The sequence below is a fragment of the Melopsittacus undulatus genome, chromosome 11, assembly GCF_012275295.1.
Source record: "Melopsittacus undulatus isolate bMelUnd1 chromosome 11, bMelUnd1.mat.Z, whole genome shotgun sequence".
Lineage (NCBI taxonomy): Eukaryota > Metazoa > Chordata > Aves > Psittaciformes > Psittaculidae > Melopsittacus > Melopsittacus undulatus.
Window position 1 is genome coordinate 14,649,616 of NC_047537.1, and position 109,579 is coordinate 14,759,194.

General features: G+C 45.2%; 5 protein-coding genes across 13 annotated transcripts; 1 reads left to right on the top strand and 4 right to left on the bottom strand.

Moving 5' to 3' along the window:
- Nucleotides 1-17,744: 17,744 nt before the first annotated feature.
- Nucleotides 17,745-44,937, bottom strand: MXRA7 (matrix remodeling associated 7). Of its 4 annotated transcripts, XM_034067525.1 has the most exons (6): nt 44,479-44,937; nt 38,854-38,949; nt 37,469-37,529; nt 33,086-33,185; nt 30,846-30,926; nt 22,467-24,174 (listed from the first exon to the last, which is right to left on the bottom strand). In XM_034067525.1, the coding sequence occupies exons 1-5, from the start codon at nt 44,857-44,859 to the stop codon at nt 30,893-30,895; spliced, it is 672 nt and encodes a 223-aa protein (XP_033923416.1). In that variant the 5' UTR covers nt 44,860-44,937; the 3' UTR covers nt 22,467-24,174; nt 30,846-30,892. The 4 variants fall into 4 exon arrangements, with proteins under 4 accessions (XP_033923414.1, XP_033923417.1, XP_033923416.1 ...); XM_034067523.1 differs by lacking the exons at nt 22,467-24,174; nt 30,846-30,926 and adding an exon at nt 17,745-19,509; XM_034067526.1 differs by lacking the exons at nt 22,467-24,174; nt 30,846-30,926 and adding an exon at nt 21,465-21,707.
- A 7,997-nt stretch (nt 44,938-52,934) lies between these two features.
- Nucleotides 52,935-62,444, bottom strand: UTP18 (UTP18 small subunit processome component). Its single transcript, XM_005144331.3, has 14 exons — nt 62,096-62,444; nt 61,804-61,931; nt 61,603-61,698; nt 60,381-60,460; nt 60,018-60,103; nt 59,292-59,417; nt 58,723-58,897; nt 58,289-58,389; nt 57,538-57,628; nt 57,097-57,220; nt 55,167-55,341; nt 54,422-54,564; nt 53,716-53,775; nt 52,935-53,076 (listed from the first exon to the last, which is right to left on the bottom strand). Exons 1-13 carry the CDS (start codon nt 62,414-62,416, stop codon nt 53,751-53,753), a joined length of 1,671 nt encoding a protein of 556 aa, XP_005144388.3. The 5' UTR covers nt 62,417-62,444; the 3' UTR covers nt 52,935-53,076; nt 53,716-53,750.
- A 502-nt stretch (nt 62,445-62,946) lies between these two features.
- MBTD1 (mbt domain containing 1) lies at nt 62,947-95,466 on the top strand. 5 transcript variants are annotated; one of them, XM_034067443.1, is made up of 17 exons: nt 62,947-63,122; nt 64,964-65,152; nt 70,777-70,978; nt 72,115-72,254; nt 73,088-73,202; nt 73,292-73,374; nt 78,929-79,046; nt 79,694-79,828; nt 80,307-80,395; nt 81,695-81,929; nt 82,943-82,998; nt 83,224-83,328; nt 84,145-84,292; nt 86,812-86,894; nt 87,198-87,432; nt 88,113-88,190; nt 94,674-95,466. In XM_034067443.1, the coding sequence occupies exons 3-17, from the start codon at nt 70,825-70,827 to the stop codon at nt 94,790-94,792; spliced, it is 1,893 nt and encodes a 630-aa protein (XP_033923334.1). In that variant the 5' UTR covers nt 62,947-63,122; nt 64,964-65,152; nt 70,777-70,824; the 3' UTR covers nt 94,793-95,466. The 5 variants fall into 5 exon arrangements, with proteins under 5 accessions (XP_033923334.1, XP_033923335.1, XP_033923332.1 ...); XM_034067444.1 differs by having other exon boundaries at nt 72,115-72,248; XM_031044821.2 differs by lacking the exon at nt 62,947-63,122 and adding an exon at nt 64,214-64,629.
- A 3,705-nt stretch (nt 95,467-99,171) lies between these two features.
- LOC106023293 (nucleoside diphosphate kinase) lies at nt 99,172-102,030 on the bottom strand. The gene is made up of 5 exons (XM_034067591.1): nt 101,906-102,030; nt 101,483-101,615; nt 100,896-100,997; nt 99,825-99,937; nt 99,172-99,410 (listed from the first exon to the last, which is right to left on the bottom strand). The coding sequence occupies exons 2-5, from the start codon at nt 101,609-101,611 to the stop codon at nt 99,293-99,295; spliced, it is 462 nt and encodes a 153-aa protein (XP_033923482.1). The 5' UTR covers nt 101,612-101,615; nt 101,906-102,030; the 3' UTR covers nt 99,172-99,292.
- Nucleotides 102,031-103,071: 1,041 nt separating this feature from the next.
- Nucleotides 103,072-107,050, bottom strand: LOC101873393 (nucleoside diphosphate kinase-like). Of its 2 annotated transcripts, XM_034067592.1 has the most exons (5): nt 106,987-107,050; nt 106,209-106,341; nt 105,602-105,703; nt 104,763-104,875; nt 103,072-104,418 (listed from the first exon to the last, which is right to left on the bottom strand). In XM_034067592.1, the coding sequence occupies exons 2-5, from the start codon at nt 106,335-106,337 to the stop codon at nt 104,301-104,303; spliced, it is 462 nt and encodes a 153-aa protein (XP_033923483.1). In that variant the 5' UTR covers nt 106,338-106,341; nt 106,987-107,050; the 3' UTR covers nt 103,072-104,300. The 2 variants fall into 2 exon arrangements, with proteins under 2 accessions (XP_033923483.1, XP_005144321.1); XM_005144264.3 differs by lacking the exon at nt 106,987-107,050 and having other exon boundaries at nt 106,209-106,394.
- Between the last annotated feature and the right edge of the window lie 2,529 nt (nt 107,051-109,579).

Below are 109,579 nucleotides of genomic sequence, written 5' to 3' on the forward strand. Positions count from 1 at the left end.
TCAACTTCTTGAGCATTTGGGGTCGCAAGGCACCTTTCCCTCTCCTCCTCCTCCTCAGCCAGCTAAGGCAATGGCATCATACAGCACTTGTCAAGTACAAGTCTTAAGACAGGCACTTTGAAGCTACTAAAATACACTCTGAAGCTTGAAACTGTAAAATATCTGCATTTTCAGTGATTTCCTCTAATGCTGCAGCTGCTCTGTTGCCTGATTCAGAGGCCGAGGCAGGTACAAGGATGCCATAGGAGTATACAGCTGCCAACAGCGTTAAGAGCCACCTGCAACAAGCCTTGGCTGAAACCCAGGATAAAATATCAAGACAGAAGTGATGGGGGCTTATCCCAAACACTCATTTTTATCTGCACATGGCTGGAGGGTGGAACAGGAAAAAGGAAGGTGAACAATTGCTGCAGCTGAGCTTTTATGCACAGCAAAGCTTTTCAGGATAGATCAGCAGAGCCGTGGCAGGCTGATTTCACCCTTTGCATGATGCATTTGCTTCAGAGAGCTGTGGATTGCTTCTGAGGTGATAAATGGTGTGAGGGGGAGGCACCTCTGCAGACACCAGGCTGCAGATAAGAGTTCACAGTGGTACAGCATTCATTGAAGTTATTAGGAAATGATCAACTAAGAGGCTTTTAAAACTCATTTTGTATGAGATAAACACTTGAACCTTTCCAATGGGACTTCTGGAAAAAAAGATGCTGTGTCAATAGCCTATCAGCTCTTCCTCCATCTCCCCTATAATCATTAGCCACTTTCAAGCAAGTCTGCAGCAGTTGCTTTCTATCACAGTGCTTCATGTATAAACTTGTGTTGCTTTTTATAGTCTAAGAAGAGGAAAGATTTTATATACACAATCTAAGGAAAAGAGACATTTGGGAAGGTAGCACAGGCAGAGCTTAAATCCCTGCATGATTTGCTGTTGTAGTTTTAAGATGATGTTTAAAATGATGGTGAAATGAAGGGCAGAGAACCAATGAAACAGGACAGCATGAGAAGCCACCCCCCGTCCAGGCTTCATGCCGTCTCACAGGGCACAGGTTTCATCCCAGCTCTATTACACTTTAATTACAAACACTGTGCCAAACATAAGAGACCAAAGTGTAAAACCAAGGGCCCATCACGTCCTGCAGGCAGACCCACATGGCTACACAGGACCCTGCTCTCCTGACCACCATTTTCCATCTAAACGGTCAAAGCAGCTCATCAAATTCCAGAGTCCAGCTGGCAAACAACTGCAGCAGCACAATGACATTTACTGTCATTTTCCTCTCCATTTACAAAGCCTGAGGACAAATAGAGGATAAAGCCATAAAAATGCTGCTTTGTGTTTTCTACCTTATATACAAAGGCATGGAAACAGAACTGACCCACAGATAACTACATACAGCTCAATACTTAGTTGTGTTTGATTTAACTTGCAAAAATAGGGACATTTCCTCTCTTGCAAACTATGGCAAAATGAAATGGCTTCATGAATGGGCATGGCATGCCAGCTCTTGTCTCAGCTCTGCCATTGATGGGCTTTCTAATAACTCACTTTGCCTCCTTACATCTCCTTCTCCCCTTCCCCCCCATCTCCCTTGTGCAGATTCTGACCTCCCCAGATCACAGAATCATAGAATGGTTAGGGTTAGAAAGGACCTTAAGATCATCCAGCTGTCCTCAATATGTAGGCTCAAGTTGCTGGGCTAAACTCATACCACCTCCAGAACAGATGTAGGTGATCCCAGCCTCCCTCCTCGGCACCAGCCTGATCTCCAGCTGAAAACTAACCCTGCTAAGTCAAGCCAGAGGAGCTCACAGGGAGAGCTGGGACCACATGAGGGCTGGTGGAGAGGCTGAGGCTTCCAGTACACAGTTCAGGACACCAACACATGAGCCATGCCTGTGTAGGAAAAGCTCACATATCTGCTGTGATCATGCAAGGAACTTTGCTCCCTGCCAGTGATGCTGGAGATGTTCTGCTGCAGTCTACACTGCAATTCCCTCCACATCCAGTCTTGTAGGATTCACTTGACCACTTATATAAAGAATACTACAGATACTGCTCATCTCTGCATAATATTGGTCTCCCAGGATGCAGCATGTCTGTATTTGGGATCAGATGCTAAACTTGCTATAAATCTGAAGATGTCCCACAAAATTCAATGTCTAGCAATACAATCTGGACTAGGGCTGGATGAGGTCCATTAGGTGCCACCAGGAAAAGCAAACACTGTGTAATGCCACAGTATGGAACAAAATCACATTAGTAAAGCAAAAGCTGCTTTCTTCAACAGCTGCAACAAGGAAACACTAGAACTAGTGATCCAGCAGAGGCAAGGTTCTGACTGTGGAACTGCCAGCACTGTGCTCTGATTGCACACAACATGATCTGCTAAAGCAAAGTGGTCATCTAATTCTGATCAGAAGTTTCAGGGTAAGAAGACACAGAGGCAAAGCAAGTGAGCACAGTGCTCTCTTCAGACAGCACATATCACAAAGAAGCTGGTCTCTTACCTGAAAATCCTTGTCTTTGACAAGCCAAACAAGGAACTGAAATTAGCAATCAAGATGCCAACGTGCGTTAGAACAATGAGCCAAATGAGGGCTCCAGGACTTCTAGGAAGCCTTCTCCTGAAAAACCTCATGCTGAGATGCTGCAGAGCACCAGAGGCTCTGCTGCCCAGAGGTGCTGCCTGGGCAGTGCTTTCCAAAGGTGTGTTGAATGATGAGGCTGGTCTTCTCCCTGGATTTCCCTCCAACAACGTGCACACCATCTCTCTCAACATTCCCAGACACTCTGCACACAGATGCAACTCCTCAGACAAGACAACAGTCTTGCACTGGTCCTGTCTATCACCCCAAGCTTATTGCAACACAGAGTGGGGAAAGAAACACTTTTCACTGAAAACAGTGGAATTCCCTGTATTTTCCTCAGTGAGGTTGGTCTGGTGTAAGAAGGAAAACCTTTAGCTTGTGGAAGCATCACTGGGAACATTTGTGTGAATTATGGAAGTAGCCACAGTTACAGTCCAAGAAACCAGCTTTCTTATCAGGAAAACCCAAGGGCTCAGGAAAGATTCTAGGTATAACCACACAGAGATGGTCATTTTCTTCTTCATGCAGTAGCTACTTGCAGCTTCAATCCAGAAGCAATTCCTGCCCCCAAAAGCTGATAGCTAGATGCACATCCATTTTAGCTTGTGATTGCTTTGAAATAAGTTGAAACCCTTGCAAATCCACCATAGAACAGAAGAGTTTGTGTTTAAAGGTAGAACAACGCTTGGGTAAAGCATTAGAGGACAGGGCTTAAAGTCAAGCAGTCTCCCCTCTTTAATAAAGCTGACCTGCCTTTAGGGCAACTGAAAAAGATTCAATCCAGCATTTCACTTGTCTGAAAGGTGCCAACTCCATCACCGTGCACGTGTGCTACTGCTGACAAACTTGTTACACAGGCCTGCCTGCAGCTCAGGTTCCCAAGCTGAATCTACTCTGAGCTCTGTGTACCCACAGCAGCAACACACCCTCTTCAGCAGCTCTTCTGTTTCAGCTCAGTCAAGCAGCCTCTAATACCAACACTAGGCCTGATCATTTACTTTTGGCTTTGAACCATCCCATCAATTCACAGTGACTATTGAGTGGGCAGGAAATGATAGCTATGTCAGTTCACTGCTCAAACAGAGCCTGCGTGGATTTGAGTCTGGCTAAGAACTACATCATCCTGGAGGCTCCCACAGTACAGCCCCTTGGAATTCAACTGGTTTCAAAGGAACATGTAACAGACTTGAATTTTTATTGTACATAAGATCAAAATACAGTTTAAGTGTCTTGTATCTGTGACTCATGCCATCATGGGCAGACAGTCAACTGCCTTCTACACTGCTGCCTTACTGGGACCCTCAGCATTTGGCCTTTGTATAGTACAACCAGGTTTTGCCCATCAATTGTGTCAGTTAAACAAAGTTTCACTAATGCCACATGCACATGAAATGCTCCAAGGGCTTTGCATTACACTTTTCTTGAGCCATGAGCATATTCCAACCTGGGACATGTTGCTTCCCATTGACATACCCCTGACAACCTCTCTCCCCATCCCAAGTTCCACAATACGTATTTTATCCTCTCCTCTCCATGAAAATCAGCGATCTCCCTAGAGATGGATCTTTGGCAGTGCAGAATACATCTCCCCAGCAGCAGAGGGAAAGAAGAGCAGAAATAAACATCACAACCAGAGAAACACTTAGCTGTACCAGATATGTAGTTTCACATGCTACAGCAAAGGGCTATTTTAACTCCTGTGGAGCTGGAACATATAAACCCTGACAGTTCAAGGGATATTGCTTCTTATATATTATAGTCTGCTTTTGCACAGCTCTTATAAAAAATTAAACCCAGATAGTCAAGTCGGTTTCATTTTGTATACTGTTACTGAATACATAGAGAACTGAATGTAAGACGTTTGCTTTAAGTCACTGGCAAGGCAGTAAATAAATTTCACACTTACCTTATACCCTTCCATGCATCACCGCAAGAGCTGCAAAGGTGTCCTGTGCAAGGCTCAGCAGTAGCTGCATTTCTTTACCATCCATGTTTCCTGACAAGTCACTCTCTGGATTTAAGTGCAAGACATTGGTTATCAGAGGACATTGGAGAGAAAAAATGGAACAATAAGGTAAGTTTGAAAAGCCCTTGAAGAAACACAAGGGAGATTGTTAGTCCAGCGTACTACCCTGCATCCATCTACAGCAAAACCTTTCACTAGTGCTCAAACTGAACCCAGCATCAAAGGAGATCTGGTGAACAACCACAGGCACTGAGAATGGGATCAGAGGAGGGACTGCCATACTCCTGGGCAGCCCCTGTTAGCTCCACGCAGCTCTGGAGGTGGGATGCAGGTCTGGGTGTGCAGCATGCAAGCAGCAACTCTGTGGCCACAAGAGGCAATGGGACAGTCTTACAGGAACAAGTATCAATCTGAACCACTGATATAACAATGTACAGAGCAACAGCTTCAGTTTAGCCTTCCTCTTGCCAGCCCTGTGCACCTTCAGGCTCTCTGCTTGGAAGAAGCTGTTTGTATGCAACTACAAGGTTTATTTTGTTAATTGGATCCCAAAGGGAAATTCTGGAGGCAGAAAATATTTTCCTTCAACCTTCTCCATATAACATTACTGTGAAAGCAAGAGCCACAAGGGATAGCAAGACTCCTACAACCAGAAAAAGACAGCTTGCTTTGCTTTTAAGGAACTGGGCTGGCAAGTGGGAAGAACATGTCTGTAGTACTCTGTGTTCAGGAAAGCAGGAATACCCAAATCCCTGACAAGAACAGTAGCCAAAAGCAGGCTTGCTATGCAAAACACACAGCTTTGCACCTTGGTGTAAGAAAAGGAAACCTAAAATAACTCCCAAAACCAAAGCTATCAGGGTACAGGCTTTCAGTTCATTGGAGTATTATTTCACCATCCTCTTTCCCCACTGCAGAAATCAGTCTGCTGGAGCTGAGGCAGCCAAGCCTGAGGTCAGACTCCCAGACATCCCAAATGGGGATGCATGGTAACTCCTCAGCGATGGCCTGGTGAAAACTGAGGCCAAGAGCAGAGCTGCTCCCTTATGAAGCTCTCTAAGAAGTACAATTCCTGAGACACATAGGGCTCCGAGGCCACAGACAGGAAGATAAACCAAGACTGCACCTCACACAGGGGTTGGCAGCCTCTCAGGGCCACAGGCCAGATGCCAACCTCCTTTTCCGGAGAGAGGTTTTGTATGTTCCATTGGCAACGCTACCAGAAATCCCAGGAGATGCTGCTTCTCTCCTGGCGGAGAGACTCTTGTGTTCACTCCTTCCATCACCAGTGCCCACACCAGAAGGGCTTCTATTCGTCAGTGCTGTGAAAGCCAGACCTTTGGGGTGTTTTTCTTTATGCAAACTGCACTGGGATCATCAAGTTATCTGTTAGTTCTTCCCCATCTCCAACAATCCATTTAATTCCACATCCATTTAACTACATCCTGGAGAGGTAAAAAGCAGATTTGCCTTTCTGTTTGTTTTGGGGTTTTTATTCATAAACAAACTTCATCTCCATGAGATCTTACACTGTGTGAGTTGTGGGTGTTGGCTGGAGCCTGGACTACGCCAGCAGTTTATCTGTGCACAGGTTTTCCAGAGGGCTGTGGATCCAATCTTGTTTACCTGCCTGTTTCCTGTGTGCTTTCCACCTTCCCATGGCTCTGGGATTTGGAAGAGGGCATCACAAGATGTTCTTCAAGCTTCTTTAAAATCAAGCTTCAAAGTAGTTCAAACTTGTCTTTCAGTGATGTCCACAAACAGTACTTGACAGGTAGCCTACGGAATAAAGAGCTGCTAAAGAAGCTGAAGGTGTTTGGACCTGCTTATGGTATTTACTTGATGATATAAGAACTGAGTTAGTTGTAACTGGGAGAGAAAAGGAATGACATTGACAGCAGCATGCAACTGCTCACTGGTCATTTGGCTTAGCAAAGCCTTGGAAACCTCAGGTTCTTGTTTTCCCCTCCCAGTTTTCAGTAGTCAGTTTCAGAAGCACATGATTTCAGCCTGGGAATACAAGGGGAAGGAAATGACAAGAGCAACCTCAGCAACTTGTCTTGCTTTCACCAAACCTGACAGCTCAAAACCTAAGCTTGCCTTAATTCCCCACTTGCCATTGTGCAGCAAGTCCCTCCCTTCTGCACCAAGCCTTCTTTCAAAATCACCACACACAGTGACAGAGCATTGATGGGGTCAAAGCCCCCACCTCTTCTGCTATGCTTGTAAGAATACTCAGAGTTTTGTCACAGAGAACTTTGCCAGGGGGTAGGGAGCAGCTTATTGAGCCAACTGCTCTGTGTTCTGCCATGTCCCAGGAGAGAAAGAGACAGTGCCTTTCATGGTGGAACAGCAGCAAGCCCCTCCTGTGTCCACACAGTAGAGCTGCAGAGAATGCAGAACTTGGGGGTTTTATTAGTGCTGGTTTGTCTGCTTGGTCACCAACCCCACCCCAGCTATTGCCTCACTAAAGAACTGGCTTGAATTTACGTTGTGACAGCAGATAGCATGTGCCCAACCTGGAGTATTTCCCCCTGTTCCCCATGGCAACGGGACCATAGGCAGGTCCTCCAGCCAGCTCCCAGGAGCCAAGCAAGGTCCTTGCCTGGAGCAATCACTAGAGGATGGGGTGGAAACGCTCTGAATTTGGCCACATGACAACTCTGGTGACTGCAACTTGCTTTAGTCATTTAGTCAGCACATTCCATGCAGCTACAGGTGTTAACTCTGCATATAGAGTGAAGCAGACAAGTCTTCCATCACACTGCTTTTCTTTTCTGGAGCTCCTCACCATTCACCCCATCCCAGTTAAGCTGCAACACTGAAATGGCTCTGGTCCCAGCATTCCTTTCTCAGATACACAAAGCTCACAAGATTGATGAGCCACTTCATGTAAGAGAATTAACAAAACCCCACAAAAATACACCCCCAGCAACAATGGCTGGAAACTCAGCTGGAGTTACAGAGGCTGGAAAGAACCAGGGCTCCTTTATCCTGCCTGCCTCAACAGCCTTTTGTCTCCGCATCCCAGCAGGAAGCCTAACACATCATCCAGAGCTGACAGATCGAGAGACAAGCTGACACCCCTTCAGGGCTGATATGGGTTGTGGGTTTTTTTTTTCCTCTCCTTAAAAGCTACTTGATGGAAAGGAAGAAAATATTCCGTGCCTTGATTAGGAATCTCTCAGAGAGCTCTTCCCCCAAGAAGCAGGGCACTGACTGCAGACAGGGAAGGAGGCAACTCATTCAGTTCATGGCTAGCTGGCCTCCCATCACAAAAGCAGCCTCTCCAGCTCCTGTCCCTGACAGCTGCCAGGAGTAGGAGCATTCCAGGACTTTCCACTGCTCCAGAAACATAAAAATCACAAAGCCCAAATCTCTCTCCATTCCCCAGCAAAAAAAAAAAAAAAAAAAAAAAAGCAGGCAGATTATCTCAGCACTCCACATCTGGCTGGAAAAACCAAGCTCTGCACACATACAAATTACAGACCCACATCTGTGCAGGGGGCTACAGATTTTAGAACTAAGAGTGAAATACTTATTGCTAAAGGTCTTTCCCATACTCTTCCCATCCCTCTTGACATCTGGCAGGACAAATGTGCTGTCTGGCATCTTAGGGGTGAAAAGTGCTATAGGAATGCAAGATTTACATCTGCTTCTTGAGTGGGATAAATCATGTCCCCGACTTACACGTGGAAAAATGTGGCCTCACAGTGCCTTCCTCTCTGCTCCTGACTGACAGATGCATCAGAGAAGTGCAGGCACATTTTAGCTGCAAGAGTAACAAAGCCACAGGGTCCTGTGAGAGAAAAGAGATGGATTTACTGCTGAAAATCACATGCTTCTCTTCCCTTCTGTCTGTTGTCTTCTATTTAACAGTTCTTTACCTACTTTAGAGTCCTGTGCTCCCCCTCCTCCTCCTATCAACTACCTGAAGGAGGCTTTTGACTTCCACGGAAAGAAGGCAATTCCTTGCCACGCCAGTTGCACAACACTTATCAACCTCATGCTGGGAAAACACCAGGCAAAGTAATTGCTGGGCAGGAGAGCAGCACACTGTGCTATTGTAGTGGAAATGAGAGGTGCTTGTGCTCAGGAAGGGGCTGCCATTCTCTCCTGGTTCCCTGGGAGCTGCTTAGCATCCGATCTAAGGCTTTGACTTAGATCTCCAGGAGGGACACTCCTGCTGCACAGTCTCAGCTGGGGCCAAGAGGATCAGCCAGTCTGTGTGTAATAATGCCGTGCAATGCCATTATCCATCTCCTGTGAGCTGCACTTCCTAAAGGTGGTGTCACTCTGGCACAAAGCAGTCGGGCAGGGCATACGCTGTGCTTGTTTCTAGCTCTGCAGCTTGCACCTCAAGCCTTGTGTCCCCATGTTTAGTTATCAAATAAGAATGGTCAGGCCTACAACAGGCACAGTCTAAGCTGTCTTGTTACAGGATGATACCAAATTCAGGTGGTGTTTAGCCCTTACAGATCCTTCCTCTGTAGTGGGCATTTTGCACTCACTAAGACACTATTCATCTAGAATGAGTTACATTGCAGAGCCACAGCCACAAAGGCTGGAAGAGACATGTTAAAAGGCCATATCAGGCAGCTGCAAGCTGCAACGATATCTAACCCAACCCTCTCACTCCAAACAGATGTCAGCTGAGGCTCCTCTATCTTCCAGCACTTGAGATTTCACTCCCTTTACTCCACCCCACCTTCCAGCTTGGTCAATGTTTGAGTTCATATTTACCCCTTGATATTGTAACTGCAAAGTAAACAGAAGCCCAGTTAACTAAAATCACTAATATCTTAAGAGTAAATGCACAAAACAATCAAGGGCAAGAGGACACCAACTGCTCCATAGAAAAAGAAGGACTGTGGAAAAGGACTCTTCCAGTTGTTTATTTGCGGATACTATTGTGTGAAACCATATGGTAAAGCACACTGAGATTGTAGGAGCAAACAACAAGCCCTTGGGTTTATAAACTTCATGTAATTTACCCTAAAGCACTTGCAAATCATCTGACTGTGTTTTCTTGTTGATACTGAAAAGTAGTTACAGATGAGAGGGATGTGAGGAGCCATGCTCCAGCACCACACACTGCACCAGACAGAAGGTCTGGAAAGAAACAGCAAGGAGACAGAGCACTAAAAGGCAGTTAATCACATGAGAATTTAGCCAGGATGGTGCCAAGAATCCTGCTTTTGCTACACGGGTATCTTTCTGATTTCAGTTTCATCCAGACACTGGTGGCTCCACCACGACAGCCTCAGAACTGTGATGGCTGAAGCCACAATGCTGCAGCAGCTCACAAGCTACTTGCCTTGCCACTGCCGAAGTGTTTCACTGTTGCTCAGAAGGACCATCTATTAAAAACATTTGGATACATCAAGTACCCCCCCAAACCACATTAAAATAACTACAGTTTCATGAATGGGGTTCAGGTCTTTCCTAAAATACAGTTTCATTTGAGAATGAGCTTTATCTCACTAGTAACTCACATCTGCAAAACACGTATTTATCTTGAAAGGGAAAAATACAATCGGTGGCATTTTCCTTGTGGGATTTCACATGGTTTGCTATCTAATCTAGCCTGGAAAAAAGAGAAGTCCCATCTTGTCATGTGGTTAGTCTTTGTGTTCTGTTATCCTGTAAAACACTTCATTGCCTGGGGACTGCTGCTGACTTGCAAGATAGTTCTAGAAGGCCAGTGCCTTCAGTTGTTTACTGCTCCCTGCAGAGCACTGTATTCAGCCAGCCTCTCACTTCAGTTCCTATCAGCATTTGACAAGGTCTGGCCTTACAACTTCAAGTAAACCAGAAGACTGCAGCTCCATTTCTGCATAAATAAACAGTGCATGCTTCACTAAAAGGCCATTCACTGCACATACCCCACACACGAGTTTGTCTTCTATGAACTTTGAAGTGCACCAAAACTGGTATCTTGAGGCTGCCTGATCTTGTGCTGGGGACTCTGTGCTATGTCTGCTCAGTCACAGATACCTGGTGTACCTGCCTGCTCTGCTGACTGCACCCGAAGTGCCAAAATCAAGTCAGGTTTCATGGTTACCAGCATTACCAGGGTTTTCTGCAGGCCAAATCGAGTCACACTGCTGCCTGCAAACCCTTGCTCACCAGTTTTAGTAACTTGGTTTGGCTCAGAGCAGAGGCGAGGTGATCAAATTTGGCTTCAACACTCCAAGTGGACTTGATGCATGAAGAGATGAGTGGATCTGGCAAACAACAGACCATCCTTACACCATTCCTTCCTATGTGAAACATGACTTTAAATTACATACCTGTCAATACTATCAGCTAAGTGCCCCAAAGAGCATGCAGCACTCCAGCCACCTCTGTCTCCAAACCTAGCTGCACACATGGCTCTCTTGTCTTAAACAGCCAAACAGAAAGTTTCCCACTGCTGACTGCAGGTTTTAAGAACAACTGTGTGTGTGGGACAGTGTGTAATTCCCTTGGGACATTTTAGGGAACCATCTCATCAACCCCCTTCCCAGCACTGCCCATTTAACAGTGCAGTTGTAGGGCTGTTGAAACTGTCATGGTGTACACATAAAACAAGAGTAAAGAACTGAGACCAAACATTCCTGGATGTTCACGGGCAGCTTGAAACTAGCTGGAAGATTAAATTCCCCCTAAAAATTCCTCTCTGTTCCTATCTCAAGGTCTCTGGGTTCATGCACAGTGGTACTCCCCTTCACTAAGGTTAGACAGCTCTATCCCGCCACAAGGACAGCAGATGAGACACAGGAATTCTTTACTGCAGGACAAAGAAACCAGACAACAGAGAAAGAATCAGCAGTACCCAACTTCCAACCTTCTTGCAGCTCTGCCTGAAACAGAAGCCTCTTTGCTCCTGCCAAAAGCCAAACTTCACCACTCCAAAGTTGATTTAAGCATGTGGGTGTGATAATTTCAGCACAGACTGCACAGAGCGAAGCTGGGCTTCTATTTTCTCCAGCCAGTTTTCACTGGTCTTTCTATTGCTAATACCCAGGTAACACCCTGTGTAACTCATCCAATAGCTTCATATCCCAGGGGAAAAACAAACAAAACAAAGCCCATGGAAGAGGAACAGACAATATCTACCCATGCAGATCAAACCTTAAGTGCGTAAACACACAGAGGGGAGAACTTTTAACAAAAAGCCAAAACAAACAGAAAGTTCAGAGATCAAGGGGTGAGTACCACACACAGACCACATCTGGGGAGGATCTGGAAACTAGAACTCCTCCAGTCTGCAACACAGGTCTAACTTTCAGTACAAATCTGAGATGCTTGGACAAACCTAAGCAGCAATTCCAGCACCTTGCAGATGTGTTTGCCCAGGCAGTGCTGCTTTATCATCCAGTCACATTTCCAGAAAGACCCCCTTTAAAGGTCACAGTCATCTCCAATAGCAGCTGGCCTAGAATGCTTGTCCTCCAGAACAGCTGGGTTTTTAAATGGTCCCTGCTGACATGAAAGGATACAATCTATATAAATGGAGTAGCAGCTAAAGGAATTCAGGGTGACAAGAGGGATTAGAAAGATCCTTCAACAGTGAACCACTACCTTGAGTACAAACAGCTCACAATAATAGGAGGAATTAAGGCATGAACCTGATGCTGTAACTCACCTGAAGTCAGGAGTTACATGGGGGGTTTCCACCTGCACTCCACAGGCTTGCACTGGTTGTCAACAGCATCTGCTGCAGCTGACTGGAGCTTTCTCTGCACAGCTCTCCTCTGCTACCAGAATCTGGGGTATCTAGGAGCTGGAAGGAGCTGCCAGTCAGTGCTCTGATGCTGAAAGGCACTAAAAACATCAAAGTATCACCTTTCAGAAGTGACTGAACCAATGCTGCCATCTTCACTCACCACAAACTAATTGCTTCCACTACTTCCCTTCCCAGCCTCCCATTTCGTTAAAAACAGCATCTCAAGTTCATTTCTACTTCTATCAATTACTAGTAGAATTCCAATGACTATGGCATAGGCAGAGCTTGCAAAACAGTTTCTCACAGCACACAAGCTATTCTTGTCTCCTTTCCAATAAAAGGCTGCAACAGTGTTGACAAGGAAGACAAATGACAGAGGCAGTGATCCGCAAAGTCCTCTCCTTCCTAAGGATCGATTAGATCTTTAAGACAGTTACAGAACAACACAATTAAAAGCTACAAGGACATTAGAACAATGTCTCATAAGTCACAAGTCCTTATTTCTGATGTTATCTGATGCTATGGCAAAGCAAACCAAATTCAGACTCAAGTCCCAGCCTCTAGAAAAGTGGCTTCATCAGGGGAATGTGCCTTCTCTTTCCCCCACAATGAAGTATAACCAGAGTGAAAATAAGCTTTTCCTCCAGTGACCCCTAGCGAGCTGACTGCACTTATGGAGCAACCAAGACTCATCCTGCAGGTGAAATAAAGGTTACATTGTGAGGCTGGGGGATTTAAACCAATTCCTTTAGAAAAACTCTGGTCCCGATTAGAAGGAATTGCTCAGGAGGTTTCCTATCTGCAGTCAGCCTTGGGAATGCTGGATAACAGGTGGATCACAACATCAAATCCCAGGTTGGAAACACCCAGTGCCAATCCCTGCTCCACGCAGGGACCACCTTCCACTGGAGCAGCTGCTCCAAGCCCCTGTGTCCAGCCTGGCCTTGAACACTGCCAGGGATGGGGCAGCCACAGCTTCTGTGGGCACCCTGTGCCAGCACCTCAGCACCCTCACAGGGAAGAGCTTCTGCCTAAGAGCTCATCTTAGTCTCCCCTTTTCTGTTTAAATGTGCAGGATTCGTGCGAGATTTGCTACAGAGAAAAGGGCTGAGTGTACCCTCGATTCCCTCCGAAACAGAACTACCTGAAGCCTTCAGAGCTGCAGAACCCCTCTGCGGTTTGTACAGAGCAGCAGCACCATCCAGCGGATAAACAGGACTTGCCTTTCCTCTCCTCCTCCCATCTCATATTTACCTGTATTTATCTACAGAACATGCCCTTTATAAACTTCCTTCCAATCGTGAGCACTTTGGGGCTGCATTTACATAAGCGTTGGGTAAAAAAAATGTGAGCTGTGGTAAAAAATAGCTCCAAAAAGAACCACACTTTCTACTGCAGCAAATTACACAGCACTGGCTCTGTCCAAGTGTTACCTCTCCCTGTGCTGCAGCTACCATCTCTTCATCACTGTAGAGGACTTAATACTGAGCCCAGTGGACTCATCACACCTCACCCTTGGATTTTACCACTGGGAACAGCCTCACAGCCAGTGTGAGCACATGCAGAAGGCACACAACCCCCCTGGCACACTGGTCCCAGTGCACATGGCCAGTTTGAGATGTGTGGAGGCTGCTTATGATTCCCCTGGATGATGTCAGTGGCTGTTTTACCTCTTCCTCCAGCAGCATCCCCAATAATTTGGCTTAAACCCCATCACAATTCCCAGAGCAGATGTGACACCAGCCTCCCACCAAAAATAAAACAAATCATCCCATTTCTATGAGGCAAACAAAGATGAATCAGACCGTGTAATACCTCCTCTTTGTTGGTTTATTGTTGCCAGTGCCATGGAGCAGTTAACAAATGCCAGTGGTATACAGCATTCCCAAGAGCTGACCACACCTTGACTCACTCACTACACATACACATCACAATGACTGCATTCCTGACCTACTTTGGGAATTAAGAAAGCATTTCAAACACATTTCCCCCCTTTCCAAAAGGGAGTGTCCCAGAGCTATTCCAGAGCCGCTGGCTGGGCTCCAGTGATCACATGTGGTTGATGCACAATAGATCTATTCAAAGCTTAAAGGAAAAAATCATAAGGAATTCCATGTTTGCTCTGTTCCCATCCTAGCAAAAAGCCAGATTCAAATCGACAGGACCAGCACTCCATCCCACTGCCTGAGCTTAGCTTATTTACCCATCTAGTGCTGCTTTCATGGCAGGGGGTTGGAACTGGATGATCTTAAGGTCCTTTCCAACCCAATCTATTCTATGATTCTACCGTTTTGAAACTCAGTCTGAACACATACACATACATCAGAATCTCTCCTGCTTCCCTTGACATTTAGAGAGGACTCACAAGATCACATTCCTGGAACATGTAAAAATCCCTGTAAAACCTCACCTTTGTGACAGACACTTCAGTCATTTTATTACGGAGAAGGAATAAACCAAACTACCGCTAACTTGCCACAAACAGGAGGTGACAGACACCACTGTGCAGCTTCCCCCAGCACTGAGGATACAGAATCATAGAACAGTCTGGGTAGGAAAGGACCTTAAGATTATCAAGTTCCAACCCCCCTGCCATGGGCAGGGACAACTCACACTAAACCATGGCACCCAAGGCTTCGTCCAACCTGGCCTTGAACACTGCCAGGGATGGAGCATTCACAACCTCCCTGGGCAACCCATTCCAGTGCCTCAGCACCCTAACAGTAAAGAATTTCTTCCTTATATCCAATCTAAACCTCTGCTGTTTAAGTTTCAACCCATTACCCCTCATCCTATCCCTACAGTCCCTAATGAATAGTCCCTCACCAGCATCCCTGTAGGCCCCATTCAGATACTGGAAGCTGCTCTGAGGTCTCCACGCAGCCTTCTCTTCTCCAGGCTGAACAGCCCCAACTTTCTCAGCTTGTCTCCATACAGGAGGTGCTCCAGCCCCTGATCATCCTCGTGGCCCTCCTCTGGACTTGTTCAACAGTTCCATGTTCTTTTTATGTTGAGGACACCAGAACTGCACACAATACTCCAAGTGAGGTCTCATGAGAGCAAAGTAGAGGGGCAGGATCAGCTCCTTCCACCTGCTGGTCACGCTTCTTTTGATGCAGCCCAGGATACGGTTGCTTTCTGGGCTGTGAGCACATGCTGACGGCTCATGTTCAGTTTCTCATTAACCAATACCCCCAAGTCCTTCTCTGCAGGGTTGCTCTGAATCTCTTATGTTGGTCAGACAACTGCCAGAGAAGTGCAGTTAGAAGAGGGCTTTAGGAAGATTTCTCTCTGTGGCCTTTATACAACCCTTATGTCTATCAAAATGTGATTCACCATCAGAAGTGTGCCTGGTTACCAAGGTGATGCCTTCTTAAACCAGGAGATGCTTTTGCCACACATTCACTACATAATTCCTTAGAGTATCCACTTACTGCCACTCTCAGAACCAGTTATCGCACTCCCCACAGGAAACTCTGCAGCATGGGTTTTGAACTTGGCTTGCACCACTCTCATGGGAACAAACCAAATCTATTATAAACTCAAAGACTGGAGATTCAATTCCCTGTCAAATGCATGTAGCCTGGATAGTGATTTAAAGACATGAGGGAGGGACAGGAAGGAGCAAGGGCTTTAGTGTTATGATAGTTCCAAAGCTGGTCTCGAAACTCCTACGTGTTCTCCTCTGGTGGGTATTAAGGAGTTTTGTCTTTGATTCATTCTCAGAAATGTCCCTGAGGAGTTTATCCAAAATATTTTACATAGTTTGGAAAAAAAAAACCCAAACCAAACAACCCCATAACTCCCTGAGCAGCACAGAAGGCAACACAAGATGGAAAATAACCTTGTAGATGCAAAAAGCAGTCTGTGGTAGGTATGGGGCCATGCTCTTTCCCACCTCCACCTATTCCCATTTCCTTTAAGGGGTAGTGGACACTTTCCTTCCCCAGCCATCACCTCCTCCACTACTAAAGCTCCTTAAGGTAATTATTCCAGGTTTTCCTTAGACCTGGATCTCTGGTGTTCAAAATGGGCCAAGTTCGAATGAGAAACACATCCAGGAACACAGAGGATGCAGAACAAAAGGCTTATTCTCAAAGCTGCCCAAGATAAGACGAAGACAACACAATCCGTTGCTCACCTGCAGGCTCCAGAGTGATTGTGTGACTATAGTCACACTGAAGCATGCTTCGTGGGGTGTCAGGAACACATCAATAAGAGCACCAGAGATAACGTGACTGCAAAGCACGCTGACAAAGGCGGAGGGTGACCCGTTCCTGCCAAGCACGGCAGTGAGGGCAGCAGCACACACTGCATGTGGCTTTGGGCACGTTTGGAAGGACAGCAGACCCATCTCCCGGGGTGCCAGCACAGACACAACCTAAACCCACCCAAGAACACGGCTTTACTAAAGAACCCACGGTCACCTCATCTCACTGCACTCACTCCGAACCTACTGAAACCAACATCCTGACAACAGTGATTGTGAGGGAGGCCAAAAACTACCACAGCTCAGCCAGGTGACCCCCGGACACCGCCATCTTATGTGAGGCGAGACCCCTCAGGCAGCTCAGGGTGCCCACAGTGCGCATGCGCACGGCACACCCCAGCTGCACTGAAACCCGCCCCATCTACCACCCCCCACCTCAGCGGGCTACGGCGGCCGAACGGGAACAAACCTCCCTGTTCCGCGTTGCGTACGGGTGCCTAATGTGGACACGAGTGTCCCATCGCGGCCAGCGCCGGTTGCCATGGCAGCGGCCCCATCGCACGGCCTGGCCCAGGCACCGTCGCGGCCTTCCCGGAGTGCCCGCGGCAGCTCACAGGAGATGCGGATCGCTGCGGGAGGCCATGGGAGGATGATTCGGGATCCTCCCGCCCGTGTCTGTGGCCCCAAGTGTTGTCCGAGGCGGGGACAGGTCTCCTCCATGGCCCTCACAGTGTGTCCCTCCCCCCCGTGCCGCTCTGGGGGTGTGTTCGTACATCCATTTCTGCACCCCGCTGGAGGCTGAGGGACAGCAGCCACGGTTACTTAGAGCACAACACCCAGAGGGGAGATCCTGCTGGAGCAAGGGGTGGAATTTCCTGTATAAATATTTATGAGCCCAGAGGGAAAAGGAAACTGGAACTGCTGTATCCCATCACAGCACCAGCTCCCCACAGGCACCGCGCGGGCTGCTCTTCAGCACACACAGAGAAAACGCACCTTAAAACCCGTGGGGTTACATCCAGACATCCCTTTGTCCCGTGTCTTGGGAAGGGGTGTTTTTACTGAGCTTCATTTCTCTGATTTGAGCCGGTAAATGACAGAGCTTTTACCCTTGTCCTGTCATCGACAGCATCTTATTTTGGTGGCACTGCTCGGCGTTGGACAGGTTTAACGCCAACTGCTCTGCTTTATACAGCAGTTATATATATATATGTGTGTTTATATATATATACACACATCATGTGAGGCTGAGGAGTTTGAGGGGTCTTTTTATTTTTCAGAAATGTACCTGTTCAGAGAAGGCCCAGATGTAAAAGAAGAGCTCTAAAAGTATGCTTGAAACAAACTGTAACAAGACAAAGACTAAAAATCAGCTCAGCCTTAATGCTCCTTTGCTTGCTTTCACAAGCAGCTTTGGGAAAGATCCTGCTTTCAGTTTTGAACTCGGGAGAGATGCCATACACAAATTCTCTACATTTCTCCCTTTGCACAGCTTGACAAAGGAAGTTATGTCCCAGGGATGCTGCATGCCAGTGTGGTGTTTCACATCGTGAGACTCCTTTCCTGCTTAATTCCTTCATGTTGGACCAGAAGAGGTAATTTTCTGACATTACGTTTAGATTTAAGTCATAACTGGTAGCAAAACCAGGTTGATCTTGTAATAAATGTGCCTTCACCTGACTGAGAACAATTGGAAGATAAAGTGATTCTTAGAAGTCAAATACTATGGTGTTATAGAATATGCTGTAGTGGGCAACAGTGACCAGATATTGAGCTAATAGGTTTCCCAGACTCTAAAGGATTACACAAAACAAAGCAAAACTAATCTTGAAAGAGATCATTCCCTCAAACTGGCTCAGAAACCGTTGCCTCCCTTTGTCAGCAGTTATTAAAACTGGGGAAATCCTTCCTGATAATGCAGTGTTTAACAGGATTTGGTAGGAGAGCCAAGTCCACCAGAAGACACTCAGTTAAAATTCAGAATGCTCATTGATTACTGTACCCAAACCACCAACGGCTGCTTCAAAATACTTCCTCAGTTCACAGAGATTCCCTAAGGAGGTAGTTTCCCACATTGTTTTTCTGTTGGGAAAACAGGATCTGAGTTGGACACAATCATCCTTGTAAAGAAGCCACCTTTCTGTGCTACTCTTACCAGTGTCAAGAGGCAAAGAGACATTTGTGTTTCCAGGCTGAAGGTAGCTGCTGCTTTCCCAGGCGTGAAGATGAGCTCAACGAGGTCAGCTGGAACCAACATGGGTTTGTTTCCAAAAGCCAGGGTGAAGGAGGATGAAGTGTTCCTTCCAAGGAGACGAGAACAGCAACTCACCTCTAACACAAGCAGGATTGCTGTGTCTTTGGCTATTTGCTTTCTAACTGTAGGATTGGAAGACTCTGCCAAGAGGCTGTGCAGTCTGCATCTTCGGAGGTTTTCAGGATGCGACAGGATGAAGCCCTGAGTAACCTGGCTTGGTCTTAGAGCGGATGTTGCTTTGAGGTTGGACTACAGACCTCCTCAGGTCCCTTCCAGCATGAGTTATGCTACAATTCTATTATATTTATCCATTTTATGTCTATCATCTTTGGCTTTCTTTAGGTATCAGACTGATAAAGACTAGGTTGGAAAGGTCACGTTATACAGCATGGCCAGAAAATGTTGTGGGTTTAACTGCTCTGTGTGACTGAGACGTATGACACAGCTAGAAGGAGGTACCAATCTCTATACGAGATGAAAATATGACAGCTCTTCAAGGAGAAACAATATAAATGGTGAGAAATTACAGGTCTTTTGCAATACATATCACAGGCCTGTATGTGTTTGCACAACTGGAACTGCAAAGTAACTACTGAAACATGTTTCTAGAGCTGCAGCCTCCAGTGTCCTGCATAATAAGGGACATGATGACTTTCTGGCTGCAAGGTTATATATCATAGAGTCTAAGCTGCTCCTTCATGTCTCCTTCAGACATCTCTCCAAACGTGTCACTTTTTTCCTTCATGAGCCTGAAGATGGCAGCCAGCTGCTCTCTCTGCACCCTGTCAAGAAGAAAAGGAGAAGTAGGAATAGCCAGGCCCCAGAAGAAGGCACTTTGAGCAAGAACACCGTGGTCAAATGGAACACAAAGCCAAACACAGATCATTTTACAAGCCTTAGTGGCTGCAGGAAATCTGCCCATGTGAGATAAGAAAGAGACAGCCTCTGGTTCTCCTTCCTCCCTCTTCCCGTTTATCTAATCATCCTGCATGTCTCTCTGCAGTTCTCTAAATACGGAGATAAACCAGAGTGCTTTAACACTAGCTTTGGGGTTCCTTAGGGTTTATCTGTGCTCAGAGTTTCAAGATAACTTGACACGTGGAATTTCCTAAGACCAACATGTCTCAATTTAGCAGACTCCATATTGAAACTGGATGAAGCTTCACCAGCACAATGGACTCTCATGACAATACATAGACAAAGAGTAATTCAGGAGAAGTTATTACATTTTAAGTGCATACCCTACCTTAAAACTAGAGAACAGATTACTCCCAGAGTGTCCGTGGCTTTAATCAGCCACTGGAAGATATGACCACAGAGAGAAATTTGCTTTGATTTGCTTCATTTGCTAATGTCAGATGATGAGAGGCACTCATAGCCATACCAGCAATGAGGACGTCCCTGCATGGGCAGAGGCAGGGCAGTGGAGCACTTAGCTCAGATTTCCATCCCTAGCAAGTCCCACAGGAGATGACCAGCACCCTTCTCCCCATAACAGGGGATAGGCTGACTTTTCCCTAACCTGAAGCAGTTAACCATTGTTGCATGTGCTGCAGCATGAAGATTGGTGTCTGCCGCAGGGCTTTATTTGAGGAAACCTTATAGATGTGTTGGTCACACATCTACTGATCATCACACAGGGGTACAGAAGGGTGGGAAGCACAGGAGTGTCATTTGTTTGCAAGTGGCTCATGAACTGATGTAATGAGCTACAGAATCCTTTTTTAGGGCAGGATGAATGTGCACCCTGGCTCCAGTCTGGGCTGGCTGTGGGCTGGTATGTTCTTACTGCCAGGGAGGAGATTGCAGTATCGCTTAACACATCTCCTATCTGACTCTCCTGTGTGAGATTAAAAGAACTAATGAGGTTGTGGTGCTTTATGGCTTTAACAAAGGGAAAACAGTTTCTGTTACTTCAAGGCTCATTTTGCTTCTCTGTGACTGTGGGGCCAGAATTCAGTGATAGCTCAGAGCACAGATCTGCTCCAATCCCAGCTCCTCCTGCTTGTTTAACACATTTGGACGTCCCGTGGGCTAGGAAAAGAGCCTCTGGCTTTTACTTCCACATGGTCACCCTTTCAAGAGTCCTCTTTCCCCATGACAGCCAGCTTTTGGCATAGGATTTTAATACACTGTAATTAATCCATTTAAATGCACACCATTAGTTAACCTGAGGGAGTCTTCCTGCAATTCCCATATGGACAAGCAGTTCTAGTAGCAGGAGGGGTAGAAATACCTATTGGCAAGCAAACCCAGGATGCAATCTTTGCTCAGAAGAAGAGAGAACAGTGTCAACACGTCAGAAGCAACCACACCACGAACAAGATCAATGGAAGGAGACGGTCAGGAGCAGAGGTGCCTTTGGGTGCTGAGCTCCTGCTGAGGGGTGCTCTATGTTTTCCTCTCTCCTGGGCTAAGCCCCAGCAGAAGCAGGAACAGCAAGCTGTCCCCCAGCACCATCACAGCAGGGAAAGAGCAGATTCTGGCAAAAGAAAGCTTATTTACCAGTTCTTTTCTATTGCAGTTAAAATGCTATTGTCCTGAGGCCAGACATACCCTGCTAGTGCTGTGGGAGCCTCTGATTATGAAAGCTCTGGTCATAGGCTGGCAAGAGCCTGGATTTGTCTGGCTTTTCTGTAATGTTTTGTGCTGGCATGGATAGCATCCAGCTGCCCTTTCCAGACGAGAGGGAGGGAAGCAGAGTTGTTAGCGATCAATATTTTATTGTAGAGGCACCAGAGGGCACATTTCCAGTCTGGGGTGGAGAAATCCAATACACAGTTTGCCTCCTGTGGCTGAAATGCATTGCCAGCTGGGAGTGCTCCACGCAGGTCTGCATCCCTTGCTTGCTGCATCACAGACATTACAACCTTCCCAAGGGCCTGTTTCCTCACCTCCAAGCCTCCAGAATCAAGATTAGGGACAATATTCACTCTGCTTATTCAATGCATTTTGGCTCTCCCCATAGCTTTAGATATGCCTGTGCATTTGAAAAACAGAAATAAAGAAGAGCTGTTACTACTTTGTGCTATATAACCTACAACAAAGGGAGAGCAAAACAAAGATAGAGAAACGAGCCTGGGAAGGAAGAGCAAGGCATCAAAACCATAAAACTGATTGCAAGAAGGAGCTTCTCCTCTCAAAGGCAACTTTGAAAACAAGCAGTGCTCCAGGCTGGGGGCTTGTTTGATGATGTGAGATCAAACCTACCCCATTCACAAGTAAAATCATTCTCTCTTCCCTTAAGTCCTGCCCTCAAAACTATTTGGTCAAACAGGATTTCACTTATTGCTGACAAAATAGATTAGTTAAGGCTTTCCTTGCTAAGCAGTTGAATTTGCACACTGAACTGCCTTAGGCTCTTCTTCAGCATTTCAGTCCAAGACTTTTACCATTAGCTGGAGGTCTGGGGCAGGGATCCATAGGTATGTGAAAGGGATCTCTGTTTCAGGAACTCGTGATGATGGCAGCTGAAATCCCAAGTAGAGCTCCGCATTGGGAATGTTGCTCATTCCTCTGCAGCCAAACATGACCAGGAATGCAGCAGAAATAAGGGAAAATCCCTGACTTTTGCCACTGGGCTGAGTCTACTGTTGAGGAAGCCAATGGAATCATTTATGGGGTAAAAGGCACAGGAGGGCAGAGTGTACCTCTCCCCTAAAAGTCACATTTTGAATACAACTCTCTTGAGAAAGACGTTATAAGCTGCTGGAGACAGGGAGAACAAGCACAGAGCAAATAAACTATTCAAAGGTTTATTGGACCAAACAAAGGCAATTTTTTACAGATTCAAGCCACTAGAATGACAGTCCTTTGTGTAAGAGCCACCATCAGATACGAAACAAACAAAATGAACACAAGTAGAAAACACCCAGACAGCCTTTGGAGTTGAGGAAATATAGTCTGACTCACTGCCACTAGCAAAACTCTGGACTCAACTATAGACTTTGCTCGATGTATGTATTGCCACGTAACTTCAACACAACATATATAAGGCATTCTTTGCATAGTTGGGTGCTCAGGACACAGAGTCAGCCAGCACCGAGGGAGACAGTGGCTGGACCAGAAGGGTGGTGAAGCAGAGGGTCCAGATGTGCCTAAATTCATATGCAAAGCCCTGGACACGCTTGCAGTTGTTGGCTGGGAAGGAGCAGCTGCTTCTAAAGCTGAAGCCTCCTGCTGTTCTTTAAATGAGCCCTTTTGTGAAGAGTTTGCCAACCCCAGGCGCTGGAAAGGACAACTGTGTACAAGGTTTCAAGTATTGTCTGCATAGGAATTGAAAACGAAAACAAAAAAGCAGCTTTTTGGGTTTGTGATATGTTTGCAGCGTTAGCCAAGAGGCAGCTATCCGGCAGTGAAAGAGAAACATGTTTTACAGCATCACTAAAGAGGACTCAGACCCTCGTCTCATCCTCACAAACCAGCTGGGTTTGATTTGGAACCTGCAATGCCTGAAGCTGTTACATGCACCAGGCCGAATTCATCTTCTACGCATGGCAGAGCAGAGGAGCAATGCTGAGCTCTGGCTCCAGTGGGCAAGCCACAAGGCTAGCAAGAGAAGAGGGCACTGGAGCAGCAAGCAGGCAAGGGAATGGGGAAGGTGTCTCTTCCAGGACCCCCACTATCTCATCTGGAGCTAGAGGGAACCCCTGATTCTGTAGCTACCACCTCAGGTCTCTCCTCTTGGGAAATGAAGTAAGGGAAAGTGTGAATCCAGGTGTTAGCAGCAGCCAAAGTGTGGTCTCCTAAACCCGCATCACAAGCAGAACAGCTAAACTATCAATCTCTGTCACTTCTCGAGTCTTCTGTCTGCCTACAGAATCAGCTCTCAGCTAAAATAACTCCAGAAGCAAGATTTGAGTCAGTCCAGCTACCACCTGCCATCCCTTGCTTCAACTCCACTTGTTCTTCCACCCCTTGGAATAAAGCAGCTCTGTACAACAAATCACAGGCAGTTCCCACCCCCCCAGCAAGAAAGAGGAGTTTAGCCCCAGGAAGAAACAACTTCATCATCTGATATAAGGTCCAGGCTGGTCTGGGAGAAGAGCTATGGTTCACACCCCCAAGAAAGGAACAGCAGAGATTTCATAGCAGGCCTAATAAGTAGTAATGAACACAACTAATAGACTTGCTGCATATTTAGTGTCCAATATGGGTTCTGTTTTGGGGACAGGGAATAAGGTTCATCCCTGTCCCCTAAACACAACTCAAGTCACTGCTTGGGCCCAGCCCCAGTCCCTGGAGCCACACAACAGGATCTCCTCAAGCTTGACAGCACAGAAGTTTTTGAAGAACTCAACTTCGGACCAAGAGGAGATCCCAAGTTTTGAGGGTTTATGGATTTCTCTTATGGGTGTGTTTGGTTGGTTTTGGTATTTCAAGCCTTTAAAGATGCCAAGGGATGCCTTTAGGAGGAGGCTAGGGACAACTTCATATAGTCTTCAGTTCTGCAAAGAGAAAGGGAGAGAAATCATTTCAGTCATTTCACCCCTCAGGTTGGGTCATTATTATTCACACAAACAAGCAGGGGGAAAACCTCAGTGTGTGTGTTGAGAAGAAGACAAAGCAACTTCCCACCTCCGGGCTGAACAAAGCTCTGGTTGCAAACCTCACACCTCTAAGAAGGAGGCACTTTGCTTTATCAACTGCAGCAGGATAGTCACAACCCACTCAGAGGTGTAAATCCTCTTGTCTGGCACCAATAGAAGTTACAACCCTTCTGACCTACTCCTGAGAGCTGGAGAAGCCCAGCTAATGAGAAGTCATCACTGGCTCCTCACTGGCCTGTGCAGAAGCTCGCTGGGCTGCCAGCACCCATGTCTAGCCCAGATTCCTCTTCCCATCTGCAGCCACTTGAGCTGGGAATGAGTCCCAGTTTCACAGGGCAGTGTACCTGAGGAGGCTGACCCTTCTCAACCATCCTACAGATGTGCCTCTTCAAGGGAAGGAGGCAAAACCCCTAGACTCTCTGCAGGTCACAAGGCTTCCTGTTGATGGGAAGCTCTCCCAGTGTCCAAAGGAAGGATGCTGAGATGATCAGGTGTGTTTTGTGCATGAGGACACCCCAGGCACTCCCTGAGGCCTTGCAGCATGTTGTTAGTAGAGCCAGGGCTACAAAATGGGGTCCATCATTCTCAGCTTGAAGCTTTCAGACACTCTGCCCTCACCAGCCTTTCTCATGGCCTCATCATCCACCATGACACACTGTGGACACAGAGACCTGTGCTGAGGTAGAGGGAAGCTACAACACACATTCCCTGGGCACTTATGAATAGACCCAGATGCACCCCAACCTAATTCCTCCTGAATTCAATAGGGTTCACTGTCCATAACACCTGAACTCCATGTGGAAGTCCCCTACTCGTGTCAGCCACAGCATGAAGGCAAGTTCCAGCCTCATTTCTTCCTCTTCTGCAACAGGTTGCCTTCTCCAAGCAGAATCCAAGTGCAGGACCCTGGCTGGGAGACGCAGGGTGAAGCATCACGTGGGAGCAGGGTTACTCAAGGCATGCTGCAGAGGCTCAGTGCCTGGCACATGAGGACAAAGAAAGGAAGTTCTCCAGAGTGGATAATCGCTCTGTGGGATTCACAGTGCTGAGGATCAGCTCATCCCGCTCAAGGCACGCAAGTGTAATCAGATTTCATGCGTGAAGGCATAAGCTCGTTGCCACAGGGGCCCAGAAGGAGGGATCCCATCCAGCATGCTGCCGTTGGAGAGGGATGCAGGATGTCAGAATAGCCCCTCACAGGGATACTCACCTCCAGGACAGGGCCAGGCTCACAGCTGGGGTGCATTGCAAACCAAGCAGGGACTTACTTCTGCACAACAGGAATACCCCTTTCTGCTCCTGGAGCAAGCTGGGAGGGGATTAGACTCAAGAGCATGACGCAGTCCATCACCGGGGACATCAAGGGGATATAAACCCCAGACTGAGGAGCTCTGGCATTGCTGCCACAGAGCCTCAAAGACTTAATTAGCTTTGGGATGGAGGCTGAGAGCTTTGAGCTTATCCTCAGCCCCTCCCTCCTTTCCATTTACCTTGGGCAATGGAATCAGCCTGATCTGCATGCTTCCCCAGCAGCACGGCAATCAAACCAGGGCAGGGGCTTCTTTTGCTGGAAGCCCATATCCTTCCTTCAGATACAGATATCCAAATGTCTCTTTTCTGTCCCAAACTGAGGGCCAGGTCAGTGAATTGTATAATTTGTCTGCTGCACGTCGCTCTGAGCAAGGAAGAGCTGGAGAACAAGGAGCTCAGACAAGAGCAGGTCCTGGATTATGAGGGAGGCTTGGTACTGATGGTACTGATGATCTGTGCTTCTCCCGAAGCATTGGAACTGGGTGTCCTTCTGGCTCCCCTTACTTCAACTCAGCCATGGCATTGGCACAAGACTTCTTGCCTTTGAGAGCATCCCAGCAATGACAAATGGGGTGGTCTGGTGACATTCCCATGTGTGTTTATCCCTCTTGTGTGCAAACTCCACAGCAGGTCAGGAAATTCCGTAGCCCATCCATAGTTCATAGCTTTCCAAAGAAGTCCTGACCCACCCCAAGCTGATCCCAGAGCATCCTGCTGGAAGATTACCACCTTCTGGTAACCGCTTGTGCCCTTCTCAGGAATAGTTTCATACTGATGTTTGGAAGTGTGGAGCATTCCCAGCTCCTTCCCCTGGCAGAGAAAGAAGGTGCTCAGCTTGTGGGGCCCATCAGTCCTCTGGCTTGAACCTGGCAAGAAGGGCAGATAGAAACCTGGCTCCAGACTCTTCTCACTCCAGGCAGGTTAGGAGCAACCCTTGATGATCAAGAGCAGTGAAGAAAGGCCCTGGGCAGACCTGGCAATGGGTGGCCAAGCTCTCCCTGGGCAGATCCCTCCCATCTCACTGCTGGGGATGGTCCTGTCAATCACCACTGCTTCCCATTTCTTTATCAAGGGGACAGATACCATCTCATTTCTGATAGTGCCCATAACCTAGCCGTGTCCAGGATGGGGGAATTGCAGGAGGAGTATGAGGAATGACGTACTAAATCTAAGCTTTCCTAGCCCCTAAAGTGTGGTGCTACTTGCTTCAGCCAACAGGTATAACACAGAGAGAGAGGACTGAAATGCAGAACAGGGAGAGACAGTGCTTAGGAAAGAGCAGGAGAGTGAGAAGCACCAGTGGGAGCTTGTCATCACAAATGTGAAATTCCTGCAACAATATAGGAAAGCAGGAAGGAGCACTGGACCCTGGGAGGTACCTCCTGCTCCTCGGGAACACCAGGAAAGCAGGTGAAGCTGCTGGAGCACAGCTCCCATTGCCTTTAGGATAGGGGCTGGTGAGGATTCAGTGGGGTCAGGGACTGCAGCGGCTTCTGCCTGGGAACCACCATTGCTTCAAAATAGAAGCTTCCCACCTTTCCCAGCCACAGCAGCATCAGCCACAGAGGCCAGAGCACAGCCAGGAGAGTGGCTCAAGCCCCTTGGCCAGCTCAGCCAAGAAGCCACGATCACCTCCTTCAGTTATGTGCCCATCCCCTTGTAACACTCCTGACCTGCCCAGCCAACAGCACAGCACTGGAGAAAGCCACGGACAAGCCAGCCTGAGCTCTCCTTCCACCTCTCAGTGCTCCAGGTTGCTGTCTACCACTCTGCACCAAGCCTGTTGGGATGCTCCAATTCCCCACATCCCTCGGTGCCTCCCAGCCACAGGGTGGGCAGAGCCAGGCTCCCAGCCAGCCTAGGAGATAGAGCACAAGCTGCCCATGCTGCACAGGAGCAAGCAGAAGCAGATGAAGACAAGTTGTGAGCGCTGGGTGAAGGACATATGGAGAAGCAGCCACAAGTGAGGACAATTTAGGACCTGAGCCAAAAGAAACCACCCAGAAGCTCAAGCAGAATTGCTGCATGGTCTGAAATGTCATAGCAGGGCAGGGGCAGAGACCCACACCCCACAAAGGCTATGGGGGAGCTTGCAGAAGTTTTCTCTCTGGGACAGGAGAGGAGATGGGGAAGGGGCTTCCTGGCCTCCCCTTCCAGGGTTTCCAAGGGAGGCATCCTGAGTTGTTCAACTGGGCACTCATGACTCAATGAGATGCTCTATAAATAGGGCCAGAGCTCAAGTTCTTGTAGGTCAGGGCATGTTTTCCCTGGGGATATGGTGGAGGCAGGGAACAGCACTGGCCCACCAGGAGACTCCCTCCTCATACAAGCAGCGCCTGGCATGTACGGAGGAAGCATCAGAGAGGGGGAGCTCAGCAGGGACCCCCAAGCACACAGTGCCCCTTTCCCACAAGAGGCAGGTGGGAAGGTGCTGCTGCTCCCTCAGCCCAGGGCGACTATCGTGCTGCAGGAGATGAAAAGCAAACGAATAACAAAACCCCAAAGAAGGCCCAAACTTACCAGCTTCCCTCATCCAAAAGAAGCACCATGCTGGGCAGGACAGGAGAGGACAGCAAAGCTGCTGGGTTGGGGCTGAAGGTTAGCACAAGAGAAGGGAGGAGAAAGGGCCCACAACCCATGCTATACAGAGGAGGGAGCAAGCAAGCAAGCAAGGGCTGTGATGGCAATGCAGGGGGTGGACAGGGACAGATGCCAATGGAGACCTCTCTTGAAATGCAACCTCCCCCAGCTCACTCCATCCACTTAGTACTGGAAGGCCAGTAGTGATGTTTGGAACAGGTCAAGGTCTGTCACCATGATCACTAAAGCCCTGCAGGTGCTTCCTGCCCTTGCGTGCTCCAAAGCTGTCACCACAAGCATTGTCTCATTCAAAAGCAAACTGCAGCACAGTTGTCCCTCAAGCCACAGCTGCATCCCCACATTGATCTTTCCTCTCTGCCATTCACTAGGGCCAGAATCCATCCAGGGCACCCTTCCTTGCTGAAACTCCAGAGTCCAAGCCCATTTTCGTTCAGTGCCTTGTAACCAAGAGGTACTTTGAGCCCGGCTGGGGAAGAGACAGGCTTCTGTTGTTAAATTACCACCAAGAAAAGGGCTGAGCATGAGATTTGCAGCCATCCAATTCCCTCTGCATGAATTCCAACTTACAGTTGAGCCCTGGGCTTAAAACTAGTCTGGATTCAGGCAGCATCTCCTCAACCCATGGCTGGCCAGGAGATGAGAGGACTGAGAGCCAGCAGGAGAATCTGCCCCTAGAATGGCTCACCTGAGAGCCCATTAGCCAGGAAAACTGGGCAGACATCCATTCATCCATCATCCATCCATGTAATCATCCATCTATCCATCCGTCCACCTAATCATTCATCCATCCATCCATCCATCCCTACCTTCTCCTAATTCCAACAGGACTGGGCTGTGGTCTGGGGAATCACCTGCTCTATCTATGTGCAGTTTGGTGCCATTCACTCCGACCCAGAGACCCCAGGGGCAGGTTCTGCCTCTTCACCCTTAACCTCTTCCTAAATCCCAGAAACAAGAGAGAGGACAGCGAGGAGAGACCTTTCCACAGAGCATCACATGGGTTCTGCTCTCCCTTCTCCAGCCAACACACCTAGTGAGAAGCAGCAGGGCCAGAGCACAGAGAGCCCAAGCTCTCGGCATCACTGGCACCAGCCAAGACTTGGCTGGAACCTGCTCTGCCTCATGGGAAGAAAGAACTGGAAGCAGAAACCCAAGGACATCATTTCTCCAGATGTTTTCTCTTTCCCTATGAGCAGAGCCTCGCTGCAGGTGCCCGTGCTCGACACACACCTGATCACACTCCTTTCTAACTGCACAAACCCCACTGAGCTCTTTCATCCTCAAGGGAGGTTTGAAGAGCAGCTGCCAGAGACCACTTCCATACATCCATGTGAGCCAAGCCCTGAGGGCACACTGGAGAGCCCTTCCTCTTCCTCACGGTCAGGAGGTGCCCAGCCAGGACAGTAGCACTCGAAGGCTCATGCCTACACAACTCAGCCCTGAGTGGGGACAAGCTGCACCACTGCAGCTACAGCTGGCAATGGGTGGCCAAAAGCCTCAGGTGCAGAAGGGAAGGATTTGGGAAATACGCTGTGCTTGACTAAGCGCTGCCTGCTTCCCCTGCACTCTTCCCCTTCCTGCCCCAGGGGAGCAAACCTATGTGCTTCTGTTCTAGAAGTACTGGTGACCCACGTCAAGCAGCGCCACCACCTGAGCAGATGTATTTGCCAACCAGATTCACTGTCCTCCTCCCCAGCTGAGCACTCCTGGGTTTTAAGACTGAAGCAACCAGAAGCAGGAAGTTGTATCACTCAGTAAAGGTCACATTCCTTCCCCTTTTAGTCCAGATTTAGCACCACTTTGAAGCCACAAGACTCAAGTGAATGCTAGGCAGGACAACCACAGCTTCTGGAGTGATGCATGTTACAGCAGAAGTGGATTTTGGGCTAAATAACCCAATCTACTGCATGCCTGTTCTCTCCTATCTGGAGTCATAGAATCAGAGAAGTCTTCTTGATCTTCCTGCAGAAGGCAAGGAATTCTGTCAGTAGCACCTCCAAAATTAGGGGTCCCTAAGTTAAGACTTGTTAACTACTGACCATAGAATCACAGACTGGTTTGTGTTGGAAGGGACCTTAAAGCTCATCCAGCTCCAACCCCTGCCACGGGCAGGGACACCTTCCACTGGAGCAGCTGCTCCAAGCCCCATCCAACCTGTTCAACACCACAAGTAGCTTCAAGGAGGTCTGGGGAACCCACTTGCATTTTTGGGGTGTTCCTTACAAGCTGCTTGACGTGGGAACCTGTTGGTCCATGGGAAGACTATGACAAGGCTAAAAGCAAAGTCTAAGCCTGTCTCAACTTTGGCAATTCACCTTAGGACTCACTACCCATTTCCTCAGCAGCCCTAATTTTCCAAACCAGTAAACAGAAGTGGTCATGGGATGTCCACCTTCAGGCATCCAAGTTGGAAGAGGTGAGCATTGGAATGCAAGAACTCCCAATTCCCCCATGGAAAGCAAGATGGAGGCAGAGGAGAGAGGACTCATTCACATGAGGGAAGGAGGAGGAAGATGGGAGGGAGGTGGGACAAAGCAGTCAACTGCAGCTCACAAACAAACCCTCCCCAGAAAATGAGACCCAAAGGCAACCCCCCCCAAGACATGAGCAGATGTTACCAGTGGTACCACTACTTCTAAGCAGCAGCGTGTCCTTACCAAACAGATTTGCAAGAATGTTTGTGGCCGAGGACCTAAGGTACTTGCTACAGAGATGTGAGATCAGAGGTCAGCTCAATCCTGCAACATAAAGGTGGCAAACCTGGGTCACAGCACAGCAGCAGCATGGTCAGGGTACGTGGAGTCACGGAGCATGATGCCACTGCTGAGGGGGAAGGATGCAGGACAGGAGCTTACCTGGCAGCAGCCCTGCCCCTTACACCACTGCCAGGCCTGCAATGAAAAGCTGCTGATGCTGCAGTGAAGATGTAAGGGGGGAAATAAGCCAGCAACAGAGCAAGACAAATAAAATCACAAAGCTGCCTTAAAGAAATGAACAACACAAATATGCAAGAGCAGAAAATAAAGGAGCAGTAGGAAAACCTCCTCTGCCAATGGTCCTCTGCGTGGAAGGCTGCTGGGAGCCTCCAAAGGACATGACACTGTCCATCAGTTCTAGGTGCACTGTCCTGCCCTGGGGCCACTCCACACAGGCATGAGCAGCAATACCTGCGAGGTCCCACATGCCCAGGAAGAGCCTGTTCTATGGTCCTGAATACAAACCCCACTGCTGTCCACAGGCAAATGTTCCCTCAGTGTCCCCAGGTGACTGCAGGAGCATTTGCTGCCACAGAGTAACCAGCCCAAGGCCCTGCAGCCCTGAAAACCCAAGTAGTGGCTGCTGAGATGGCTGGGACGGAGCTGCTGGTGCAAAGGGTTTGAATTTGCCTTCTGCTGCAGGTTGATCTTTGCACTGGTGCTTAGAAGGACCCTGAAAAGCAATTCCGAGTGGGCTGCATGTGCTCCTCTCACATTCACTCAGTTCATTCCACCATCACTCTCCCAAGTGAAATACAGCAACACCAACAGACCTGCTTAGAGTTTTACAGGTTCGAGGCTTCAGACATGATAAAGATAGAACAAAAGGAAGAAAGCAAACACCAGTCTTCCTGATGGCACCAATGCAGAATCAACCCCACGCCAGAGGAAACTTGAGCTCCTTTCTGTGGCTGTCCCTAGAGCACACAGTCCTTGCACATCTCTGCTCCTGGCAGTGCTATAGGGCAGGTGAAGCCCAAGATTTAAGGACAAATGGGAGCCCAGAAGCCAGGGCAGAAAGAGAAGACACCTTAAACCTGACCTAGGGGTGAGGTGCCCTCCATCCTTGCCTTCCCTGCTTTGGTTTTCCACTTGTTCCATGTCAGGCTGTCGTGTTTAAGCTCACCACATGAGCTGCAGTGGTACTGACACCACAGCATCACAGGCAAGGGGTGACAAATTCCCCCAGGTCATTCTAGGAGGTGCACAACATGGGGGGGGAATTGGGTCCTACAGTCCCTGAGACAGCAACAGAGAGAACATCATCTCCCAGGCTTGTTGAGCCACCACTGCAGAGGAAGGAGGGTATGGGCTGCACACATCTGCTCGGGAGCAGCCTGCCATGGAGCCTACTTGTAGGGCAAAGCCCTTGGCTGTGGGGTTTGACAGCTCTGGTTTAGTGTGGGCTCTGCATGCCTATGGGCTGAAGGATCCCCTCTGCACACTGGCAGCACTGACTGGTTTCAGATAGGGGTTTACAGCTTGAAATGAAAGATTAGCATTGATTTCCCTTGAATAGGCTGGGAAATCTTGAGCTGGAAAGCTTGGTTTTGGTAAGAGGACAGGCTCTTGCTTTCTTCATGCAGGGCTCAGGAGAAAAACTTAGCAAAAGGTAGGAGATGGGCAATTCTCCATCTGTACCAGGCCCAGTACTTGGCAAATCCCCACCACTTCCAGCTGAGGAGCCAGCCCTGCATGCAGACATCCCCAGTATCAGCCCCGTCACAGTGAACTCTAAAGCTCCACACTCTCTGCTCCAGTATTTCTGAGCTATGCCCATGTCCTCCCTCTGGAGGGCATCCACAGGATAAAGGGAGGGAAGCAGATAGAGATCAGGTCAACAGATGTAAATCAACAGGGTGCTGATGGGATCAGGGGAACTACACCCTCTTGCATCAGCTGGAACATTTGGACTAAGCAGGCCGAGAGGGAGCTTGAGCAGCTCCAAAGGTGTATAGGGCCACAGTGCCTCCATCTCCTCAATCAGCATGACTTCATTTGTTCTCACATCTTCCTGGGTGGCAGAGGTCTGGAACATTGAGACCTTGAGCCCAAGGCTGCCAGGGGAAGAGAGGTCTGACCAGACCCAGCCTGCTTCAAGGGGGTGCCTTGGGTGAGAAGAGACAGGAAACTCAACGTACCTTTGTTCTTCCTCGAGCTCTTCTTTGGTCATCATTGACTTGTACTGGTTTCCCCTCAGCTTTCCAGGACTGTATTTAAAAGAGAATGTCCCATCTGCAGCTGGGGAGGGGGAGAGACAGAGGAGAGCAAGAGATCCTGTGAGCCAGAGTCCTCCAGGCACAACCATCTCCAGCCCTGGGCTTGTTCCCTTGGAATGCTCTGGGGCCCCTGCTCCTGCACATGCATCCCAGACACCATGGACAGCCAAACCCACTTCCTCAGTCGGCTCCAGGCTGGGAAAGCCTGGGCAGTGTCAGGGAAGCTGTGTGGGTTGCAGTGCAGAGCCAAGGTGATGATGGCCAGAGGACAGCAGGAGTCCAGGCTGCAGCTCCACTGGAAGGAGCAGGGACTGTGAGGGAGCAGCCCTGCTTGGAAGCAGATGCAAGCAAATCCTGCCGCACAGAACCATATGTTATGGCTCTCCCTGGATTCAGAGCCTTGCAGGCCCAGTTTGGCTTATCAAGACGTGCTAATCCTGCCCCGACTAGAGCGCAGCATTTTCCGCTCCTCCTCTCCAGACTTGCATTCCTCCTCCTGCCCTCTCCTCACCCATGGGCCCCTTCCCATGCTTGTGGTTCATGGATGGTGCCATGAGTGGAGCTGTCCTGGGCCACGCAGCTCTCCTGCAGCTCTTGACAAAGCTGGTGAGGAAAGGAGGTGCCACACTGCAAACTGTGGGGCTGCAGAGCTGAGCCAAGGCAGCCCCAGGAGCATCACCACAGCTGGGTCCAAGTCATGGAATCAACCAGGGTGGAAAAGCCCTTTAAGCTCATCAGGTCCAACCCTTACCCCAGCCCTGCCAAGGCCACCCCTAACCCATGGCACTGAGGCCTCGTCTCCACACTGTGTGAACACTTGCAGGGACGGTGCCTGCAGCCCTGCCCTGGGCAGCCTGTTCCAATGCCTGAGCACCCTCTGGGGCAGGAATTGTTCCTCAGCTCCATCTAAACCTGCCCTGGTGCAGCTTGAGGCCGTTTCCTCTTGTCCCATCCCTTGTTCCTTGGGAGCAGAGCCCAGCCCCTCTTGGCTCCATCCTCCTGTCAGGCACTTGTAGGGAGCCATCAGGTCCCCCCTGAGCCTTCTCTTCTCCATCTGAACCCCCCAGGTCCCTCAGTCATTTCTCTTGGGCTCCAGGCCCTGCACCAGCTCTATTCCCTTCTCTGTCCCTGCTCCAGCACTTCAAGGTCTCTCTTGTAGTGAGGGGCCCAGAGCTGGACACAGGATTTGGGTCCCTCCATCACCAGCCAACAGACCTGGAGAGGAAACCCAGGTCTCCTTGTCCAGGCCTGGGTGCTCTCCTACCCTGCTCACCAGCCTCAGCCCTGTGCTAATTACAGCACCAAAGCTCATGGACTCTGAGCCAAAGCTGATCCTTTTCCAATCGGATTTTGTTGGAGCACTACTTGCTTTTAAATACCTCTCCCCTGCTTTATCTTCCTGCAGATGGGAGAAAACATGAGGAGTGGAGGACAATCCAAAGGGCAGCCCAGGAACAGTGTCTGCTTTGGGGAACTGCCTTTACTGGTTATCTGAGAGCTGGTTATCTGTGAGCCTTTATCTCCCAAGGACTGCAGGACTCACGGGAAGCCATCCAGCACTGCTGCTTCCCCATGCCCCCAGAAACAGCAGCTGCTTCCACCGACCCTCAGAGCCATGGGGGTACTTCTAAGGGCTCCGCAAAAGGAAGATGTCTGCATGGCCCTGAAGAGCTGCGAGTTATCCACAACCCAACTATCCAGGATGACCCCTCACAGCACCAACAGGACCCCAACAGAGGGGAAACTCCTGGGAAAGGAGTGGGATCAGGTGGGTGTCGAGCACGGGCAGCTGCTGTGAGGCTCCACTCATAGGGAAAGGGAAAACAACCGGGAGAAATGACTGTTCCCACTGCTGTTGTGGGGACCACATTCATGAAAGCCTCTCCTCTTCCTCCTGCCCAAAGGAAAACCACTCATCGGCCTCTCTCTTGCCTTCCTCACACTCACAAGTGTTGAGCATCAGCAGCTTCCCTCTAGTTTCATAGTAAACCCTAGAATGGTTTGGGCCTGAAGGGACCTTAAAGCTCATCCAGTTCCGGCCCTTTAAGGATTCTCTCCCTGTGTCCGGTGCTTCATTTAGCCCCAGGCTCATGCCAGGGCTCCCACAGACCTTGGGGACTCCCACGCAAGAGCCTTGTTTCCCAGCTGGGGAAAGCTGAGCTCTCAAGAACAAGCTGTGCAAGGCCACAGGCTCAGGACGGAGCGGCAAGGTCAGTGCTGCTGCTGCATGGAGTGTGCCTGGGGCCTGAGCAGAGCCTTCTCCCTGCAGATAGCCGCATTCCCTCCCTTCTCTACATCACCATGTCCCTGATGTTCGGGAGCTTCCCTGCGAATCCTGGCTGGATTACTGCTCACTGATCCAGAGTGTTTCACTAATCCCCAAATCCCATCACTGGGGAACAAAGACAAACCCTTTCCCTAGCATCTTCCCAAGTGTCCCGACACAAGCACACAAATGCAGCCCCAAACAGCTCAGCCATACCCCACTTCCCTTGGTGGGAAAACATTCCCAACAGGCAGACAAACAAGTCTGGCTGGCTGGAAACAAGGAGTAATGCTGCAGCTTATCAGCCCTTCAGGTGGCCAGGAAAGTGCATGGAAAGAAAATTCCAGCTGGCTGCTGCTTTGGAGGTATTAAGAGGAAGAAAAAAAGGCGAGGGTGTAACATCCTGTTTCTTACCCTGGTGCAGAGCAGGAGCCATTCCATTACCTTTGCATAGCTCGCCTGATTTCAAGGACAATTCACATCATTTCCCTCCCATGGTTTTCTGCCAAGTGGATTGAGATTTGAGCTTTTGCCTGTCCCCAGAAGGGCAGTTTCACCTCCACCCCACCAGGAGAGAGTAAGGGAAGAGGGAGTTGAGGAAGCTGCCTGTCTCCCTGCCCACGTGTTGTGGTTAAAGGAGCCCGTGTGTGGCTTTGGAAAGCCCTGGCTGTTTTCTGAGCTCAGGAACTCTCTTTGCAGACCGAAATCCAGCTTCAGGAAACACACGGGAAAGGGGAGGCTGGGTCTTTAGGTCAAGTGCAAAACTACTGCAGGAACAAGTGACCTGCTTCCAGCCTCTGTGAGCTCATACTAAACCCACTTTTGTGTTCCATCCCTCTGCCTGAGCTGGTGGAAACAGCCCCTTTCCTCTCATCCTGCTCCCAGCCAGCCTTGGTACCCACAGTGGGGACACGAGGCCATCACAGCAGCATCCTGGCCTGGTGATGGGCTGCCTGCATGGTCCCCATGAGCCCAAAGGAATCTCTACCGTGCAGCAGCTTGAGTTGGGCCAGGACCGTGAGGCACAGGAGAGGCAGAAGGAAGGAGTGAGGCTGCTCCCTACCAAGCCAGGGCACTGTTGTTATTCCCCCCACTTGCCTCCTCATCAGGCTGAGCCATCTCTCTACTCAGTGCCATTATGAAACCCGTCAGAAATGGTGTAAATAAGTGAGGAGAGGAGTCCATGGCTGTCTGCAGGAGATGCTGGGGGAGGATGCTGGGCTTAGCCACCACTCATGGATAGGGACTGTCACCTCCTTCCAATCCCAAGCCACAACCACTTTGGGATGATGCACAGCAGTGCTGGAGCAGCCCTGAAACAGCTGAACTGAAGGAGGCAGAGTGGCACTACTAAGCATCCCTTTGGCAGGATAAGTCCATCACTCCTCAAACCAAGGCCTGCATGGGAACAGGCCTGATTACCAGTGCCTAAGGGGGTGGAATAAGAGTCTTTTGGGAACCCCATCTCCAAAGGGGCTTCCTCACCTTGCGGACACAGCCCCAGGATTCAGATTTGGCATTAGGGATAATCCTCCCAAGCCAGGGGATTGCCCACAAGTGGGAAGTGGGGCAGGGAAGGGAGAACACCCCATGGCTCCCATGGGAGAACAGCTCCATGGCTGCTGCTGCCAACCCAAAGGGGGTTCCTGGGCACATCCCAGCATCTCTGCTCAGGAGAGCAATGTGCCCTCCAGCCACACTCCTGCCTGGCACCATCTGCTGTCTCCTCCCACAGCACAGCAGTTGTCACTACAATTACTCAATTAATCATTTTCCAATCAACTAATTGGCTCATCAGTTAAACAGGGCTCTGACTAAAGCCCCTGGAGAGCTGCCTGGATGAGAGCAAAGAGCTTCTGGGGCAGCTTCATCACAAAGCTCCCCCCAGGCAAACAGCCCAAGGGCACGTGGAGAAGCAAAGGGTAGGAATTTCCTCTCAATTTCCTCGAGGAAGGAGTCCATCCCCAAGCACTTGGGGCTGCAGCCTCCCAGCCCCATCTGTAGCCTCCCTGCATGGTGCTGGCTTGCTTGGCACTCACCATCCTCATCCTCCGGCTCTCTCACCACCAGCTTCTCTTTTCCCGGGTCCAGATCTTCCCCCTGGAAGAGTTAAAACCAGAGCAGCCGATGAGGAGATTGGTGAGGGCAGGGAGGCAGAGCCTGTGGTGAGGGCTGGGTACCCCTTCCCTGCCTCCTCCATGGAGCAGGCCAAGAGGATGCTCACTAACCAGAGGGGTTTATTGGGCTGCTTTCCTGCCACTAGAACCTGCTCTCCTGGTGGCCCCAGGCACAGCCTTGTGCCCCAGCACCCTCGTGGGCTGCCCCACGACCAGCAGAGAGTCATGCAAGCTGCAAGCAGGGAGGGTGAGCAGTGCTCCAGCTCTGGAGATAAGACAAGGACACAGGGCAGTGCCCCCGTGTATGTGCTTTCCTCCTGCAAAGCACGCTGTGAGCCAAGCCTGGAGGCCAGCAGCCCTCGGGAGGACCCCTCCTGCACCCACTCTTGCTCTGGGCATCCCATTCGCAGCAATGGGGTTGATGTGCAAAGGGCAAAGCACGTGGGAGAGAAGGGAAGGAGCAGGAGCCACCACACTGCCAAGGGGGAAATGAAGATGATCCCTGAGGGAAATAAAGATGATCCCTGAGGGAAATAAAGATGCTCCAAGCAGGAGCCTGCAGAGAGCTGAGCTTTGCAGGGCAGGGCTTTAGCTGCACCGCTGGAGCCTGACCCTGATCTGGGTGCGTTTGTCATCAGTGAGGAATGTGCATTATTCACAGGCATTTGGCTGCTCCTCACCAGCCTCCTCTGGGGCTCCCCAGAAGGACCCCCCCCTCCTGCTGCCACGCTTCCAAACATGGGCACTTCCCACTGGACACCCAGGCTTCCCCCTGGGAGGGCTGGGAGTGGGAAGCACCCAAAGGAGAGGCCTCAGGGAGGGAGCAGGAGAGGATGCTCAGCCCTGGCCCTGGGGACGTGGCCAAGAGCCCAGGGCAGCGGCTCCCCATTGGATCTGTCTATCCCTGTGAGCCAGGATGTCCCCTGGGAGACCCTGCCCTCCAGGAGCTGGCACAAGGAGGGATATTTTAGGCTGTTCCCCGCCTGGGCTTTAGGAACTGAGCATTTCTGAGCATTTAACAGTGGCAGCAAGTAGGAACTGTGGGTTCCAAAGCTCCAAGGAAAGAAAATCCTTCCCCCAGGATCCACGCATCACTCCCTGCACACCCTGGAAGCCCATTTTCACCTGGGGCTCTGTTTCTCTCTGTTCTAAATGGACTGAGCCATTAAAAACTGCCCTCGGGGCAGCAGAACAGGCAAGGTTTGCATCCCTATCCCTGCCATGGCCACGGCTATGCTGGGATGCTGGGACAATTCCCACCCATGCAGCTGGTGCCACCCTCCCCAGGCCACCCCTGTCCCACACACCTCTGCCCTGATGGGAAGGGCTGTGTTGTCTCCTGCATCCTCCACTTGTCCCGGCTGCCCGAGGCTGGAGCCAGCTGAGGCTTCCACAGGTGGTATCTGGAAAGAGAGAAGCTTTGAGCACAAACACCCCGAGGCCCCCCCGGGCTCAGCCCCAGCAGCATCAGCACACAGGAAGAAACCCCTGGATGTGGCCCTGCCGTGGCACCTGAGCCCATCCTGCCTCTGGTCCATGTGCCAAGCCATGGTGCTGCATGGAGTGAGGGACACCAGAGCCCTCCACTGCCCAGGCCTGGAGCCAGGGTTTGGAGCTCCTGAGCTGCCCATTGCCTGCAGGACCAGGAGCCACTGGTGATGGGAGCAGCTCAGGGCTAGCAGGAGGGGAGAGCAGAGGAACAGCAGTGTGTGCTCTGCTGATGCCTGCAGGGCCTGCTCTGCCCGAGCCCTCAAAACCCCCTTGTACCCCACTGCAATCCCACAGCTGGAGTTTCCCTTCCTCAGCCCCACTTCAGCTCAAATCCTTCCTCCCCCTGCCCTCTCCCAGCACTTCCCCGCTGAACCTTTCCCTGCTGTCTGGATGGGGGTAGATGCAGGCAGGGAGCAGGGATTTGATGCCCCTGCACTGGGAGCAGCCTCTGGGCTGGCTTGGAAAACTGGCATCCCAACACCACCAGGAGCCTGCCCCAGAGGTCAGGGCTCCTGAGCCCTCCTATGGCTGGTGGGTGCTGCTGCGTTGGCACCATCAGCCGTGGGGCAGGAGCAGCTGAGCTGGGGGCTGCCATGTGCAGTGGGATGCTCTGTGAGAGGAGGGCAGGCAAAACATGATGGGGGGCAGAGGGGGGTTGTTGTGGCAGTGCTGGGAACTGTGGGCTCAAGAGGCCATCCCAGCAGTGCAGGGACACTTGAGCAGTGGGGAGCGAGGACTGGAGCCAGGTGAGCTGCTGGAGACCATGGAACCATTCATGTTGGAAAAGCCCTTTAAGCTCATCAGGTCCAACCCTTACCCCAGCCCTGCCAAGGCCACCCCTAACCCATGGCACTGAGGCCTCATCTCCATGGGGTGGGAGCACTTGCAGGGACGGTGACTGCAGCCCTCCCTGGGCAGCCTGTTCCCAAATGTGTCTGAATCACAGGCAAAGCCTGCGGGGGCTTGGGAAAGGGAGCACCCACTTCCACAGGCATTCACCTTTAACACCAATGCAGTGAATCAGCAGGGCTGTGCTCCTGTCCCCAGTGATAAGGCATCTGTGGGATCATCAGGAACAGGACCTTTAGCTCCCATGGCCAACAGGTGAGATGCTACACCCACACCCGAAGCCAGCTCCAACAGCAATGGCTTTGGAGCAAAGCAAAGGGCAACACCTCTGGGGACATTCTGGGCACAGGCAGCCCCGAGTCTCCCAGAGGGATAAGCCTTGGCATTGCATTCCCAGCATCCCCCTTGCAGCCACCTCGCCAGCCCGCTCCCAGCCCCACACATCACAGCAGCATCTGGGTTTTAGCTCATTTCTGACTACTTCCTCCCCACTTCCTCCACCCCCATCACAAACCCCTCTGAGCAATGGGTTTCCCTCCTGAGAAAGGGCAAGAGGAGGCCATGGGGCGGACGTGTCCCTCTCCCCTTCCTTAGTCGCAGGGACAGCCCTGGCACTTATGGCCAGGATGGAGACAAAGGAGTGTCCCGCTTGAGCTCCAGGAAAAGGGAATATCCCAGGCTGCAAAAGCAGGGGGAGAAAATTATCTTGGATTAAACTCCTGGGCCCTGTGTGTTGCCATTTATGGCTGCACTTTCTGCTCCAAGCCTGATGCAAGACATTGCAAGAGGGGAAGCAAGCAGCCAGGAGCCAGGCAGCCAGCAAGAGAAACACCAGGAGGAGAAAGAGAAGGAAGAAGCCTTTAAAAGAAGAATACATACTAATGCTGGGCAGTTGAGAAAAGCATCTCATGGGCAGCCTGTCCCACTGCCTGAGCACCCTTTGGGGAAGGAATTGATCCTCAGCTCCATCTAAACCTGCCGTGACGCAGTTTGAGGCTGAAGAGAGTCAGGAGGCAGAGTCCTCATGGGCAGCACATTGCAGGCTCCAGGGGCTGTACCCAGCCCAGAAGGGACTGGGTAGGAGCAGGACCACCTGGACTCACTGTAGGGACACAATACAAAGCCCCAGTGCAACCATCCCAGCACCAGCCCTATGCCTGGGGTGCAGGGAGGACACACATCCTGCAGCTGCTGTGAGAGACAATGCATTCGTTATCAGCACAGACTGCACTGGGAGAGAGCTAGGAGCATCTGAGCACTTATGGATCCTGTGGGGAGCCCCACATCCCACAGGCAGGGGTCTGTGCTGCTGCCAAGGCTGTGATGGAGGGCACACATCTCTGCATCCCTCCCACCACCGCAGAGCTGCTGCCCCAGCCCTGTGGCATGGCAGAGGCACAGCTGCCAATTGAGGCCAGATGAATCAGTCACCCTCTCCCCTGGGGCATGGGGAAGGCAGGCGGGAGGGATCACAAGGGGAGATGCTGACTTCTTCAATGCAGAGGGTCCCTGCTGGGTGCTTCTGCTGCCTGTGCTGTCCAGAGGCACCAGGAGCCCCCAGGAAGGCCCAGATGGGGTGGGGGACAGAGGCAGCAGGAGCTCTGCAGAAGATGCAAGGACATCCCCTCGGTGCCTTTGCTGTCCAGCCCCACTGCCACCCACTGGACCTGTCTCTGAAGCCACCATCTGCAGTTAACCCTTGGCAAAGCAGCCAGACTGCCTGCTCGCCCTCCCTGTGGCATCGCAGGGGAGGAGATCCAGCATGGCAGCATGGCAAACCCTGTCCCTGGCATCTGCCATTCCCAGCTCAGAGCTCCTCATTCCAGCATCGAGGCTTTCTGACCATTTCCCACCAGAGCAACTCCAGCAATGCTGTGGTTCCCATTCAACAGCTTCTCATTAGGGATCGCTTTGACAGCGCTGCCTCCACCATTCCCAAGCCAGGAATGGGGATGAGAACAGACAGTGACACATTAATTAACTTTCTTCTCAGTGATGGAAGCCAGCAGAGACAAGGGGAACCACTACCAGCAGTTCATGGGAACAAGGACCCCTGCTCTGCCACTGCTTCATTGGATAGCCATGGGCATGCTGATGCAGAGGGGCAGGGAAGGCCTGACCCCCACACTTTACCTGCTGGGTTCTCATCTCAGGCTGCCCTTGCAGGAGGTGGGAGCAGGAGGGAGGCTGAAACAGCCCCAGCAGATGCTGATTTGCAGAGGCAGGGAGAAGGGAAGGGAGGAGGCCGTGGGGTGGGCAGCTCCAGCCATTAAACACAGCCAGGCTGCTCTCCCAGAGCGGGTTCATCCATCAGCATTTGGCTGAGTGGTTACTGACTGCAGTGACTCCAGACCAGGCTGGTGCAGTCTGTGCTGAGCAAACGGGAGGCGATGAAAGGGACAGAAAGCTCTCTGGGTGCCCAGCACCGCTTGCCAATGTGCTGATGTCCCCAGCCCGGAGCCTCTCTGCTGAGTCACATCAGGGCCCGCAGCTGAGCCAAGGCAGGTTCCATGGGCAGCTGCCTGCACAGCTCTGCCCAAGGCCGGTCCCATCCCTGCCTGCCACATCTGCAGGGCTCTGGCCTGAGCAGCGCTACAGGAGGAGGAGGAAGGAACTTGGAGGATGTTTGCAGGGAGCAAACCCCAGGGAGAGCTGTGCATGGGCTCCCCTGCCCATGGCATCTGCCCCGGGTCAGCACTGGGACTGCTGCTCCCAGGAGCAGTGCCTGCTGGACACCACGTACACCCTGCACCAACAGCCCCTGCCCGTGCCAAGCATCCTGGCAGCTGCTGCATCACGCGGGACCAGCGCTCCCAAACACTTACTCAGCAGTGGGAAGCATCCCTCCCCCTTCCCACTCTCTCCATCACCCCTCACATCCCAGCTGCCCCCTGGCCCCTGCCCAAAGAGATGCTGCTCAGGTCCAGAGTGACTCATCCTGCTACAGCGAGGTCACAGATCCCAGGCCAGGACCCTCCTCAGCCCTGGTGTCCCCTTTGCTCTGCTGTAAGAGGGGCTGAGGGGAGTACAGCAGAGAACCCCCCATCGCACAGAGCCCAGGCAGGCTCCTGGAGGATGCACATTCCCTGTGCCTTGGGTAAGGGCTCACCCCTGGGTGTGCAAAGCCCTTTTACCACGTGTGTACGTGAGAGGGGATAGATAAAGGAGCTGAGCCCATCTCTGAAGGCAGCAAGTGCCTGTTCAAAGCAGTCAGGGCTGAAGAGCAGGCAGAGGGGAGAAAAACACTCCCAAGGCTCAAGCTGCAAGAGAGCAGGGGAACAGATCACAGAATCACAGCCTCTGGCAGCGCTGGATTAGGCCATCTGCCCCAGTGTGGTGCTGTGCTCCATCAGAGAACCCCGGCTGCACCCCAGGCCCTGCAGCAGCTCCAGTGGGGTGGCCAGATTTGGTGCTCAGGTGGCTAAGGGCAGCCCAGGGGCTCCCCAGCTTGCCAGAGACCCTGGCACTCACAGGCACCAATAAATCACCAGGCAGAGGGGGAGATGGGGTTTCCAGGACACTGGGACAGGGAAGGGGCCTGGATCCATGGCCAAGGGGTGCCAGGAAGGGGAGACTGGGAACGGGGAGGCTCAGAAATGACAAGGGGAGGTGATGGGGAGCACAGGGAGAGGCAGAGCCACGTCCCAGCCCTGAGGCTGGGCTCTGTGGTGCAGAGCAGGGTGTGCAGCCCCTGGGACCTGCCCAAGGCTGCCCGGTGAGTCAGTGGTGATGCTGCCCGAGGCCAGGGCTGCTGCAGGCAGCTGCTGGGGATTACAAGTGCTGCTAAGAATAGCCCCAGCCTGCGCTGCCCTGCACACGGCCAGGCCACGCATCCATCGCTCCCGCATTCCTGAGCCACCCCATTGCTCACTTCCTCACATCGGGGCATTGGCGGAAGGAGAAAGGCACCAATGCAGGGAGCTGGGGCTCCTCGGGTTTTCCCATTGTCCCATGGAGCAGGGCAAGTGCAGAGCAAGCTCTTTCCAGGGTTGCCCTTTGATTTGTAAAGAGGATCCGGTGCGGGAGAAGGATTTACGGGTGTTTATGGGCACCGCTGCCCCTCCGGCCCCCCCAGCTCAGCGGGGGTCAGACCTCGGGGTCAGCATCCCGCTGGGGCTGGGAGGGAGGGGGACGGCGGGGACCAGCACAGCAGGGACCGGGTTCAGCCACCGGTGCTGGCAAGGGGACAGTTTGCTGCGAGCCACTGAAAGGGGCTGCGGACGGGGAGAACAAACACACACACACATCCTCCAGCACCTGGATTAGCTCCTGGGAGAAGGGAAAGACTCCCAAGGGCTGGATGCGCAGCCGGGAGAGGCGCACACTGACACAGGCTTCCCTCCCCCTAAACCCTCGCTATCTTGACCGGTTTCAAGAGCATTCCTTGGGATGCGGCGGTGGAAACGAGCCCGAACCACCCCCCCCTTGCCCCCGCTGCCGCCCTGGGGGACAACGGGCTTGTTCCACCGCGGGCGAAACCCGGCTTTAGAGACCCCCCGGGCTCTGCGCTCCCCCCGGCCCCCGGGAACGGGCTCTGCGCTCCCCCCGGCCCCGGGGAACGGGCACTGCTGGGAGGGGGGACCCAGCCTTACCTTGCTCTGCGCATCCTCGCGGGGCTCAGGCTCTCGGGGCTCTGCAGGCGGCTGCCGGGGGATGCTCTCGGCCGCCGCGGGGCTGGGCTCGGCCGCGGGGCCCGGCTCCTCCGCCGCCTCCTCCCGCTGCTCGGCAGCCGCCTCCTCCTTCCCCTCCTCGACCGCCCCGACCTCCTCCACCGGCAGCCGCTCCTTCCCGGCCTCCGGCCCCGCCGCCGCTTGGTCCTCGGGGCCGCTCTCCCGAGCCGGTTCAGCCGCCGGCGGCTCCCGGGGCCGCTCCCCGTCGGTTCCCCGCAGCCTCACGAAGACGGAGGCGAGGACGAGGGCCAGGACCGTGAAGAGCAGCGGGACGGCCACGTACAAGTCCAGGGCCACGTCCATCCCGCCCTGCTGCCGGAGCCCGTCCGACCCGACTGCGCGGCCACCGCGCTGGGGCTGCGGCGGGGCTGGGCAGGCTCCGAGCCGGCTTTACCCGGCGTCATCTGCCCGGGCCCTGCCCACAGCCCGGCCCCCCCGCACCGATCCGCCAGCCACAGCGATGCCCCCGCTCCAGAGGCTGTGCTGCGAGCAGCCCGGCTCTGCGATGTGCAAGTGTCGGACTTGGGACAGGAGACTCCTTCACTGACATTGTCCTGTCTCCAACACGGCATCTCCAGACAGTTCTGCACAGTCATGGGGTCATCACAGGGTCCCAGACTGGGGGGACCTGGAGGATAACAGGGTCCAGCCTTTCTCGGTGAAGCACGGAATCATCATAGAATGGTTTACGTTGAAGGGGCCTTAAAGCTCCTCCAGCTCCAACCTCTGCCACGGGCAGGGACCCCTTCCACTGGAGCAGCTGCTCCAAGCCCCTGTGTCCAACCTGGCCTTGAACCCTGCCAGGGATGGGGCAGCCACAGCTCCTCTGGGCACCCTGTGCCAGCGCCTCAGCACCCTCCCAGGGAAGAGCTTCTGCCTAAGAGCTCATCTCAGTCTCCCCTCTGTCAGCATGACCCAGACTCAATGGCCCAGCACCCTGCCCACTTGAATCTTAAGTGTATCCAGTGCTGGGGAGTCCACTGCTTCCTTGGGGAGATTATTCCCATGGCTGCTTGTTCTCAGTGTGAAAAACTTCCCCCTTGCATCCAGCAGAATCTCCCCAGCAGTAACTTGTCCCCATCACCCCTCCACTTTTCCATGGGACTCCTCACAAAAAGGGAGTCTCCATCTTCTTTGTAGCCACCCTCTTAATACCTGGGAACTCCTTGCCTTGGAATTGTCTCTGTCTCCTCAGCTCTGCATCCTGGCATGCACTCACAGCCTGGCAAGCTCAGCACAACTGCAGGGAACTCTATGCACATTGGGGTGCCCACTGCCCCCCCTCGCAGCACTTTGGGAGCACTTACATCCACCCCATGCTTCATCACATCCCTCCTGGCTCTTCAGCTGTGGGAGCAGAGGCCAAACATTTGTGTCAAATCCTCAGTGCCCACTCTCAGCTGCCCAGCAGCTGAGTGAGTAGAGCATGAATAAAACCTACCTGTAATATCATCATGTGCTTCCCAAGAGCATGTGCTCTGGCTCTGTCCTTGACAGCAAAGTTTCATTTACTATCAAAATGCAGAAAAACTAGAAGTAGAGAGAACTAATGAACCAATGACATCCTCATCAGGAACATAATCTTATAATGAAGAAGCCCCATTAAAAACACTGGCTAACTTCACACAGAGTTATAAGTGTTAACAGCAATTATGTGCCTCTTATTTTCACATTAAGAGCACTGGCTGAGCCAGAGACTTGCTGCGGTCTTTTTAGTAGGGTCTTCTTTGAGTCTGCCTGAGAGCAAGGGAGATGTTCCCAAAGGGCTGATTGAAGGAAAGGCAGAAAAGCTCAGAAGAGCAACCTGTGAGTTTTAGGACTCCCTAAAGCATTAGGCTACAGCAGCCAGAGGCCTCACTGGTTTTACATAAGTAATAAGCTAGACCTACCCCTAGAACCACACCAGACCTGCAATCCCAGCTTTGTATCTATCAGTCATCTGCTAAAATGCTAAATTACTGGCTACCAGAGACACCTAGTGCCCAGAAACTTGCATCCTCTAAACAGTAGAAGAAAAATGAGGCTTTCCCCCTCCTTCAGCATCTTCCCCACATTGAGCTTCTGCCTTGCCATACAACACATCCGTGGTCCTCATTACATAGAAAAGCACCCAAATAATGTCCTGTTGCATTCAACCAGGATAACAGAAGCTCTTACATAGCAAGAGCAAAGGCTGCTTCTGTCTGCTGAGCCATGCAAGGAGTGCTTGGCCAGCACAGAGGGCAGTGGTTCCTCTTCTTGCAGAGCTCTTCAGCAGAAACACATCAATTACTGCAGTTCAAACTGGATAAAATCATCCAGATCTGGGAAGTGGGGTACCTGAGGCTTGACCTCTTCATTAATTTATTGAATGTGCTTCACCTTCCTTTGTTCTTGATGATGTTTTGCATAAGCACACACAGGTTTCTGAGCTAAAAATGTGTCTGAAAATGTTAGATTTACTCTCTACAACTAAAATACCAAATCAGCTAAGCCCACTTCAGAGATACATACCCTATCAGGGCTCAGACACCCACTCATTTATTATTCCATTTGGAAAACCTTACATAGTACTCAGATTGTCTCCCTCTGGGGGGAATCAGCATGTGGCAGGAGCAGGAGTAAAGCATTAAAAGCATTCAAGTGAAGCTCTGTTCCACTGTTTTAATTGCTTTGAGGTGAAGACATGATTTGCTGGAGGATATATTTAAACAAATCACTGAGCTACTGTGGCTATATTAAATTTAAAGGCCCAAAAATGCAGTTTCCAGAATCATCTCAGCTTTTTTCTGGATAGAGGTAGGAGTATACTGAATATACAGCACGCTTCTGCATATCTCATAACGAGACATTTGTTTCCTAAAGACACCCTGAGTTCAGATAAGCAAAATAGCATTGAGAAACTATTTCAGCAATAGATACAGCACTGACTGCACGGTTCTGCACACTGTTTCAATTCGTCATTCAAGCCTTGTGTAGTGCACAGATGTAGCCTGCAGAAATCATCACAGATTAAGACTCCCATAGACTGCTTCTTCTTGATGTTTTGCTAAGTGCTGAGCAATCTCTCTGCTGTTAAGGATGTCATGGCCCCTTATTATCAGCCCCACTCCCTACATCACTGGAATTCACTTTATTGACAAGAAACCAGCCAGCTAAAGAGACTCTTTAAGGCTTTGTGTAAAAATTTACTTTCCAGAGATGGAGAAATTTATTCCATCTCTTAAAGGCTTTACTTCAAGTCCCTCAGAGTGAGTCAAGACAAATAGTCACAAAGCATTCAGGACTGTGGACAAAAGCCACAGTGGAAAAGCAGCTCTAGCATTATTTTTCTGCATCAATTTCCACTTTTGTAAGAGGAGGATCTTCACAGAAACTTGCCAAAGCTGACAGATTTAGTTAGAAATACCAATACAAATGTCAGCTCCCACAGAACTAGTATTCTTCACAACAGTCTAAATACCGTATTCATCAGCAAAGTATCTGGGGAAATAGAACAGAAGGGTAAATGAATGAAACACCTTAAGCATCATTCAAGAACTACAGACTAGTAACAAAGGAAACAGCAGGTGTGCATGCAAGGACTGAAGGAGGCATGGTCTTCAGTGAGACAAGCTGATCTAGTGTTTGAAAGAAGTAAGAAGAAGAAACTAAACTGAAATACCCACTTCTGATTCAGCATGTAGCTCATTCCACCTCTTTCCCCCCAACCCATGAGATGAGCATGATTTCTTGCCTTAATAAAGCCCTTCTGCATCTTCAGACTGAAGGGACTGTAGGTACCAATGATGATCGTCAAAGAATATATGAAGAGTTTTCCATAGCTTTGCCCTGCTGGGCTTCAGGACACTGATTTATGTAGCGCCTTCATTACAAGACCATCAAGTGGACATTGTACCTGCTGTAAGTACAAATTGCTATTATGTTAAGCAAAATAGCAGTTCCTCTTCTGACCACAGCGACTTGCACCTCTGCTTAGCCTGCCTCTATGATGCCTTCTATGCAAACACTTGGAGGAATGTGAGAAACAGATCCAGCTTCACAGGCGATAAGTGTGAAGCTGCAGCATTGCCTCTAAAGCTACAAGGAAGATACCTAATCCCCATCCTACAGTGGGAAAAGGTTCTGTTTGCAGTCCTGAACTTCAAAAGGCTTTCAAATCTCCAACAGCTGAGGCTTACCCCAAAGTCTGTCTGGGAAGTTTAACTATGTAAAGTTTAACATGATTTGCCCCTGTTTATTACTGAATTCTTCAGTATCCTTGGAGTAAGGCATTTGCTACCAGGGCTGATGTCACATCATTTAAACCAAGAATAGGAGTCCCAAAAGAGTTTTCCAGTCAACTGGAAACTGCATTCAGGCTTGGCCTCTTCTGTAAGTGAAACCTGCACTTGAGGGATCCCAGGCACAGCCTCTATCCGTTCTCCACAACTATGCTAGAGAAGTCATGACATCCAATTCTAACAGCTCAAGACAAGTGTAAGGACAGGAAATCAGCATTGCTCAGGCAAACAGGGTACTTTTTTTCAAGGAAAAAAAACTTGACTTGGAGACTTGCTCAATTTTGGCCAAGTATCTGTTCATGGAACTCAATCTTTGACAGCAACTAATCTTAATTGGTACACATCACTTTTTTCTATAGCTTCATCTCAATACATACACACAGCTGAAACACTGCAGCCCAAAGTGGTTTGAGAACTGCCAGCCCACAAGTCCCTCCATAGTTATTATCAGCAGCTTGGGGGCCTGATTCTGCTAGGTGAATTTATGCAGATGGAAGACTGGTTTGTGTCAATGTAAGTATTTTTACATGCATTAAAAACTGTCACACACAAAATTAGCTTATACAAATTGGTCTCTTACTCACAAATCCCTTGTCATTTTCCTATTATATGTATACTGCACTGGGATTTGCAGACAGAAGTTACTCAGTCTTCATAAAAATGATGTTTTCAAAGATCTTAAACTGAAATTCAACTCCCCCAGTTCCTAACCATGTAAATCTGCTAAAAACATCTTGCTAGGCTTAACTGCTTAAGTCAATCGCAATTCAACAGAAACTGACTGAAAATACCATAGGATATACACTAAACTCACTAGAAATACAGATCCCTGATCTTCTGACAGGGCAGAATAGCAGCCATGGGTAGCAGTTATAAGTAAGGGCTCTTGCATTGTGCTTCCAAAGTCCCCTCTGCTCCAACTCTTCCATCTGTTTAAACATAATAAAACACTCAATACTGCACACACAAAATGGAAGTCACATATGGCAGGCAACCTTATGTGCAAAATACAGCACTGTGAAGACTGAGATCTCAGGCATTTTCCAATCTCTATTATGAAAACCAAATCATATTGCAGCCATTTCCAAGTGTCTGATCAGCTTCTGAGATTTCATTCAGGGTAAGGGATCTCAAAATACTTTAATAAAATGGACAACTTCCAGAGTTTTAACCACTGGAAGAAATTACACAGATGTGGACTGCCTCAAAGTGTCCCAAAATGGGTTAGACTATATTGCCATCTCCCTGGGACACATAGGACATAACCATCTAAGGACCAAAGAAATGTCTGTTCCAGAAAGAACAATCATTGTTCCATAGTTTCAACAGAAGAAACCTAAATAATGACAGTAATGCGTCATGAAGAGCCCAGTACATCCCTACTGCTGGTTATCCAAAGGGAAATGCAGCACAAATACAGCAGAATGCAATGCAAGAGGAAGTGATGGTGTGGTGAGCTGGATAGCACCTAAACTCCTGGAAGCATGGGACAGTGGTACCAGCAGGTTTTACCCTGTACAGACTTATTTCAGATGCCCTCTAAAAAGCTTTGCATCCTCTTCTTAGATGTTAGAATTACAGCAAAAAAAGCAATTTCAAGGATCACCAGAGGCCTTCAAGAAACACCCTTAGGCAAAAAAACAGCTTCTTTTCAGGGTGTGCTACAACTGCCACATCCACTACATGGGTTCAGCACCACATCCAAAGAGGAGAATCCCATTTGCTGTCTGATCAGCAAACCCTACACAGTTGAAACAGTTCTGCATGGAAGAGACTTACAGAACCAGAACTTCCTGGTAACTGGGAGTGCAGCAATCCTGGATATTGAACGAGACATGGGACACAAAAATCATTCGGGCCTTTAAGAACTTGCTAAACCCCCTGCACCACAAACAGCTCTGAGACAGGAGCAGGGTCTAACAGACTCAAGACACCCTGAGCAGCAAACCCAATGAGCTCCTAAACCAGTGTTACTTTAAAATTTCATAATGCACTTTTTTCTTCTTGGTGGTTTCCTTTCCAAGCACTAACCAGACTAATTTTATTTAGCTTGCAAAATCGGACAAGATCACAGCCTGAAGGGGAAAGGCTGCCGTGATAAATATTTAATGGCCTACATCAATAAAATTCATTTTGCCAAGGAGAACGGAAGGAGAAGCTGAGAAATAATTCATTAAAAGAACCTCGGCTTAGCAATGCCAGAAAAAAGCCAGGCTAGAAAAAAAAGGAATTACATACAAAGAGATTTTATATAGGTCAGAAGCTTAAGTACTCTTAACACAGGGCAAATTGATAAAGAGCAGAGCTTCTCAGAATGAAGTACTGTGATATGTACACTTAATAGTAATTCATCCTATTGAAAACTAATATCCCTGGATCCACTAGTAACAGTTTCAACTTCTTGCTGTTGGTGAGGTTGGATGATATGAATACTTTTCATCATCCAACCTAAGACCTGCTTAGTACATGAACATTATACTGCCTAAAATCCATTAAGAAACACAACAGGCACCTTGAAGTGTCTTTTACTTCTGAAGGCAACAGTCTCCCCTATTTTATATTGGATGGGGCCGTAAATTCTGTCTTCCAGAAGACGAAAATGCAACAGCAAGAATTAAGGTATTTAGTACAAAGCTTAAACATTCTTGTTCTGCAGTGCTCCCCATACCTCAGTGCAGAGCTGTGTATCTGCAACTTACAGCATAGAATTTGCAAGAAGAATTGGTTAATCCCTCTTTCCTGCCTGCCAGTATTTGAAACCATTTGCAGTGATACAAGGAGTATGCACCACCTCTTCCATTTACTCTCCTGCTCCATCCCATCCGGACCTCTGACAACCAGCGGTCAGCACAATGGGTAAGGTAGAACACCAGAAACAGTTGTGTTTATGTTAAGTAAACAAACCCAGGAACACATTATTTCAAATTCCAATTCTACATCTGCCAGTGACTTCCTATATGGCTTTGAAGCACTAGATTTGGGATTACTTTTTTATTGGGTAAACTGGAGAAGCACATACTGTGCAAACAGCAGCAGAGTCTCAGGACAAGCCGATTACATGGTAATAAAATACTCCACAACTGCTTCAGCGAGATATGGTTAGAGACAGCCCATTTTAAAACCTACACTTCTATTTAAAATAATTTAAGAGTTTTGTGGGGGAATTCATGTTACTTAAACCTCCAAATGGTGAAATACAAAGATTATTTTAAAAAGGCAAATTGTGTCAATAACCACAACCAAAACTTCACTCCTCAGCAGTGCTGGCACAGGACAAACTGCTCAGCATCATGAAGCAGTCAAGTCTCCACGTAAGTGGTTAAGGGCTGCCCTCTAGTGAAGGCATAAAACGGTTTCAGCATCTTGGCTCTTGGATGCCACTGTCCAAAAAGCTCCCTCCTGAAGTGGACAGACATTAGTCACAACTTATTCTCGAAGCAGGATTTTCATTGTAGCAGATTACTTACCAACTTTTGGTTCACATATTAAAAATATAAAAGAGGTAGCCACTTCAGGACCAAAATGATCAGAAGCATTGTATCTGGCAGTTGATGAAGACCCAGCAACATGGGCTGCAAAGCAGTCCTTGCTAGGTGATCCTAATGGTATCAGAATTTCACAACTGATTTACAAATGAAGCATGATGGATACTCAGGATGCTTTGCTTTCACAGAAAGAACGGGGTCTTCCTTAGGAATGAATTCCATGTTACATACCAGTTGTTTTGTGACTCTTTAAGAGGCACAACTGAGCGTGGTGTTGCTCACATTTTAGTTTAGGCTGGCTTTAGGCTATAGCTGGCCCAGTAAGTCGAGCTGAACTACATCACCAGCATCACCAGGGCTTCATATTAATTTGCTCCTCCAGCCTGCAAAATACTTTTCCAACCCAACCTCAAATGAATGCAGCTGATGGAAAAGCTCAAGGTGAACACATGGAGCACAGGTTACAGTTTACACAGAAGTCAATGTTTTCTGTTTCAGCACTGGAATACTTCATATGCTTATAATAACTGAAGACATTGAAGTATTTCTTTTAAGCATTAAGCTTGAATGCCAACCATTAAAATCTACTTGCTTACACAAAATACTGGAAGAAGTTGAAACAACTTGCCTGAAAATTTATCAGGTACATTTATTAAGGAAAAACATTCAAAAAAGCCATGTTCTATTAATACTATTTTTTTTAGCTTCCATATAAAATAAAAAAATAACTTGTTTGATTTTGCCAGCACACTTGTATCTGCAGGTTACAACACCTAGGGAAAGATGAGTACAGAGAATTTAGTTAGTTATCTTCCAGTTAGCCATCGCAACATTTTACGCAAGCTTAACAAGCAGAAGACCTGCTTCCAGTCTGACTGAGTTTAGCTTTCAATCATGAACACATTTTTGGGTCTAACAGAACTACTGTATTACTGTCAAGGCTCCAGATCTTTCCAGTTTCCCAAGAAGAGGTTAAGGTGTACAATAAAATCCTGTCTGCACACAAACTATGATTCAAACTTCAGTAATTCATGTAACCTAAGTGGGAAAATGAGTGTGGTCTCATGACTTTGTAATAGGATCAAGCCAAGTATTTTCCAGCCTACAGCTGTTTTTAACAACAGTGCCTATGAGTTTGATTTAAATGTTAAGATTTCTAATACTGTTATCAGCAGGACTGAGCAGCAGTTTAGTTGAACTACCAACTCCCTGTAGAAGTATTATTGGAAGCAGAGATTGAGAAGGCAAGCCTGACTCTTGCCCACCATGTGGAGCCTCCTCCATGAGTGATCCAGACAGAACAGTTTCAAATTACACAGGATTAAGAAATTCTTCCTGCCAGCTATAAAGGAGTGGAGGCAGCAAAATCAAAATAAGGTTCCTCAAGACAATGTTGTCACAGTTGCTTTTACCTCAGTTACTGGTTCATCTTCTGCTGTATCTTCTTTTAAAAATCTGAATAATGTTTCAGCCTTAGGGGGAGAAAAAACCAAACCTGAGACATTTAAAACTTTTCAGTAACCTGTTGAGTGAACAAAATAGCAACAACTTCACTGAGCCTCACCACCACTCACAGGATAGCAGAATGGCTTTTGAGGTTGGCAGGGACCTCTGGATGTCGCCTGGTCCACACCTCTGCTCAAAGCAGGGCAAGAGACAGCTGCCCTGGGCCATGTTCAGATGGCTTTTGAGTAACTCCAAGGATGGAGTCTCCACAGCCTGAGCAATATGCACCCCCATTCAGCCACCCTCCCTCCAATGATGCTCTTCAATCTGCCTTTACAACTGGAACAAAGCGATGGCACAAATGTTAACGCTGAAGCACAGATCATCTTTTAATCCTCTGAACTGTTTTCTCATGGAGAGAGCACCCAGTGTCTGCCTTTCTGCATCCTATTAATTTCAGAAAGGGACAATGACTGGTAGGGATGTCTACAGCAGTATCTTATATTCAGACAAACAAGCCTCATCCTCCAGAAGGAAAAGCCAGCGCTGCACTCAGTAAAGTCACCAGGTAAAATTCAGTTCATTCGTCAAACCTTATCTACGAGTCATCTGCCCCACCTTACAAAATATAACCGTGTTATCGGGGATTAATGAACCTAACTTAGTACATACCTAAATAACAAAGCTTTGCCTTTGTTATTTGCTATAGAGAAATAGCCACTTCTGGGAGAAAAGTCCATAGATTGAGCAAGATAAATCTGTTTTCTTCTGAACACTGGGAAGTTTGAGAATACAGTATATGAAGGAATGTGTACCTATTAAGAAACAGGTCATTAGTTATAACAATCAGAAAAAAAAGCCACTAAAATTATATTAAAGTACACATTTAAAATTGAAGATCAATGTTAAGTTCAAATGTTCAGTTACATCCCTATCCTATCTCTATTCTAGAGAAAAGGTGCAGGGAACACGTTACGAAGCCAGTTATTACAACTCATGTATTTTTAATTACATTTAAGCAGTAAAATAGGCTTCCAAACCCTCAGATTAATTCAATAGTTCCACTGTTGGCCGGAATTCTGACAAGGATGGCAAAATTTTGAATAAGCTTTGGAAAACAACACACAGCTAACAGCTGCTGGAAATTCACGTTTTATGCTGAGCTCTATTTACACCACTGAAATAAAGGCATTTTAAGAAGGGAAAAAAACAGAAGGGAAACTACACCATGTTATTTTCAGAACAACTTCCCTGAAAAAAAATACTTCCTTATAAATGTAAGGTATCTTGTGCATGAACTGATCCGCTCTGTCTAGCAAACTGCGCAGTCTACGCCTCTGCTCAGTATCAGTTTCATCATGTCACCAGTAACATTTCTGATCAAGATAGAGAAAGCTCGCACTAAAGCTGCACATACCAGTTTGACAGCCTCATCAGTTTCACGGGAAGCCACTGCCAGGATTTCCGTGGTGGGATTGAAGGCCACACATGTAGCAGATGTAACGAGGTTCATTATGGCTTTGACTGGCTTAGGACGCTGTTCTTTGAGACAGCCATCGGTAGTATATAAATTTACAACTCCAGAAGATGAACTACAGAAAGAAATTAACAAAGACTCTACCAAGAAGCCACATTTACAGTACATACTACCTTATTATTTATAGTCACATATCCAATCATCTACTTAAGTTTGTAATGGTATTTTGTGTGGATCTTGATTTTGCTTTGGAGCTTATAACAGTATTTAAGTGGAGTTTATATTTGGGATTCTTATTTATTTATAAAGACACATTGCCATCAAGAGGGACCTTGACACACTTGTGAAGTGGGCTGATGCCAACCTCATGGAGTTTAACTATGCCAAGTGCAAGGTCCTACATCTGGGTCGGAGCAATCCCTGGCACAGCTACAGGTTGGGCAATAAGGAAATTCAGAGCAGCCCTGCAGAGAAGGACTTGGGGATGTTGGTTGATGAGAAAATGAACATGAGACAGCAGTGTGCACCCACAGCCCAGAAAGCAACCATATCCTGGGCTGCATCAAAAGGAGCATGACCAGCAGGTCAAAGGAGGTGATCCTGCCCCTCTACTCTGCTCTCGTGAGACCTCACTTGAAGCATTGTGTGCAGTTCTGGTGTCCTCAGCATAAAAAGGACATGGAACTGTTAGAACAAGTCCAGAGGAGGCCATGAGGATGATCAGGGTCTGGAGCACCTCCTCTATGAAGATTTGAATTTAAAAGAATCTTTAAATGAAGATTAAGAAACCACTTAAGAAATAAGAATGATTTAAAAGAATCTATGAAGGTTGAGAAAGGTGGAGTTGTTCAGCCTGGAGAAGAGAAGACTGCGTGGAGACCGCAGAGCAGCTTCCAGTGTCTGAATGGGGCCTACAGGGGTGCTGGTGAGGGACTCTTCATTAGGGACTGTAGGGATAGGACGAGGGGTAACGGGTTGAAACTTAAACAGCAGAGGTTTAGATTGGATATAAGGAAGAAGCTCTTTACTGTAAGGGTGGTGAGGCACTGGAATGGGTTGCCCAGGGAGGTTGTGAATGCTCCATCCCTGGCAGTGTTCAAGGACAGGTTGGATAAAGCCTTGGGTGCCATGGTTTAGTGTGAGGTGTCCCTGCCCATGGCAGGGGGGTTGGAACTGGATGATCTTAAGCTCCTTTCCAACCCTATTCTATGATTCTATGCTTAAGTGTGGAGAGCTTTGATAAAGCCCATCTCTTACACAGCATCAATTCAAAGCAATGAGAGCTCAGTATCAAAAGACTCTGAAAGATTCAAGCTTTTGATATTTTTTTAATACCCTCTAAAGTTCACTTAAAATTCCTCTTCTACAGTGGGCTAAGAAAATGTGTGCTAGTTTGATTTAAAAGAATCCATGCACTAGCTGAATCTTGGTAAGTACACGTGGGAAAACACTTTCAAGCTTGTGGCTTTGAGTTGAAGCATTATTTTAAATGCTAAAACGCTATCTCACAGAAGCCAAATTAGGAGCCTAGAAAAGAGAACTAGAAAAGGGGGAAGAGCTTCAATCAACATTTGTACTACAGAATTTGTGATTTCAGTCAGTATGATTTCAAAATTAGCTTCTAAACCCATAGATGGCAACAGTAATACATTAGGAATGACACTGGTGGTGTGTGTTATGGCATTTTAGATATACACAGAACAAATTAGGTTATTATCATAAAAGAGGCAATACTCATCTATATACCTCTACTCTGACCTTATTAAAACCAAACTTCTTTCATGTTCCCACACTCTCACCAGTCACCAGTAAGTTTACTGAAGAACTTCTAAATGAGATAGGAGGAAGTTGTCAAATCTATGTCACTTACCCACATGCCACATACTGGTTATTTCTTGAAAGAGCGATGCACTTCCCTTCCAAAGAGCCTTCATCTTCAAATTTGTGTAGACACTTTCTGCTTCTCACATCCCAGATGAAAACCTCGCCTTCCTCTGGTTGCAGAACAAAGTAGATCACAGAAACCACAGATAGAGAACACATTAATTGTCTACTTCGTTATAATGAATTTTATTAGATGACAACTATGATCTCATTTACAACTATCAAATACAAGGTGTTTAAAGAAACAAAACCAAAAAACTAAAGGCATACTAAAATAGTTAATGATTATTTAATGACTGATCATTTGGTTGTATTCTTAGGCCAGATACAGGCATAGCCTTTTAACCATCTTTGTAAAATAATGACTTAGAATAAGTTATGCAACTTAAATAGGATTATGATTAGTGATGTTAGAGAGAATACTTACTTGAATAGCTATATACTTTACTGCTGTCTGGAGTGAAAGCTGATGCGGTGCATCTTCCATTTACTTTCATAGTGCTGATCAGTTCCTTTGTCTACAGGATGAACAACAATGGTAATAACGATTCTACCAAAAATCTGTAGTAAAGCTGCTGCCATACTCCTGTCCCACAAAAATACTGAGTTAGCTACACTGACATTAAAAGAACAACATCAACATTTTCAGTGCCTAAAGACCAGAGCACAAGCCCATGGTCAAGAGTCCACACTCAATTTGTGATTGCTCTACTACAGAACTGAGCATCCTTTTTGAGAAGTATTTTTCTTACTAAAAGTTTAAGACGAAACCAGCTGTCATCGTATGGCATTTTGAAATTGAACTGAAGAAATTCTCTATGCATTATGAATCACAGTAGGTGGTGTGATTCATGAACACAGTACACCAGCATGCACTAGCGCTGCTCCCTGAAAAGCAGTCATATTTCTCCCACCCTCAGCTGCCTGTTTCCATGCTGACACCATTCCTTTTGCCAGCACAGTGTTCACGCAAGCAGCTGACATACAACACTGACATAAACTGTTCCCAGTGATAGCTTAAAAACCTGTCAAACTCTGGCCTTAGCTCCATACCTTAGTCTCATACCTTTGTTTTTACCAAGCACTAAATCGCTTTTAAGATTAAACATAACTCATCAGATTCAAGAGGGGAAAAATACCAAGGAACTGAAGCTACATGAACCATGAAGAGAAACTACCTTCATTGACAACAAGTGAAGGTAACCTGAAGTTCCAGTTACAAGCATAAATGATCCATCTGGAGAGAGTTCGAAGCTTCTGAGGAATCTTTCCTCCACACCTTTAAAAAGAGATTCAGAACTTCAAATGGGCATAATTTATTCTTTTTCCTCAACATTCAAAGGTACAATGCATATGAATAAGACTGCTTCAGCTTTTCATTTCTGCAGCACACTGTCACAGTAAAGCTACAACTCAACTTTGTTTATGTGTGACAACTGGCTTTTAATATCCCATATTAAAGCTGCAGGTACATGAGTACAGATCCCTGAAGACAAGTTGAAAATACAACCTCCAACAATTCACTGCATTTCCTTTTAAAGCCAATTTGTATCCATCTCTATTTGAGACAGCTTCAACTACGCCCAGACTCTTACAGCACTATGAAACGTACCTCTTACTTTCTGAATAGGAATGATGTTTCCACTCATCATGTCATACACAAAGAACATTCTGTGGTGAGTACCAGTGGCTATAACATGTTCTCCATCAACACTGAAGCAAGCCTTATAAATTGGAAAACTCTCTAAGTAGATGCTCTGTATTTTTGGATTCTTTATACCATCAACCTTCAAAAACAAACAGATCCTATTAAGGAACATGCCAAATACTTCTGCATAGAAAATTCGTATCAACTAGCCAGTACAAGAGACTTAAACAGTAAGAGATAGACCAGTTTGAAGCATTAATCTCTTCCTCTGTTCTCAATCTACAAATAACCTGGCTCTAGCTCTTCACCCTATATACCAGGCACTCCCAGCCTTCCTGGATGTATTTCGTACCTCTTACCCTTCCCTGTCTTGCACAGGCTTTAGTAAAATAATCACTTCTATTGTGCTTCTCCAATGGAAATATTTACATTGCATTGTTCTTTCCTGCTGCCCCTTTGGCTACTTCAGATATACTTATAAAAAAAGTTCCATATTAGAGGTCATTTATATCCTATAGATTGAAATTTTTCACCTGAAAGAGCGACACGGATCGATCATGTCCAGCAGTCATAACTACTTGAGCAGATGGATGAAACTGCACAGTTGCCAGTCTTCCATTAGCAAAACGTTCCTGATTAGCAGGCAAGCAGATCCCCATCTGAAACACAGAGCAAGCAGTTGAAACAATCCCATACAACTGACATTCTTGCTTATGCTGGTGAACAGCAAGTTTAATTGTCCTTTATTCTGCAAGAGCAAGATCTCAAACCCTGAACTTTTTGACAGCGCAAGTAGAACATAGACAAAGCTGCTTCAATGCAGCAGTGTAGACATAAGATGAACTAGCCAGCTGCTCTACTGACTTTGAAATTAACAGTCTGTGTAAAACTGTGTCTGAAATAGCTGCAGGAAACAGCTGTACTTAAGAAGCACTCACTTAAAGCTGTCATTTCTCAAAGGCCATTTCAAAAGCCTCATAGTTGTAAGATAATGATACCCCTCCTATACAGAAATTAAAATCCTACAAGATGCTACTTTAGAGTACATAATTCTCATGTCAAACAACACATCTCAATTTGTTTCATGCTTCCATGATATGATCTGTTCAATCTGTCAAATTATTCACCCTCCAGGGCTTCCAGTCACAGAAACAAAGAAGAAATTCACACAATCACAAATTCTAGCGCTCAAATACCAACAAGAAGCCAAAGCATGCATACGAGTCAAACTGAAGTAGAAAGATGAGGCTTGCCTTTACCTTCAAAATACCTTTTGGCAGGGACTCTGAATTTGTCACAAAATTGCCAGTCCTGCGTAGCAGATCATCATCTTCATCACTCTCACCTCATAAAAACAAAGAGCATTGAACATTCCCAAATCTTTGTTTGCAAAGTCAAGCCATCATCATAGCATTGATCAGACTAAATCCAAAAACACTCCCACATTAAAACCTAGAAATTCCTTACAGAAACAAATTAAATCAAAGCACACCGAAGGAATAAAGCTGACTTTTGCAGCATATTAGCACACTACTGAAACTGAGAAAACATGAAAATAATTATTTAAGCTGAATAGGAAAACACAGCAACACTTATTAGAGTAGTAATGGATTTATATTTACTATCACTTGAAGTCTTTTTGGATTTCTTCCTGTTTTCCAAGTCAGCCCAGGCAGGAACTCCTCCCATAGCTCGCTGAAACCTAGCGAGAGAAGGGTGAAGGGGTAAAAAGGAAAAAGAACTTTTTTGAGAAAGTAATTTCCTTCTATGTGTTAAGTACTTACAAGATGTACAATTCGCAGCATCATTTGCATTTGCAACACTATACAAGTTTGCTAGAATTTCACTCAGCTTTCTGTGTTTTGCTGACTTCTTACGTGTGAAACTAAAGCAAAACTGGTACCAACCATTTAAGCGCTCTTCTCTGGAGTGATACATGCTAATACCATGACAACCCATACACATCTACTTTGCTATTCCTATTTCAGCTCATTCTTATACACCATACTAAGGGAGCATTTTCAATCAGACTATTTACAATACAGTGTATCACTACAACAAACTTTGGTGTAACTCCCTAGAAGACAAATTAGTTTGTGCTCCTCTCCTAAAACAAGTATTAAACTAGTTAGCTTAGGCAACACGAATGCATATTTTATTCACTATTCTTAATATTAGTTTGGAATTGCAAGCACTGCAGATACTGGAAGTAGCACTAGCTTTAATCAGGGCATATAAATACAAGCAGGTAAAGAAGAAAGTGACTTTGAACAAGGCCAAATGCAAGGTCTAGCACCTGGGTTCAGGGCAATCCCAAACTTAACTATAGGCTGGGCAGAGACTGGATTGAGAGCAGCCATAAGGACTTGGGGATGCTGGCTGACAAGAAGCTCAACATAAGCCAGCAGTGCACACCTGCAGAACAGAAAGTCAACCATATGCTGGGCTGCATCAAACAAATCAAAACATCCCCAGCAGGCTGAAGGAGAGGATTCTCCCCCTCTACTCCACCCTCATGTGACCCCAAGTGCAGTCCTGCACCCACCTCTGGGGCCTCCAACACACCAGATGAGGGCATAAAGATGCTGCAAAGGCTGGAGCAGCTCTGCTCTGGAGACAGGCTGAAAGAGGTGGGCTTGTTCAGCCTGGAGAAGAGAAGGCTCTGGGGAGACTTTGTAACAGTCTCCCAATACCTAAATGGGGCCTACAAGAAACCTGGGAAAAGACTTTTTACAAGGGCCTGCAGGGACAGGTCCAACCCAAAACCTCCAACCCAAACCATTCCAAAGGCTCTATGAATATTTCATAAGCTTATTTCTTATTAATAAAATTAACAAAACTCACTGTTCTTCAAGCCTTCTTTTTAGCTTTTTCTTAGTAAGTGTCTTTTCAGCATCACTTTTCATTAAGTCTTTCCTGTACCTATGGGTCATATCAACACTAGAAGGAAAAAACACATAAGAATATGAAGATTACTCAGACTGAAGCTGCTTTCTATTACTCTTAAGTATGACATCCAGTTCTTACCTTCAAACTTGAACTTACTTTTCCTCTGCTTCATCATCTTCATCCACCCAGGCTGGCTTTTTTGTCAGTAAATTACCTTTTGCTTCATTTTCTACTTCTGAATCACTGGAATCCTTCCGGAGAGGTTCCCTCTCTGGAGCATTAAGCTGAAAACAACCAAAGGGGCCATTTTAGCCCAGCTACGAATGGCTACAGGGAGATGCAGAGGGAAGATACAGGACAAAGAGACAGAGAAAACTCCGCAACACGCCGGGTCCGGGCCTCAGGTGAGGCCCGGGAGAAGATCCGCCCTCGGGGCCCCGAGCCCTACCCTCTGAGGGCCAGCCAGGCACTGCAGCAGGTCATCCTCCTCCACGTTGAGACTGTCACCGAACACCAGCTCCTCCAGCTCCCGCTCGGCACCTGACGTGCAGGAGAGCTCCTTCAGGTGCCGGGCTCGGCGAGCCGCCTCCTCGGCCGCCTGCCTGGCCGCCGCCCGCTCAGCTGCTGCAGCCGCCCGGACGCTATCGCTCCTCCGAGTCACCGTTTTATTTGTTTTCGCCGTTTTCTCCATTTTCGCCGTTATTTTCCTGTTACTTTTCTTCCTCGCGGCCGCCGGGCCCGGACGATGCGAACCCATCCCACGCCGCATTGCTGCTCACCGGAACGCGTATCCGCGCGTCACGTGACACTCTTAGCCCCGCTCCCGGGCTGTGATAGGCTCGTACAGCCGCCCCTCCTCAGACCACGTGCTTCCGGACCCGTTCGTCTTCCATAAGGCACAGTCACGTGATCTGTTTTCTTTGCCTTCCTTTCTCCACCCTCCCACTCCGCTTTCCGCGTGACGCGGCCCCCGGCTGGGCCGCTCCATTGCGCGCTCTGAAAGGGTTCCCCCTTCCCGTGTGAAACAACCGCCGCTCACCGGCGGCTCTGCCGCTGCCCTAAGTATTCCGCCGTTCACCAAAAGGCAAAACGAGCCCCAACGGAGCTGCTTTTACCCCCTCAACCTCTGCCCCTGGGCAGAGCTCCCCCCCGTTTCCGAATGGTTTCCCCCAGAGGGCTGTACGGAGGGCGAGGAAGCCCCAAACAGGCTGGAGGCCAATGGTTGCGCGATGTGGGCCGGGCGCCGCGCCTGCGCAGCGCCGCCATGCTAATGTTGTTGATGTTCCGGCGCAGGGAGTTGGGGTTCTTCCTCCGGCGCACTGAGAGGCTGAACTTTGTGGGCCGCCTCCTGCCCCGCCGGGCCCGGCCCCTCGCAGGGGGAGGCGGCAGGCGGAGGGGGCCGAGCCGAGGGGAGGGGGCAGAGGCAGCGGGCGTCTCCTGCCCATGAGGGCCTGATGGAAAACACAAAGGACCTGGTGAGTACCACAGCCCGGGGAGGGGGGGCCGCGCTGAGGGGGCGAGCGGCTCCTGCGGCGCCTGAAGACAGCGGTGGAGGGCAGCCCGAGGGAGCCGGTGCCTGTGCCCGGGATCGGCCGCGGTATCTGTGTGTGAGGGGAGCAGCTCCAGCACCCCCGGTTTGGGGGGGGGGGACGGACGGCGCGGCTCTGTGAGGGGCCGGCGGAGCGCGGCCGTGGAAAGTTGCTTATGGGCAGCCCCGCGGAGCGCAGCCTGCTGCGGAGAGCAGCTGGGGGCTCCTGGGCGCGGTGCGGTGCCCCGGGGTGCAGGGGTAAAGCCGGTCTGTCACCCGCGGAGGGGCCGCGGGCACGTGGGGGCGGGCAGCGGAGCGTCCCCTTTGTTGTGCGGGCGGAGCGCAGCCCCAGCCCCTCGGGCCGCGCTGGGGTTTTTCTCCTCCCTCTCCTGCTTCCTGCCGGCTCTCGGGAGCGACGGGCAAAAGTTTCAGGCAGCCTCCTCCTGAGCGGTTCAGGCGCACTCGGGCTCGGTTCTCGCAGGGATCCGACGAGGTGCTGGCTTTTCAGCGGCTTCTTTCTGTAGATAAAGCCTTTAAGGTTTAGGTTTCCAGTGGTGCTCATTTCAAGTGCTGTAGAGTATCCTTGAATATTAGCACTTAAGAAGTTTAGGGTTGTTTGCATCCAGTTCCCCCCCAGTGTGATTTTAATGACTGTTAGCATCGTGACTTTGTTCTCGGTGTGAGGAGCCGTAAACCCGTGAAACCAGTTTCAGTTTCAGGCTGTTGCTGGGAATGTTTTAAAGTGTAGCAATTTCTGACCAGTGTGGCTTTAAAATGAAGAAGTCCTACTACAAAGTATATGCTGATTATGGTTAGAAACTACTGCGTGTGAAAAAGTAATTCATTTGAAAATAATGATTTAAAATGTGGGTGGCAGCCCTTGTGATTCTTCACATCTAGAAGCAGTTAAAACTGCAGGGCAGTCTTTTGTATATGAAACTAAAATTACTTTGCAGGTTTGAGAACCTGTATTTGCTCATTTGTTGCATTTGTTTATAACAGTCTGGTTTTGCTGGTGAGGAAGGGCAATAAAAATGCTGAGTCCAATCAGGGACATCAGATGGGTACTAAACCAATATACTCCTTTAAGAAGGCCATCAGCTTGGTAGGTTAGCAGTCTCTGCTCGTTGTGTCTGCCTAGGGATCATATTGAGGAAGTGTGGAATGTGAGCTATAGGGAAGCATAGAAGAGATGTGTGCTCTCCTAAGTGGTGGTTATTGTTTATGTCACAAGAATGGTGGTGGTGTTGAGAGCATATAGGCTTGTGTGCAGGACTGTAGACTGAAATTAAGAATTCTCTTCATTGTTGTTCCCTAAAGAAGAATTAGATGACAATGTATACAAAAGTTCCCTCTCCTTGGCTTTCATTTCTCTTACCTTCTAAAATTTGATTCAGTTTTGCAAGGCTTTTGATACCTTCTGCAAAGTACTACTGCATACCTTCATTTCTCAGGTAAGTTTCACTGGGCATGTGTAATGTTTTGCTGAATCTGGCTCTGAGCACATGGAATGAATTCTGGTGTTGAAGACTTTAGTTTTGGGTTGGTGGTGGTTTTTGGGTTGGGGTTTTTTTACATTTAATTAGTTTGCTTTCTTTTGTTTTTATTGGAAACACAGTGTTTAAAGCAAAGTATTTGCCTCTTCCAGATACTCTTGCAAAAGCTTTGTAGAAGCATAATGGAGTTTGTAAAAGATTTTCAGTTTTCTCAGAGCTCAGCTATTTCACATATTAATCATCACCCCCCCTCCAAAATTGCCTGCTAATTTGATATATTTCTTTATGAAAGAGTCTCCCCTCTTGTGTGAAACCCTCTGGGGAAGAGGCTATGGACAAAACCATTGGCAAACAGCAGAAACTGGCTTCAGACAAAATGCTGTCATACATAGCAAATGAAGAGACAGGAAAAAACATTTCTGTAATTTTCCAGCAGAGATTTTACTTATAATAAGAGTGGAAGGCACATTTCCAGATAGAGGTGAGTTGCTTGTATAAAAAAAGTAAGTTTGGTTGGTTCTGATTTCCAGGAATCCCGAGATGTTTAGCTTTGGGTTTTTTTGTTTGTTTGTATTTAATGAAAGCTGAAAGTATGTTTTCTTTAAATTGGTACCATGTTTGAATTTTCCTTTTTTGTCATGCTAAAAGGCACAATTAGATTTCAGTTCCACAGGGGGCAAGCTAGGATTACTACAGTAAATTATTTTGGCCAGTTTATATTCAGAAGAGTTGTAATAAATTAGTTCTCTCGTCTTGTTTCCTTAATGCTGACATCCAGAGCTAAAACTAAGTGTGGAGCATAAAACATTCATGAGCTTTGGAAAACAAAAGCTGTGCATCAGATTTAATACTGACTTGGAAATCCACAATGGGAAATGCACTCTGTGAAGGATATGTGATTAAAGCAAATCTGTCCTATCACAGACCCTTGGCTTGAAGGTTGTGGTGACCTCACTGTTGACCTTGGCCTCAGATACCGTCTGTCCAGACTTCTGTCATTCTTCTGGGGGTTAGAGCTGAGTATAGAAAGTGATGCCCATCTGTATAGGTGCTGGTAGGCCTTTGTTACAGCTCAAGCTGTACTCAAGCTCTAAGTTGTGAATTTCTGAATTCAATCACCAAATGAACTCGGTAGTAACAACAACAATGGGTCTGAGTGGTTTAAAACGTTTCTGTGGCTGTTGTGGATCATCTTGCTTTGGCCAGGATGCACTTACTTGGGCCAGGAGATTTGCATATTTAATAATGTTTTTTTTTTGGTATAGCAAGTTTTCACCTTGAAAACACTTTCTCTTAAATTTTGCCAGTACTTGAGTGTAGTCTTCATCAGGACACTAAAACAATTTCCTGATTAAGTATTTGATGTCTAACTAACACTAAATGGTATTTTGGCTGTGCATTGTTCACCCTTTGTGACCATTTTTTTTTGTGCTGAAAGAGCAGTAGAGAATGTAGGATACAATGTACTGATCAAATTCAGTTGTATCTATATAAGACTATGTGTTAAGAGGGTGAGAAACTAGTTATTTAGAGTTGCCTTCTTGCTTTTAGAGAAACCGGTTTCCTTAAGTATATTCTTTTATCGTGCCATTTGCCTTGTGTAATGGTTAATTAAGAATCTATCTTAAAAATACATTGTTGCCAAGTATTCACAGGGAGGAGAGGAAGAACAGGAAAATGGGAAGTTGGGCAGAATAAGAAAGTAGTTCTTAAGAGTTCCTTTCCCCACCCATCCCTTCAATAAAGAAAAGTATGCAAGAAAACCCCCAAGCAAATAGTGGTACAGGCTCATTTGCCAGTCCTGCTTACCCGGGAGCTTTTATTGCTCTTTAAAAATCTTCCCTGTTGAGGAACTGGTAATCTTACTAGAAGTCTTAGCCAGTATGCCTGAAAGTTTGCCTTGTTCTTTTGTTTGTGCATTGCTTCTGCTTAACATACTGGTAGATTGTGCTAGTGGGGGTTTAGCTGCCACTCTTTTGGTACTAACCAGATACAAGGTTCTGTGTTTTATAAAGTAAGCCAGGTTCTTGCACAAACCCTGTTTTTTCAGACAGGCAGGATGCTATTCCCTCAACTGAGGGACGCTGATCTGGTTCAGTTTTGAGGAAATGATTTTGAGTGTGATTCTTTAATGCTAAATCCAGCTCCTGAGAGTAGGAAACTCTTTTGTTCTCTTGTATACCTGTATTGTGAAACATGGTTGTAATTTTTAGATGGGGTTACTGCTGCTGTTAATCTCTGGTAGCTTTTTTGAGTAAGGGACTGCATTCTCATGGACAATGTCCCAGAATTCAGTGGGAACACCTTGCAGAGTAATAACCTCTTCTTTCTGATGCCTCTGTTCTCAGAGGGATCCCATTGCTACCACGGTCAGACAGACAAGGCACTGCTAGTCAGCTAGTAAGGCACGCTGCTGCTCATCACTTGCAAGGCAGGGATTGCCAGCTGTTGCTGTTGCTGAAGCAGCTGCTTTATCTCTGTTATGGCTTGGTTTGAGGCATATATTGTCCTTCCTATTTTGATCTTTGAGTTCAGAGCTGTGCGCCAGATTTTTCCATTTCAGATGTTAGAGGTCCTATTCTTTTGCAAACTCCATCGAAGTTCTGCAGGAAGTGTTACTGGAGATTCCATATGGTGTTCTCTTGTTTCTACAAATGCTGTGTTTCAGCATGGGTTAAAAAGAACCTTGGTGGGTTTTATTATCAAAATAGACGTGTTTTGATCTGCTCTTGCAAAATTCCAGTGTAGGTATTTCCATGTCACCTTCCCTAACTTCCACCTATTTCTGTGCATTAAGTACTTAGTGGATTTTGTTGTTGAGAAAAATATACCTTTTCCAAGTCTCACAGAGCGTATTTTGAGTAGTTTCCCCAGAATTGAAGTCCAGATAATAGCTATAAATAAAAAATGTCCTCCTTAAATGATCTAGCAAACAAGGTAACCTTCGGGCAAAAGTTTGAACAAAAATGTTCTATTGATTTTTAAAACAATAACCAAAGCTGCAGTATTGGCTCACTCGTACCTTGAACTGAGACACTTTGGCCAAATATAAAGTAAAGGGAATAGTGACATGAGACTTGTTTTGACTGTCATTAAACACAACAAACTTGATGATTGCTACTTAGGAATTTGTATGATGCTGAAGAATTATTATCTTAGTAGGGGGTCCCACTTTACGTATAGAAAATGCTTTCTTTCTCCTCTGGGGATATTTTGGCAAAGAGGGCTTGGCAGTAATTTGAGGTTCTAACTATATGTGATGCAGAAAAAGAACACAAAAGAGCCAACTGCTTATAGTAGTAGTAGTATAGTAAGTGTATCATGCTTCCACTTGCTTACAGTAGGCCATCTTCCCTTCTGTGCCATTGGTCTCACCTCCAGCTTCCCATTTCTTCTTTCACCTTTTCTTGCCCTGGGAGCAGTACTAGGTAGAGAGTTTCTCAGTGGTAGCGCTGGGAGTTAGAGGGACTGGGAATGGGCTTCACATATGTTCCTTCTGAGCTGCTACAGCATTTAAGACCTCTGCCAGCAAAGTACTGGGCAAAGCAGAACTGCCATGTGAGTCCAGAGTTCTCCAGTAGAAAAGGGATGTCCCAGAACTGCTTTCATTAAAGAGCTGAAGTATTCCTTTATGTGAGATGAGACCCTAATCTCTAGGGAAATCAGATCAGCTGATTTATGAAGGCTGAGTGAAGAAGAAAGGAGGTTGTCTGGATTCTAAAACCCATCCATAATCATAGAATCCTAGAATGGTTTGGGTTGGAATGGACGTTAAAGGTCATTCAGTTCCAGCCCCCTGCCATGGGCAGGGACACCTTCCCCTGGACCAGGTTGCTCTAAGCCCTGTCTAACCTGGCCTTGAACACTGCCAGGGATGGGGCAGCCACAGCTTCTCTGGGCACCCTGTGCCAGCGCCTCAGCACCCTCAGAGTAAAGAATTTCTTCCTGATATCTAATCTAAGTCTCCCCTCTGTCCCCCTTGCTTTGTCACTACTTGCCCTTGTACAGGGCATCCTGATGTTCTGGTATGGTGAACAGTTCATGTAATATTGTGTTTTATTTCTTAGCAGAGACTGTGGTCAAGGGACATTAAATACTGTGAGACATTAAGGAGTTTGTGAAATCGTGAGGATGATGACTAGTCTTCATGTTCTGATCTGTAAATTACTGGCAGTGTTGGCAGAACACTGTATCCATGGCAACGTTGTGCTCAACTTCTGCCTTGATCTATGCACACGTGCACAAACAAACAAATAACTGATCTTGTCTCTTGATGGCTCACAGCATCAGTAATAGGGCACCGGGATCATTCCTTGCCAGTGCAGGTCAGGACTAGGTTTTGTTCTGTCATCACTCTGTGTTTCCTCCGATGATTGTGATTGTTAGCCTTGCTACTTCAGGCAGATGTCAGTTCCTTCAGGAGGTTGTCAAGTTATGCCCTATGCTAAGTTTTGATAGGTTTTGATATCATCGAGTCATTGGCTGAGGAACATGTGCATAATTAACATTGCACTGACTTCTACTGTTGTTTTGTTTCAGAGCTGCTTAAAGTGTGTTAAATCTGTTTACCTTATTGCATAACCTTTTGTGCTTACTGGGGTTTTTTTTGTTTCTTTTAATCGAATGCTAGGATTGGATTAGTGTGGAAACCAGGTTTCCCCTTTTAACTATGAGGAAATCCTTCCATAATAGGATTTAGTCAAATTGCAAAGGAGAATGGAGAATATTATAATAAAGGGATAGCATAGCAGGAAAAGGCTCAAATGAGATCCAACAATAAAGTTGTTCAGGCGTATACTCTCTAGGAAAGGGATTTGGGGAATTACTGTGATGAAATCTTAAAGCTATGAATCCAAGTGCAATTTAAGAAGCGAAAGTCCAATCAACATTATTATTTTTCTGTCCACAATGGCTCTTAAATAAAATTAGCTCTTGGAAAAGGAAGTAGAAGCAAAGGCTTTCATCATATTTTTTTCTCTTTTCTTGGCTGTAATTCTCCCGACTTGTGTTTCTGTTGTAGAATTTTCCTTTGTCTTCTCTTTATCTGTTATTTCCTCTCAAACTTAGTAAATACTATTGAGAAGAATGGAAACGCTTTGAGTTTGGTTTTTTTTAGCTTAATGAAGGCAGCTCTTGTAGCTTCAGCCTTGTTTCTATAGAGCTGTGCAAGATATTAATGAAGTGAAAATTCGCACTGTATTAAAATGCATGTATTGGATGTGCACCAGAAAAAAAAATGTTTATACTTCAATGTCTTGATTTATATTTCAATATCTTATGATTTCTAGCAAAGACATTGTTTATACTTCAGTGTCTTTGCTGGAAATTGCTTCACTCTTATGTATTCTTCCAAACTGTGTGGTTTTACTTGACCTTAGTTTTTTGGGGTTTAGGAAAACTCCATTATGTAACAAGTTTTTGTATGGCAGTGGCAAATTAGTCACCTTTCTATCTTTCAGCATTTATACAGACTCTATTGCCATAGTAACTGAGCTCTTCATAGTTGTTAATGTATTAATCCTCAGAACATCCCTGTGAGGTAGAGAGGTATTCCTGACTTGCACGTGAGATATTGAATCACAGGGAAGCCGGGTGATTTATGGATAACCCTACAAGCCAAGGAGAGCAGAGATATACTCTCATTTCTGTTCCTGTGGTATAAATGCCCTCTTGGTTGAACTGCCTTTTCTCTGCCCAGCTTTCTCAAATGAATGAGTTTTAGTGAAATTGGCTGCAGCCATCTGGAATGGGCTCATTTGCATATAAGATCTGTGTGGCTGTCATTATTCAGCACATCAGGTTTAATGAACTCTGAAGATACCAAGGAAGGAAATGTATGGACTGCTACTGTGTATTCTCAGTGGATTGTGAGAGAGATTTTTCTTCCTTGGTATCACAATACCAAAAATTGCCTGGTTTTAATATCAGTGTAGTATACCAATTTAATTGGCAATATATGGCTCATATCTCTCTGCTCATAGAGCAGTTTGTTATTACATCTGCTTTTGAAGGCTGACTGACCTTTGAAACTTTTTAATCTTGACTTTTGGAAATATTTGCATTCAGAATCCTCTGCTATTCTTGGGATTTTTGTTTTATTTTTAGACAGAACATACTTCACGTGCAGAAAGGAAAAGACGTGATTCATTCGGGATGTTTGACGGTTATGATAGTTGTAGTGAGGACACCAGCAGCAGCTCCAGTTCAGATGAGAGTGAAGAGGAGGTTGCTCCTTTGCCGTCCAGTCTCCCAATTATAAAGAACAATGGACAGGTCTATACTTATCCAGATGGCAAATCTGGCATGGGTAAGTACGTGGTGCATGAATATAAACAGTCTGATATTTATGTTTTTTAGCCTCTGGTGTAAGTTGTGAGGGTCCAGTCCCAGATGTTGGCCCTAATTGAAAAGGGATCAAAATATCTGTTTGTTTTCAGAGGGAAAATACAGTTTGTTTTGGGAGGAGGGAATTGTTTGATTTTAGCTAAACTGAAATAAGATCGATTTTGAAACCTGCTATCAGGAAAGAAAGAGAATGGGAACATCCACCTTCCTTTCACCTGTGTGTTGTGTATATATGCCCATGCATGTGTATGTTCTTATGTACATTGCTTTTACTCTTTTAGCTTGAAGGAAAATGTCAGTGTGTTCTCCGTGCTTGGGCATATATTCTCTCTACCCTTTGTTATATATGCAGTATGTTAAAATATATTTCTTCCTATACTATGAAGACTTCATTACTGCTACTGTATGAAGTCTGTTAGTGTATACCTGTTCACTACCCACTGTGAATTTTAAAAGGGACTATTTCTGTCATTGGGAAAAAATATTTTAGCCAGAATCATTAGTGATTAATAGAGCGCTCTCTGGGTAGGATCTCGGTATTGTCTCGTTGGCACAAGTTGGTCCACAAACTCTTATTCATCATGGAACAACTCAGTGGGTGATGCTGCCAACCTCTAAAGCATGTGACTACAGCTGGAAAAAGTGGTGGGCTGGGGTACTTTAGGTATACATAATACATATAATGATAATATTATATAATTCATGATTCAGAAAAGAGATCCAGTTTCATTGTGGGTAGGAAGTATTAAATATTTAGAGGAAATCAAGATTGGCAGACCCAGATTCAAAGCAGATGTTTGAGAACCATTGAAACACATAAATCTGCTTTTGCTGGGTCATTCATTCTTACCAGTACAAAATTAGTAGGGAGCAGAAAGGAGGAGCTGTTTCACCAATGGTCCGTAGTGTTTCACTGGCATTTGTGCTAGTGTTCTTATTTTAAGTCACGGTTTTGGTGCAATTCTCTTCATGTTCAAAGCCTCAGAAACTGTTTGGTGGTGCCACCTTCAGGACCTTCCTCGTATCAGTTTTATTCTGATTTTTGTTGTTGAGGCCTTTATTACACTCTTAACATTTGCCTTTTTCTCTCCTGATCAGCTACATGCGAGATGTGTGGAATGGTTGGTGTCCGTGACGCTTTTTATTCTAAAACGAAACGCTTCTGCAGTGTATCATGCTCTAGAAGCTATTCATCCAACTCCAAGAAGGCCAGCATTCTGGCCAGGCTTCAGGTAGCGGTACAGACACCATTTTCTTTATATACTTATTATAGTCTGTATTCATAAAATGTCTATATCAGTAAAACTTACTAGCTGTTTTAAGATAAGTCAAGTTTCTTTACACATTGAAATTTTCATATAAGTGATTTGGTAAGCCAGAACTGTATTAGTAACAAACAAATTGCTTTCATAAGCAAAGCAAATTACAGAGAATACTGACTCCTTATTTCATTTTTGCTGCAGTGGCTCTTCTGCAAGAAAAAGATGAGGAAAAATCTTCAGTCTGCAATGTAGTGACTTGAAATCCCATGCATATCATACCCAAGATACTCTCTTTCTTTAAGAAAGCATGAAGATTTACTTAGCATTGTTGTGATTTGGTTTTGAGGGTGCTCTCAACTATACAGATTTGCAAAATGGGATCTGGTCTGTTCACCTAAGATATTAATTAAGTAATCATTAAGGTATATTTATAACATTGCAGAAAAAAGATAGAAATATCAAAATACACCATTATATCCAATCTCAAGTTTATTGCAACAAATGCCATAAGTATAAATTCGATGAAAAGTTCAACCTTTTGACCTGCTTTTAAAATATATCTTTTTTTCAGGTAAACAGCAATGCATCTATAATGCTGTTCAAGTTGGAATACTAACACAAAAGGCATTTTTGGACATTCTTTGCTACTGGTTTTTAAACTTACTAATTATTATATGTAATGTTGTGTCAAGTTCCATTCTGTGTTGGTCTAACTTTAGTTAAATCTACCAGAGATATTCTACAGACGTATGGAAAGTTCCTGATGGGAGTTTGAGAAGACTTTATTTACTTAGCTTTTTTTGGTTTAGGGTAAACCTCCAACGAAGAAGGCTAAAGTTCTACAGAAACAACCTTTAGTGGCTAAATTAGCAGCATATGCTCAGTACCAAGCAACTTTACAAAACCAGGCAAAGACTAAAGCAGGTAATGGCATATGAACAGAGCTGAAACAAATTCTTGGTAAGGCAAGATTCATTAGCAGCTTCCTAAATAAAATCACTTTCTCTTAGCAGCTGTCCCTGTGGAAGGTTTCAGCTGGGGTAACTACATCAATAGCAATAGCTTTACAGCAGCTCCTGTTACCTGTTTTAAACATGTAAGTATTTTTCAATATGTGTTTTCCTTTTGTGTGTGTGCATGAGAGAGAGAATCCCTGTTAGTTCTGTAATTAAGCTTTGCAAAATACTCATATCCAAATATGCTTCATGGTCTTGACTGTGAAACTTCTAATTTGTGTTAGTGTGACTACTGTTGATTTTGATCTGTCCTTTGAAACCATTCTGAACACCATCACTTACTCTTATGATGCTGCCATAATCAAAGCAACATAAAAGGATTCTTAAACATGTTTCAAGTTTTTTATTCAAGGTGCAAAATCATCGAATGTGCTATGGAGTAACAAAGCAGTTTGTGCTGTGTTAGAAAAAGTTCCAAAAGGCTTTCTAGATTGCATCAAGCTTGCTCCATTATGTTGCACTGATCTTTTGGTTACATATTTGTATTTGAGATTTATTTTTTCCTTAGGTTAGTGAGAGTCTCCCTGCGAGTCATGCTGCCAGGTAGTGTAGAAATAGGGAAAAATAAAGGCTTTTTATAAATCTGAAATTAGAGGTTGGTTTTCTCTGACTTAGAGTTAGAAAATTCCAAACAAAGAGTTCTCAGTTATTACAGAATGTAATTAGGGATGAGGAAAATATTTAGCAGCATCTGTCCTTAATATGCTTATTAAATTCCAAATATCAGATCTCTAAACATTGTCAGGACTTTCTGTTTCTTAAGAAAAGACTTTCTGACATAGTGCTTTCTCACTTTTTATTTGGGAAGTTGAGGTGTTCATGTTCTTACAAAAATTTTATGTTGCTCAAAATGATCTGATGAAAACTGCAATCAAAACAAACATTTTGTTTCATGGAACTTTTCCATAAGGGAGAAGAGACACATTTTCTGTCCAGTTTTGGAATCCAGGCTGAGCCCTGTCAAGCTGTAAATCAGTAGGAGTTGAGGGCTTGTGGCAGTTGGCTCTTTCTGAATAGCACCATTTGTGCTCAGAGGCCTTCACCATTCCCCGGGACAGAGCCTTGCATTAGTAGAGTTTCATGAACTTGTATCAAATTCCATGTGCTGAAGTAAGCACGTTTGCACTTTGCTTCCACTGTTATGTACATGCTGTAATAACTAATTTCATAAGTATCAAAATATATTGTTTGATAATGTGGGCTGTGCCATTACAACATATTCTTTGTGATGTATGGCATCCTTAGTTAGATACAGCTGCAATAGTTAGGTCACTTATTTAGCATTATAGCATAATTTACAAGGAGTTAATCTTTCTCACTGCTTTCACTGAATCTAATGGTATGCCAGTAATGTGTGCAGATACAATACTAATGTTCACATTTTTACACTGAAAATTTTCACAAGCTACAGGGCAACAGTGCCATTAAGCCTCAATGTTGTTTCTTTTCTGTCCCTGTTTTCCTTTTTCACGCAAGTAAAATGCAACTCCAGAAGACTCCTTAGGAAATTTCTACTTCTTTGGTGGGCATTAGTTAGTATTTAAAGTGTTATTTGCATTTAGTTTTACTGAAATTATTCCTTTGGAAAAGATATTATTTAAACCAGTCGGAATCTGAAAAGACATTAGTAATTTTTTATTCAATCCCTCTCTCTCCCGCATTCTCCATTGATAATTAAAAGAAACAATACTCCTTTTGTCTGTCTGGAAAGATTATTCCTGTTTTCTGTGTACTGTATCGCTTTGATTCATAAAAGTTTGTACGGATGTTTGTTAGTTTTATGGATTCCATGCACATCTTGTGCGTGCCCATGAGAATGAACATAGAAATTCACTCTGCTCAAAACAAAAGTTTTGAGGTGACAGGAAAATCACAACATACACTTAAATTTGTTGTTAAATAAAATATATATCTAGTTATACTGAGTGTATCTATGTGGATATTTGGTAGGGAACATTGGATGAATAGTAAAGAAAAATTAAGGGAATTATGAGATGTGGGATTTGGCTTGTGATACATTTATCTTTAATGACCTGGCATACCAGCATTTAAGTCTAATGTAATTTTCCCAGATCAGTTCTTTTTTGCCTGGAGAATTTTTTCCTCTTCAATTTAAACCAATTACATTTTAGAATTAACACATTTGAATCTTGAAGTTCTCTTTCTTTGTATGAGAGAATTTCAAAGTCTTTTGATGTGTTTAATGTGGTTTTTTGTACTTCCCCCTTAACATCATCCCAGACTTAGTGCTTTGTACATGATAGAAATTCACTAGCAGTAGTACAATTATGCCCCTTTGGAGTTTGGTAAACTGAAGTAGAGAAGCTGCTTTGGTTTATGTCATACAGGAAGCCTGTGACAAAGCCAGAACTACTGTTTAGGTACCTTCTACCTTTTCTTTTTTTACTTGTGTTGCATTGCCTTCATCAGACACACAACAGTAGCTGATACAAGGAGGAAAACTCCTTAGTTTCATGTTTTTAATATTGTGTTATAGCTTAGTCACATGCACTCTGCTCATTGCTAACCTCCATTCCAATTTCACTTTCTTTCAGACAGTTTCTACTTTTTTCTATATTGGCTTTGATTAGCTCAAACCATTCCTAGGACAAAAGCAAATGCAGTGCTTTGAGTCATTTTCAGTACTACTTGATGTACAACTTTATGCACAATTCATAGTCATTATTCTTTTCCTCTCTGTTGCTAGTGAGATGCATGTTTCCCGAACTTAAGAATTTTTCAGTCTTTCTTCCAATAAATGTTATTCTGAGCTGAAATACTTCCATTCTCCTGGTTTCTTTGTTATAAAAATAAATATATAAAGGAGTGTTTGGCTCGAAGGGAGCTGTTCCAGGGTTTTACACCAGGTGGCAGTGCTTTGCTTTGAACTTTTCCTGTTGAACGTTTTGCGCCTTGTCTTCTCCGACATTGCCCTTTGTTGGGGTTCTGTTAATGCACCTCCCTAACACAAGGTTAGACGTAGCATCCTTACACTTAAGGAGTTGTAGTATCGTTTTGCCATTAAAATCCTGATTCAAGTTTTCAAGTCTGAAATCACAGTAATGTCGATGCCATCCAAAACCTTCAGAGGCCAATTATTTACCCCCCAAGGTATTTGTTCAACTGGGCACATGGAGATAAGTAGCCTTTAGGTGCTCCTGTCAACCAGGACCTTCCTGATTGCAACTTACCTTGCAGAGAAGGCAGCTGCCACTCACAGATAAACCCTCCCAGTTCATCTCCCGGAGCAGGAAGTGATGAACCAGATTTTCCTTGTTTGGGAGTGACATGAAGTGGATCTCTTCGTCATGAGTCTGAAAGGTAAATTTGTTCTTACCTGTAAATTATGGTTCTGCTAGTTCACACTATGCCAATCCAGACTTCAGAGTTGCCCTTCCATCCAGCACTTACACAGTGCGTTTTGAGTTTTTTATAGCACTGTGCAAACAATGATTGATTAATTAGATGAAGACAGAGAAAACATGAAGGAAGATGGCTGTTATAGCCCTGGTTGATCCAGCCTTCCTCCATTAATATTCACAGTGAGTGAAAAAGACAAAGGTGGAGCAGTATATGAAGTATATTGTAAACCACCAGTTCAGGACAGCAGTGTAATCTGGCATTTCAGTAGTGATCCTACACAGGATGACTTCCTTATCCTAAAGGGTGGGCCATATGGATTGGTGTAGGAGAACTAGCAGAACCAGTATTTTCACAGACAAGGACAAATTTAACTTTCTGCTATTTCCCTCTATACCAATCCACGTTCTAGAAATAAAAATCTGTGCTGTTTCCATTACCAATTGGTGTGAGATGTGTTTCCGTATACTTTTCTCTCCAAATCAGCTGAATAGATGAGCAGGCAGTAAAATAGATTTTGGTTAACTTCAGCTGGATTATGAAATTATTCAGCACTATTTTTGATTGTTTGCCCTCATTTGTATGTCTATACAAGGCAACAAGATTTACTAAAATATGCACTTTGAAAAGTTTATTTCCCCAATTCAGAAATTACACATGTCAATTTAGAGCTGACAGTGAATGTGTGATAGGAGTTGATTAAGAAGCTGTATCTGCAGATTTTGTATGTGAAAATAAGCCATCATCTTTGGAGTTATTTTCCTCTCTGCCAGATGGCAGAAAAGAGCTCTGCAGTCTAGTCTGGTGTAGATGGGACATAGCAGAACATGAAGAGACCAGGCTTCAAGAATCACAAACTGGCATACTTGTAATAACTTATTTTTCCTTTAATAGTCAAAACTGTGTTTGGTTCTGCATGCCTAGCCTCAAGTATTTCTACTAGTGTGGGGTTTCCATTTTTAAGCTGTTTGGCTTTTAGTGCTGCTAGTTGGCCATTGCTGATTACCAGCAAAATTCCCGTATTGTGATTTCCAGTCATTCAGGATTAATCCAAGTTTCACTTGGAGCTCTAAGCCAAAACTTCATGAGGTTGGAGGCTGTTCCCATTGAGCAGTAGGTTCTCTGTGGTTGCAAAGAGCTTTGTAAGTAAGACACAGCCTTGGAACGCTGTCTGCCCACTATGGTGCGGAACCAGAGGCTCCCTTCAGTTGTCCGTGTGATACCTTGAATATTCTCTGAACTGATAAAAATGTATTTTCTCAGAACACCTTAGAATTTATATGACTATTGTTCTGAAATACCCCAAATCTGAATATTTCCCTTCTTGATGGTCTCAAGTTTAATCTAGGCTGCATCATTTTCTGTTTTGTTACCAACCTAACTTTGGTTGAGTTACTTGTAAGGTTCTTCAGCACTGTGCATTTGTGATATCTCTAACAGTACCATCCTTGACTATCTTTTAATGATGCTCAGTTCAACAAAACTCTCTTTTCTGAGGTAGCAAACTAAATGCAGCTTATTTCCAGTTTCCATAAATCCTTGGTAGTTTATCAGGCATGTGTTCCTTTTTGTCATGAACATGTTAGTCTGAGCCTTGAGGACAGTGTGTGGAGAATCTAGCTGAGCATCTCCTTTTGGTATTCGTCAAAAAGGTGCCACTCGTGAGCACCTTCTGATCTTTTGCTTACTTGATGTAACGATCACTTGCCCCTTTGTCTGAAAGGACATGAACCAGTGAGTGATGAGTCAGTGAATGATGAGCCCCACCATAATAAATCATTGGGATAGGGTCAAAACATAACTTTTAGGCTTTTCTTTTCAGGAACATTTCTGCTTTATGGAATTTAAAGATTTTGATGTCTGTTGTACAATTATAAATTTATAAAGTACCAGAATTTTGTTGCAAGTAGAATTGCAGAGGATTTGCACCATTCTCATTAAAAGCACTAGCTTGCACCTAGTTGAAACAGTAAAGCTGACCTGTGAGTATGTGCAATATGTATTTGTGCTTTACAGATTTTTAGACTTGGAATCCTATAGTTTTTCCAGGAAATACACAGTAATAATTGTCGACAATTACAATACTGCACATAAGCTTCAAATCAAAACCAAACTAGGTTTTCATAGAAGGAGTGTTTTCTAAATATAAGTTTATGTTTTATCATGTATTTTGATTGCTTTGGCTTAAGACCTGCAAAAACACTGATACAACAACAAATTAATTATTTTAATGTGGTGAACTGGTGTCTTTTCCCCCCTCACCTTAAACAATAGGCACCTATGGGGACATGCTGGGGTGATATCTCAGAAGGAGTGCGGGTGGAGGTTCCAAACACCGACTGCAGCCTACCTACCAAAGTCTTCTGGATAGCTGGAATTGTAAAATTGGCAGGTAAATTTATTTTAGTTGAAATTATTAAAATAATCAAAATAACTCTGTGAAGGGAGCTGATGATTGGATCAGTGGTCACCTGGTTACTATAATGTTAGTACAATGACAACTGGTTAGGTTATCAGAGCTGCATCAATAGGTTATATGTTTTAGCACTGTTGCTATGTTATATACTGTTTCACAGGGGCTTCAGTGATGCTTGAGAATGTTTGGGGCTTTTTTTTGTGTTTAGGGTTGGTTTTGTGTTGCATCAGTGCAATAAGAGTAGAGCAGAGTGAGAAGCAAATTGTGTAATGGCAAGTAGCTGTTCTTGGTTGGAAGTTAAACATCCAAGATCACATAGCTAAGGTGTGAAAAAACAGATCCTGTAGGTAATAAATTAATTTTGTTGTCCTACACGTAACTTCTAAAGGGTTATAACATTTTTAATAAGTATTTGACTTACATGATGGCACATGCGCCCTTACTGAAACTATCCATTCTGTGCATCAACATGCAGACAAGTGCCATAAGAATAACATTCCATAAAAAGTCATAGTCTAGGAAATCTCATGTAATATACATTAAGATTGGCAAAGAAATGCTAATAGGTATTTTATAATCTTGTTCAGTTTTTATCTGCTTTACATGGGATTGCTTTCTTTCAGGCTACAATGCACTGCTAAGATATGAAGGCTTTGAAAATGATTCAAGTCTTGACTTCTGGTGCAACGTTTGTGGTTCTGACATCCACCCAGTTGGTTGGTGTGCAACCAGTGGGAAGCCCCTAGTCCCTCCTCGAAGTATGTAAATAGTAGCCTTACCCATTGATATGAAAGTCTTGCTTTATTAAACTAGATTTGCTCATGGTCCAGATACCAAAGTATTTTCTTACCATAGCAACTCTATCAACAGTTACAAATAAATCATTTTATTTTGTGGAAAAATAAGGACTTGACTGATGCTGAAAGTGTTTCTTGGAGTAGCCCATCTGATGTGACTTAAAGCTTTTAAGATGCAGGTGGAAGTAGTTAGGTGATCAGTGATGTGAACATGCACTGATTTTATTTAGATTTAGTCATTACATTCTTTGCCCTGAAGTACCCATAAACTTAATCTTGGGTAGCATTCAATCTCTGAAGAGGTTTTTGTCATTATTGTCATCCAGGCTTTTTAATAGTCATCTGGGATTTCTTCTTTACATATTCCAGACTCTAATATTGTCTCTAATGGGCACAATTAAAAATCAGTGGCTTATTTTTTCCCCTTCATTTGCAACAGCCATCCAACACAAATACACAAACTGGAAAGCTTTTCTAGTGAAACGACTTACTGGTGCCAAAACACTTCCTCCTGACTTTTCTCAGAAGGTAAGGCTGATGCAATGTCAATGATGTAATGTAACCAAAAATGCAGCACAATGTGAAGAACTGAAGTATATTTCAATGGCACATTAGCTCCTTTTGATACAGTAGTTTCTTCCCTTCAGTACAGTTTTCCTTGTAATCTCTGTTCTCCATTTATGTCTACACTTGTCAATATGTGTTTGGAAAACTGTTTCCTCTGGCAGAAAGTAATTTTCTTTTAAAATTTGTTAGCCTCTTTTAATTTTAAAACACCCCAATTTAAAAATAAATAAATAAACCCCAAACCAAAAGTGCCAGTCAGCTACCCTGTGATACATAAACCAATTAAAGCTAATTTTTCTAATTCAGGAATGGTTTCTGTCATGTACTATTTCAAGAAACTGAACAAAATACATTAATATAGCACGTACCTAGATGCAATAAAGGATATGCTTTTAAGTGTTAATATATTTCATCTGCTCTAGACTAGATTTTTTTGCTGTCTATAAGTCATATTTCTTAAGTGTGGCAGCTGCCTGTGTATAGCGTGCTGTATGTTTACTTACTGATATGAGATATTGTATAGCTTTCAGTAGGAATATTGTCTTACACTGCATCTAGTATTAAAGAATGAAGAACAAAGAACACATTTCTGCAGTTGTTCATTTCTAGTTAAAAATTGGCTCTGTTGGAAGCCAAATTAGAGTGGCAAGATCTCAACACTTGGACTTAACAATGGAAATGGCAAGTGACAAATACTTTTAAATAGAATGTGTGTTTTCAAGGCATATTAACATCTATTTCCATTCTTTTTCTTTCTTTTTGACATATTATCAGGAAATGTTTGTGAGTGACCAGTTTTAATTATGTTGAAGGTTTGTTTTCCATGCCTTTTATAATAAAATATTTTAATTCTGTTTTTAAAGTAAAGGTATTTTGCATGGATGAAAAAATAGAAAAACAATCTTGGGAGCTTGTTAAAATAATTTTTCAATGTAATTTTGTCCATTGTTCACAACTGAACAAATGTTCATTACATCACTGGAAGATTCCTGTAACCTGTGTGAGAACTGCTATTAGAGGCTGTACTTGGTACAATCAGAGCATTGTAGGATCTATGCTACACTTTTCTGAAACATTTCATTCTTCCCCGTGAACAGTGAAATACAAGAGAAGTCATCTGTGTCATTTTTGCAGGTTGCTTAACAAGTACTTGAGTTAAATGAGAAGCACATTGATACCAGCTTTACTAGCAGAAGACATATGCTAAAGAAAACCACAGTATATTCTTACTGAATGGCTTTTTTTCCCTGTTACTTTAAGGTGTCTGAGAGTATGCAGTATCCCTTCAAAACTTCCATGAGAGTAGAAGTTGTTGACAAAACACACCTTTGTCGAACAAGGGTAGCAGTTGTAGAATGTGTCATTGGGGGACGATTAAGATTGGTGAATGAAGAAAGTGACGACAAAACTGATGACTTCTGGTGCCATATGTACAGTCCACTCATTCATCATATTGGTTGGTCTCGAAGTATAGGACACAGATTTAAAAGATCTGGTAAGCTTGTTGTGGTTTAGAGGTTTCTTTGTGGGCAATATTGGCTTGGAGAAGTCTGACTTAAGCAGTTCTGTCACTTTACATAATTAATAAAACTAGCTTGAATAATGATCTTTAAAAACTTATAGTGTGGTCCAGGGTTTTTAACAATTATATTACACTTGGGAGTTTAAATTACAAATATAAATTATAGATTTTGCATCATTTGAAAAAGAATAATTAATTTTAGGTTGATTTGTAGTATGTCAGTGATATGCAGCAATAAACGGGGGTTAACAAACTGTCTAACCAGGAAAACCTTGAACTGCATTATTCAAACATGGTAAACCTCATGGTGATACCTGCAATTACAGAGACTTGCTCCACGAACTCCTCATTTCTTCACATCTGTCTCTTGTACAATGCAACATGTATCAAGTCTGGTTTTTAATATTTCTCTGCTCCATTGAGCTTTTGTCTCTTGTCAGAAACAGAGTTCCTGTAACACGTACATAAGGCATCCCTTGAGGAAAGCCTTCAGTTTTCCAAGCGCTTAAGCTTTGACCGAAACCATTTAGAAATAAGAGTGGTTAAAGAAATCAAGAGCAGAGCTGCTTCCCACAAGTGGTGCCTCTAGCAGAATTCCAGGGGTTGCCCTTGGAAAGTAATATTGAACAATTGACTAAACCCAGCTATATAACCATATACTTTCTGTCATAACATAGTGCAAAGTAGTTACCAATTTCTTGCAAAAGCTTCTGTGTGCATTTGCATCAATTCTATGACATAATCAAGTGGTCTTGTAAATATTGGGTATTGGGCTTTTCTATAAATGTGTTGGTGTTGTAGACGTATTTCAGGAGAAGTCAATAAGGAAAATGGCTGGATTATGGCCTTCAGAATTTTGTGGTAGTCCCATTATAAACTGTGTGCCTCCCATGCCAGTGATTGCACTGTATAAGTTAACATTCACAAAGTAGTACTATCTGCTATTAACAAAACTTCTGCATAACATCTACTATTATTCCTTGTAGATATTACAAAGAAACAGGATGGACATTTTGATGCACCCCCACATTTATTTATGAAGGTGAGTTTGCTGTCAAGAACACTGTTTTCTCAGAGTCGATTGAGGACTTAAGTCTAGCTCAGCATGTTACTTCTTTTATTCAAGCTCTTGCCTCATTTGGCCTCCTTAACATAAGCAGGGATGATACAGCAGGTATTTCCATCTGTTGCTTTGGCAGCGTGGGGTTACGTTTTGTTCCAGACTTATTGGAGTCTTAGCTTCTGGTGCTGTTATCTGATTCTTTAGGTAAAAGAGGTTGACGCAGCTGGAGAATTTTTTAAAGAAGGGATGAAATTGGAAGCTATAGACCCCTTAAACCTTTCGGCAATATGTGTGGCAACCATAAGAAAGGTAAGAAAGCAAATGTGTATTTGGGGAAGGTAGACAGGAATCCTTTATTTATTCAGTTTTATTCAGGCATGAAACAAAAGAACTCAAACCCAAAATAAATGCAGTTCATTCACACAGTGAATGTTTATGGAATATGTCCAGTTACTGCTTACATACAACTACTGTGAAAAAGACAATATCCAGGTAAATTTTTGTTTTGACTTTAATCCCTGGAAATTCAGCCTTACCTTTAATTAGAGCATGTTTGTGAGATTAGTGCTGCTAATTTTACCAAGTGTTTTGCAACTGAAACCTCATCTCGCTTACTTGCAGAAGCCTATGAAGACTTTTAAGGGTATACTTCTTCCCTAGCTTGATAGAAAGGGAGCTCATCCATGTGAAATCTATTTTAAAAGAGGAAGAAAATGTGGGAAGTAGCTTAGCAGAACTGTATAACCTTACCAATGAGTAGTGCAGTTATGATTTTGAGTCTTTTGTCTCATTAGTGGTGTGCAGAATATCTTTGCAAGCTGAAGAGTAGACTGAATTATAAAACTTTAGAAGTAGAACTGATGTTCATGACTAGAGATCAGGAAAAGGAAATGTTCATCTCATAACTTTGCTGTTAACAAAGGTACATCTGACAGTAATGCACCCAGTCTCGGAGACAGGTATGATTTGGGATTTTTTTGTTCTGTTACAATTGAATGTCCTTCTAAGTGTGCTTCCATTATGATTGAGTTACTTTTCACTCTTTTGAAACATGGCATGCTTTCTTTCTAGCCTTATCACACAGTTCAAGGTATTTACTGTAAAATTTTGTTTTTCTTCACAAAGGTTTTAGCAGATGGCTATCTTATGATTGGGATTGATGGCTCAGAAGCAGCAGATGGGTCTGATTGGTTTTGTTACCATGCCACTTCCCCTTCTATTTTCCCTGTTGGTTTCTGTGAAATTAACATGATTGAACTAACTCCACCCAGAGGTACATATAGCATTCTGACCACATTTTATTTTGACTATTTTTCAGTGATATTGTATGTGCCATATGCTTTGTTTCTTAACTCAGTCTACAAAATTCGTGTCACTTTTTAGGACTTTCTCAAGTCTGAAACAGATACAACAGCGTAATGTCAAAGTAATCTACAACAGAGATGACAAACCTCCAATTTAGAAAGAGTCAAATTGAACATTGATTCTCTGGCTAAAGTAATTTGCTTTTGCTGTCAGAAATTGAGGATAGCCACTGGTTGAATGGTACATCCATTAAATGAATGGGAAGTATGCTTGTTACTAAAAGGACTGTTCAGAGCATGGCGTTGCTTGTGAAGTCCTGGCCATCAAAAGGATTAAGAAGCATTGTAAAGAATCTCAAGCTTAGTCTAATTCACAGTAATACCAGAATATGCATAAACTTGAGCTTTGAGGAAGTAACCATGAGAGCTGTATGTTGCATAATCCCTTCTGTGAGAGAAAGCTGTCTGTCCACTAGCACATACGCCTACAGAAGACTGTATTGCCTTCATTCTTCCATTTTATTGTCTTGGTCTAGTGATTTATAAAGGGTTGTTACTAGCTGTGTAACAACAGATAATAATGGTTTTCTATGGATTTTATTTTCTCCATTCTCATTCTTGCAGGCTTCTACTTCATTGAATTAATTTTCTAGGTAATAACTACAAAGACAGTGTAATGCGACATGAAGAAAATCCTTTCATATCATTTTAATTATTGCACACTAATGAATCTGTCATTGCTGAGTATGTGGAAAGTGCAGCTGGACAGATTTACTGTTATTTTGCAGTTCATTTAGTGAATTTATTGCCTACAAATTCATGGGTGTAATCAGCCCTAAAAAATAGTTGGTGCAAGAGTCTCTTGAAATAAAGTGGGAGGAAAAAGCGTATCAATACCTATCAGTCTGTTTAGAAAGAAATACATTAACTTGCTGATACAGAATAGGAAAAACCCTCCATTCTATGATGAAACTCATCCTCATTACTCTTCAGACACTACTTACACTATACAACGTGAATTTTGTTGTTAGCATGTTTATGATTCTTCCGTGTTTCTTCTATCATAGCAACCTTATCCTTTCTCTACCTGTGTATTTTCCCTGTTATTGCAGTTTTCCATAGTGGTTCTGTATCACCCACTGAGCCATGATTAAAAATTGCACATGCAATAATGTAAAAGTCATTTGAAACAGGAATTAACAGGAGTAAAATACAGAACATAATGCACATTAACATATTTAATGGGATCGCAGTAATCAAAGCTTCTTAGCTCTTACAAGAGGTGTATTTTGCTTTCCAAGTTATGGGCTTGAAAATGGACACTTTCTGAATTCTGACTACTCCAGCAAGGACCACGTGCACATGTCTGTGGTCTGTGTGTGGTGAGAAGTTAAAGGTCTTGATACTGATATATTGATCTAGCCAGGAGCTGTGCATTAATGAGACAGCATTAGTACACAGAACTGATAGATTACTGCCCTTAGTTATTTTTAGCTATCCAGCTATATCTATTCATGCAAATATTGCATACCTATTGTGAATACTTTTCCGGATTACATGTGGCAGTGCAGATAAGTCACTGTGAAATCATTGGACTTCATACACTCATTCTTTCCAAACATCTTCATCTCATGCTGGAATTAGAAGATGCTTAGGCACTTTCAAGAATGGAATTGTATTTTGGGCTGCCTCATGAGTCTAGCCCTGCAGAACTGAGCTAAGACCCAGTGGGAGCTCTCTGCCCCCCTTAGATGAGATCCAGCCATTTTCCATAGCTCCCAATGCCCTGCTCATTACACTCAATCAGTTCAGGATGTCCTACACTGCATATGACTACCAAGAAATCTTTCAAGCTCTTGTTGCTCCAGCTAGAGTTTGAGATCTGTTGGTTTAAGCAGTTGTAGAAGTTGCCCAAAATCCCTGCATATTTTATGCATATTCAGTAGGTAAACAAAACCTACATATATTTGGGAGATTTTTCTTTATAATACCCTTTAAAAGTAACGGGAAAAGATCCTATAGTTTTTCATGTTACGTCCTGGTTTACCCTTATTTTACAATATTCATGCTTGTTCTTACCACTCTGTTCCTAACAATTCAAGTATTTAAATAGTGGAGCTCTTTCCCCGCAGCAAAGATACTGGATATGCTTAATTCCATGATCTGTTCTGGGTCATTTGTGTTGGGTATTGTAGAGATCAAGGATCTGTGTGGACAGAAAGCTTCAAGTATGAGTGATTAATTGTAACATTAAATGACACTTTCCATATTATCCAGAGGCTCATTCATCTTGTGTTGCAAATGGACAACATCCAGGAGACTGTCTTGTCCCTTAGACAGAGCTCAGAGGGTGGAAGTTTCTGATGTTAATGTTTTGCTTCTTTGTTGTCTTTTTAGCCATAACACAGTGCTAGTAGACTATTTTTGTTGTTGTCCTTAGGCCTGATGTTTGCAGTTGATGGATGTAAATATTGTTTCCAATTCACAGGTTATGCAAAACTCCCTTTTAAATGGTTTGACTACCTCAGGGAAACTGACTCAATAGCAGCACCTGTAAAGCTCTTCAACAAGGTAATAAACATTCTACATCTTTAAATGGAATTAGCATTTTCTTTACATTTCTATCTATGTTCAGTGGGATTGACCCATTTCATTAAGTGCAATTTTGAAAAACTAAGGCAACAGAGACTGGCAGAAATGAGAACCATTTAAATATATTAAACTTCAGTGTTTGTGAAATGTGAAATAAATAGTGTACATGAAACTTGATGTTTCCCTATATGAAGTTGATTGAAATACTTATTCCAATATTGTGCTTAAACCATCTCAATTAACATGTTTGCTTACTGGTGTTTGCCTTATTTGCTTTTCCAGGAAGTTCCAAACCATGGGTTTCATGTTGGAATGAAACTGGAGGCTGTTGATCTGATGGAACCTCGCCTGGTATGTGTAGCCACAGTAACTCGCATTATCCATCGTCTTCTGAGGATACACTTTGATGGATGGGAAGATGAGTATGATCAGTGGGTGGACTGCGAGTCCCCAGACCTCTATCCAGTGGGATGGTGTCAGCTAACTGGATATCCACTACAGCCACCAGCACCACAGTGTAAGTTCCTGTCTTGTCAAGAACGTAACAATTGCTTCTGGTCCTTGTTCTTCATTGATGATTTTCTCTAACTTCACCCTTTTCAAGTCAGGTCCCCAGCCATAACAAAAAACCAGAACAAGGTCTTGCTAATGCTTGGCAGTATGCAGCTCTGATCTTTCCCACCTTGATTTGTAAAGTACTTCTGGGTGCTTTTGAGGCTACTGTATCTTTTAATGCCAGAAGATGCTTGTTTGATGCAGGGGGAAAAACCTGCTACTTACTCATCAGTTCTGGATAATATCACTGAGAATTTCTATTGCTCTAAGATTGCAAATATACGTGCTTTACATACTGGATTTGATGGAACTCTGCATGTGCATTGCTATTCATGTGCAGAAGTATTTGTGTGTTAAGGCTGTCTTTTTAGTGCGTCAAGACTTGTCCTGCCAGGTCAAGTTATATGGTTATAATTGATAGCTGTATTTTGCATACTGTTAGCATTTAGTGAGAAGCCAACAGCAATTTCTGTTAGTAATTTAATGGGAGGCTTTTGGTATAACAAACATACTCTGCTTTTGTTCAGTCACTAGGGGAAAACTTTTGGAACTGTGTAACAGCTTTGATAGATTCTGAAGTGGTTTGCCAAAATTTCAAGTTAATTCTAAACTTTTAATTTAGAATTTTGAATCCTTTTGCAGCATCAAGAGACAGCCAGTCGAGTTCCTCAAAACAGAAGAAAAAAGCTAAATCACAGCAGTACAAAGGACATAAAAAAAGTGGGTGACAAAGTAGCATTTGCACTTTACCTGTTGTTTAAAAAGTTTGTGGTCACTCTCTAAGTGCCTGTTCGATTTGGGGATGTTTGTGTGCAAACTGGTGTTATGCTTAAAGGTGCAGTATACCATAAAAGGAACTTTTTCACTGAGAATAACCCATTTTTGTAACTAGCAACAAGGTAGATGTTGCTGCTAATAATCTGTATTAATTGTAGGTGGACAACTGTTACAGTAGTTGTGGTATTCACACAAAATTTAATAATACATTGACTATGTAGGTGGACTACCTTACCCAGAATGCTAAGGTATCAATGAGCACACCTCTGCTTTTTGTAACACAGGTGTAGCAATAAGAACCAAGTTACTCAGGTCAGAAAGAATGAGATGTAGGAAACTTACATTGCCATCTACCTGGTTCAGTTTTAACAAAAAGTTACTTATTTGCTGTTTTTTTTAGCTGAGACATCTGTGGGGATCTGTATGTAAATAAGACTTTGATATGATTATTTTCAGAAGTAATAAATAGCACTGCTGGATGTGACTATTCTTGTCACAGTAAAACATAGTGATGATGTATTTAAGAATCTGAAGCATTCAGATTCTTTCCACAGTAATTGTTTCCTTTGGGATCAAATTATCTTCAGAGTTCGCAACCAGTTTGAAATTGCACAAATGCACATTTTGCATTTCTTCATCTTTTTATTTCCATGACTGTTGGTTTAAGCTGGAAATCTGTTTTGCATGAGTAAAATACAGGGAGTAGAGACAGCCAGTGGTGGGACCTTCTCCCACCATTCTTCTCAGGAAATCAAATGCGTCTATATTCTCTCTCCTCTAAGCAATATTATAATTTCATATGGCAGTTTTCCAAAGGTTTTCGAGTCATTTTTCCAATAATCTGATAGTTTTGAAAGGCAGCTACCTCTTGAGTCAAGAGCAAGAGCAATAACAGCCGTTGTACAAGAAATGCTTGTGCAAGAGATGATGAGACTATACACCTACCCTGTGTTCTTCACAGCCACACCATCTTTAAATTATGTCTACCTCAAGTTCTTATAAGATCTTTCTTTAAGAAGAACCAATTATAACTCGGGGGGGGGGGGGGAGTTTTTTTCTGCTACATAAGATGAAATTTGTCCTTATAGAAGTAGATTGTCTTGTTCCAGACAGCCTAAGTATGTATTATATTCGGAGCATCAACTCATTATGCTCATTTATTCTCTTGATGTTTTGTTGAAAACTAGAGTATTGAAAAGAAGGTGCAGTATTTTACACTGCAGACATCTGGGCAGATGCTACAGAAAACTCAAGACACATTTGTGTGTGCTTTAGCTCTATTTCATCTGTTTCTCTTGTTTCAAATCTTTCTGTTTGAACAGTAGTTTCTTGTAATAAGAGATTAATTCATTGATTTCTGTTCAATCACAGATGTAGCTGTAAGGGAAGGGCCCATTGGCCTGGGATAGGAAAAATAAGATACCTTGTTTCTGTGTAGGAGCTGAAGCTAAACTCTAAGTTAGGTCTGCTCTAGGTTCCTGCAGTGATTCTGAGAATTGTGTCAAATGAGATTAAAACTGTGGTTTTATCTCAGGCTTTCCCTGTGAGAGGAGTCACTTCAGTGACGAGCTGTGCTGCTGTTGTGTAGGACTAATGTGAGGAACTAAAACCCTTGTCTTCCCAGTCCATTTGTGAATGGATCTAATGAATCTGGAACATCCTTCACTAGTCATTGCAGAAAGCAACCTTTGCCATTTGGGTCTTTGGGCGTAAAGAGAAGTTGACCAGCGAGTGCCACAGATAAAGCTGGTTTCTGGGAAGTTCTTATGACTTTCTGTTAGGTGCCTCAAACATTGCACTGTTTCTGCTTTCTGCTCTTAGAGGAAATAGTAAAATGCATATCCTCTTAAGAATCTTGCAGTGGTATTTTCTGAATAGAATTCAGGTACAGAAGAACTGAAGCTGATCTGAGAACATCAGTCTGAAAAGCTATGAGTGCTGTTGCCTTAAGCTAGGGAAAGGTGTCTATATCACTAATTGCCTTTGTGTAGGACCTGTTCTCGGATAATTCTGGGCTGTCTGAGCAAATTTTTAGCACACTTTGCTAGACCATCCTGCTCCTTACCTCATCCCTCTCCTTTCACCCAATAGCTCTGCAAAAGTTTCTTGGTATTTCTCTTTGTAAGTGCGACACAAACACTGTAAAGGAAATTCCTCTTATCTAGTGCCATAGGAAGATTTATTCTATGGGAATTCATTCTTTATTTCTCACTATCTAAAGTAAATTTGGGCTGTGAAAACAAGGAAAAACTTCCACTGGTTTCTGGACAGCCTACTAAGAAATCTATTTAATCATCAGAAGATGAGAGAACAAGGTCATGAACAGTTATAGTTGGCTGCCTCCTACGTGTTTGTTGGTTTTTTCCTAAGTAGGTTATGGCAACAGACATGCTGAGTCACAGGAAACAATACTGAGAAAATGTTTTCTCTAGCCTTATATTGTTTAGTACTTGTAAATAAAAAATAGTCTTATTTGAAAAGGATTTCAGTCATAAAACTGTATAATGCAGTAGTAATGGAAAGTAACCACAGATTATTGGCAGGAAACTCTCCTAATTAAACTAGATTATTTTTAGCACAGAGAGATGCTACTTCCACATATTTTTTCCTGTACTCACAGTGCACTCCAGAATGTCTTCAGGTCATTCTGCTGTGGATAATGATGAATACATCTAGTGCAGTATTTCATCTCCTTGCTGACTCCATTGAGAAGTGAGTAGCTTGTATTCAGTGTGAAGCAGAACTGATAATAGCGAACTCTGGCATAATGGGATCATGCCAAAAGAGAAGGAAGTTTGACTCCTCTTCTGCTGTGCCACTACAGAAACTGTTATAACCAGCAGGATTAACACTCATGTCACACTGAATTTCTCAGTGAACAGTCAGAGTTACCTAATGCACTTTAACCCAAGCGTTTATTTTAGTTTGACTTGATGTTTAGAGAGGAAGATACCAGTTGGGAAGAAACCTGTCAGTTTGCCCAGCCCACCCATGACAGGTGAGGTGCAGAGGAGCTTCTCTGGTGATGAAGAGTTGACTCCTCCTCCATATCGAACCTTTCCAGCACAGACAGCCCCGGAGGCCTTCCAGCCTCCCAGGACTAGCCAAGAGTTCAGTCCCAGCCTCAAAACAGGTAACTAGCCACATCAGTCTCTGTTACTGCAGAGGGAAATGATGCACAGGGTGGGGACCTACACATAGTCTAGCATGTAATGTGCTGACTCATCAAATCTCTTTTTCCTTTTTGTTCTTTTCTGTAAGTTTTGGTTGGTTTTATTTTTTCTGTTACAGAGCTTTTCATTCTCACTGACACACCATGTCACTGAATTAACCATAGGAAGCTATTGTAGCTGGGTTAGAACTTCATAGCAGATCATACTGCAGGTTGTTGAGGCACAGAGGAGCTCAGCAGAGTTTTAAAATGCATTCTATAACTGAGTGATAGTGTGTATTTCGGAAAACTTGATGAAGGCTGGGAGTTAGCATAGATTGTCTTTTGCAGAGGAAGTAACTGTAGACAGTAAGAGTGCTTTTTGCTTTCATGTCAGAAAAGCAGTTATTTGGAAGAGACCTTCGGAATGGAAGATGATATGAAAGGTTACTAATGTAGAAAATATTTAGAAAGTAGTTTGTCCTTTTAGATTTTGATCTTGTTGTAAAACCTGGCTTCGTTTAAGTATCCACAGTGCAAGGGTGCATCCATATGAGTAAGCAGAGAAAAACTTAAAAATTCATTTATCAGTAATACTGACTAAAATTAATATTGATTAAAATTTTGGGTTTATTTAAGGATAGTTTATGTAATGTAATCAGTCCCCTGCAAGCACCTGTTAGGGTTTTTTTCTCTTCCCTTTTCCTAACAATAGGCTGTAGCAACTAAACAAATTATGTCTAACAAATGTGGTTTAGTGATGTGATCTGTTGGACAAATGGGATTATGTTCTCCCTGCAGGACAGTTACCAGGTTGATAGATTTACCTTCATATTTGCTTGATTTACACTCCTGTAAACTTGCTAAAGTTAGAGCAGGCTGCCAGTATTGGCACTTCCCTTGGCTGTAGAACAGTCAGAACAGTTCCTCTTGTCCATCTGTATCTATTAACACAGTGGGACACGGTAACCTGCTTGCTTTCTTTAGACCCTGAGGACAAATCTCCACTCTTCATCACACATCTCTCAATGCTTCTCAAGAACTTCACTGTTACTCTAGCTTGCTACTCATGTACCTGTCCTTTAGCAGAGTCTTTGATGCAGAACAGAACCCGAGCGTTCTGAAGGGAAAATTCTGGAGTGCTTGTTTCTGCACAGCTTTTCTTCTCTTACTGCAAATCTACACCTGTATTGCATTCATGTAGTGCACAGACACACACAGTGTGAGTGTTCTGTGTCACTCAGTATCTGAGCTCCTATGAAACACCCCTGTACCTTCGTTTGTGACACCCAGTGCTTTCTATGATCATTTTGGGGTAAAGTTTGAAAGTTCTGAATTTTGGAGAGGCTGGAAAAAATTACTTGTGATATAGGCTTGTTATTATCCAAAGGTTTTAAGTCTGGAGAAGAGGAGGACATAACCCTGATATCGTATTGTAAGTTAACATATTTGAGATCAGCTGGAATGTATTCCTCAGCATCATGCACTGTTTTAGTAGCCATAAAGGATGTAGGGACATTGCAGGAGATGTTTGTTTTGGGCGATTTGTCTTTGAATGGAAGTACTGGAATATTAGTAGCAAGAGGCATCTGCTCTAAAGCATTTTGTGTCATGCTCATTAAAGAACCTTTTGTACTGTCACAAGCACAGGAGGAGGTTTCTGTACTTCATCTTATGTAGTATGAAGTGGTTTTGCTCTATTCCTTTGCATCCACAAGTACCTCTCATCTTTGAGTCATATGAAATGATCTTTTAAGCACTGAAATGCAACTGTTGGACAGCCTCACTTTTGAAAAGAGCCTACAGAAAGCCTGGCAGAGGAGGAGACTGTTAGGAGAGACTCACCCTGCTTCTGCACATACTCTAGACCATGCTGCTCTGTTCCATATTGATATTTGGGGGGTTGAATGACATTGCATGAGACAGTCTTTCTCTATCTCCAGGCAAATTACTGAGACTGCTTAAAGGGGGGTACCTTGTGTAACTGCATCACTTCTAACATGATCAGTCAGTTGACTTCCATTAGCTTGTTTATTCTTCTTTCAAGTAACTTGTATAATTGTAGCTAAGCTTTTCTTATAGAGGACTGTAGTTAAAAGCTGTGTAATAGGGACAGATGAAGCAAAGAGTTATTAAATATCTAAATATAAGGATTTCAGTTCAAGTTAGCAAGAGGCAAGCCAAATTATGGAGATTGCTATTACTCTTGTACCTGCAGAAGCATTCTGCAAGTACTGGGGAGAGAAGTAAAAGAACATGCCTGGTGGAGGTTAGATCATATCCCTGACCTCTGGGTAGCCTTTGCCTGAGGTATTGGCAGCATATTCAAGTATCCCATTATGTGTCTTATTTAGAAAGCACTTTTTTTGTCCTCCGGAGATCAAGATTCATGATCAGAATTAGGTATAATTCAGGGGAAAGTGTTCAGAAGAAGAAAAAAGGCAGCAAGAAACTGGCTTTTGTAGGTGGGAGGATTAAATTAATAATATTGATGAAATTAATAATTGATTAAATGTTTAATAATATTAAATTAATATTTTGATTTAATTTAGCACAAGAGTTTGTTTCAACAGGGAAGATGACATAGAAAAATAATAAAATAACAATCAAATGGCTTTTAAGTTATTGCAAGGTTACTAGTAACAACTAGCTAGTAACTAACTAGTAGCTTATGGGTTGTTTTTTTTCCCTTCACTATATTTCTGCATTTCCAGATACATTGATAATGCATATAAACTGTGTATTCAGAAGCCTTAATGCTCTTCTCATTCATTCAGCCAGAGAACCATTATTTGTTTACAACCAACCCTAACCCTTTAATGTGGGTACTGCACCTTTAATGAAAGACATAACATGTTTTATTTTGAGTGTTGCTTTCATTGTGTTCATATTTTGGTAACTGTCACTATTCATTAGTGAAACTGGAAAAGTAATTATGACATTGCTATTCATAACAGTGTTGTTCTGAGCAACAGTCATTATTAATATGCTTCAACCAGTGTTTTAAAATACTGAATTCTACAGAAAACCCTGTACAGAGCATATTGCTGTGTGTAGCTTCTTCAAATATGTTAATATTAGAGCATAACATAAAGTTTAATTTATGGTCAGAAAGCATCTGCTTTCAGTGGGGTACTGAGTGTTAAAAGAAGAATGCAGAGCATAAGGAAATGGGAAATCTGGGATCTGTTCCCAATTTAAATAATATTACGTAAATTTAAGGAAAATTTTATTTCCCTTAAAATATAAAGATCTTTCATACCTTTAATTTTTAGTGACTTCATTGCAACTGAAGGAGGAGTTGCTAGATGGGGAAGAATACAGCTTCCTTCAAGGAGCATCTGATCAGGAAAGCAACGGATCTGCCAGTTACTACATCAAACAAGAACCATGAGGCAGCTCAGAGAAGTGAGGGGCAGAGAACTGGTGACAGGAAAAGAACCTTTCTCCAAGACTGACTGCTTTTGCTCCCACTTGGAGGGTGCAGTTCCGGGGACTGTACCTGGGGCACTTTGCTAACTGTAGATGAGTTAGACTCAGTTCAGAACTTTTTTTGGAAGGGCGGGGAAACTATTTTAGTGAAAAAGATTTTTCAATTTATTAAAAAACGGGGGAAAAAAGGACACTTTTGTGTTGTATTTGAAGCTTTTGAAAGAATTTTGTAATATTTTCAAGTTCAGATTTATTGTGCATTGTTAACAAGAACTGAAAATCTAATTTTTTGGTAAGATTAAAGTCTAATTAGCATGATTGTGGGAAGCGGTTGGAGGAAGCTATAGGTGCAAATACAAAGGAACTGTCATAACAAATGAACCTTTTTGGTACAAGTTGGGGAGACTTTTAGACTCTTGTGAACTGCACTGGTCACGCCTCTGTTTTTTGGTTTATTTGGTGTTTTTATTGTGAAAATTAGGCATTTAAGCCCTAATTTAGAGGCATAAATTGTGTGTGGAAGATAGTCGTGTAAAGCTCTACTCAATGAGTAGTCCCAGTTGCAACGGAGCCATCACCTGAGGATTTTAACTTTTCAATATGTTTTTCTTTAGTTTAAAATACTTTTATATATATATATATATATATATGTAAGACATTTTGTGTTTTTAAGTTCCTTAGGGTCTGATTCAGTGCCCGTCAATATCAGTAGCCTTGTCTCCCAATGACTGCAGTGGTCATTGGGTTGGGACTATGAAGCTCTTCTCTGTACATGAATGTCTGTAGACTTGGAATGCTTCAGCAAATGTTTACAGAGCCCTATGCCAAACTGGAACTTCAGCAGATCCCCTTATTTGGAAGATTATTTTTAGCTATAAATTTAGACTCAAGAAGAAACTTAGACAAACAGTTGCTCAGGCCTCCCATAGTCGTGGGAAGGAACTTCTGAGTATTCCTTCTGATGACGTTTTTTCCCATTCAGGATAACCTAGGTGTTTCCTTACCATCTTAAATATTTATTTGTGAACATTCAAACCTGATGTTCCACATGGTTTCAGGTGAGCTAAAAGGAGCCATACCTTGTAGATTCAAAAGAGTTCCGTTCCGCACAGCCTGCAATATGCCTTTCTTGCTGCAATAGCATAATATAGAAGGTGAGACTTGAGAACAGTATGTAAATCATATGCTGTCTAGTATATAATTCATGAACTGGATTTGCTTATTGCCTGGAATTCTTCTGGCATCCCATTAGCCCCACCTGCTTAACTGTCCAGATGTTTTTAAAGGCAATGTAAAAGGGTGGGAACAACTACCAGTATAATGCAGAGTATTTAGCATGAGCTCTTAGTTCAGATTCCATCCTTCCATGTTTTTAACCCTTGTACCTTTTTGTAGCTAATGTCATTCCTGGTGTTGAAGAATGAAATGGTTCAGCCCTGCAGAGCTGTGACTGGGAAAATGTGCATCAAGAGCTTTAGCTTTTACCAGTAAGGTTCATTAACTAAACTCTCAGGAATTAACTGCATATGTTCTACAAGTGCTTCTGGGTCTTCGCAGGTCCCCCTTTCAGAGCAGTACAATGATCATCTGACTCTTGACCGTCAGTTAGGGCTTAAAAGAGAAACTAATCAAAGTGATTAACATCTGTGTTCCTACAGCCTAAGAAATGCTTTAAGGTTATGAACCCACAGAGCCCCAGGAGACCATTTTTGTATATTGTTGTTTAAACTTAAAAAAAGAAAAAACAAAACCAAGTGCATAGAAAGTTGAAAACCAGCAATTTGATTATTTTCTAAAATATTGCTCTAACTTTGGGTATTGGTGATATGCACAGGTTTACCTCATTCTATGCAAGAGGGGTTAATTATGTAAAGTTTTGTATTTACTACTGGAAGTAAAACTGTCCTGTATAGCATAGGAATGTCTGGAATTCTTTTCTCCCTTACTGGTAACGTTTCTTAAATCATGACCCTTGTTTACCAACAGCTTCTTGTATTGACAGAATCTGGTTATCCGATGATAAGTATCTGTAACTTCAGATGGTAAAGACATTTTAGCTCTCTAAAATAGCCATAAAAAGGACTTTGTCCAGCTTGGTAGACTTCAAATATGTTCTGTCAGCTGACTCATCCACAGCTTTTCTTTTGAACAGCCTGGATTGGAGGAGTAGGATTAGAGACCATTGCAATGACACTTTGAGCCTTGAATAACTTTTTTAACCCCCGTGTTCTCAAATTTTAACCTGCTTTACCATCCAGCTCTGCAAGCAAACATTGATGTGGTTTGGTAAGTTTGATTTTTATTGTTTATAATGCAGCACCTTGCAGATTGTCCCAGTCTGCTGGACCAAGGTTGGCACAATCTTCCTTTCTTCTCTCATCTTCTGACTTCAGTCAAAAAACTGTTGCATTCATTTGTGTTTTATTATGTGGAAGCTCAGGCTGCTAATAAGGTATATTGCCAAGTCTCTAAACCTTGGGCTTCTGTATATTACCCAGGCTTGTACCTGACCTCTAAGTTACAGTTTTCAAATGTCAAGAGGGAAATCTAGTGCTTACATCGAACACACTTCCTGTGATGGAGAAACGTAAGAATCAGATTTGAAGTCTCTCAGTCTTTATAATGTTCTTTAAAAATGGGTATTTTATTCACTAAACACTAAAGGATGTGAGTTGAAGCATTTTTTAATACATGTGTAGCTTCAGTATGAGTTGGGTGAAATCTCTCGTGTTTCTGAATTCCAAATATACCTTAATTGTCAAGTACAGTGAAACCTGTCCAAAGCAAACCATGTAAGGAGCCAATTGAAGTCACCTGGGAGAGGATTAAGGAGAACCCAAGCAAAATTATGCTGGGTTAGAGTTGTCTCTTTAAGGAGCAGGCTGCCGGCTGTGGTACCCACGGAGTAGGCTTCACTATAGTGAGTAACATGGCTCTTGGTGTTTTTATCTTCACTTTAAGCCATGTCAGGTGGCTAGAAGAGCAGCCAAGTGTTGGACATCTGAAATCTTCAATGGGGTCAATCTGATTTCAGTATTGGGCACAGCTGGTCTTCATACCCCTATGGTAGGGCGAGTTGTACCTTACTTTGCGGCTACCCTTCTGTTACTGCTCAGAATCCTTCTGCTGGTCTTTGGGTTGTATGTTACTTTAAATACAGGTCTTTTAACCTTGCTGCATCTGAGGAAAGCTAAAGCAGTTACCGATTCCTTGTCCTACGGATACTAACACGGGTTTCAGTGTTTGTTTGGTTTTTTTATTGTTGTTTTTATGTGATGTGAATACCCTCTCCCGTCAATATTTGTACGATGGTGCTAATATATTTGGTAACAATCCTTTATTGGGAAGGGATTTTAAAAAACTGTGATTGAAACTGAATTTTTCTTCCTTTTACTTTTCATATTTAACACAAAAAGCCACAGCCATTTATACAAGCAAAAGGCATCAGCTTTGGCCCCTGGGAAAACATTGGGGGCGGGAATCAAGATTAAATGGGATTTTTACATCATTTCTGTATGTATTTGATATATAGATCAATATCTGTACAAATTTAATCTTTTATTTTCTTGGTAATTTGTGTGGTCAATGAGAGAGTTATTTAAAGCTTTCTCATGCAGTGTACATAACTAAGTGAAAAAAATGCTTTTGGAGAAATTAATGTTCCTTTCATTTTTACGAGACTGCAGATTTTCAGCATGGATGTGAAAAGCATTAAAATTATAACTTTGTGTACAAGATGAAAATAATTCACTAAATTTGCCTTTTTTACACAAAATAAAAATGATAAAAAGTCTTTTGCTTGAATAGTGATTTGTTTTGCTGTAGAATGCACCCCTTGGCATGTACGTAAACACATTCCAGGTTGCTTTCTTTAGTGGCTTTAAATTGGTAAAAGGGGAGATTGAGATGAGCTCTTAGGCAGGTCTTCCTTGTGGGTACTGAGGCGCCAGCACAGGGTGCCCAAAGCTGTGGCTGCCTCATCCCTGGCAGTGGGCTCTTATTTCACAGCTGGTATTAATAGCTGTGTTGGGAGGGACATTTTGTCAGGGGTTAGTACTCCTTTTTCTTCTAGTTCAGTTCTGCTGTGGTGGGAGTAGCTCCAGCATCCCTTCAGGTCTCCCTTTGCAAGCTGGCTTCGTGACTAATGTACTTTGAATGCTGCAAAAGCAACTTTGGCATCAACAAAAGTCACTGGATAGTTACTGTATTGCCTGTATGTGATTGACAGCTGGTGTTGGCCAGTCCTCCTACAAAAGGCAAATACTGAACATCCAAGTCAGATGTCTTATGCAGGCACCTGAACACAGCAGACTGTTTTACAGTGAATGCACCACAACACAATTACTTCATATGAATTTATTCGACAGTGCTGAAAACGACTAAGATAACCATGGTTGCTCCCAGGTAGTAGCTGGAATGAGATGATGCGTTTAGAAGGCACAAGTCACTGTGGCAACTCAGTTCACTCGTAGATCCAGTCATGTGCACAAGACTTGAAGTCAATGAGCTCTGCAGGTTTGAACCACAGGTTGATCTCCCTCTGTGCACTCTCCACAGAGTCACTACCATGAATGATGTTTCTGGGGAAGGAGAGAAGCACATTGGTCATATAAAAACACACTTCATCAACCGAAGTTCTCCTTAAGCAAAATCATGAACCATCTAGAGCTGCACAATTGCTATTGCAGGTACAACACTCAGACCCCCCCCCACTCTGGAAGAGCTACTGAAGCCTGGCAGGGTGACTAACTACAGCTACTGTGCTACAACAGCCACTGCCACCAACTGATCTTACAGAAAGCTCTGATGAGGAGAGGCAGCTCAAAACAAGTCAGTTTTGTGCCAAGCCATTTCCTTAAGTAGCAGTTATGGGTTGTGACCTGCAAATAAAACACCATCAGACTAGGACAGCTACCAACAGTCTTGACTTTCTAGAATCCAAGACTACCACTATGGAGCTGTTAATCTCTGTTGGTAGCAAACTGAGCACAAACCTTCCTACTTGAATGCCGAAGTCACCACGGATGGTACCAGGCTTGGAGTCTGCAGGGTTTGTTTCCCCAAGCATCACTCTCCCGGTTTTAACCACATTGAGTCCTTCCCATACCTTAAATAAAAACAAACAAATCCTATTTAGCATTGCTTATACAACATACCAAAGATTAATCTTTGCTAATCACACACTTTGCAAAGAAACAAGGGCTCTACCACCAAGAAAATGAATCCAGTCTAGAGCCTTTTCACTACCCTAAAGGGGTTGATAAGAAAGCTGGAGAGGGACATTTTTACAATGGCCTGTAGGGACAGGAAAAGGGGGAATGGCTTTAATCTGACAGAGAGGAAGCTGAGATGAGCTCTTAGGCAGAAGCTCTTCCCTGGGAGGGTGCTGAGGCGCTGGCACAGGGTGCCCAGAGAAGCTGTGGCTGCCCCATCCCTGGCAGTGTTCAAGGCCAGGTTGGACACGGGATTGGAGCAAGCTGCTCCAGTGGAAGGGGTCCCTGCCGGTGGCAGGGGGTTGGAGCTGGATTCTGGGATTCTCTTAGGCCTGTAGCAATGACTTAGGAAAACACATAGGGACTGAAAGTGACTGTGAAAAGGACTATCACCACTGTGACTCCAGCAAAGATGCTTCACCACGCCTCAGTTCACTGATGTACAAGGCCAACTTCAAAACCCTTCTGCTGGCCAGGGTAAGGGCAGCCTGAGCAGGTGCTCCTCATCAGCTACAGTCTGAACAGGAGATGCTGTTAGGGCAACTGCATTGCTCTGGGGGCAGTACAAAAAAGAGTGACACAAAGATGGGTTTCTGACCCTTTTTTGCCCCAAAACAAAGATTGTTTGGTGCATGCTAAGCATTTTAGCACATAACTTATACATGCACACTTTCTTGTTAATACATAGTAACTTCTTATGTGATTGTTTTCACTTTGTTTTTCTTTTGCCACTATCAGAACTGGGCAGTGTGAGAAAGTGTTTCTGCAACAGTATCTCTGAGTATTTTACGTTTACAGAGCAAAACATATGTATCCACGAATGTAGCCCTCAAGTAAAACGAAGCCACTTACCATGGCCACAGTAGGTCCAGAGTTCATGTATTTAACCAAACCAGGGAAGAATGGTCTGTCTTTCAGGTCAATGTAATGTTGCTTCAGAAGGTCTTCAGAGGCCTTTAAAAGAGAAAATGTAACATTATGTATCATGCCAAAAAAGCTATCACTGCTGCAAGACTACAGCATCAGTGATGGTATCCATCAGTCATTAACACTACCAGTAGCTGCTGCAATGCTGTTATGGGTTTCGATGGAAGTTCCTAATGTACATCATCAGTGCTGTGTGGTGTCAAACCATTTGCATTACAGCAGCCCTCAGAGCATCTGGATCTCTGGATGTCATTACCCAACACAACCTTCCACTCAAGGTCATTTCCTCCTCTCAGTTAGGTGCCATTGAGCCATTTGACACAAATCTGTTTGCTTAGGAAACGGCAGATATCAAACGTCTGTGCTCGATCCGCAGCTTGGCCTGACGGGTGAGCTGCTGGGCACCCCCGGCCTCGGCCCCCAGCTCTGACGCAGGAGGAGCCGCACACGAGGCGCACGTGTGTGTGGATGCAAGCACCGGTGCAGGCAGGCGAGGGGCGCAGGGGACTTACGTGCACCATCTTCATGCCCACCAGGTGGAAGCCCTTCTGCTCGAACCGCTTGATGATCTCCCCCACCAGCCCGCGCTGGACGCCGTCGGGTTTGATGGCGATGAACGTGCGCTCCTTGTTGGCCGCCATCGCGCTGCGGGGCACGGGGAACGATCGGCCTCAAGGTCGGCGGGCCCGGGAGCCCGCCCCGCCCGCGCACACGTGGCACCAGGACCGCGGCGTGTCCCGTCCCGTCCACCCCGCGCCGGGCCCCGCTCCCCCCGGCCCCACCGCTCGCAGGGTGTGGCCCGCAGGCCGCTGCGGCCGCGCCCGGCACTGAGCGAGCCCCCCTGCCTTAAGGCACAGGCCGCGGGCGAGGCCCGCACCCCCTCGGCCTCCCCTCACGGAGCGGACCGGAGCGCGGAGGCCCAGCCCCCCCCTCACCTCTCCGGAGCTCCCGCAGCCGCTGCCTTCCCCACCGCAGGCACCGCAGGAAGAGGCGGAGGCGGCGGCGGGCGGTCCCCGGCTCCCCCGCCCTGCGCAGAGGAGGAGCCGCCGGGTCTGCGGCGCTTGGGGGCGGGCCTGGAGGGGCTGGGGGCTCGCTTCGGTGCTCGCCCGCCCACTCCCGCCAGGCCGGGGCCTGGAGCTGGGCCGGACTGGACGGAGCTGGAGGTACTGGGCCTGGTGGCGGCCGCTGCGCTCCCGCTGAGGCCGCTCCTGGCGGGCGGCCGGGCCGTGTGTGCCGAGCGGCACCTGTCGCCTTGAGGGGGATTCGTTTGCAGTTGCAGCCCTGGGCCGCCGGTGCTGTGCGCAGTGCCCCGGTTGAGGACGTTTGATTGCACTGAATCAGGTTCGACTCAGAGGTTCCTGCTTTGCCGTTCTCAGAGGCATCCCCACGGGCTGCTGACCGAGCAGCACCCGCACAGCTGCCGGAGGTGGTGGTCACACAGAGCGGTGGTGCTGGAGCTGGAAGGCAGGCGAGTTGTCGGTGGTGTTGTAGGGATGCGGGGAGATGAAGCTGCAAAGTGTCAAGATGCAGATGTAAAACTGCGCAGCCCCCGGCCTCGCGTGGTCACAACAGTGACAGGAGTGGTGTTACTGTTTATTATGTTTACTATGTGGCCTTTGACCAGCCTGAGCTGGTTATAACAGTGTGCCACAGCTGCCGCATTAGTGCCATACCCTCTGAGGCACTTGTGCAGTCATAGGCCACTTGGTAAAACTGGACGCACTCACTGGGCATTGTGGATGAGGCGTGTGGGCACTGGCCTCCTCCTCTCGGCCCCAACCCATGACACTCATCAGCTGCTTTCTGATGCTCTCCAGATAACCCAAATTTCTCCATTTTGCAGTAAGCAAATAAAGAAAAAGAAATCTCAAGTAATCCTTCGAGCAAAAGCGGAACTGGAGACTCCCCTCGGGTACAGGTTTGTCTCAGCTTCCCTTTTCTCCAACAGCCTTTAACTTAATTATTTAGCTTCTGTAACACTGAATATTTTCTAAAGAGAAGCTACAACTTCACCTACAGTTTGGTAGTCAGGAAATTGTTCCCTCTCTTTAATAAAATCATTGATTCGATCTAAAACAGTACAATGAAAACTTCTTTTCACTTGAGAAACAGCAAGTGTTGTTTTATTATGCACTGTCTCTTTTTAGGAGCTGGGTATCTTCATCAAGTATCACAAGCATTGATTCAGCATTCATTACACAGCTCAGTAATTGAAACAATTCACTATAGGAAAAAACATGTAGGAGTTTGGACAACTGATTTAATGAAACTCTTGCTTTTATTGAATACAAGGTTGCAGGTAGATCATGTTGACCCCAACACATTTCTTGTTCCTTATCTAGTGAGTATTTGTTGTGAAAAGTTCTGCCAGAGGTTAATTATGTTTTCTGATAGGAACAGATGCCTCTACTGCAACACATTCAGCATTATTACAACTCTGTTTCTTTACATGATTGGATAAGTTTACAAAAACTAATTCTAAAGTCACTTCTCAAATACCTTATCCAAAAGCAGCTTTGTAATTCCAACTAAGAGCACAAATGAGAACATAGCTCTGTTATCAGCTGTTCAGTCAGTAAAGCAAACCATGATGCTGTTGCCAGAAGACTGCTAGAGTAAAGTGCTTGAAGGTAGATCTGCTTCATCCATCCTCCCATTAATCTTCTTTTCACATAAAAGGGCATTTAGGAAGCTTGGCCTATTAATCCTCCCCTAAAATGCTAAATAAATCCCATGTGGGGGAACCAAAGCCAGTTAAAAGGGTGTCGACCCAGAGGAAAGTTCTCATTTTACTCAAAGCTCTGCTCTGTGTATGGGCACAGCACACTGCAGAGAGAAATAAATACCCTTTCTTCTGCAGTGTATTGAGCACAGGGACCCACTTCACTTGATATCAAGTTCAATCTGCAACATTTGGGCACGTTATCAACGTATTACTAGTTCTCCCGTAACAATTTAACAATGTTAACCTTTGACACTGAGCCATTTATGTATTTATTTACCCAATAATCACCTTTTTTTTTCTATTTATCAAAATACCCCCCTTGTCTACAGAGTATTTTGGGAAAAATACACATATTATATGCTCTGTGTTTTAATCTCACACTCTCACCCCCAGAAGCAGCTTTATCAAAGTGCATTTCCATTTCTAACCTGGCAGCTTTTTAACCAAAGCAGCAGCAAACACTGGCTATATTTAATATTCACAACCAAGCGATCTCACAGGTGTCTGAGGCAGGTTTCTAACGGTTTATATGCGGGGCTCTGTAGTAGCTACAGGCTGGCAGCTCCTCACAGGCAGTGAGGATATCAGCAGGAGCAGGCTTGGTTTTACTCATAGATCCATTCATGAGCACAGCTTCGGTAATCAACGAGCTCCTCAGGAGCAAACCATAAATTGATCTCTGTCTCAGCGCTTTCGATAGAATCACTTCCATGAATGATGTTCCTAGGAAAAGAAAAGGTGGGTATAAAAGTAATATAATCCTCAAGTGCAAATCAAAGTAAGTGTCTTTTTTTGAAGTGGTATCCATTGTGGAGAGAGGTTTTAAGTAAGCGTAAAGTAGTAGTGAGGATGGAATGTGCAGCCCCAGCTTTGCTCATCATTTTTATCAAAAGGGAAGACCAGAATTCAGTTTCCATCCTTAGATAACATGCCCATTACATGGGCAGAAGGAATGGGAAATCCTTCCATAAGAGAGAGAAGGATGGAGCACAGTTCCTACATGCATCGTGACATACCACTGGACACATTCAGTGTCTTTAGATGATATCAATCATTGCAAACCATACCTTCCAACCTGAACACAGAGGTCACCACGGATAGTGCCAGGCTTTGAATCGAATGGATTGGTTTCCCCCAGCATCATTCTTCCTGTCTTAATCACATTAAGACCTTCCCACACCTTAAAGAAAATATCAATTGAGATCATTAAATCTTAGCAGTAGATGAAGCATTAAATCAAACTCTCCCCAATGACATAATGCTGTCCATCACAGCATGGATACCATCTGAATGTTTATAATAACAAGACATATTTGATCTCTGATTTTCTATCAGCTTTTTGAAGTGTCTGCTGAAGCTCTCCCCTCCTGCACAGTACCTTTTCCCACTGAGGGTGGGAAGAGAATGATTTTAAATCGCAATATGATAAATGACCTCAGAATGCTGCTCACTGAAAGTCTAGATCTCCAGCTTAACTATGCCACAAATACACTATCAAGGAGAAAAAAAGAAAACCCTTCTAATAAAGTCAGCTAGAAAAAGACTTTGAAAGTTCCTGTCACTTAGGAGTACAGTAAATCTATTCCACCATTGTTTTTCAGCTTGCTTAATGCATGGCATTTCATAGTGGGGTTTTCTGCAGGTTTATTGTCTCTCAGTGTCCCCACTTTTGTCCCACCTTTACCCTTGCCCTCCTCCTCAACACAGTGACCCAGAGCAGAGAAAGCTTGTGAAAAAGGATTAAAGGAGTTAACATCGCATCTTCCCAATGACAACATTTGAGTGGAGATTTTAAAGTCCTTTAAGCAGAAATAAACTAGAATTACACAAGTAACACAATATTACTGCAAGTATAACAATTAAATAGTGTATTTTTCTTAGCTGAGCTTCATTCTCAAGAACTCACCATGGCTACCACAGGGCCGGAGTGCATGTACTGCACCAGACCATCGTAGAATGGCCGGTCCTTCAGGTCAATGTAGTGCTCCCTCAGAAGTTCTTCAGAGGCCTGCATTAAAAACCAGCCAGCCGTCAAAAAAGCTTACTGTAAGAACTTAAGAGCATGCTAAAATCACACAGATTAACCCCAGAGCATGGCTAATCCTGAAACTCGCATGCACTTGAAAATTCAGCATTTCTGGCATCTTCCTAGGACTAGCTTTGGTCACTGTGGATTTGAACAGTTTGCTTCAACCACAGCTCAACTTAGAAGAGTATCTTTTACCAACACAGACCACTCATGTGAGCTGGTATTTGTTAAAGCTATTCAGAGATATTTATTAGGTATAGGATGCCCCTAAAAGAATATTCTCTTCCAACTAAGGACATCAGGTTACTAAAATTAGCGTGCTTAGCATGTCTAAAGCATTTAGCCAGAGCTGGGAATTGGAACTGTTCCAAAAGCAGTCGGGTTTAATTGTTTGGTAGGCTACATCTGCCATCACAGCATGCTGCTCTGGTGTAAGGGTGCAGCTGGTATGCAAAAAGAGATGTATGAATGCAGGAGAGCTTACGTGTATGAATTTCATGGCCACCAGTTTGAAGCCTTTCTGTTCAAACCGCTTGATGATCTCTCCCACCAGACCCCGCTGGACCCCATCAGGCTTGATGGCGATGAAGGTGCGCTCAGTGATAGAAGCCATCGTCCTAATGAGAAAGACAATAAAAGGTGTTATTCAAGGATCAGCAGGCAAATACAGTCACAGCCCTGTGTTGTGTGTAACACCAGCTCTCATTAGAACTACACTGGCTGCATCTGAAGGTCAGTAACCCGGGATCTGCACTGGTTTGACAGTCACTCACTCTACGTGAGTTTTCATAAGTGCTACACAAGGAAGTTAAAACCGATGACAATGTACGAAGCCCGCAATTAGCAACTATTAAACCAGAATGTATGGTGAGGACTGTCACAGATACAGCTCCAAGCACCGCTCGGGAGGCTGTCACCTGCGATTTCAAGCAAAGGAGGTTGAATAAGTCCCTGTGTGTAACTTCGATGTGTAAAGTGATGGGTCAGTTTTGAACATGGTTTTGCTGCAAGTGTGTGCACGTCTGTAGGTAGGGATGTATCAGGTATGCCTGTGTAGGTATGTGCGTGTCGGTACCGCCACCCGTGTGCGCAGCTAAGGCACAGGGGCGCGGGGAAGCCGTCAGTCACCGGCCGCAGACCAGCGCTGCCCGCAGCGAGCCCCATCCCACCGCCCCTGTACCCCACGGAACCGGGGGTGGTTCCAGGCCCTGCCGACCCCCCCCGCCCCCCTTCCCTCCGCCCCGTCCCTCCGCCCGTCTCACCTGCAGCGGGCCCCGGCTGGCTCTGGGGACCCGGCGCTGCCGCCGCTACCGGCTTAGCCCGGAGCCACCCCCGCCGCAAGCCGGGCCGGCCGGTTGCCATGGTGACAGCGCGGCCTCCCGCCTGCAGGGGGCACCGGGCCTGGCCCTGCGGGTGTCGCCGCACCGGAGCCGCTCGCCCTTGCCCGTGCCCCGCATGCGCGATGGGCACCACGCGGCTCGGAGCGGTCGGTGCCGGTGCACGCTGCCGGCCGTCGAGCCCTTCCGGCGGGTTCTGAAGGTGCGGGTGCTCGGCAGAGGCGTTTCTGGGCGTTACAGTGTTCGCTGGTGGGTCTCAGTCTGTATTTAACAGAAGGCACTTAGAGCTGTGGTAATAAACCCCTCATTTTGCTCTGCCTTCCTGAAGTGTCCGCTTTAAAGAAGGCGGTTGGGTTTGGCTTGTGGTTGGTTTTCTTGTTTGGTTGTTTTGGTTTTTTTTTCTGGTTATATTGTATTAGCTCTCCGAGGCAGCAATTTACCACTCAGTCGTTTTGCCCTGAGCGTTTTATTCCCTTTGGAGAGAACCCAGGATAAAACATGGGGACCCCGCAGTTCTTGCATTCACAGCGTGTGCTGCTGGGAGGAAGTCTGGGCTTCTCCTGGGTTTGTTTCTCCAAATGGGATGAATTCCCTGGGCTCTGCTCCATGTCCCTTCTTGAAAGGAAGATAATGTGGATTTCACTTCCCTCGGGGCAGGACTTCCCAGGGATAAGTTTAGCATTTTGATAGGGTGGATTTCCTTACTTGGGATCCCTTCACCTCAATCCTATACACATCCACGTCTCACTTCTGGTTCTGATGGGAGAATCTGGATCTGACATAGCATCTATTCAGATAACATTTACTAGTATTTGGGGGTCTTTTTTTTCCCCAGCTATGATCGTGCTCCAATGTATTCATTTTCCCATGGTGTCTGAATCAGTGTAAGATGTTTAAAACCCCCACATCATTACAAAATGCCCCCACAGCACTGTACATTCCAGCAAGTCGTCCTGTCCCGTTCCCCCCCCCCCCCCAAGTTATTTTGGATTTGGAATTTCTGAGTTCTTTCCGGATAATGTCAACCCACTATATTCTGTTGTATCGATACCCATTTATTTAAGCTGTTTCACACTACTAAACCAAACACTAATCCTGTAATCCTCACTAAGGCAAAATAATCTTTAACAATAGAAAAAGTCTCTAAAAACAGGATGTTTAGAAAAATAATCACTTCAAAGCAGCAATAGGACTTCTATTTACAGCCTTAGTAAAACTATGTCATTTAACGATTACAGCTTAGGACCTGCCAGAAGGTGGGCAAGCACTGTCTGCAGCTTTCCCATAGGTCTGCTCTGTGATCTTTGCCAAGTCTTTTAACCTCATTAAATAAGGGTCATCTTTGGCACTTTTGAGATTAATCCATGATTAGCAGAGCATGTCATGCACTGCACAGTACATGAAACACCACAGAAGTGTGTTTCTTTGTTGGTGTTAACTATGTAAGTGAGCAGATTTTTGCTGTTGAAAATTCTACCAACGTTACTAAATGATATTGAAAATCCCATTTTTAGCTAAAAAGCAAAGAAGGAGACAGTCTAGACAAGTAACTTCCTAAAAACAGACCATGTCCAGAGAAAGTAAAGACCTTCAAAGAGTTCAGTGAGTGAGCTAAGTATAATGATGGAGCTTAAGGCATTTACATATTACTTGAAATCAGCAGAGATTTTTAAAGCAGACCTGTGGCAAAAGGCTGTGAATGGCTCTGAAGGTCAGGAGAATTCCAGCAAAACTCTGCTGTTGTGGCTGATCTCAGCTCACAGACCCTGTCTGTAGCATTCACACTATTTGGAGAGTACTCATTGGGACTCGGTTTGTGTTGTGCACTGCTTGCTCCTCATAACCACACTCGTGTGATGTCTGTTGCTCATGGTCATACTACTCATCACTTAGCTCAGCACTGCTATTATTTATCTGCTTTTAGCTTGATTTCTGTTGTGCTTTAAGATATAAAGCACCACAGAATTAAGCTCTTACAAAGATTCCTTCGTCTGAGTAATGTCCCAGTGAAGCTCTTCTCACCCCATACTGACCCAAGAGGTAGCTTCCTTCCCTAGTAAGTTGCAAATCAATTTACTTTCAAACAAACTGGTATTTCTAAGAATAAGGAATATAATTTTTCTTGTTATCAAGAAAAATAATTCCTTTCTCAGGGAGTTCTTTCCCCAAGAGTATAATGACATTTTACTCCAGTAGTTACCACAGCCAGCCACTGCTTTCAAGTTACAAAACCTATAGTATCAGGTTTCTTCGTGCTGTTTCATATGCTTGATTAGTTTACTAACTTGACAGGTCATCATCAAGGTCTTTTAATCTCCTGGCAAGCAACTAGGGTATCATTCTGTAACTTGTCCTATTTTTAGTCCATCCCTGAGTTTCTGGTCTCACAGTGACTGTGAGGTGCACATCATAAAACACCATCACAGCAGAAAGACTATTAATAAGATGTACTTTTACACCACTTAAACTTATCTCCCAGGTAATTTTTCTGTTGTTCATCTTTTTATACACTTCATTT

Coding starts and splice junctions, on each gene's coding strand:
- MXRA7 (XM_034067523.1), bottom strand. CDS start 44,859: ATGGACGTGGCCCTGGACTTGTACGTGGCCGTCCCGCTGCTCTTCACG. Junction 38,950..44,478: donor GCGAGGATGCGCAGAGCAAG/GTAAGGCTGGGT, acceptor CTCTCTTTCCAG/ATACCACCTGTGGAAGCCTC. Junction 19,510..33,085: donor GAGCTCGAGGAAGAACAAAG/GTACGTTGAGTT, acceptor TCTTCTTGACAG/GGTGCAGAGAGAGCAGCTGG.
- UTP18 (XM_005144331.3), bottom strand. CDS start 62,416: ATGCGGCGTGGGATGGGTTCGCATCGTCCGGGCCCGGCGGCCGCGAGG. Junction 60,461..61,602: donor AAAAGAAGGCTTGAAGAACA/GTGAGTTTTGTT, acceptor TTCTCTCGCTAG/GTTTCAGCGAGCTATGGGAG. Junction 58,898..59,291: donor GATCCGTGTCGCTCTTTCAG/GTGAAAAATTTC, acceptor TTGTTTTTGAAG/GTTGATGGTATAAAGAATCC.
- MBTD1 (XM_034067441.1), top strand. CDS start 63,102: ATGGAAAACACAAAGGACCTG. Junction 73,375..78,928: donor CTGTTACCTGTTTTAAACAT/GTAAGTATTTTT, acceptor CTTAAACAATAG/GCACCTATGGGGACATGCTG. Junction 80,396..81,694: donor CTCCTGACTTTTCTCAGAAG/GTAAGGCTGATG, acceptor TGTTACTTTAAG/GTGTCTGAGAGTATGCAGTA.
- LOC106023293 (XM_034067591.1), bottom strand. CDS start 101,611: ATGGCGGCCAACAAGGAGCGCACGTTCATCGCCATCAAACCCGACGGC. Junction 100,998..101,482: donor TGGGCATGAAGATGGTGCAC/GTAAGTCCCCTG, acceptor TCTCTTTTAAAG/GCCTCTGAAGACCTTCTGAA. Junction 99,411..99,824: donor TTCGGCATTCAAGTAGGAAG/GTTTGTGCTCAG, acceptor CTCCTTCCCCAG/AAACATCATTCATGGTAGTG.
- LOC101873393 (XM_034067592.1), bottom strand. CDS start 106,337: ATGGCTTCTATCACTGAGCGCACCTTCATCGCCATCAAGCCTGATGGG. Junction 104,876..105,601: donor CCGGCCCTGTGGTAGCCATG/GTGAGTTCTTGA, acceptor ATTTTCTTTAAG/GTGTGGGAAGGTCTTAATGT. Junction 104,419..104,762: donor CTCTGTGTTCAGGTTGGAAG/GTATGGTTTGCA, acceptor TTCTTTTCCTAG/GAACATCATTCATGGAAGTG.